The following is a 139,872-nucleotide window of genomic DNA, read 5'->3' as shown; positions in this document are numbered from 1 at the left end:
TGGAACTCAATATGTAGATCAGGCTGACCTCAAACTCAGAGATCTGCTTATCACTGTCTATTGAGTTCTGTGCTACCAGGTTCAGATAAAGGCTTTAAAAAATATCAGTAGTAATTGTGATTATTACATCTCATCATAAATATATTTGGTTGGATTGAAAGTTTTTTGAGCACACTAGAGTTGACAATGCTGTGTGTGTGTGTGTGTGTGTGTGTGTGTGTGTGTGTGTGTGTGTGTGTGTGTGTGTGTGATGCACAGGTGAGCCATCCCTGAGGGGTGTGAGAGCAGAAGAGCTGATCCTGCCGCCCCCCATGCCCTACAGCAATCTGGAGAGAGGACCCTGCACCTTGCTTGGGAAGAACAGTAGAGCTGGCCCTGGTGGTGTGAATGTGGGTGACCCAGATTTGAGGGCCCAAGAGCAGGAGAACTGACCCCTCTCCTTGCTGCTTGCTGCGTTGGGTGAGCTAGCCAGGGCAGTGCTGGAGAACTTCTCCAGGTAGTTATCATAAGGGAAAGCTGACGGGCTGACCAACCCAGCTACCACCCAGGCCCAGAACCAGGGCTGTGAGATAGCCCACCCCAACATCCACCTCATCTGATGAACTGCTGGAGCATGTGAAGGGGCTGGACCTGCAGATCCAAAGATGTGGGATCTCCATGACACAGGACAACAAACAACAGGATATCCAAGAGGACCCCCAGGGAGAACCCAGTATAGATGGTGTAACAGAAACCAGAGGCCTCAAGCCAGACCAATGACTCATAGCAATGAACACTTGCAAGTAAAGATATGTGGACTAAAGGGTAAACTGTGTGACTCACTGGGCCACAGTACAGCTTCCATATGGGATTTGTTTGTTTGTTTGTTTTGGGGTCTTTTGGTTTTACTTTTAAATTTTGTTTTGTTGGAGGGGGAGGTTGCAAGAGCAGAGGGCAGAAGTGAGGGGACAGGGAGATGAGTGGGATAGGATGCATGATATGAAATCCATAAAAAAATCAATAGAATGTTTTAAAAAAAGATGGGGCCATCAAGATGCCACACAAGCCTAATGATGGCCCTGAGTTCAACCCTCAGAATCCATATAAAGATGGAAGGAGAGAGCTGGCTCCACAAAGTTGTTCCTTGACCTCTACATGCATGTCATAGCACACACACACACATACACACACACATACACACACACACACACACAAATAAAAATGAAAAAATTTGCTCTGCTTCTTGTGATAAGTAGCCATACCCAAGGTCATAATTTCTTACTCTGCATTATCTCCACCCACCATAGGAGCTGTCCTATGCTTTGTGTGATGTTTATAAGCATGCTTAAATCTCTACCCAATGGATGCCAGTAGCAGCCTCCTGCGTTTTATGACAGCCAGACGTATTTAATAGACATTTTCAAATGTTCCTGGGGGACAAAAATCATCTGTGGCTGTGAATCACCCCTCTAATATAACAAATCTAGCTTTGGAAACCAAGACAGTAGGCCCCAGCCACGTAACCCTTTACAAACTGAGCATAGTGAAAATGATAGGTGTGCTTCCTATTTTATTTTATTTTTGTTTTTATTCCAATTGTTCTTGCTAATGTTCTAAGACTTACCATTTTTCTTAATTACTGGAGTCTTTGGTCAGATGGAAACAAAAACATCACCAAATCTTTAGAAAGTGTATTAAAAGTAGACTAGCAAAATGTTAGATTTATCTGCTTCGGAACCAATCTAGAACCATCCCCAGATTTTCCAGGTTTATCCAGCACCTGAGACCGTTTGTTCCTTTCAGCACTTTTCTTTACTCTTCGCTCAGGGTTTGCTCTTTCAGCGTAAAACAAATTTTCCCATGGGTTCTTCTTAAAAATCCTGTGCCAGTTTTCAGTGCCTCTAAAATTTACGTATTAAATCAGCTTTAAAATATATAACATTTTTACCAATTTGTTGAGAATGTAATACAATTTATTTTGATCATATCAATAACCCTTGTCACCCCCCAACTCCTCCTAGAGCACCCCCTCCTCCTTCCAACTTTATGTCTTTTTTCTTAAATGACCTGCTGAGTCCATTTGAGCTGCCCATATACACCTGAGTGTGGGGCCATCCATTGAGGCATGATTGACCTATCAGGGGCCACACCCTTGAAGAAAAGTTTCCCCCTCCCCCAGCAGCCATCAACCGTCCATAGAAGTGGAGGCTTGTTAAGTCCCTACCCCTTTCATTATTCAGCCAGTTTTTAATTGATGATTTCCTACTGTAAGTACTGTCTTTTCCCCTTGAGACAGGGTGCCCAGGCTGGCCTGGGGTTTCTGAGTCTCTTGCTTCAGACTCAAGAGTGCTTGGATCATTGGCCTGAACCTTCATGCCTACCTGCACTTTCTCTCCCCGTCTCCTTTTCTTCCTTCTGGGTTGTTTGAGACAGACTTTCACAGTGTAGCCTAGGCTGGCCTGGAACTCATGGCAATTCTCTAGCCTCAGCCTCCAAATGCTGGGATTACAAATGTGAGACAGCACATCTGGCACTTTTTATTTTTAATATTAGAGCATTCTTTATCCAGTGTTTTTACTGATTTTTCTCTGCTAGCCCTTAATGCTTCATTTCCTCTCATGGCTTGAAGATCACCTATACATTAATATTAATCTATACGTTGATAACTTTGATGTTGTCATTAGTCTTATGCAAGGCTTTCCCTGTACAGTTATGGCTTGCCAATTTCCATCTCTAGCCTGGACCACATACTACTCACAGCATCAAGATTCCTATTCAAGCTCTTCACCTGGATGCTGAATAGGAAGTCTAAATTTCACCCATTGAAACCGAACTCCTGACCACAACTTGCTCCTTTGGTAGTGCATCGGCGATGTTTCCACAAGAATTGGAACCACTGTGTGTGCTGTGGAATAACATATTTATTTATAGGAATCAGGCTCCATACAATCACGGGAGAAGCTAGGGAAGTGAGGTGTGGGAGAAAACAGTTGGAGGCTAAGAACAGAGTCATTATCCACCAGGAATCACTAAGGGAATCTACTGGAATCTATGGAAGGCTGTTGCTTCTTTCTCTGAGAGTGAACCTGATTCCATGGCAGGTTAGCAGTGCAAGCAATCTGAAAGAAAAGTGGGGCACGAAGCAGAAGAAATCAAGAATCACCAGGAATATACAAGGTTTAACTGGGACCAGTGAGGACAAGCCTGTCTGCTCTCACTGCCTTGAACCTTGATGATAGAGGTAATCTATAGAAGGGTCGAACTCCCTTCTCATTGAGCTGTACAGAAGCCTGGCCCTGGATTCAGGAAAGCTGAGAGAAGAGATCCAGTGGGGGCTGAGGTTCCAGCTATTGCTTACCCCTGCCCCATATCATCACTGGAGACTGTTAACAGGGTGAGGTACCAGGTCAGCAGCAATGTGTGTGAGCTGCAGTGGTGCCTGACGCCTGACACACACCTTTAAGGTGTAATGGCTGATGCTCCAGTTCTGCTCTCCAGATCTCATCGGTGTTTATTCTGAGCACCCCTAACCTAGAACTGTAGCACACTCTGAGGCTGTCTATCAGTCCATACATCAGTGGGCAGATCTAGAGGAAAGGAAATAAGGAAATGGTCCTGTGTAAGGTAACGTAGTATACAATTGCCCGAGGAGTATCCTCATCTCAGGAAATGGCAAGGCCATCATGCTAGTTGCTCAGGTCAAAAAGCTAGGAGTCAGCGATCTTATTTAGTAAAGTGTCTGTTCATGAATTTTGTTCATTTTAAATCGGATTGTTCATTTTCTTATAGTTGAACTATAATAGCTGGTTGTATATTGGGAATAACAGTCCTTCGTCAGTGAAGGTCCCTGTTCATTTTGTCAAAACCTCTGAATGGTAGGTATTCTAAACATTAAACAAAAATAAATTTGTTCATTTGCAAGTACCCTTCCAGCTATGGAGGTAACCAAATTAGTCAAATAGAATTTTGATTTTTACAGGGGAACCGATGGTAAGTCAGCTAATATCAAAGTTATTTTCTTTATACAACTTTAAACAAAAAGAATACTCTGCAAAAAATAAGCAAATTCACGTCATTTACAGATGACCATACTGGCTGAGAACTGATTTTGCCCAGGGTTGTTTCCTTAAGGTATTGGCACTCCTAGTCACCAGGAACAGTGTTATTAGTTTTGGTCCCTTGGTTTTCTCTAAGATCCTTTTGTTTGATGGGAAATATTAGGTCATAAAACAGAACATGTATAAGAAAATGAAATTTTCTTGTCTCATGAGAAAAACACATTTCTCTAAGAACTCAAAGGTGAAAGAAGATATTTGGCTGCTCCATAAATCATTTTAGTCATTTTCTGTCCCAGAAAAGGAAGATGGACCCAAAGGAAATCAGTTTTACAAAACGTGTTCACCCTTTTCTTGATCAGAGGTATGCATTTCCTGTTTTGAAGCTTTCCATAGAGGATTGAAAGTTGAGCTCATGGCCTGAGTTGGTTTTTCCTGTTTAAAAAAGAAAAAGAAAAAAAGAAAAGAATCATTCAAGACATAGTTTAGGAGTTTCATCTGTGAATCCCATATGAAGGTACCTTTGAACTTGTGAGGTCTTGAATGTTCACTCCTATTGCCAACAGTTTCTGACAGGTCATCTGTAGGACCTACATCTGTAATGATGGTTGTAGTGGGTAGCCATTCCAGCTTTGATCTGGAAGTTCCAACCCCCATTGAGACTTCGGCAACTGTCACGCCTACAAGGTGGAGCCAAGGGAGGCACCTGGGGACCCGAGAGCTGGATCGGCGGGCGCTCGCTCGGTTTCGGGACCCTGGATAGTGGAGGTGGACCGAGCAGAGCTCCAGAGAACACCGCTGGACTGTGATACACCTTCCCCAGACTCCGCGACCTACCTATCCCTTAATTTGTAAGTTATGCCATTAAATAAATCTCCTTTTAACTACGTGGAGTGGCCTTAATAATTACACCAATAGATGGTGGTGGACACAAGAGGGTGGAGGCCCTCTCCTCGATGGAAGGGCCAAATGAAGCTGTCATATTGGGCTTTGGGTGGGATTTACTCCTCAAAGAAGTCATCTTTATATCAGTGAAGACAGATGACTATGGCTCATTTATTTTCTCTCTCAAGATTTCCTGAAAAATTTGAAACTATTTCCTGGTGGTTGCTAAGGGCAAAAAAAAAAAAAAATGTTCATTTGTCATGTAAGTGGTTTTTGCTTGAATGAAATACAAGGTGAAGATGGGGCTGGGGAGAGAGCTCAGTGGTTAAGAGCCCTTGCTGCTCTTCCAGAGGACCAGGGTTTGATTCCCAGCCCTCAGGCAACCTGTAACTATAGCTCCAAGAGATCCTACACCCTCTCCTGAACTCCATGGGCACCCACACTCCACATCACATGTGGTAGACACAGACACACACTGACACACAAAATAGAAACAAATCTTTAAATCTAAAAAAAAGGAGACTATTAGGGAATGAATTACTTTGTTTTTCCCATAGCCCTAGTAGAGAGAGATCCAGATGAGAAAACTCTGTGGGGACGGGTAGCTAGCCAAAATTTTGAGACTTATGGGAAACTGGGGAGGCAAGGGTTGTCTCCGGGAGGGCTCGAGAGCATGGAGGTTAACATGGGAGAAATAGAATTGTCTAGAGTTACACAGAGACGTCCTCAGAAGCGTTGTCAGACTTGCAGAGATTATCTCGAGAGATGCTACAGGAATGCTCTTGTGCTTGTATCATCCAGGTATACAAAACTACAAGTTCCTAGCTTGCTTGGTACTTCCTAACAACTGTTTCGCATGCCTCAAAACCAAAGAGCATGACCAGGAGGAGTCTTGTCATTTCTCATGTCCAAGTGGAGGGCCAGCAGCAGGAGACCTACCTCAGACTTAGTACCTCAGCTCATGCTACTTTCTTAGCTCAGTTGTCCTGCCTACGTGCCCTATCAACAAAATAATCAGTTTTGCAGACAGAGCCTGAGGACACCCTTGGGACCTCACCTGTTGGACAGTCCTCCAGGGCTCTTCCTGTTTTAACAGGTCTAAGAGCAAAGTGAACACCCTCGGGGGAAAGGCTGAAATTCCAAAAACATGCAAAGGGCATCCGCACAGGCCAGTCTGAATACAGGTCTTAGGCAACAGCTTCTTGCCTGATTCCAGGGGCCTTGCTCCGACAGCACCTCTTCTCTGGCTTGATATATGAGAGGTGGAGTCAGAAGTTTTCAACTAGGGGCTCTGTGAACAGATTCCAGAAGGTCTTTTTTGAGATCTTGGGGTTTTAATTACTTTGTTGTATGAGTGCACAGGGCAGGAGGTGAGAAACCACAGGGTATCTGAGGAGAGGAAGAAAGAGAACCCCACTGAGAGACACAAAACAGACCCTGTGGAGGCAGGAAGACACATTTCACTTACTTCACTACTTTCTCATTAAACGGAGGAAAAACCACCACCCAGGAAAAGGCCATGTGCCATGTGGAATGTGGGATGGTGGGACAAAATAAGTCAGCCAGCCAGCCCACAGCCATGGCAAAATGGGCAACTCCTGGGAAACCATCAAATGAACAGGAAATCAGGTCATTAAAGCTGCTTCCTCAAGCCTGAAAACCAGAAGCCATGTTCCAGCCATTTCCTTCTGTAGTTTTTCTGATGGTGTGATACTCCAAGGACCTGTGGATGATTAAAGAATGAAAAGGTCAGGTGACAGGTTAGCCCATCCAAACAGGGCAATTCAGGATCAGCATAGGTCACCATGGCTACAGTTCAGTCTGCCCAGCGACCCAGTAAACAGGCAAGTTTCCTTTGGAAATTCAGAACCTTAGCATCCGGGGTGGTGAAAAGTGTCCTGGAATTCTTTTCAGAAAGAACTGCTTTTGAGGGGTGATCTCTTCAGTGAGCATATCCATCCCTGCCTATTTGTATTTTTACCTCATTCGTGTTTATGGGTCCTTGTGATCCTGGAGAGTGACATCAGTGTTGTCAGTGAGGGGGAGATTGGAATTTTTTTTTTCATTCATCAGAATTTTCTCGAGTCACAGCAGATGATTTACTGTCAGTAAGGGCCTTAAACTCATAACAGTAGGTCCTCCATAAATAGAAGCTGTATGTCACATAAGATGGGTACTGCCTCCTTGCAGAAAGACTAATCAAAATCCTTCTGTTTGATGATGCTTGGCATCATCCTCTGAAGCAGAGGCTATTCACTGAAGTCATCTGGGGAGATTTAAAAAAAATAGCAGCATGTAGTCTCCAGAAATTCTGCCTCATAAATCTGTGCTGGTGACTAGATAATGGTCACTTTCAAAATCTTCCCAGGGGATTCTATCTAATGTGCTAACACAATTGAAAATCTACCTTAGGTATCAGCCATACCATGAACAGGTCCAGTCTTGTCTGATCTTGAAAGCTAAGCAGGGTTAGTCCTGGTTTAGTGCTTGGATGAGAGAAACAACCTGAATAGTTTAGTTGTTTTCCTAGTTCTGTTTGCCTCTTCTAGACCAAGCTAGTCCAGTTTCTCTATATTACGGATAAGAGCACATTTATTTATTCAGTGCGTGCGTGTGCGTGCGTGCGTGCGTGCGTGCGTGCGTGCGTGCGTGCGTGCGTGTGTGTGTGTGTGTGTGTGTGTGTGTGTGTGTGTATGCGTGTGTGTGTGTGTGTGTGTGTGTGTGTGTTGGGTCTTCATGTGCCACTGTTTGTGTGTAGAGTTCAGAGGTTCTCTCCTTCCAATGTGGGTCCAGGGATTGAACTCAGGTTATCATGTGGCAAGGGCATATACTGCTGAGCTATCTCACCAGCCTAAACGATTTTCTTAGGTGCAAAAACTAGATCTAATGGCAGGGTGTGGCAGCAAAACTTGTAATCCCAGCACTTGGGAAAACTGAGGTCGGAAGATCAAGAGTTCAAGGCTATCCTGGGCCACACAGCAAGACCTCATTTCAAAAAAAAAAAAAAAAAAAAGACTGGGAGATGGTGCAGTGCCTAAAAATGCTTGCCATGCAAGCATGAGGACCCGAGTTCGAATCTCCAGAATCCATAGAGAAGCAAGACATGGTAACAGGAACACCTGTGACCCCTGTACTCCTAAAGGGTGATGAGAGGCAGAGAAAGAACTCCCAGAAGCTTGAGGGCCAGCTAGCCTGGCATATGCAACAGAAAAACAACAGACGCCCTGTCTCAAGCAAGGTGGAAAGCAGAGACTAACACCCAAGGAATGCTCTCTGACCTCCACATGGATGCATGGATGCTGTGCTCTACACGAGCCTACAATTCTCTCTCTCTCTCTCTCTCTCTCTCTCTCTCTCTCTCTCTCTCTCTCTCTCTCTCTCTCTCTCTCTCTCTCCAACCCCCAACATAGTCTGTCTTTCTCCCACATATTCCCTCCCCCAAATCTTAGAATTCACTGTCTCTCTCTCTCTTTTAAAGAAATCATTTCTTCTTAATGGAGTATTTCATTCAGACCACATCCTCTTTTGGCTGCTTCTCTGGCAGCAGTTTAGTCCCCACTTCTCAAGAATGTTACAGCTGACTGTACTGAGTGAACAGGAGCCCCAAACCCGGCCTTTTGAAACAGTAAAACAACAAGCAGCAAAACCCCCAAACCAGCCTCTCCTTTCACTTAGCAAGGGACTGGGAGTTAAAGGATCCAAATTCCACCTTCCAATTGTAGACACCCAAGAGCCTGGATGCACTGCAAACACCCAAACCTAGCATATCAGAAATGAAGCACAGCAGTCCCCGCACACTCCAGTGCGAGCGAGGATCTATCTGATGGCGGGCCTCTTCCCGTAGGAATGGCCTCACACCAGCATTCTTCAAGGAAGGCATTTTGGCCTCTACTTAATTTCCCAAAGAGGTCTAAAATCTACCAAAAGGGATACAATAGGTCAGCATAAATCAGTTTACTCACAAGAGATTTTCTTGAGTAACGGCTTTTGACTGTTGAGAAACTTCATATTATTTCACGGTAGCAAAATCCAGGGCAGGAAAGAAGACAGTTCAGCAGTGGCCTAGTGCAGGGGGGCCAGGCTTCGTATGTAGGGGGCAGGCACGTATACACATCTCTTTTCTTCAGGGTATATGGCAAGCCGCCAAGACCCCTGATCATCAAAAGAAGTTAGTTGCTACATTACAGTGCATAGAACAGCGGAGGGAAAGAAACGTTAGTGGAGGGCTACTGAAAGGCGTCCATTGTGTAGAAAGTCCGGTGGCTAAGCAAATGGGTGGCGCCTGGGGCCTGTGGCCTTCAGGCACTTGGCTCCTGCTTTTTGGCAGCAGAGGCCTCAGTGGCAACTGCATCCTCCACCGGTTTTGCTGGCTCCTCTTCCTCCTCCTCTTCCTCCTTCTCCTCGTAGTCGTCAACATTGTAGTAAACGTCCTCGTCCTCTTCCTCTTCTTCCTCAACCTCCTCATAGTAGTCAACCTCGTAGTAGACTTCCTTGTCTTCTTCCCTCTCTTCATAGTAGTCGTCATCGTCTTCATAGTAGTCGCTCTCCTCGTAATAGTAGCCTTCATCATAGTAGTCTTCCTCCTCCTCTTCAGCCCCTTCGTAGTAGTCCTCCTCCTCCTCCCCCTCCACGTAGTAGTCCTCCTCCTCCTCCTCTTCAGCCCCTTCGTAGTAGTCATCCTCCTCCTCCCCCTCCACGTAGTAGTCCTCCTCCTCCTCCTCTTCAACCCCTTCGTAGTCATCCTCCTCCTCCTCCTCACCCTCCACATAGTAGTCATCCTCCTCCTCCTCTTCCTCCTCGTCCTCCACATAGTACTCCTCCTCCTCCTCCTCCTCGTCCTCCTCGTCCTCTTCGTAGAAGTCGTCCTTGTCCTCATTCCCCCCTTCTTGGGCACAGACGTCTGGGTATTTCTGCATGCACTCCTGCATGGCCTGGAACTCGTCTATACAGTCGGATTCCTCGAGTTCCTCGGTGCTGCAGTGGAAGCAGGAGAAGGCAGACTTGAAGTATTCTTCACAGGGGCTGCTGGCTGTTGCCCCCAGGCACGGGCAATTCCAGTTAATTTCTCCATCTGGCATTATCAACCCGTACTCCTCATAGGGATCACTGGGGTCGTCAATCACCAGCTCTTCGTTGCTTTCATTGCTGGGACTTTCGTGGTCGTCTCTGGTCACAAATACGATTTGATCCTTCCCTTCCTGCCGGCAGTAGGCCATGGTAGCTCTGGGTGCTGGTGCTCAGCGCTGGTGCTCACAACTAGCAGCTCGGAGCTCGGAGCTTGCAATGCTGGAGGGAGTGGCTGTAGCTGATACACCTTCAGGCTGTGACCTCCCTCTCCCTCTGGCCTGGAGGGAGGAGGTTCTGAGGCCCGCATGGACCCGCCCCCTCCGGGCCGGCCTGCTGCCAGCTCTCAGTAATTTTCAAAGGAAAACGTAAACTCCTGCAGTTTGGATGAGTACCCCTCAAGGGTCCATATGTGAAAGTTGGGTCCCCAGGGTGGTGCTATTTATTGGGCAGTCCCTGTGAATCTTTAAGCATCCCTGTAGAACCAAGTGGAAGAGCCTTAGGTTATTGAGGGCATGCCTTTGAAGGCAATAATGAGTCTACAATCTCTCAGGCCCTTTGCATCCTGCATCACGGTAGGACCACCCTTTCTCTGGATCTGTGCTTCTGTCACTGTCGTCGCTGGAGCTGCCCATTCTTAGACCCGAATCTCCAGAACCATGAGCCAAAATAAAACTCTCTTTACTTCCTAAGTACCCTGGATCAGGGATTTTGTTGTAAAGCTGTCTCATACATGATTCTTCTTTTCCTCCGCACCAGCTAATTGCAAACTTGGCTGGGCATAAGAATCATCCGATGGCTTATTCAAATGAACATTCCTAGGTCCCGCACCTGAACATTATCATTGGGTAGGTCAGTGGAGGCACTTGGGATCTGTAATTTTAAAGTAGTTCACTGATCAATATGATCTGGACAATTTTCTAATTCTGAAATAAAATGATTGTTGATATGTCATAAGTTAGAGGAAATATGAGTTCTTTAATGGCAGTACAAAGGAAAATTGATATTTCCTTTAAATTATTTTTTTTCTGAGGGACAGACAACAATAAAAAAATGATGTCAACCCTGTTTTATCAAAATGTAGGCCTGAATTGCAATCCTGTATTTCTTATTTTGTTTGATTATTGTTTTAAAATTAAACAGGTGGTTCTTAATGGCTCTCCCAGAGAAACCATGGACATACCTTTTATTTTTTCATTTGCATTCTAACAGTGACATGCAGCCTAGCTCACAGTCATTGTGCTGTCTAGCCCAGGTGTGGAGTTTTTAGGGGGGAGAGTGAAAGCGCCAAAGACTTAGGTGACCCAGCTGAAGTACAGCTCTCTTGTCTCAAAACCCCTGACTGAGCCCGTGACTCACATAGGCATGCTTTTAAACTCCACCCTCTAAGGTAGCTTTGCTCAGGGATGGTGTTGAAAAGCCTTGGAAGGAATCCCTAAACCTCAGGCCTGAAATCCTGCTCTTTCATCTGCTTGCTGTACAGCTGTGATAGAGCCATTGGGAGTCTCACGTCCACAGCTGTACAGAGGGAACAGTGAAACTCATCCCACCTAGCTAAGGAGAGAGGCCTCCCATTTTAAAAACAATTACTATCAACATAGGACCTTGAGTTGGTTAACAGCCACAGGGGTGGGTGGGCACTGAGGTGGTTGCATCCGGAAACATCACCAAGGGTGGCTCTGGTGAAGTCAGGAGCCTTCTGTGGCACAAAACTTGGGTTTTCTTCCACAGTAGTGAGATTGGAAGTGCCTAGGCAGCTCGCCAGGTTAGAAACCAAGGGGATCTTTATTATTTAATATCTATGCGATGAACGAAACTAAAGCAACCAGTCATTTGACAGATGTGCCCAGCACTAACGAGACAACCTCTCTTTCATCTTTCCTTCCTTCCTTCTTTCCTTCTTCCTTCCTTCCCCCTCCTCTCTCTTTTTTCCTTCCTTCCTTCTTTCCTTCCTTCCTTCCTTTCTTTCTTTCTTTCTTTATTTATTTTGGTTTTTCGAGACAGGGTTTCTCTGTGTAGCTTTGCGCCTTTCCTGGAACTCGCTTTGGAGACCAGGCTGGCCTCGAACTCACAGAGATCCGCCTGGCTCTGCCTCCCGAGTGCTGGGATTAAAGGCGTGCGCCACCACCGCCTGGCTCTTTTCTTTTTTTTAAACTAGCATGCTGACAGAAGCCTGTAATATCAGAATTTTGGAGACAGGGACAGGAGGATTAGGAGTTCAAGGCCAGCTTTGGTTATGTAGCAAGTTCAGGGCTATCCTGGGGTATGTGAGATCCCATGTCAAACAAGATCAAAGGGGCTAGTGAGATGGCTCCCTGGGTAAAGTCACTTGCTGCGGAAGCCTGATATCTGGTACCCTTGTCTGTTGAGCTCGGCCTTCTTCTCTTGAGACAGTGACTTTTGCTAAACCTGGAGCTCCCTGTTCTTTGACTAGGCTGGCGGCCAGCAAACTCCAGAGGTCCTCCTGCCTCACTCCCATCCTAAGTGTCAGCAGCAGGGTTGCAGGTGCACAGGGTCACACCTGATGGCCGTGAGGGCGTTGATAATCTGAGCTCCTATCCTCGTCCTCGTACAGCCAGTGCTCTTACTCACTGAGCCCTCTCCCAGCCCAGCTTCAGTGGTTTTTAGGAACGATTACAGGAAGTGTCTTCATAAAGTATTATTTTTGAGTTAGTACAAAAAGTAATGGGTGTCACTGTGGAATTTTCATACATACTTTTTGTTGATCTTTACAACTGCTTTAAAATATTTTATTTATTGTTTGACAATTTCATGTCATGTATAATCCTAGTCTTTGAAAAAAATCATGAATTGGGAAAGAATGTTTCCTTTTCGTCTAGCAGTGATGGGAAGACTGGATGCCCATGTATAGAAGAATAAAGTTAGACATGTATCTCTTACTCTGCACAAAAAGGGAATTCAAAATGGATAAAAGATCCTAGTATAAAACCCTAAACATTGGAACTGCCAGATGAAAATATAGGGAAAACAGTTCAAGATATAAGCATAGGCAAAATCTTTCTGAAAATGACCCCAATAGTACAGGAAATCTCTTCAGGAGTTGACAAATGGGATTGGGTGAAATTACAGAGCCACCATAATTTATTGTACTCCGTGACTGATACTGTGGAATAAAAAGTCATCAAGATTATTAGGAGCTGAGAAGATGGCTTAGTCATGTGAGCTTGTCCTGTGAGCAAGACGACCTGAGTTTGATTGAATCCCTAACACCCACACCGCTGGATGCATGTGTATCTGTAATCTCAGAGTCGTGGTGACAGAGACAGGAGGGTCCCTGGGACTTGCAGTCTAGCTAATGAGTGAGGTCTGGGTTCAATGAGAGACTCTCAAAAAATAAGGTGGTAGCTTTGTCCATGTGTTCTTTTGTGAGACACCAATATTATTCTTTCCCCAATACAACTAACCAAGAACCCGAGGATAAACAGTCAACGATCATGGAAATGCCCTGATGCTTATTAAAATCTCCCCTGGAGTTAGTATCCACTGACAATTCTTGTCTGCTTGATTGCTCTTGGCTATGATGTTTGCAGAATGATCATTTTCCAAGTTCCTCCTTTCTGACCTTCCACCTTAACTACTTGTTAGCCCTAGGCATTAAGCTAAAAGCAGTGCTCTTCCTTCCCCCATTTATCTACTTGTCTGGCTAATCAGAGTGGACATATGCTCCTATATTTCTGTGGGTTTACAGCTTATTACTGAGCTTCATTAGTTTGTTTTGGTGCTATGATTTGCCTCCTCTGTCCTTGAAGCATGTGACCATCTTTTCCCCAATCACTTCCTTCCTTTCTCACACATCAAAATACTCTTTTTTTGCCGGGCGGTGGTGGTGCACCCCTTTAATCCCAGCACTCGGGAGGCAGAGCCAGGTGGATCTCTGTGAGTTCGAGGCCAGCCTGGCCTACCAAGTGAGTTCCAGGAAAGGCGCAAAGCTACACAGAGAAACCCTGTCTTGAAAAAAAAAATAAACTCTTTTTTTTCCATTTTTCTTTATTAAGAAATTTTATACTCACTCTACATACCACCCACAGATCCCATCTCCTCCCTCCTCCCACCACATCAAAATATTCCATGCTCATCTTATATCTACTGTGATCTGTCCCAGAAAGCAGCCAGATCAAACAAACCCCTGATAAACCTTTGACACCCACAATTGGTTGTATCCTTCTAGCAGTCTTGTGTGTATGTGTATGAGTGTTGAGGGGGGGCACACGTATGCATGTGTGTTTACGTGCATGAATGTGGAGGCCATAGATTGACATCTAGTGTCTTATTGATCACTTTTGAACCATCCCCCCTTTTTGAGACAGAGTCCCACTGTGTAGTCCTGACTGTCCTGGAACTCTCTATGTAGACCAGACTGACCTCAACTCACAGAGGTCCTCCGGAGCGCTGGGATTTAAAGACCTGTGCCACTGTGCTTGACTAGATCTTTATGTGTTTTAAATGTTAGCTGCCTGTCGGCAGTGTAGCTGGCCAAGATTTATCACCATTTTGTAGGCTGTCTCTTCAGTCTGACAATAGGTTCCTTTGCCGTGTGGAGGCCCTTTAATTGTGGATAATCCCATTTGTCAACTCTTGAGGTTATTTCCTGTGCTATTGGGGTCCTTCTGGGAGAGTTCTTGAAGTGGTTTCTGTATGTTTCCCTCCAGCAGTTTCAGTTTTTATATTAATATATTTGTATAATCATTTTAAGAAGACAATTTAAAAATGAATTTGGAAAGATCAGTGTGGCTCAAACTTGCAGGGAGGAGACTGGAGAAGGCAATACTACATCAAGATTTAAGTCTGGAGATCTGCAGAGGTGGTCCAGACATCTGCAGCCCCATGCTGATCTGTGTGTGTCACGAAGCCAGGGAAGTTCTTGGGTATCACATAGGCCTGGAAAGAGTTCCTCTTCCCCAGAGCCAGAATGGACAAGCGTTGTAATAGTCAAGCATTTGGTAGACTATGTAGAAGAGTGTTCCCTCAATAGTGACTGAAGGCCGTTCTTATCTGAGCTAGCCTCACAAAGCTGAAAAACAAGCCTTGAGGGAACCAAACTGTTTCCACATAACTTCATCCTAGAGAAGATTTAGTTACAAAATGCTAAAGAAGCCCTTTTTATTTAAGCAGAAAGACCCAGCATGGAACAATGGCCCAGTGTCTGGCATCCCATCACTGACTGTTGTGATTATGTGAGGCTATCTCTATTCTTAGGAAACAGGCCGAAATGTTCAGGCCTCAAGGACTGTGGTCTGTGGGATTTGCAAAAGGGGAGGAGTATTGAATAAGTGAATGTGGAGCAATGTAAATACAGATCTGTTTGCACTGTTTTCAGTTTTTCAGCTGTTAGACTGAAATTATTAATAGTCCAAGTTAACATGAATACGTTTAATGCTTCTTGTATTTCAGAAGCACATCATTTGTTCTATTTAGATCATGTTATGGTGGTGCTCAATCTAACTGCGGGAAAAGTATATAACTTTTAATTACCAACTGTTACACAGAATAGAAAATAGCCTCTGAGAGGGCACTTGCAAAGGCAGATAATTGCAAAAAAAAGGGGAGAAATTTAACTAATAGCTCTTTGTAATCATGATGGACATTTGGAAATCCTTTAATTAGCAATCATTTCCTGTATTTTGCTTAAGTGAGAAAATTTCAAATATCCTTTCTTCTGATCTGGTGTTCCTGTTTTTTTTTTTATTTTTCATTTTTTATTTTTTAAAATTATGTGTATCCTTGCGCAGCCTTGGTGCAGGGGCCAGGGGCTTGGACCTGCCTCAGCTGAGTGTGCCAGGCTCTGCTGACTCCTCATGGGAGACCTTGATTTGGAAAATGTGGGGATGGGGAGTGGATTAGGAGGGAAGGCTGAGGGTGGGAAGAGGGAAGAGGGGGGATCTGTAGTTGGGATGTAAAGTGAATAGAAAATTTCTTAATAAAAAAATGAAAAAAAAAAGCCGGGCGGTGGTGGCGCACGCCTTTAATCCCAGCACTCGGGAGGCAGAGCCAGGCGGATCTCTGTGAGTTCGAGGCCAGCCTGGTCTCCAAAGCGAGTTCCAGGAAAGGCGCAAAGCTACACAGAGAAACCCTGTCTCGAAAAACCAAAAAAAAAAAAAAAAAAAAAAAAAAAAAAAAGAAAAAAAAATGACGTGTATGAGTGTGTGTTTCTGTGTGGGTTTGTGCAAGTGCATTGTGAGCTGCCCAACCAGCTGTTACTGCAGCTCCAGGGGATAGGAGAGCCTCTTCTAGCTCTGCAGGCAGCTGCACTCAGGTTTTCTGCAGCAAGTGCTCTGAAGCATCAAGCCATCTCTTTAGCCCCTGTATATATTTTTTACATTTTTATTTTGAGATAGGATAGTCTCACTATGTAGTTCTGGCTGACTGCAAATACACAAGCCTCCTGCCGCTGCGTCTAGAGTGCTGAAATGATAGGCTTTTGCCAGTCCCCCTAGTTGATGTTCCTATTGATTAAATTAATAGTCTAGAGCCTTTCTAAGTGTTTGGAAAAGTCTGACTTACTGGGCAAGGCAGAAGTAGATGGTCCTAGTATAAGGCAATCGGTGACAGGAGGGGACTTGTTCCTAGATGCAGTGAGGAAGGACAGGTCAACGTGAATCCAAGAATCCTAAAGTACACCAGATTTCAGTATGTCCACATGTTCCCTCTAAGTTGGGGACGCCTGGGCCTGCTATCACTCTGTGACCAGTTGCAGTTAGTTTTCTACACTGAGTGAGCCTAACTACTGTTAAGATGACAAATAGAACTTCTTTGGTGAGCTTGAGGTTTGTGGTGCACGTAAGAAGACTCTAACATTTGATACTCAAAGAGTTGGTGGAGGAAGTATTGTCGATTGTCAAGCAAATGAGCAATTCTCACTTCTGATATTCAGGAACAAATTCGATCAAAACGAGGACATCTTTGGCACTGCATTTGTATTAAATCTTCTGTCTCCCATCCAAGTGCTAACCAAGGCCAATCCTGCTTGCTTCCAAGATCAGATGAGAGCCGGCACATTCAGGGGGGCATGGCCATAGACATAGAGCTCTGAAGCTTACCCCTCTTTCTGAGGTGTCTGAGAAGTATTAATTGAACATTCTTCTGCCTTGTGGTCTGTTTATTTGCTTTAATATGAACCTTCTCTTTCCGTGTTAGATCTTCCATAATTGAAAACATTTCTTAGTTCTATACGCTTGCTTAATTTTATTTTTTAGACCCTGGCATGGTGGTGCCCACCTTTAATCCCAGCTCTTGGGAGGCAGAGACAGGAGGATCTCTAGAAGTTCAAGGCCAGCCTGGTCTACTCTTCGGTTCAAGGACAGCCAGGGCTACACAGTGAGACTCTGTCTCGAATTTTTTTTATTTTATTTTATGATATCATGAGATTCAGTTCCATCCATAATTAGTGAAAATGTATGATTCAGAAACTTTCAAAGTTCCCAAATCAAAATAAACTCAGTGACTCAAAGCAGCAAGGCTTGCCTGGGGAGGAAATAAGATGCTAATGGCTTGGATCGGACTCAGCACTGCATCAAGCCCAGTGGTCCTCAGCTCTGGCTCCATTAGAGTCATAGTGGGAGCTTCAGACATCTTATGACAGTAGAACTTAAACTGCCTAGGGAACAAAGGGGACTAACGACGGGGTGGGAAGGAGAGGGTAGCAAGGTGTAAGGGGAGGATGCTCAAAGTAAAGTACACACTTGTGCAAAACAACAACAACAACAACAACAACAAAACAACGACCTTATGTGGCTTACAATAATGACGAGGAGGATAGTGATAATAATAATTGATAAATAAAAATCTCACGGCCAGGAAATCAAATCAGAATGTCTGGAAGTGGTTTGGCTGTCAGTAGCTTTTGAAGTTCCCTGGGTGGTTTCCACACAGTACTCCAAGGCTGAGGAACATTGATCTTGACTGAGACGTGATTTTCACCATCTTATGAAGTGAGTATTTCAAAGGACAAAATCCAAGAACTGATCTTAGATTGTCTTATAGGCGTGTATAAGTTATAACTCCAAACTCCGTCCTATAAATAGATACTCATATTTATTGAGTATCTTTTACAGTATAAAAGGACCACTTAAAAAACACTATAAATTTAAGGAATTTTGAATGAAAAATGAGTGAATGAATAGAAATAATGCACACAAAGAATATAATAGGAAACATATTTGCTAAGCCTGGTGGCACAGGCCTGTAATTCTAGCTACTTGGGAGGCTGGGGCAGGAGGATCAGCAGATTGCATTCCAAGCCAGCCTGGACAACTTAGAACACGAACAAAAAATGCTCCCACAACCCTTATCACTCAGGAAATTACAAGGGCTCTGTGAGCTCTTTGTTAGGAGCTGGGAACAAAGTCTAAATACATAGTTCTTCTTCTTCTTTTAAAAAAGATTATTTTTATTTTTTGTGTATGGCTGTTTTGTCTGCATGTATGCCTGTGCATCATATGACTGCCTGGTGCCCATGAAGGCCAGAAGAGGTATGGGATTGTTGTACCTGGAGTCCCCCAAAGACCACCAAGAGACCAAATCTGATGCAAAAGCCGAGTCTCTTTACTGTGGTGTGTTAACTCAGGACTCTCCGTCCATCTGACGCAGCAGCAGAGCAGGAGAGACCCTGAGTAGCAAGGGGGCAGGGTTTTTAAAGGCAAAGGGTCTTGGGGTCTACAGACTACAAAGAAACAGACTCAAGATTGGTTTATGTGGGTGGCAATCATGTTAGTGACTTTTAATTGGCTAGGGTTAGTTGGGGATTACAGTTATCCATTTTTGGGCAGGCCTGGACAAGTCCCAGGCTTTGTCCTTGAGCTGTTGTGGAGGCTGGCTGGCCTAGCACATACTGACTGTGGGGGCTGGCTCAGTGGCCCAGGCTTGGTGCATCCTATCTCCCTGTCCCTGCTGACAGGGACATCAGTGATATTGTCTTTTGTTCATGGCCCTCCCAGAAACTGCTTGCTCAAGTCTCGGGAAACTGAAATTGAGGCCTGATATCTGAGAGAAGACTGAACAGCCTGTTATGGCGTCTGCTTGGTCCTTTCAGAATCACCTTGAACTGGAGTGGAAAATGGTTGTGAGCTACTATGTGGGTTCTAGAAATGAACCAGGGTCCTCTGCAAGAGCAACAAATACTCTTAACCACTGAACCTTCTCTCCAGCCCCCAAATCATTGTTCTTATTGTGTTACACCACCATTCTCTTTAAGACTGAATATTGACCATTCCAGAAAGAGAACTTTGTCATCTTAACATAGTGTAAACTTAGAGTTTTTTCTTACAGCTGAAGGTCACCTTATGCAGAAAAACAATTGCAACTGCTCACAGGGTAATAATAGTGAAGACCTCAGCAGAACAGTGACTGACATTAAGGGTCTCAAGGACTACCCAGGGAGGGAGCATATCAAAAAGCTTTGAGACTGTCTTAGTTAAGTTTCTATTGCTGTAATAAACACCATAGCACTCTAATAAGCAACCCGCGGAAGAAAGGGCTCATTTTAAGTCCATCATCCAAGGAAGTCAGGGTAGGAACCTCGAGGCAGAGGCTGAAAGAGAAGCCATGGAGGGGTGCTGCTTACTGGCTTGCTCCCCATGGCCTGCTCAGCCTTCTTTCCCCAGGACCACCTGCCCAGGTGTGGCACCACCCAAGTGGGATGTGCCCTTCCACATCAATCATCAATCAAGAAAATGCCCTGGGGGTTGGAGAGATAGCTCACTGGCTGCTCTTCCAGAGGTCCTGAGTTCAATTCCCAGCAACCACGTGGTGGCTCACAACCATCTGTAATGAGATCTGGTGCCCTTTTCTGGCCTTCAGGCATACATGCAGGCAGGACACTGTATACATAATAAATAAATAAATCTTAAAAAAAGAAGAAAATACCCTATAGACGTGTCTATAGGCCAATCTGATGGAGGCATTTCCTCAATTGAGGCTCCCTCTTCCCAGATGACTCTGGTTTATGTTAAGTTGATAAAAACCAAACAAAAAAAGCCCAAACCCAAACAAATAAGCAAACAAAAGTAACCAGCACAGAGACCTTGCCTCAAAATTTAAGAAAAAAATGGAAAGCGGGTTGGGGCTGCAGCTCGATGATACGGCACTTGCCTCCCATGACTGGGACACTGAATTCAATCTCCAGAACAAGAAAGAAAATGCAAAAGGAAAGAAAACACTTTATTAGTATACTGTATTCTCAGCTAAATAAAAGAAAACTTTTTATTTCAGCTAAGAATTGGCCATCAGGGAAGACGTTATCATCATGCTTCTAGTTAGGAAGGGGACAGGAACACAGAGGGGCATGAGAACTGCTGGAGTCATTTGCCCATTTTCTTTTTGTTCATTGTTAAAAGTTATATTTATTAACTTTTTTTGACGGGAAGGGCATGTGCATGCCACAGTACACACATGTATGGAGGTCAGAGGACAGCTTTTGTCTGTTTTCTTCTATCACGTGGCTCTCAAAGGTTGGCATTAGGTGGTTAGGTTTGGTGGCAAGCCCCTTTACCCACTGAGCCGTGTAGCCAGCCCTTCTGGTTTGTTTGATAGGGTCTCATGTAGCCCAGGATGGCCTCGTACTCTTCAGGTAGCAAAGGTTGGGAGCTATGACCTTGAACTTCTGATCCTCCATGTCTCTCTACCTTCTGAGTGCCAGAAGTAAGGCTTGTGCGACATTCCCAGTTTTTCCTAGTTCTTTAGTGTCTTTTTAACACTGAACCAAATCTTACACTCAGCACTGGGTAACATGGAATGATGCAATTGGAGCCAAGGCTGTAGTAAAACTGTGTTCCACTCCTGGCTGAAGTGTAGATGTGATGGTTGGCGCTACAGTAGTCATCTTGGACCACGAATGCCCATTTTCTGAAGCAGCTTAGTGACCTTGCTCTCCTCAGAAGAAAGTGGCTTGCATAGTTTTCTGTCCAGACTCTGCTTTCTCTCCACATGTATGGCAGCATCTCAACACAGCACGCTGCACTTCACCCTGATCCTGCTTCCCCCACCATGTTACCAGTGATTCCCAGCATCAGCTGACCCTTGAGCCTATCTTGGTCTCATCAGCCACGTTTCTGCCCTTCTTTTGAAGTTCGCGTCAGTTCCTGGTTGTCCTGTTTGTTGTCTCCAAAGGAGCCAGGGCTGCAGATTCCTTGGTATTTGTATGAATGGGAGACAATGTGGAGGAGTGGTTGAGGACACAGATTCTGGAGTTGGACTGTCAGGGCTTAAATCCTGGCCCTTTCCTTAGGTAACACTAAGCAAGCTGCTTGACCTCACCATGCTTCAGTTTACTCATACGTAAAATGGGGATAATAATAATGGAATCTCCCCGACTGGTTATGAGGAATTAAAGAACACACACTGAGGCATCAATGCAATGCCCGATGCAGTCGTAAACCCTAAAGAATGGAAACCGTTATTTGTAAATGACACTTTTCTTCCTTATGGTTCCATCGACACAAGTTACGAGAGTGATCCTAGGAGCCAGCTCAGTATGTTTTCCAGGGAGGACTGGTGTTGAATATACGGACTTCCTTCTTTGCTGCCTACCTTCCCTGTATTGATGGTGTTCTCGGGGCAGCACCCCTCCACTGGGGAACGCAATGCTTTTGTTTAGCTGTTTTAAACAATAGAGAGGGTATAGCGGCGCTTGCTCTCATCTCTCCTGTAGCTTGCCCATTGCAGCTATCCTGTGTTAAATAACTTTATGGTCTCATTGGGCTCCCACCGGGGCCAAATATAGCTCCAGAAAGCTGCCAAGAGCACCCGGCTTTGAGAAACCTCCCTTCCCCTCCAGGCACCTGCTGCACAAGGGATGTACTATTTGTGCCTTTCCAGCGGGGAAAGGAGAAGCTAGGAACAGTGGAGTTTACACTTCACAACGAGATAGCCATGTCTAGTGTGTGTCCTGTGAAAGTGCTGTATTAATGGGGTCAGGGCCATCACTTCAGTCTACCGGGCCATTCTTCAAGCATTGACTGAGCACTTGTTACGTACCAGACACTGTGGCATACGTAGACAAGCAAAGCAAGATGGCTGCCCTTTGGGCTTCCGGGTGAAGATAGTTCGGTGCTTTGTAGGCTTTGACAGACTGAGGAAGTTCCTCTGTCCTCCACTCACAAGGAACTGTATGTTTAACCTTTGTTCCAAGTTCCTGACAAAGGGCTCCCAGAACCTGTATGATTTCCTGAGTGATAAGGTGCTGCAACATCTTTTGTTCTAACGTTTGGCCTTTGGCATCATTGCCGAATGTGGGCTCCAAATCCCCTGTAATACCCTGAGCGATGAGGGTGATAGAAGATTCTTGTTGCTCACATAGCGCTCTTCCATCCCTTGAATGGTCGGAGCCCCCCCTTCTACTGAGACTACTCTCAGCACTTCAAGATGAGAGCTGATTGCAAAACAGTCAAACTTTGAGTAGCAGAGGCTTAGAACTTTTAGGTCCACCCCCTCAACTTCTGGGGGTGGAGAGACGACCTGGAGAATAGGTGTGCTGGGAGGGTGGAACATCCTAATATATAGAGGCATAAGCTCCTGGACGTCACTCTGTGTGCCTGTTGTGGAAGATTAGTTTGAAGATGTGTTACATTTGTTTATGCTGTGGAACACTTGTTTAATGATGTAAAGATGTGTTGCATTCTTTTATGTTGCATATGTTAAACTGTGAAGCTGTGTTACTTTACCTGTCTAAAATACCTGATTGGTCTAATAAAGAGCTGAACGGCCAATAGCAAGGCAGGAGAAAGGATAGGCAGGGGTGCCAGGCAGGGATAATAAAAAGGAAGAAAAGAGAAGATGGAGTCGCAAGAAAAGGAGGAGAGGTAGACTCCCGGGGCCAGCCACCCAGCTACACAGTAAACCCCGGAGTAAGAAGTAAAGAAAAGTGTATAGAATAGAGAAAGACAAAAGCCCAGAGGCAAAAAGTAGACTGCATAATTTAAGTTAAGAAAAACTGGCTAGAAACAAGCCAAGCTAAGGTTGGGCATGCGTAAGAAAGAATAGTTATCCATGTGATTATTTGGGAGCTGAGTGGCAGGCCTCCAAAAGATCAAAGAGTAAAGAGTAAACAAAACAAAAGAAAACAAAAACAGAACATGTACCTTTTCACCAGGACACCTCACACTAGCCTCTATAATTAAGTGGGAAGCATAATGAAGTTCTGTGAGCAACTGTAGCAGTCTATCAAACAGGGGAAGGGCACGGTGAGAATCTCCCAAATTTCTAGCTAGTTGATCAGAAATCCCAGATTTAGGAGGGTTAGGACTTGCAATTAACGTTTCCAGTGGGAGCAGTCTTGAGGGACTGAGTCCTCAAATTTTGGAATCTGTAGGATCAGACTTGAGTTGAATTGTAGGGCATCCAGGAAGATGGAAAACTGATGGTTGATGAGAGAAAAATCTCACATATTTGATGGGTTTAGAAAGGTTCTGTGGCTAGAAACACATTAGCATGTTAGGGGATATTTGATCACACTGTGATCCTTGAGTTTACATTTGTATTGATTAAATAAAGTTAACCTTGGGTCAGGAGGCTGAGTTAGCAATTAGTTGACAGAAAGTAATTATAGAGCATCAGTGGGCACCCAAAAGAGAGACAGAGAAAATAGTTGGGAGGGGATTTGGAATGGTGCAGAATTTTCTGTTTTGGCAGAGTGGAAGGAAGCACAGGGCTTTTGAAGAAAGGGCCAGCAAGGAGAGAAGGTTAGATTTTTTTGCTACTCGGCCTCTCTGAGCTCATAGGTTTTCACCCCAGCCTTTGAATCTTGAGTCTTATTTATAATTAGAATGATAGAGATTTAGTGAAAGCTACCTTTAGTGGCAGTGACAGAGCTGGTGCCTGCGGGAACAAAATTCCCATCAGGCTGAGTGACCTGAGCGGCCAGACTGCTGCTAGAGAAGCAGGCTGGTAATTGTGAAGTTGCAATTACTGCCTGAGATAGCAATAGATTAGGGCACAACCACTATGCCAAAGTTAAAAGAACATTAGCAGATTCTTATGTCAATCTTCTAGTATCAAAATCAGAAAAATATAACTCACAGTAGCTTAAACAATAAAGGGAATTTATAACTACAGAAAGTAAAAACTTAAGCAATAGCTTTTGGAGAGGTTTGATCTGGTAGCCTAAAGACATCACCAAGGACCCTGTATTTCCATTTGGCTTTGTTCAGAATTGTTCAAACAAAAGACACATTCCCTTGCAACCTCACTACGACTTCTGGCAATAGACAGGGTTTTCTCTTCTTCATTTCTAGTTGGAAAAATGATATTGACTGGTTTCCTAACAAAAAGTCCTGACTTTGGTTTTGATTGTCTTGGATCACACATCATAACTGCCTCTGAGTATGAATTACATGGGGTGGGGGGGGGAGATGAAATACACTATCTTAGCTTTCCTCAAATGCTACATCCCTGAAACATTACAAGGGAGGTAGATTGTGGAGTATGAATTGATACCAGCAGCATAACCACTTAAATCGATAAAATACTTTCAAAGGTTAACTGTGGATATAATCCAGTAATAACAGCATCATCTTATCTCTCCCGCATTTACCAGAGTCTTGTTCCTATATAGCGAGTTTGCCAGCCTTGACATTCTCAGCATTTGAGGCAGATTTTGATTTTGCTCTGTGTGTGTGGGTGGGTTGAGGGTAGGGGGTGGGTGGGGTGGGGGTAGGGGATGGGTGGAGCGGGGGCAGCACATGTTCTCTGGCAGACAAAACTGCCTTTTCTTGAGTCACCATTTTGTAGTTAAACCTTTTAGTTACAGATCCCTATTATGGATGTCTGGAGTCATTTCAGTTGCCACAGCTGGGGAGAGTGGGCGGCACTACTGACATCTAGTGGGTGAAGGACAGGGATGCTGCTAAGCATCTGCAGTGCACAACATAGTGCCCCCCCCACAAAAAAAAAATCTATCTGGCCCAAGATGTCGCGGTGCCAAGGTTGAAAAGCTCTGTGCTAGCCAAAAATCTTAAGACGGTTTCTAATATTATGTTTTTGTCTTGTTTTGTTTTGTTTGTGACAGTGTTTCTCTGTGTAGCTTTGGAGCCTGTCCTGAAACTCGCTTTGTAGACCAGGCTATTCAGAGATCCGTCTGCCTCTGCTTCCCAAGTGCTGGGATTAAAGGTGTGTGCCACCATCACCTGGCCTAATTTTATGTTTTAAACACAAACCATTCTATATTTGCCAACACTACCAGAAAAATACTCAGTAATACTGAACAATTGAGAATGGGGGGAGCATTTCATCTTTCTGACAGTCAAGGTTCAATTTACTAAGCATTACTCTTCCTTCTCCTCCTCTGTCTTCTCTTCTTTCTTATTTTTCCTCCTCCTCTTCTTTTCTCTTGAGTTCAGTGTGGCTTCAAACTCCAGCAATACTCCTGCCTCAACCTCTGAAGAGTACAGTTTACATGCTTAAGCTACCACATCTGGTTTAAACATTTAATTTTCTAAAGTAGTTCATTAAAAGTGTGTGTGTGTGTGTGTGTGTGTGTGTGTGTGTGTGTGTGTGTGTGTGTGCCTGTGCATGTACCTGTAGAGGTCAGAGGTCAATGTCAAGTATTTTTCTCTGTAACTCTCCACCTTATTTTTTTGAGACACAGTCTCTCTCTAAACCTGGAGCTCACTGATGGGTTAGATTGTTTAGCCAGTGAGTTCCTAACATCTTCTGGTCTCTACCTCCTGGTGCTGAGATTCCAGGGACACCAACTCTGAATTTGTATATGGGTGCTGGGGATCTTTTGTGACACACTTTATGCATTAAACATTTTCTCAATACCAATGCCCCCTACTCTCCCATGTGTATGGTGTGCATGGGTTTGTGTGTGTGTTTGTATGCGTAGAGACCAGAGGTTGACATCAGGTGTCTTGCTCTATTGCTCTTCATGTTGTTGTTGTTGTTGTTGTTATTATTATTATTATTATTATTATTATTATTATTACTAATCATTATTTGAGGCTGGGTCTTTCACTGAACCTGAGGATTGCTGATTTGGGCTGGCTGGTCAATAAGCCCTGGACTCTCCTTCCTTCCTCTTTCCAGTGTTAGGATATTAGGTGTGGGTTGCTATGCTTAGCTTATAAAAATTCAGGTGCTAGGGATCCAAATGTATGCTTGTGCAACAAGTACTTTATACAACCATCTTTCTAGCCCCTAAAGTATTTCTTTTAGTTCTCTTACCTGGTTCTGCACCAAACCACAGTGGGATTTGAAGGATAACATCTGGCATATAAAAATCATCATAGTTCCACAGTGCTTGCTTAGCACGCATGAGGTGCTGGGTAAAAACCCATCATAAGACACTTCTTTTATGATATGGTACTTTAATATAATTGCTAATTTCTGCCGACATGAATGATACTTTAAATTCCCACTAAGGCTAGACTTTGCACAATTTATTCTTGTGATATCTAGATCATTGAAACACATGGGATTCTTAATCCGTACTATAATGAACATTTGCATTCTTGCACAATGTAAAACAGTCGCAGAAACGTCAGAAGCATTCGGGAAGACATTGGCTTTCACTAATGTAACGAATAGTTGTAGAGTTCCCCCTTTGTCAGTATCTGAACATTTGAACAACAGGGCATTCTATTAAATGTTCTGGATATTGTGAGTTTCCAGTCAGATTTCCTTAATGATTTGTTAAGGATGATGGAAAACAGTGTTTGGATAGGAGCTGAGATTGGATTTCTTGTTGTATAATTCTGGGACCATATACTAGGTCCAAAGATTCCCTTGTGACCTCTTTCTTACTTCTTAAGTGGTAGAGATTTGGTCTGCTGTTTCATGTCCCCACCAGAAACTCCTCTGTTATCCTTTATTTCCTATTGATGGTCTTCTCTTTCTATTCATTCTTCCATGTTTTCCCTCCTAGCCTTTCCAAGATGAGGTTACTTGTACACCGTCTCTTCATTTTAAGTAACTTGGTACTACTCTGACACCAACTGGTATGCTGCAATACAATTTTAGCATTAGCTACCAAAAATTAATGTAGATTTTGTGAGTTAAAGGGCATATTCATTACCAAGATGGTCAATTGTTCAAATGTTAGTCACGGGTCAAGTTACATGACCAAACTCAAAGTCAATGGTGTGGAAATTAGCAATTGGAAAACAGGACATGGTAAGTTCTGCAGAGCACACAGGAATGCTCTAAAGGAGATGGTGATTAGTTCTGTTTGGGAGCAGCAAGAAGGACTCAGAGAGAAGAGAATGATAAAGCCAAGATGGTTCTTTGCTTCTTTGAGACAGTCTTCCTATGTGGCCTAGGCAGGTCTTGAACTCACAATCCTTCTGCCTTAGCCTCCAGGGTACTAGGATTGCAATATTCCTAATGTTGACTGATGAAGTCTGAGCCAGAATGAAGGTGGCTGGCCTTGAACTCACTATTCTTCTGCTTCCAATTCCTAAGTGTTGGGATTACAGGCCCACACCACCATGCCTGGTTTACAAGAGATGTAAAATATGTTTTATTAGCTTATAAAGAATTAGGTTTTGTTATGGCATTTCATTTATTATTATTATTATTATTATTATTGTTGTTGTTTTTGAGACAGGGTTTCTCTGTGTAGTTCTGGCTGTCCTGTAGACCAGGCTGGCCTCAAACTCAGAGATCTGCCTGCCTCTGCCTCCCGAGTGCTGGCAATAAAGGTGTGCACCACCACACCCAGTGGTATTATGGCATTTTAAAATAAAGATTTAAAAAATATTTATTTATGTGTCTGTGTCTGTGTAAGTGTATGTCACATATGTGTGGGTGTCCAATGAGGCCAGAAGAGGGTCTTAGAACCCCTGGAACTAGAGTTACAAGTGTTTGCAAACCACCTGATGTGGGCACTGGGAATCAACCCTGGATTCTCTGGAAGAGCAGCAAGTGCTCTTAACCACTGAGCTCCATTATGGTATTTATGTAAAAACAAACAAAACCAAAACCAAAATTTGTTTCTGTTGTTTCTCCTCATTAGCCCACAAGAGATCATTAAGAGGATCTTAAAGAAACATGGTTTTACGATGATCAGGTAACTGGTTATGGATGAAGGAAGGGAAGACATTTCCTTGTCCATCTTCATGTCCCCAGGTATTTACATCCCTGACATAAAACTATGCCCAATGAAGTTTCGTGAACAAAAGAATAAATGAAGTAGATGCTTTGCATTTTTGGAAATGCTCCTACCAAACAGAGAACTTCTGGACATTGCAAAGGATTTTTAAAAATGTAGATGAGGGACTGTGACATCCAGAGAATGGATACTTTTATATGTGGGGAAGGGAATGACAGGGAGAGAAAGAAAATAATGGCAGATCTAAAGGCACACTTTGCCTCTCATTAGCCAAGTAGACAGGACCTAGTTGTACAAGTAAGGGAGAACACAGCATGCTCTACATATTGACCAGAGGAATATTTTAAGGCTGCATGACTAAAGCCATGACCACCAGAAAGCACTTAGATAGTTTTCTTCAATTTCTTCTGATTGGCTACAGTCAGCCCTATCCTACTCTGAAACATCCCGAGATGATGAAGTCAGAAGACCTCGCTTTCATATGACAACTTAGAGTTGATAGTAGAAACCTAATTCTCAACCAGAGCAAACACATCCTTTCTGCAGATAGGTTACATCTAAGGAGATGGAATGAACCAGGAATCTCCCACAGAAGATTATACTCTGTGGAGTTATTGAGAAAATTTTTTAAAAATTTGTATATTGGAGGGAGGAGAAAGGGGGATGCAATTTTGCATAAGCCATCATGAACCTCCTGGCTATGATGGGATGACTTCCTGTGGATCTGCTTTTCCTGCATCAGCAAGAAGAGCTTGTGGGTGAATAACGCATTTGCCTGGTAGTTTGAGTATTTATGATTGAGACAGTACTGGGGCCACGCTTGTGTGTGCATGGGCTTACTTATGGCAAAGGAAAGGCTGTAAATAGTGTCTCAGGGTCTCCCTAGGAACCAGTTATGGATTAGAGTAATTGAAATCAATTAGGGTAGTTGGAAATGTTGGCAGAAGAGGTGGGTTGTGATAGAAAGCCTTCTGAAGGACTTCTTCTTTCATTTTCTACCAAATGATACTCAGTAAAAGAAATTACCACCAGCAAATTTAGAAGATGAAGAAGGGTTTGGGTTTGAGTAGTAGTGAAAATCAATTCTCTATGTTTTCTAGACCTAAGACCTTGTTTCAGGAACCAGTAACTATCTAGACCCAAATATCTCTCAGTGGAATCATCCTCCCCGTTTCTGAGACTAACCCTTTGGGCTGCCTCTCCCTTAGTTTGGTCTGTGGTGGTCTCTACAAACATCAAGGCTGGCAGAGTAACAATCTGTGAGAAGCAAGAAAGAAATCTGGTTCAACATGACTTGGTCAGTTAATGTTGGGTCAAACTTCTAGAGTCTGAACACGGGTAGTTTATTTTAGGCATATTTAAGCACAGTACAATTCTGGGAAAAAGTTTTCTGATGGTATTTAACTCAATCCCATGTGTACAACAAAGTTTAAGCCATGTTTACATTGAAACTCTTTACAAAGTGCAGATGGCCTCTTCCGTAAAGATGGGTACTGTTGACTCAGAATCACAGAGACAAACGTAATAAATAGCCTGTGGGAGTCAGGAGTGGTCTGACTCTAAGGATGACACAGTGGTTACCTAAGCTGTTGTAAAGTACAAGTGACATCTCTCATAAGGATGGCTTTTAATGAACTGAGACACAATGTTCAAGATAAAGGTCTAGGGTGGGAAAGTTTAGGATAAACAAACATAATAGTCTAGGGGATTCTGGTGTGGTTTGACCCTGTAGATAGCACAGTTCACCAGGTTACTAAGTACATCCATTCCCAGCTTTCTGGGTGGAAAACAGGTGAACACGTCCTGTTGAGGAGACAACTCTGCATATTTAACATTCCTTGTTTCCATAGTGCTTATTTGTGAGCACAAGCACCGTGTGTCCTGTACATTGGGCTATTAAGGTCTTTAGGGCATTCTTGATATTTTTCAAGTCCTGGGGGCTGCAGTTTGGAGATGTTTTCCCATTGCATGTACTATTCAGAGTCTCAACAGCTGTACTTACTGCTCTACCCCTACCATTCCTGAGCTAACAGGGCAGGGAGTGGAAAATTAGACTTCTAAGAATCTGAAATTGTTACTTTTTAGCTCTCTGGCTTCTGCTGTGGTTTGGATCTGAAATATCCCCCAGAGGCTCATATCTGTAATGCTTGGTCTCCAGCTGATGGTGTTACAGTAGGGGGCTATGGAACATCAAGCAAGCATCGTGTACTTGCCAGAAGTAGGTCACCAGGTATATATATATATATATATATATATATATATATATATATATATATATATATATATATATATATATATATGTGTGTGTGTGTGTGTGTGTGTGTGTGTGTGTGTGTATGCATAACATAAATATAACACACATATATAGCATATATATGATATATATCATATATATATATATATATATAATGTGGACAGCCTCAGCTACAAGCTCCTGCCACCATAAACTAAGCTCTTCTGCCACGATGGACTAAGATCCTCTCAAACCATGAGTACATCCATTCCCAGCTTTCTGGGTGGAAAACAGGTAAACATGTCCTGTTGAGGAGACAACTCTGCATATTTAACATTCTGATTACTCTTAACTACGATGCTACTTTGTTCCTGATTGCTGTTAACTTAATATCTGCATTCTATTTTTTCTGTGATGAAATATCACGACCAAAGCAACTTATAGAAAAAACTTTATTTTTTGTCTTAATGGTTCTAGAGGGCTAGAGTCCATCATGGTAGGAAAGGCAAGGCATGGCAGTAGGAGCAGAAAGCTGGCTGGTCACATCTTTATTCACACACAGGAAGCAGAGAGAATGAGCTGGAAGTGAAGCAAAAGCTACAAACATTCAAAGCCCACCCTACATGACATACTTCCTCCATCAAAGCTGAACCTCCTAAAGGTTTCATAGTCTGCCTCATACAGCACCTCCCACTGGAGGGCAAATGTTCGAATGCACGCATCCAAACCACAGCAATATCCACTTCCTTTGCCATAACAGCTAGAACATACCAATAGATATTTGTATATAACATGTTAATAGATTTTTCTGGAGTCAATGAATGACAAATAAATGAATAAAAATGAGATGTGCTTGCTTCTACAGTGCAGTGATTTTGCTTAGGTTGTTAGAATGCCTTAGAAGATTCTATATCTTCTTTTTGTTTACCTTGATTATGGGAATTTCCTCAGACACACCCTCACTGCCTGTCACAGCCCCCTGCCATCTTTTATGCTTTCTGGAGGTGCTGGGATGGAACCGAGGGCCTGGCACATGCTAGACAAGTACTTTACCAATGAGTGACACCCTCTACCCTTGGAAATTTGCCTTGAAAGTTATTAGTCTAAACTGATAGTCTTAGAGGTCGGAAGTGATCACTAGAAAATTTCCAGAACCAAGAGAAGTGGCAAATTTCCCCAAGATTTCAATTTCTTCTAGTATCTTGAAAGCCTGGTACTCTAGTAGAAAAAAGTAGAGATAAGGATGTGCCATCTCAAAATATGTCGAGTCTTTGAGTTAAAATCACTTGAAGAACCTTAACTTCAAAGGGGGCATTTGACTTGCATGCACGAGCCATAAAAATTCTTTGTCAAAAAATTGTTTGTTATTTTTTTGAGATTATATTGTAATTCTATTGTTTTCACCTTCCCTTTGTCCCTCCAAACACACCCATGCACCCCTCCCATGCCTTGCTCTCTTTAAATTTCAAGGCCTCTTTTTCTTTAATTCATGTGCGTGTGTTTTTTCCTAAATACATAAATGTAACATGCTCTGTCCATATAATGTTACTTGTATGTATATGTTTTCAGGACTGTTCATCTGGTATTGGATAACCAATTGGTGTGCTATTCCCGGGGCCATAAACATTCTTTAGGGAGACATGTCTTCAAATATCAAGTCTGGAAAGTAGCCTTGGTCACCAACGACTAGTAACTTGAGCTGTAATCAAGCTGAATAAACAAACTGCAAAGCAATCTTTAGCTCCCACTTCCTTGCCTGTATCTCTCAGCAGCATTCCTAAAATTCACCTCCCTAGCCTGGCTATCCATTTTTTCCCTCTCATTCCCTCACAAATTAATTACTCTTTATTTAAAAAGTATAAAAGCAGGGTTAAGAATTTAGCTCAGTAGTAGAGCACTTGCCTAGCAAGCGCAAGGCCCTGGCTTCGGTCCTCAGCTTCAGGAAAAAAAAAAAGTATAAAAGCATCAAGCATTGGTCATTTCTTCAGACTTCACTCTCTCGTGAAGATCCTGGCATACATGTAAAATCAATACAATTTTCATGCTTTTCTCTGGTTAATGAGCTCATGAATTAGTTGGATTTTTTTCATGCAGACAAAGAACCCAGTTAAGAGCTTAGGAGGGTAGAAACATCTTTACATTCCCTCACAGAAGAAATAGCTTTTTGTTTTATTGGAGGGTACTTTTTCTCAGAGTGATGATTTTGTGTACTGGACATAGGTAAATCACTTACATGAATAACCCAACTGAAGAGTTAATTATCAGTTAACTGACCTTATACTCAATGTTTTTATTTTATTGAATGAATATTATATTTGATAAGAAAAACATGTGTTTGGAAGAACACATATGAGAGCATTATAAGAAAATGGGTTATTGTGAGTAGCAGTCCAGTCATCCTTGTTCTACATCTAGTATCCTGCTATGAGTGAATACATACCATGTTTGTCTTTCTGAGTCTGGGTTACCTCACTCAGGATGATTTTTTCTAGATCCATCCATTTGTCTGCAAACCTCATGATGTCATTGTTTTTCTCTGCTGAGTAGTATTCCATTGTGTATATGTACCACATTTTGTTTATCCATTCTTCAGTTGAAGGGCATCTAGGTTGTTTCCATGTTCTGGCTATTACAAACAATGCTGATATGAACATAGCTGAGCAAGTGCTCTTGTGGTGAGGCTACCTGGAAAACAGGACCCCAAGAAAGACACGGGGATTGCCCAATGACAGAGATATGGAATGAGATCTGCATGAACAGCCTGGACATGAGTGGGGGTAGTGAAGGGCGAGGGTCGAGGGAAAGAGAGCTTGGGGGAGCGGGAGATCCCAGCTGGATCAACAACAGAGAGGGAGAACAAGGAATAGGAGACCATGGTAAATGAAGACCACATGAGAATAGGAAGAAGCAAAGTGCTAGAGAGGCCCACAGAAATCCACAAAGATACCCACACAACAGACTGCTGGCAATGGTCGAGAGACAGCCCGAACTGACCTACTCTGGTGATGGGATGGCCAAACACCCTAATTGTTGTGCTAGAAACCTCATCCAACTACTGAGGGATCTGGATGCAGAGATCCATGGCTAGGCCCCGGGTGGATCTCTGGGAGTCCAATTAGCGAGAATGAGGAGGGTTTATATGAGCGAGAATTGTTGAGACCAAGGTTGGATAAAGCACAGGGACAAATAGCCAAACAAATGGAAACACATGAACTATGAACCAATGGCTGAGGGGTCACCAACTGGATCAGGCCCTCTGAATGGGTGAGACAGTTGATTGGCTTGATCTGTTTGGGAGGCATCCAGGCAGTGGGACCAGGTCCTCTGCTCGTTGCATGAGTCAGCTGTTTGGAACCTGGGGCCTATGCAGGATCGCTTGGCTCGGCCTGGGAGGAGGGGACTGGACCTACCTGGACTGAGTCTACCAGGTTGATCTCAGTCTGTGGGGAAGGCTTTGCCTGGAGGAGATGGGAATGGGGGGCGGGCTGGGGGGAAGGTGAGGGGGGGGCGGGAGAGGGGAGAACAAGGGAATCCGTGGCTGATATGTAGAACTGAATTGTATTGCAAAATAAAAAAAAAGAAAAGAAAATGGGTTATTTGCACTTTTTGTAGTCCAAAATACAGATTGCCAAACTTTTCCTTTAATGAGTCAGATAGTAAATACATTAGGCTGAGAGCCATATAGTCTCTGTTGCAACTTCAAATCTGCACTTTAAAAAGTAAAAACAGGTATAAAAAAATATGAGAACGAATGTATATGTTTCAGTAATGTGTTCCAATAAAACTATTTCCAAAATAAGGCACAGACTGTGTTTAATCTACAGACCATATTTTGACAATCCCTTTTCCAAAAAAAGATAAAAATTAATTCAAGGAGCAAAGGCTCTATATAAGATCAGAGGAGAAATAAACAATTCCCCTCAAATTGCTAAATCATTTATAGACATATCCATTGTCTCTATGGTGTCCTAACTAAAGACAAACATGACAATGAATGTTTTCTGATTGGAATACGTGCAGATAAGCATTAACATTCCATGTTTAATCTTTACCTTTGAAACTTCTGCTTTACGTTGGACACTGACTGGTATCTGGAGACTGAGATTTAGAGAGGGTTTCCAGCCTTTACTAAGAGTGGCTGACTGTGGGAGTTCAAATGAGGATGGCCCCCATAGACCTATATATTTGAATGCTTGGTCCCCAGTTGGTGGAACTGTTTGGGAAGGACTGGGAGGTGTGACCTTGTTGGAGGAGACATGCCACTGGGGATGGGCTTTGAGGTTTCTAAAGTCCATACCATTCCCAGTTAGCTCTCTCTCTGTCTTGTAGTTGTTAACCTCAAGGATGTAAGCTCTCAGCTATGGCTTCAGTGCTATGCCTTCCTCCTTGCTGCCATGGTCTTTGCTGTGATGGCCATGGACTCTAACTCTGTAGAACTATAAACCCTAATAAACTCTTTCTCCTATAAGTTGCCTTGGTCATGGTGTTTCTTCACAGTGATGGAAAAGTAACTAAGACACTGTCTCAAAACTATGCAAGCAATATTGTGCTTCCCTCTGAGATCCTGGAATTTTGGGATTTGCTAATAGAGATCACCTATGTGTTCATCCCCTGGAGTAAGAATCGTGAGTACTGGATCCTTAATGAGTTTGCCTGGCTGACAACATTTCACATGTGTAATCACAGCTCATTAGTGGGAGGATTAAGCATTTCCCGTGTGACTCTGCTGAGAGAGAATCCTTTGAAGCAAGTGCCAGATTCTGACTTCTTTCTCCATTGCTGGTTGTATTTGGTATCTGCTTTAGAAGCCATAGCTATAAGTGTGACTACATGCTGAATCCTGTGAGTCCTTTTAGCTACTCATCTGACATGGAATAAAGTATTTTTCACCTTGTCCCCTTCTCTTAAGACACAAACCATCAACTTTCAAGTATATAACTATTCCTGACAAAACTTGGTTTAATATAACAGAAGATTTGCAAGTCTGCAAGATAAAATGTGGTCAGTGCTTCTAGGAATGAGCAACATCCAAGAAAATGGATGAAGAAGTGAGAAACCACTTGCTTTGAAAATAGGCCCAAATTGGTTTTAAAAAGTGGGGAGGGAGCTTGTTGATAGAAATATGGCTACTTGCAGCCTGTATATCTGGAGCCAACTCAACAGACTTGATGGGCCAACACAATTCCTAAAATCCACAGCTGGGCACGGGGTTCAGTAAATCACTTGTGCCCAGCTGTAGGCAGAGATTTTCTGTCCCACTAGTCAGCTCTGTCCTGCCAGCCAGCTCCCAAATAACCATACAGAAACTTAATATTAATTATAAATGATTGGCTGATAGCTTAGGCTTGTTACTAACTAGCTCTTACATTTTAAATTAACCCATATTTCTTATCTACCCTCTACCACATGGCAATACTTTTTTTCAGCATGGCATGTTCATCTCCTGCTTCCTCTGCATCTGGCTGGTGACTTCGTCCTTCTTCTTCCCAGCGTTCTCTCAGTCTAGCTTTCCTGCCTAACCTCTTCCTGCCTGGCTATTGGCCAGTCAGTTCTTTATTAACAATGAGAGTAACAACCTGGGTGGTGATGGTGCATACCTTTAATCTCAGTACTCAGGAGTCAGAACCAGGCCAGCATGGTCTAAGTGAGATCCAGGACAGGCACCAAAATTACACAGAGAAACTCTGACTTGAAAAAAACAAAACAAAACAAACAAACAACAACAACAAAAACAATGAGAGGAACACATCTTCCCAGTGTACAAAAGAATTATTCCACAGCACCCAGCTTCACTACCAGGAGTTGATCTTGAACTGTCTACTGAACTCAGCCTTGTTTAAGCAGCCACTCTGGGAAATGCTCCAGTTTTGCTGGTATAAATCATACCCTTGCTTTTGGTCTGAGAGAGTCTCCAAAGGGGGCTGTTCTCCCTTGTGTATTCTCCCAATGCCAGGAACTTCCCAATACAGTCATCCTTCTGTATCTGTGGGTTCCACATTCATGGATTCTATCAACCGTAGATAGAAAATATTTGGAAAAATTCTATCTGCATTGAACATTGCATACTTTCCCCTGGTCATTATTCCTTAAACAATACAGTATAACGTCTATTTATACAATGTTCACTTTGTGTCAGGAATTCTAAATAAGAAATGACTTAAAGTATATGGAAAGACATGTGTAAATTCTGTGCAGATGCTATGGGATTTTATATGAGAGACTTGAGTACCCACAAGTGCTGTAACCAATCTCCATTTTATACTGAGGGAAGGGATGGCTGTACTCCTATAGTCTGTGAACTAATCCTTGACAGTTAGCTTGAGGACCCTAACCCACAGGCTTTTCCTAATCTTGTCCATAAGTAGACTCACCTCACCTCAACATTTATCAAGTCTCAAATACTTATGCTTCCTATATTAGTAGTGACCTCAAAGGTTGTAGATAAGGACACCTAAATCATGTGGATGTCACTGACTAGAAAAAAATTCCAGAAAACAACCAAGATGAACACAGACTGCAAAGAAAAATGAAACAAAATCCAGAACTTTTGTGAAAAAGCTAAAGGTGGAAGGTGTCCTTTGCCACATTGAAACCAAAACCAAACCAAACCAAACCAAAACTCCAAACATTTTCCTAAGACTTAAAAAAATATTTTGAGTCTTTCTGTTTATGAATTAGTCTTCTGCTTCCACTAACAGAAGATACTTAAATCTTATCTCTTAAAATAAATGAGTAGTAACTTAAAATATCCTTTTTAAAAACTTGAATTCAACCCCAATCTCTGTAGTCTCAATGCATTTGTTTGGCACCTGACCACATCTTTTCAGGTTTTTTTCTGCTTCGTCTAAATTCATTCATATACCCTATCTTGAAAATTGATCTTCTTGTGGTCCTACGCTGGGGTCTGTGTTGATGTCTGGTGGCCCATGTTGCCACCAGAGGCCACTCAGATTGCCAGGGTCTAGGCATCAGCCTGTGAGCATGTTAGTGTCCAAGGGCTGTGCTGACTTTGGGGTCATGCTGGTTTGGGTGGCCAGTTCTGTCACCCGGGGCCATAGTGTCTCTGGGTCAGGGCTGCTGCCAAGGGGCCATGTCTGGGTCCGTGACCCTACCGCAGCCAGGGTCTGTGTTGATGTCTGTAGCTCCTCATACCATCAAAGGCCATGCTGATGCCCGGGGTCTGGGCCACCACTTCTGGTCATGTTAGTGTCCCAGGGCCATACTGGCATGGTGGCCATGCAGACCTGTGTGGTCTGTGCTGCCACCTGGGACCATGGTGACATCTGAGCCCAGGCTGCTGCCTAGGACCATGTCTGGGTTCATGGTCGTACCTCAGCTGGGGTCTGTATCGATGTCCATGGTCCATGTTACCACCAGACACCACACAGATGCCTGTGGTCTGGGCTACAACCTGAGGCCAGGTGGGTGTCTGAGGACTATGCTGCTGCCAGGGCCATGCTGATTGAAGTGGCCTGAGCTGTCACCCAGGGCTATGGTATCATCTGGACCAGGGCTGGTGCTGAAGGCCATGTCTGGTTTCGGGGTCCTATGGCAGCCAGGGTCTGAGCTGATGTCCATGGCTACTATTACTACCAAGAGCCGGGAGGATGACCAGGGTCTGGTCGGCCACCTGAGACCACCTTGGTGTCCGAGGGCCATGCTGCCACCAGGGCCATACTGATCTGGGTGAACTGTGCTGCCACCGGGACCATGGTGACATCTGGGCCAGAGTTGCCGCTAAGGGCCATGTCTGGGTCCGTGGTCCTGCTGCAGCTGGGGTCTGTGATGCTCTCTATGGCTGGTGTTAACACAGAGGGTCATAGGAACCACACATGTGGAAATCTGAGGGCTGCCGCTGAGCCAGCCCTGCTCTTCACTGGCTCTGAGATAACTGGCCCTCTCCTTCACTGGATACTGCAGCAGGAGAGCTGGCTGTACCCCTCAGGGGCACTCTAGAACGATGTCTCCACCCCTCACCATGGGCATGCAACTCACCTGGGCAGCACATGAGAGCTTACCCTATTGTCCAGAGGCAGGCCACTCTGAGGGAGTGAGAGCAGGAGAGCTGAGCCCGATCCCCCAGGGTCACAAAAGTGGGAGAACTGGCCCTGCCCCTCACCAGCTGCAGTACACAGGAGAGCGAGTTCTGCACCCCACCTGGACAGCACAGTAGAGCTGACCCTGTTGTTAGGGTGCAGGTGAGCCAGCCCTGAGGGCGTGAAAGCAGGAGATCTGCTTCTGCCCTCGCCCCGGATCCCCCTCAGGAGGGGAGGGCCCTGCACCTTGCCTGCGCAATCAGGAGAGAGGGCCCTGCACCTTGCCTGAGCAAAACAGTAGAGCTGGCCCTGGTGGTGTGAATGTGGGTGACCCTGATCTGAGGACCCAAAAGCAGGAGAACTGGCCCTGCTTCTTGCTACAGGCTGCGTTGGGTGAGCTAGCCAGGGCAGTGCTGGAGAACTTCTCCAGGTAGTTACCATGAGGGAAAGCTGGCGGGCTGACCAACCCAGCTACCACCCAGGCCCAGAACCAGGGCTGTGAGTTAGCCCACCCCAACATCCACCTCATCTATGAACTGCTGGAGCATGTGAAGGGGCTGGACCTGCAGATCCAAAGTTACAGGATCCCCATGACATAGGACAACAACAGGATATCCAAGAGGATCCCCAGTGAGAGCCCATTCTTGATAGTGTAGCAGAAGCCAGAGGCCTCAAACCGACCAATGACTCCTGGCAATGAACACTTGCATGTAAAGATGAATGGACTAAAGGGTAAACTGTGTAACCTACTGGGCCACAGTGCAGCTTCCAGGACGAGAGTCTTCTCCTTTTTTTCCCTTTTCCTTTTTTTGTTTTGTTTTGTTTTTCCTTTAAATTTCATTTGTTTTGTGGGGGATGTTACATGGGAAGAGAGCAGAAGTTAGGGGACAGGGAGATAAGTGGGATTGGGAGGCATGATGTGAAAGCCACAAAGAATCAATAAAAGTTAAAAAATACTGAAAGCACAGAACAGGAAAAAAAATTCATCTTCTACTGTTAACAAAAATTTGGGGAGTCCCATCAGAGATACTACATGTTACTGGAGAAATTGGAGCCTCCTCTTGTGGCTCTTAGTCTCATTAATACATTAGGAATGGGTTCAAAGGAAAACTCAAAGCAATTTTATTAGCATTTAAAGAAAAATCCCAGGCCAGACAAGCTGTAAATCTCAGCAGCTGCCTGGAGGAGGAAGATGAAGGTGAGAGGAAGCCCTGCATTTTGAGTTAAGCCACACAAGGAGGAGGGGAATGTTAGAGAAAGTTCCAGAGAAAGCATCCTTAGATTCTAGCCAGCATCTGAAAGAAAAAGAAGAGAAGGGAAAAGTTACACCTTTCTGGGCCAGGACTTGGAAAGGCAGGTGGACCCAACAGAACCTCATGACAGTTCATACAGACTGTTCTAGGGAGTAGGAGAAAGGAATTCTGGGAAGGAAAAGTACATTACCTCATCAAAGGGCTAATTATTCCTCGTATCTTTATAGCAAAGCTTAAGGTGGACCTGCCTTCCCAAGGAGCAGTCTCTTGGCCTGGTGCTTGATCTGCTCAACTGAATTGAAGCCTAAGGGAGGAGACAGTGCCGTGTCTCCTACCAGAGGTGAATTCCATCCTTTACTGTACATTACCATTTAAAACGCACCTTGTCTTCCAGCCCTTTGGAACCTCACCAAGTTTAAGAGCCCAGCAGACAGCATAAACTCCTTTCCATAAAACAGTAGTCATTTATGGTTAAAATATGATTTTCTGGGGCCTGAGAAGCTACCAGACTTCTCCTTTGTGAGACAAGAAGCAATAAGATTCTAGTTAAGGCCCTTTCTATGGTCGCCACTGTCCCCTACCAAAGAACACAAAAGAGTGAGCTTTCAGATGTATTTGGGTTTGGTTACAGCTGCCTTGAATTGTTTATGTAAATACAAGAACAACCACCCTTTAACTCCTAATACCAGTTGGAGACCTTTACTCTAGTTGGCAACATTATTTTTGAGGCCTCCTTCACGTTAACAGAAACTAAAAACAAAGATTAAAGGCATCCTTGAGGGGGGGCTTGTTAAATTGCAGCCTGCTGGGTCCACCCCTGACCCCCAGATTTCTTTTTTTATTTTTAGATTTATGGGTGTGTTTTGCCTGAATGTATGTATGTGTACCACATGCATGGCTGATGCCCTCAGAGGTCAGAATAGTACATCAGATCCCTTGGAACTGGAGTTACAGATGGCTGTGAGCCACCATGTAGGGGCTGGGAACTGAACCCAGGTCCTCTGCAAGATCAGCCAGTGCTCTTAAACACTGAACTATCTCTCCAGCCCTGGACCCCAAGATTTCTAATGAGTGCAAGTCTGGGATGGGACCTGAGTATTTGCATTTGGAATCGGTTCCCAGGCAAATGCTAAAGCTACTGGTCTACAGATCACAGGTGGGGAACTGCTAGATCAGAGTCAGGGCCAGTGCTAAAAAAGTCCCTCTTGAATCTGCACTACTGAAGACAGCCTTCAAAGTAGTTGGCTTGTTCCCTTAAGGGCATGTAAAGGGTTACTTTCCTGTGACATCTTGACAGGAGATAGAAATGGGGAGCAGTATTGCCGGGTGGTGGTGGCGCACGCCTTTAATCCCAGCACTCAGGAGGCAGAGCCAGGCAGAGCTCTGTGAGTTCGAGGCCAGCCTGGTCTCCAAAGCGAGTTCCAGGAAAGGCACAAAGCTACACAGAGAAACTCTGTCTCGAAAAAACAAAACAAAACAAAAAGAAATGGGGAGCAGAATTGGAATGCCCTAAGTATTTGGGCATTTGGGGTAGAATACATCTTCGCAAGCTGTAATGCCTCTATGGAAAGTGTGTCCTCTTTAATAAGATTTAAATCTATTATTGTTTTTGTTCCTGGGACAAGTGTTCATTTTGTCCAGAATTTATTCAGCTGCAGACTAGAGTAATAGTGTGTAGTTCATACCACTCCAATGGAGAGAAAACTCAGGATTTGATAGATTACACTAGAGATACACTCTGGACTATTCCACTCATTTGGGGAATGAATTGCTTAGGACCTAGACAACCTTTGTCCATACTAAAAATTGGTGGAAAGACATTTTAGATCACCTTTCCAGAAGCTCTGGAGATGAGGATTTGTAGGCAAGTGGTTTTTAAAAAGTTGGTGCTTAAGGAAATTGGACCGGGAAGAGCAAGAAGATACGGGTAAGATTCAGACAAAAGACCTAGCCTCAGCGATGCTGCTAGGAGCTCAAGTATAATTTAGGACTCTGGTTGACTTGACTTCAAGTCATAAAGCTAGGCTTTCATACACCAGTCCATAGCTCCTCGATGTACCTCAAGTAGCTGTAGATCAGTCTTCCCAAAAGATGCTCTGGTACAGACTATTAGAAAAAAGCACATAGAAGCCAAGGGATAGAAGAGCAGAACAAAAAAAAAAAGGATTCTAAGGGGACTGAGTGGGGGCAGTTCATTATGGATCTCTGGTGCAATGCTAACCCCAGGGTCTTTTCTAAGATGAATGAAAATGTGTAGTAAGCAAGTTTGAAGAAAGGGATGCTGTGTCTCTGGAAGGGGGAGATAAGAGCAAATCTGAAGACCAGGGAGTGAGGCTGAGAACTGGAGTGTGACTTCAAAGGGACCCCACCCTCCTAAATGAAGTGTTTGATGTCTCTTTTCCTTTGGACTACGGAGTCACATTTAGCATTAAGAAATATTTCCCGCTTTGCAATGGCATTGAGATACCCCCTGCTTGCCAGTAGTCTTCAATACATTATAAGTTGTGTTTGCAGGGGTGTTGAGGGCATGGGGTGTTGGTATACCCTGTATCACCCTCCTCTGCCCTGTGCCAGCAAAGTGACACATGGAGGAGGACATAGTCACAGGTGATGGACCAGAGCAGGAGCTCACAAAGCAGAAAGAAAAAGTCATGCACATGATTCCGAAACAGACAGATGACAGGCCCCCTTTCTGCACAGACAATAGAGAAAAAGGCACCTGTGAAAAGAGAAGCGGGGAGGTAATGGTTGGTTTCCACTTACAGTTTAAATGTCATCCCGGATATGAGAGGTTTTTACAAGAGCTGACACCTTCATCCTTTGGCCTTGTGAAGACCAAATTGTTATCGAAATGGTGATGGCACCAGGCATTAACTCTCTAAGCCAGATGAATGGGTAATGAACAATCTTTCCAGAAAAATGCAGGCTGCGAGTCATATTCAGCTTTTATATCTGACAAAACTAAAATTATAGTTGGGGTTATCATCTTTTCTTAGCAATTTATTTTGACTGTAATTTGGTATTAGACAGTGTTATATACTTAGTAACATTAGTCAGCCTTATTAAAATGGATCTGATGACATGATTTTTTTCTTTTAAAAATATTTTAAGTTTTTAACTTTTTTGAAAATGTAGGGTGACTAAATAGAATAAGAGATATTTTTCTACATGAATTTCTTTGAGCAAGGTAAAATAGTGAGCCTTAATATACATATAATTTGATAAATAAATCTATAAATGTTTAAATTATATTTGTTTGAACTCTGCTACTTTGTTTTATATTTATAATATGTTCATATTTGGCTAATACATTTATATTTACCATTTAAAATAATCACACATAATTTTAGTGTTTATCTACAAAATTATACACAGAAGCATGTATGAATACAATTTTCTTTTTTCTGAACTGTCGTGGTTTGTCGTGGCACGGGTGTGTGGGTTCACGCAGATTCGTGGAAAGAAGACTCAGAGGCATCTTAAGTATTAATCTAGCCTTACATGGTTGCAGGGGTTGTCCAGCCTCGAAGGACTGAAGCCCTTTCCCTTCACCCAGGGCATTTTTATTTTCTCTCTACTTAGCCAGTTAGTTTCCATATTGTCAAAGCAACCTGAATGGAGCTCCCAAAGATAAAATGCCAAGTGCTAATTCCTTGATTTCTCAGGTACCATGGATTTCCGGGTTTCCTGAACCAAGTTTTGCACAGACCTTTGATCCTTGGGAGACTCTCAGACAAGATTCACCCAGGGTGATAAGAGAAACAAAAGGTATCAGTTAAACAAAGGATGGATTAGGGCTAGGTGCTGCTCTCTGGAGCCAGGCCAGGAGTAGCTCATCAGGAATGCAGCCACACTGACCACTAAGTATAATTTCAATTTTCTAAATTACATGGGATAGTTCTTGTGAAAACATGTGCTATCTGGACTGGCTTAAGCATTAAAGTATGATTGTTCCCAGTCATTGTTCTTGGAAACCTTTGTAAGTGGTCATGTGGACTAAAGGATGAAGGTGTCTGCTCCTGTAAAAACCTCTCATATCCTGTATGACCCGTAAACTGCAAGTGGAAACCAACCGTTGCTGTCCTCCTTCTCTCCACATTTATTTATTTGTAGATTTATTTTCTGAGATAGGATCTTAATTAGTAGCTCAGGCTGGTCTTGAACTTGTGGCAAACCTCCTGCCTCAGCCTCCGGTGTTGAGATTACAGTGTGTGCTGTAACATCCCACTCTGTAATTATACCTTTAAATAATTACATTCATCTTAGACCATTTGGGCTACTATAACCAACTCCCCTGTGTAGCTTATAAACAACAAAATGTCTAAGGGCTGTGGTGGCTAGGAAGTTAAGGATCCAGACACTGCCAGATTCAGGTCTGAGGAAAGCCCCCTTGCTCATAGATAGCATCTCCTATGTGTCTTTATATGACAGATAGAGGAAGAAGCTCTTCAGGATTTATTTAATAAGAACACTAACCCATTCATTAGGGCTCTACCCTTGTGGCTAACCACATCCCAAAGGTCCATTCCTTAATACTACCACACTGGTGGCCAGGATTTCAATAGATATTTTGGAAGGACACACATAGTGTGTGTCCATAGTGATCATCCATAGCAATGTTGATTTTGTTTGTTATGGCTCCTGAGGAGTGCTCTTTTCATTATGTCTCATAGATATGTATGGACACATTTTTGAACTGCTTATTATCTTGTGGTTTTCTTCTTTCCTGTGTTTTGAGGGTCCACTAATTGAGGTTCTCATGTACTGGAAGCCTCACTCGAGTAAAGCACTTAATTTTGGGAATAATTAGAAATGGGAGGTGGGGGTGGGGTGGAGGATGAAGTATCTGTGATTTCCAATATTCATGTTAGAATAGCTACACTTTTCATAGAAATGTTAGGAAGCTTTCTTAGTAACTGTTCTATTGCTGTGAAGAGACACCATGACCAATGTCAAGTACCAACAGACCAAGGCAACTCTTATAAAAAGAAAGCATTTAATTGGGGACTTGCTAACAGTTTCAGAGGGTTAATCTATGACAATCACACAGGAAGTAGACAGACATGGTGCTGGAGCAGTAGCTGAGAACTTTATATTCTGATCCATAAGCAGCAGGCAAACAGATACTGAGCCTGGTATGGGCTTTTGAAACCTCAAAGCCTACCCATAGTGACACACCTCCTGCAATAAGGCCATACCTACTAATCCTTCCCGAACAGTTCTACTAACTAGGGGCCAGGCATTCAAACATATGAGACTATATGAGGGCCATTCTCATTCAAACCACCACATTCCACTCTCTGGTCCCCATAGGCTTGTAGTCAGATCATAATGCAAAATGCATTTAGTCCAACTTCAAAAGTCCCCATAGTCTATCACAGTCTCAACAATGTTTCAAAGTCCAAAGTCCATGTCTCTTCTGAGACTCAAGGCAATGTTTTAACTGCAACCTCATGTAAAAGCAAAGGCAAAAAGCCAATCACAACATACTTCCAACATACAAAGGCACATAACTGTCATTTGTTTTATGTTCTTTTTTGGGGGGCTCCCAAATAAATCACACACAGAGGCTTATTATTAGTTATGAATGCTCTGCTTTAGCTCAACTTGTTTCTAGCCAGCTTTTCTTAACTTAAATTATCCCATCTACCCTTTGCCTCTGGGCTTTTCCCATTCTCTTACTTCTGTAAATCTTACTTTTACTCAGTGGCTTGATGTGTAGCTGGGTGGCTGGCCCCTGGAGTCCTTCTCCTTCTCTGGCTACTCCTTCATCCTCCCAGGTTTCTCCTTCTATATATTCTCTCTGCCTGCCAGCCCTGCTTATCCTTTCTCCTGCCTTTCCATTGGCTGTTCAGCTCTTTATTAGACCATTGGGTGTTTTAGACAGGCACACTAACACAGCTTCACAGAGTTAAACAAATGTAACATAAACAAAAGTAACACACCTTAAAATAATATTCTATAACACATAATATGCATTATCATTCCAAAACGGAGGAAAGGGAGCATAGTGAAGAAATACTGGACCAAAGAAAGATTGAAAAACAGCAGGGGAAATTAAAAATCCTATATTCCTCTGTCTGATGGCAAAGGATTTAGATGGCTGTCTTAGTTAGGGTTTCTATTGCTGTGAAAAGACACCATGACCACAGCAACTCTTATAAAAGAAAACATTGAACTGAGCTGGCAGTTTACAGTTCAGAAATTTAGTCAATTATTATGGCAAGGAGCATGGCAGCATGCAGGCAACATGGAGGTGGCTACATCTTAATCAGAAGGCAACAGGAACTGGACTGAAGCACTGGACATGTATGAGACCTCAGGCCCACCCTCACAGTGACATTCTTCCTTCAACAATGTCATACCTACTCCAACAAAGCCACACCTCCTAATAGTGCCACTTCCTATGAGCTTATGGGGGTCAATTACATGCAAACTGCCACAATGGTTCTTCCCTTCCAGTTTTGCTGACTGCAACACACTTCTCTATCCTGGTTCCATACACTGTCTGCAGCTCTGCTTGGCTCCACAGCTCTGGAATCTCCAACATCTTGGGGTCTCCAAGGCAATCCAGCCTTCACCCTCACAGCTTCACACAATGGCCTCTCTGGGTCTCTGTGCAGGGACACCCCTGCCACATGCCTGGCCTCAGTGGCTTTTCTTAAACTCAGAGGAATATTTCATAACCCCTTTCTTGTATCCTTTTTGACTTTAAAGCAGAACCATGTGGCCCAAACTGCCAAGTTCTTCTGCATGCAGGAGTTGAAGTCTGCCTCCTCTTTGATTTACATTCACATAAGCTTTCCACTTTTGTTTAGGCCTAGGAAATCTCTCAGGCCTTTTCCTTTCATAGGTTGCAGGATTAGCTGGGTGGGGTCTTGTCCTGAGGTTACCACTCCCTTTATTTCATTCAGCATCAGGCCTTTCTTTTAGCTTCTCATCTGCTTGAGCACAGAACTTAGAGTCAACTTTCCATTTCTTGGTTCTTTTTTTCTTCTTAAACTGCAGATTTTGTGTTTCTCTTTGCCTTGCTTATTCCTTTTCACTGTTGATCTGCATAAGAGTGATCATAAATAGCCACATGACCAGGCTCTCTTGAAATCTCCTCTGCCAAAAATCTTCAATTTGGCCTTCAGCATACTTTTAGGACAAGGGCAAAGATCAGCAACATTCTTTGCCAAAATGTCACAAGAATGGTTACTAGGCCAGCCAATAATATTCTTCTCCTCTGAAACATCTTGGGCTGGGCCCCTACAGTCCATATCACCCTCAGCACTAATATCTTCCATGCTCCTACTAGGGTGTCATTAAACCCTGCTAAGTTTTTCTAGCCCAAAGTCCCAAAGTCTTCCATATTCCTCCAACAAACAGTGTGGTCAGACTTATTAGAGTAATATCCCAGTCCCTGGTACTAACTTCTGTCTGAATCACTGTTCTATTGCTGTGAAGAGACACCATGACCACCGCAACTCTTATAAGAGAAAGCATTTGATTGGGGGCTTGCTTACAGTTTTAGAGGGCTAGTCCATGATCATCATGGCAGGAAGCATGGAGGCAGGCATGAGGTTGAGAGCTTACATCCTGATCTGCAGGTAGGCAGGCAGGCAGAGAGAGTAAGAAAGACTGGCCTGCCATGAGCTTTTGAAACCTCAGAGTCCAACCCCTGTGACACACCTCCTCCAACAAGTCTACACCTCCTAATCCTTCCGAAACAGGTCTACTAACTGGGGACCAAGCAGTCAAACATCTGAGCCTATGGGGTCCATTCTCATTTAAACTACCACAGAAGCCTAAAAGTTTCTATGTATCATTTTTAATTTAAAGGGAAAGACAAAGTTTGTCTTCCAGGGGAACCATCACACCAAGATATATCTATTTCCAGCAGGGTTGTTTACAGGAATACATCTCCAAGGCCATTGTTGATTGGATGGATGAGACAATTACCTGTCCATTTCCTTCTCAGAGGTCCTGCTTTTTCTGACCTTTTATGCTGGTCTCTTCTCCAGCATCTCTGCTAATTCATCTCTGCCCTCAAGTCACAGGTTACACTCTGCCTATCTTCCCTGTATGTATGCCAAAGGCAAGGATGATTCCACCGTGAAAAGTGAGATTGTATGAACTGAGACTTAGATATGACCTGAGGTGATCTGTTCTTCAATTCCACTTAACTCTGTAGAATAACAGTGGCTACTAGTCTTTGAGTGCTTACCATACTGCCTGCTTCTGTGCCTTAGTTCTGAGTCTGCTATAATCTGCCTTTCTCAGGACAGGAAATAGACTCAGAAAAGTTGTAAAGTGCAGCAAATTCACACAATTAGAGCAAATCCAGGAATGTGAAACAGGTCTCTCTGCTCGCAGAGCCTGAGTTCCTGTAGCAACAGTCTTCTTTGCATGTTTGTTTTGCATTCTTCAAAGGCATTGGTACCTCTCGCTGACTTGTTTCTAACATTTATGATCCTGGAAACAGGGCATTTGATCAAATCAAATTAAAGTCGATGATACTAGGCATTCTGGAAAAGCTGAGTCATATCCCCTTTCTCTCAGTTTCAATAAAATCAGATAACTATATAGCACTCTCTTGCTAATAGGTATAGACTTTTGCAAGTGCAGAGCCAGTGAACTGTGGGTGGCAGGATACAGGTCTCTTCCATCTCTCAGCTCCATCCATCACATAAAATGCATATTTATTTGTCAGTTGCTATGGTTTGAATGTTTTGCTCCCTTCAAAAGCCATAGGTTAAAATCTACTTCTGGGACGATGGCACTAAGAGATGGGACTTTGGAGAGGTGGTTAGCTCATGAGGACCTCACTCTTGAGAACAGGATTATTGCCCCTTGAAAAAGAGGATCTTGTTTGTCCCTTCCACCTTGGGAAGGCACAGCTAAACTAGCCACCAGAACCGTGAGAAAGAAAGTTTTATTGTTTATAAAAGAGCCCATCGAAGGTATTTTTGTCAGAGTAGCCTCACTGGATTAAGATACCAGTGCTGCTATAACAAATTACCACAAATGTAGTGATTTAAACCAAAACAAATTGATTACTTCCAGTTATGGAGATTAGAGTCTGAAATAGATCTCACTAATCAAAACACAAAGGTGTTGACAAGGCTGCATTCTGTCCTGGATGTGCCAGAGGAGAATCTGCTTACATTTCCCAGCATTTAGAGGCCGTCAGCACTCCTTGACCCACAGCCCTGCCTTCCATTTTCAAAGCCAGCAGCATAGCCTCTTCAAATGTCTTTCTTTGTCTCTTACTCTAACACTCTCTCTTCTACCTCCCTCTTTTTTTTTTTTAATAAGGATCCTTGTGAAGCAGTCCACTGAGCCAACCCAGAAATCAGGGAAGAACATCCCTGTGCTGGATAGTTTTGTGTCAGTTTAACACAAGCTAGAGTAGTTTTGGAAGAGGGAACCTCAATTGAGAAAATGTCTGGACCAGAATGGCTTTTTGACTGATGATTAATGTGGAAGGGCCCAGCTGACTGTGGGTCATGCCACCCCTGGGCTGGTGGTCCTGAGTTGTGCAAGAAAGCAAGCTGAGTAAGCCATGAGGGGCAAACCAGTAAGCAACATTCTTCCATGGCCTCTGCATCAGCTCCTGTCTCCAGGTTCTCGCTCTGACTTCCTTCAGTGTTAGACTCTGAACTGAGAGTTGTAAACTGAAATAATCCCTTTCCTCCTCAAGTTGCTTTTGGCCTAACTAAGACAATCCCCATCTCAAGTCTCATACTTACTCTTCTCTAAGAAGTCTTTTTCCCATTGGAAGGTGTTCTGGACAGTTTCATGCTACCTTGAAAAAACTAAAGTCATCAGAGAGGAGGGAACCTCAATTAAGAAAATGCCTCCCATAAAGTCAGGCTATAAACAAGTCTGTAGGGCATTTTCTTAATTAGTGATTGATGGGGGAGGGTCCAGCCCATTGTGGGTGGGGCCATCCCTGGGCTGGTGGTCCTGGGTTCTGTAAGAAAGCAAGCTGAGCAAACCATGAGGAGCAACCCAGTAAGCAGCATTCCTCCATGGCCTCTGCATCAGCTCCTGCCTCCAGGTTCCTGCCCTGCTTTAGTTCCTGTCCTGATGTCCTTCACTGCTGTGGATATCACTCTGTATGCTGCGAATGTGTTGCTCTGATTGGTTGATAAATAAAGTGCTGATTGGCCAGTAACCAGGCAGGTAGTATAGGTGGGACAAAGAGAGAGGAGAATTCTGGGAACAGGAGGGTTGAGTCAGGAGTTGCCAGCCAGACATAGTGGAAGCAAGATGTGAAGGCAGAACTGGGAAAATGTACCAAGCCACGTGGCTAAACATAGATAAGAATTATGGGGTTAATTTAAGTGTAAGATCTAGCTAGCAAGAAGCCTGAGCCATTAGGCCAAAGAGTTTTAATTAATATAAGTGTCGGTGCGTTTATTTGGGTCTGAGTGGCTGCAGGCCTGGGCAGGACTGGAGAAAACTCCAGCTACACTTCACTGATGAACAGAGATTTGGAAGTATAAGCCCAATCCAAATAAGTCCTTTCCTCCCCAGTTTGCTTTTGGTCATGGTATTTATTTATTTCCTTTGTTTAAATAATTAATTTTTTGGTTTTTCAATACATCCCGACCAGTTTCCCCTCCCTCCACTCCTCCCAGTCCTAGTACCCCTCCACTCCCCTCTCCCCTAAATCCACTCCTCCTCCATTTCCATTCAGAAAAGAGCAGGTATCCCAGGGATATCACTTGTCATGACATTGCATCACAGCAATAGTAGCCCTAACTAAGGCAGAAGGTTATATATTCACAGGTTTTGCGGATTAGGAGGTTGATGTCATTGAGGGTCATGATTCTGTTTCTCATAGGATTTTGCCCATACGGAAGTCATTGTGGTATGCTCTGAGTAACTAGTAGTGAACAAATAATAGCACTCCTTGTTCTGAAGGAAGTCTAATAGATGTCACTGTGTTCTAACCACTTACAATCTTGACCTCTGTTCTCCAAAAAGTCTGTTAGCTATATGTGACAGCACCAGAAGCCAACTTAAGCTATCAACTCCATGTCAAACTTGACTCTTTTCTTGCTTTCAACTCTGATAATCAGTTTTCAAGTCCTGTTCAATCAGCCTGGGAAGGATTCAAGTACTTCCTTAACATCACCTCTAACACTGACCTCATCAGTTGTCACTAATCCTAGTAATCCATTGTAATCACTTCCTAGCCCGTTTCTTGCCACTGATCTAACTCCATTTCAGTCCGTTGCCCTCACCATTTCTAGAGTTCTCATGCTGAAGAAATCTTACTTTCTCTCTTCAAAATGTTCATTAGTTCTTATGTTAGGGTTGAGTGTGCTGAAGTCTCTCACTTTTTGCACATTGTCCAGTTGTGGGTGTTTCAGAATATTTTGTACACTGTGTGAAGATGTGTTGCTGTGATTGGTGTAATAAAGAGCTGAATGACCAATAGCTAGGCAGGAAGTAGAAGCAAGACTTCCATGGACAGAGAGGACTCTGGGAAGAAGAAAGATAAAGATGCCAGGAGATGCAGAGCAAACAACTTCTAAAACTATATAAATGACAGAAATAGCTGGCTGCCTGGACAGTCACCCAAGGTTCCTTCGCAATGTTGGGGCATCCATCTTTCTCCTATCTCAAAAGATACTAGCTAATGCTCTCAGGACTTAAAGCAATGTTCTTACAACTGGTTTGGGCATTTTCACGACCATGATGCAAAGAGGAAGTTATTACAAAAGACTCAAAATTCTAAAGCTAATCTGAGGTGTTACCATGAACATGGGAAGTGTTATACACTGTAACTTGAAGTGAAGGTCCAACCTGCACTTTATGTAGATAAACTTCTCTTTTTGGGCCACCAGTTCACACACACACACACACACACACACACACACACACACACACACACACACAAACAGATTTATTATTAATTACGAAAGCTCAGCCTTAGCTTAAGCTTGTTTCTAACTAGTGCTTATAACTTAGATTAACCCATATTTTTTAATCTATGTTCTTCCACACACTCATTACCTCATCTCCATTATACCCATCCTGGTTATTCTTCATCTGGCTGCCCACTAAAAAAAAATCTGTCAACATGTGGGTCTCTGTATTAATTTCCATCTACTTCAAGAAGAAGAAGCCTCTCTGATGAGGGTTGAGTGATGCACTGATTTATGGGTATAGCAATACGCTGTTAGGAGTCATTTTATTCTATGTTTCTTTAGCAGAATAATAGTAGTAGGCTTTCTTGTAAGCCCATTACCTATCTAGTCTTAGGTTCTTGGCCTCATTAACAGTGTCAAGTATGGTTTCTATCTCATAGAACAGGCCTTCGCTGTTAGTTGTCGCTCCTTATGTTTCCTCCTTTTCCCTGCCTTTCCATCCTCCTGCCCATTTAATCCTCCTATTCTCGTTTCTCTTTACCTTCCTATAATACTATACTCTATTTCTTCTTCCTTGGAAGAGCCCACCCTTCCCCATGCTCCCTTACTAGCTACCTAACCTCTGTGCTTATTTGGATTGAAACACACATGTCTAAAGCTTAAAAGTTAACAACTACATATAAGAGAAAACATTCAATATTTGTCTTTTGGGGGTCTGGGTTACTTCACTCAGAATGATTGCTTCTACCTTCATCCATTTACCTGAAAACTTCATAATTTCATTTTTTCTTAACAGCTAAATAGTATTCCATTGTGTAAATGTACCACATTTTATTTATCCATTCATCATTTGATGGAAATCTGGGCTGTTTCCAATTTCTGGCTATTATGAACAGAGAAGCAATGAACATGGATGAGCAAGTATCTTTGTAATAGAATCAGAGCCCTTTGTATATTTGCCCTAGAGTGGTATAGCTGGAAATTTTGGTAAATCAATTTTTAGCTTTTGTTTTGCTTTGTTTTTGTTTTTGTTTTTGTTTTTGTTTTTGATACAAGGTTTCTCTGTGTCAGAGTCCTGGATATCTTGGAACTCACTTTGTAGTTGGCCTCAAACCCACAGAGATCTGCCTACTTCTGCTTCAAACTCATCCAGATCTGCCTGCTTCTGTCTCCTGAGTGCTGGAATTAAAGACATTCACCATCATTCCTGGCAACAATTTTTAGCTTCTTGAGGAACCTCCACACTGATTTCCGTAGTGGTTCTACCAGGTTGTACTCCCGCCAGCAATGAATAAGTGTTCCCCTTTCTCTGCTACCTTGCCAGCGTGTCCTGTCATTTGCTATATTGATCTTGGTCATTCTGATTGGGGTGAAGTGCAATCTTAAAGTAGTATTAATTTACATTTACCTCATGGTAAAGGATGTTGAACACTTTAAAAATGTTTCCTATGTATCTGTATTTCTTCTTTTTTGTTCCATAGCCTATCTTTAATTGAATTATTTACTTTCTTAATGTTTTATTTTTGAAGGTTTTGTTTTTGTTTTACTATATTGTAGGACTAATCTTCTGTGGGATGAATAGCAAGGTATACCTTTGGCCATAAAAAAATCTAGTTATTTCAAAAAAATTCTTTTTTAAAGACATCAAAAAAAAACTTAATAAAAGCACTTTTAATCCAATGGAATAGAATGTACCCAGTTGAGCGGGAGTTGATATGCTCTAGGTACATTGTATTTATATATGAATTACCAAAGACTGTATAATTTAAAAAAATGTTTATTTTAAAGTCATCTATACTTTAGGAGTCTCAGGAACTTATCTTGGATTCTTGTCATTACATGTCTTATTGTGAATATATGTCATTGAAACGTTAGAGAATCTTTTAAGCACCTGTTCAAAAAGACTGGCAACAACAGGTCTAGAAAGGGATTAGAAGACAAAAGCCTTTAAGTAGTCATGTTGTGCCCAGATCGACCCTCAGAGAGATCACTGAAGATGAGCATGCCAGAATGCCAAAGCAAGGTTTATTGAAGCAGTTCAAGCCGTGCGGCAGGGACCTCATCAAGCCATCCGACGCAGTAGAGGCTGGAGGAAGTGCCCGCCCCTCTGCAAGTTCAGGTTTTAAAGGCAAAACCCACAAGGTTACATCATTTAGGGGTGCTAGTACGGGTACAATTCTGATTGGCTTGCTTCTAGGGACTTTCTAGAAATCATGGCTTAATCTCACTTCTAAGGGGGTGGTTGCCCGTCACCATCTCTCATTGGTTGCCCTCAGGTGGGGACATTTCTGTGATCAGTTACCATGGAAACCAGGGTTGGAACATTCCTTGGTTAAACAGTCATCACAGAATGACTACCTTGTGACTTTGTACTTTGCACTTTCTAATTTCTGGAATCTGGGTTGACTGGTTCCAGTAACTCAAGGCCTGTTCCAGTAACTCAAGGCCTATACCTAAAATGGAGAAAGCTTAGGCCTTATTTCTAAGGTGGAGGCATTTTGTTCTCATTTTGGTCTCACAGTCAAATAATCATACCACTCCAAATCTTTCATCAAAACAAAGAAAAACCGAAATGCATAAAGAAACACAAAATAAATGGTTGTGGATAGGAGCACCATGTTATGTGTCCAACTATGTGAAAACCGTGGGGCAGGAGGTAACAGGCAAATGGAATGAAGCATTGCAATGTTTACATTAAGTATACAACATCCTTGTCTTTGTAAGGGCTTCCAAAGTGGAATTCCTTGGGTAAGTTTAAATTGTGATGGCTACCAGGAGTAACCAAACATGAGATGAGATTCCAGACATAGTTCAGTTCTTTTTTCTTTTAAGACAGGGTCTCAGTAAGAAGCCCTTGCTGTCCTGGAACTCGCTCTGTAGACTGGCCTCAAACTCACAGAGATCTGCCTGCCTCTGCCTCCCGAGTGCTGGGACTAAAGGCATGCGCCACCACACCTGCCTTCAGTTCTTGAAGGTCCTCTCAAGACATTACAACTGTGCATGGCTGTCAACTGTGGACATGACGTTCCTGTCCAAATTGGTGACAATCAAGTCCTAACCAAGCGGTCTTCGTGTTTGCTGCTTTGCCTATGCTTCGCTGAGGTACGTATAGCTTTTCAAGTGCCATGGAAGGCGTGCTCCACGCCCTACCCCGCAACCTTCAGCTTGCCAGCGGAAGTGTAACCCCCCCATCATCCCCTGCGAGGGGTGCGCGTGCGCCCCAGAAAGGAAGTGGGACCCCGGCGTGTGCTCCTGCTTTGTGAGGAACTTGAGGTCTGGGCCTCGTCCACGCGCTCCCGTCCTCCGGAGGACTCAGGGCTGGCAGTGTCAGTGACAGCCACAGGTACCGAATTCTCAGAAACTGAAGAAGTTAGTGGCCTCCTCAGTTTCTCAGGCCTTTTTTGCTAATCCCTGAGGTGGGGGGCTTCCCGGCGACTACCGGACATAGGCCGTGAACTAAGGGGCTGCGGCCTAAGCCTCTAGACCCCGTTACCTCAGCAGTGAGGATGCTGGCCGCGTGAGGCCCGTGTGAGGTGGGGAGGCGGGTTTCTTGGTGGCCCCATTAATTAGGGTTGTAATGGAGTCACAGGAATGCATGACGGCTGACAGCCGTGATTTCCACCTCTCTTGAACGTGGCGTCTTCTTTTCTTTAGGGGCCCTCACTTGCTCTTAGGATGGAGCGAAATGTAGAGGAGGCTTTGGAGCGGGCAGGTGATATTATTGAGACTGTCCAGCAGCAGCCCCCTCCAGCGAGACCCGCATCTAATGGGGAAAAATCTCTTCAGGAAAAACTGTATGACATTTATGTTGAGGAATGTGAAAAAGAGCCTGAGGCAGAGGGCCTTCGGAGCAATGTCAACTTGCTAGAGAAGCTGATGAAGAGAGAAGCGTTGCCATGTTTAGTGGTCAACCTGTACCCCGAAAATCAGGGCTATTCTCTCATGCTCAAGGACAAAGATGGAGCCCTTATAGAGCCCCTTCCAGTGTCTTATGTAGGACAGAAACTGCTTGAATATTTGGATGCTGAAGAGTTACCTTCTTTTCTGATTGATGTCCTGGAAAAGTCTCCTGTGAATGTTTTTCACCATGGGTGTGTCATAGCAGAAATCCGAGACTTCAGGCAGTGCGGTAGCATCTACCCTCCTGAGGAGCCTGGTCCAGAGCCTGCTGCGTCGTCTACTGTGCCCTCTCTTGCTTACCAAACTCGGCATATTCTCTTACGGCCAACCATGCAGACTCTAGTGAGTGACGTAGAGTCCATAACAAATGACAACCGTCAGTGGACCCAGGAAGAAAAACTTGAGCTTGAGAGCCAACTGCTCTTAGCTACAGCAGAGCCACTGTGCCTGGATCCCTCTGTTGCTGTCTCCTGCACGACCAACAGACTGTTGTTTAATGAGCAGAAGATGATGACAGACTCCATGAAACAAAGCTTCACGAGTCATGAGTGGCCCTATCAAGAACTGGAGGGAGATAAGTATATACGTACAAGTCCTCCTGATGTTACAACAATGATTGCGTGCAGAAAACGAGCAGAGAGAAAACCAGGTGACTATGACCTGAAGATTGCTGAGGCAGGAAAGTGTGTGGATATGTGGAAGCAGAGACCCTGTGAGTTGGTGGCCCCTTCAGAGGTGGACGTGCAGAAATATGCTAGAGGAAAGCCGTCCGTGTCCCACGATGACTCAGTATCAACAACCTGGCCAGCTCCGGAGGTAAAATATAGTTATGTATTTGATTGTGAAGAGGGCAGTCAGCCATGGGAAACAAAGCCAAGTATGACTCAGTCCCTTAGTGACCCATTTTTTTTCTCCTGAAATAGGGCCACCAACAGAGGGCAGATGTGATAGCCAGATCTATCTTCCCCAGGTTGCCCCAAGTGATGGTTCTAAAGCTGGGGAAAAGATTCAGTCTTGGAAGGCATTGCGTGTGTGCCACGGGTCTGTCCAGAGCAAGGCTGAGTGTTCAGGCAGAAGGCTGCAGGGACCCACTGACTCCATCTATCTTGGCCAGTCCTCCCTAGGGAGGAAGGCCAAATCGCATTCAGGGATATCCCCAGTCTTAGAGATGAGAGTTAAGACTCCAGCCCCACTGTTGACACTGCCCCACCTCAGGACAGGCTTTCCAGCAATCAGCCCTCCCTCAGTAGCAGGCAGAGGTAGGAAGCTTCCGAGACTTGCTCCCTTCTCTCAAATCAGCCAGCCTGGCTCAGCAAATCTCCTGGGCAGTGAGCAGTGTTAACACCCTTCCTCCAGCTGTCCAGCCCTGTGCCAGCTCATCAGAGAGCCGGCCAGCCACCTAGGGCCCCAGCAGTGGCACTGGCCAAAATGTCATCAATTTGTTGGTCCTAGCACAGGCAGCCCCTGTTTTGAAGAGTAGTCCACCCCAGGTGTGGCGCTTCCCCACTAGTGCCCCCGCATTTAGAGAAACCCTTTCCAGAGGCTTTCTGCCTCCTAGAGCTCAGATGTCCAGTACCCAGATCAGAGCACCACAGTGCTCTGAGCAGACATCTGTGAAATTGTCAAAAATACTTCAGGCTCCGTAACTGTCAGGCTTCAACCTGGCTCTGTCATTTTGCACCCAGAGTCACAAATACAGCAGCCACAGCCATGGTTGCAGCCACAGCAACCATAGCAGCAGCTGTCCCAGGCACGGCTGTATCCACAGCCAGGGCTGTATCCACAGCCAGAGCTGCAGTGGCCCCAGCAGCCAGAGCCTTTGTATATGTTCGTTCCAAAACAGCATCAGCCACCTAGGGCTTCTGTCCCTCCACAGCCAGTGCCACTACCTTACCGGTACAACCAGAGATCTAGCTTTCAGCAGAGGGTAGTGCCAACTCAGCCAACTGGTCTCTTTAATCTTGCTGAGAGTAGGAGGGCTCACCATCCTCAGGCAACTGTGGTATGTCAGGCAGGCTGTACCCAGAGTCCTGGACAGACCCTTCTTCCTTCACAGAGCTTCCAGCACCCTGCTGCCTGGGTAGCACAGCCGTAGGCTCAGGGCTAGAATGTGCAGCTGAGATTCGTGCCCCATATAGTGGCTGTGCCCAGAGCAGCCCCTCAGCATAGGCATCAGGGACAAGCAGTGGCCAGTGCAGAGGTACAGGGAGGGGAGAGGAGGTCCACCAACCACCCCAAAGTCATTTAAGTCCTGCCATAGTCTCTCTCTCTCTCAAAAATGCATCACTGAGCTAAATCAATTCTCAGTTTTTACTTCAATTTTGGTGTTTTTAATGTACCAATGTTTTACAGTTTAAAAACAAAAAAGCTCAATACTAGAATTGTACATAGAACACAGGAATGAATTTTTAAAACTGATGCTATTTTATTTCTTACTCTCTTTGTTGTTGATAGAGTCAAGTTTATTGTAGTGTTTTTATGTGTATCTACATCTAAACTATATTAATTCTAGTTTCTTCCAGATTGTCTTTTCTATTAAAATTGCAACAATATAGTTTAAGTTAATCACTTAGCAATGATTTAGAGGTTTATTTGTAAATGATTAAAAACAAGCACACATTTTGCTGTTTTAAGAAAAAAAATTTTTGGAAGGAGTGTATTGTCCTTAATGACTTTTCTTTTTCTTTTTTCCCCCGAGACAGGGTTTCTCTGTGTGTAGCTCTAGCTGTTCTGGAACTCCTTCTGTAGAACAGACTGATCTTGAACTCACAGAAATCCTCCTGCCTCTACCTCCTCAGTGCTGGAATTAAAGGTATGCACTAGCACTGCTCGGCCTATTTAAACAATTTTAAGGACACAGCTCAGTATTAGTACAATCCCAACGTTGTGCAACATAGTTCTAGAACTTCATATTTTCAGGATTGAAACTGTACTGTTAAGCATCAAATCACCCATTTCCTGTCCCTGCCCCTGGCTGCCACCCTTTACTACGGTTCCAGGAGTCTGAGTGCTCCCAGTACCTCACATGCGTGGAAACATGAGGTGGCTATTATATCAGGCAGCCTTTTCACTTGGCATGATGTCCTCAAGGTTCGTGCATGTTGTGCCTTGTGACAGAAGGTCGGTGCTTTGTAAAAATCATTTCCCTGTGTTAAATACATAAGGAATTGACTTGTGAACCAGAGAAATGTCTTTCAGGGGAATTTAGTTTAAAAGGCCTGTGTGCAGCGTGTGAAATGCAATCGCTGTAAGTACACTGTGAAAAACTAATACCAAAGGAGACCAGAGCAGAGGAAGGTGGTCACACTGAAATTGAGTATCCCCTGGACACGCACCCCTGTGCGAGGGAGTCGGTAGCAGATTTGTTTAGGACCGGTCCAGCCCTTGGAAGGTTTCCCTGCACTCGGTGCTCAGGCAGACCCCAGCTCTCCTCCAGACCCTGCCACTGGCCTTAAAGAGGCAATCTGGGATGGCTTGCTGTGGCTCTCCCTTTACATGTTTTAGAACGTTCTAGGTTACTTGGACGAAGGAAATAAGCACTTGGAAACTCAGGTTTCTGGTCTGCTTCTGCAGCGCCCACAGCCTTCGGACGCTGCTAGGTGAGATGCCCTCTTCCTCTGCCCTTCCCCTGACTCTGTTTATTCCTCATCAGTTGTTCAACACCCTCTGCCAGATCACCCCACCCCAGTTTTCCTTGTTTCAATGGACTGAACTGTTCTGTCCTTTTTTTCTTTATTCCCTTAGAGAGTCGAGGTGTGTTGGGCTGGAGAGATGGCTCAGCCGGTAAAGGCTAGGCTCACAACTAGAATATGAAAGAGTCGAGGTGTGTTGGGCTGGAGAGATGGCTCAGCCGGTAAAGGCTAGGCTCACAACCAGAATATGAGAGAGTCGAGGTGTGATGAGTTCTGTAACAAACGTTTACCTGTGCCAAGGTAACACTGACGGTCCCATAAATACCTTAGCACTTATGACGGTGGCGGTGCTGTGCGGCCAGCCCCTCTGTCTGTTTCCAAGACATGCTCAGCACTTCCAAAGAAGTCCTGGACCTATTAAGCACTGCGGAGGAAAGCATCCTCCCCCTGTCCTCCCTCAGCTACTGGCAACCACCAGTTTGCTCCGTGGCCCTATGGATTTAATAGTTGTCGGGGTTGATATTAGGTGAATTCTACAGTGTTTTGTACAACTTTGTACATTTTGTGTCTACATTTTTGCCTGGCACGTGTTTGATGTTTATTCATCTTGTACTATGTACCAGCACTTGGAGCCTGATCTGTTTATCTGTGTTTGGGTTGTTTCCACCTTTTGGCTACTGTGGGTAGTGGTGCTGCCCACATTCATGTACAGGTGTCATTTTACTGGTTATGTTTTGTTCTTTAGTAACTCTTAAGGATAATCTGCCTACATGACCTTTGCCTTTGTAAGTGCACATGTATGTTTATTTGCCTTTTGCCCTAAGAAGTGGAAACTCGGCCTGTCGGTTCTGAAGGGACAGTGACCGTGATGTCACCGGCATAAACCTATACCGAGGTCCTGCTGGTGCTCTTCAACAAAGATTTGGCCTCCTTCAAGCCAGCTGGTCCCCTCGGCCACCAGAGGGACAGAGAGCTGACTGGAGCATCCTGGACATCGCTGGGAGTGGAGCCTGCACTTGGAAGAAGTGAACTGGTCCAGTGAACAGTTGCAAAGAACTCAAGCTCAGCCTTCAGAGCCAAGCAGATCTCAGCGTGCGGCCGGATTTCCTGTCCTTCCTCCCTTTGCTCTGTAACTGGTCCATTCAGGTACAATAAACAGAATGTTTTGTTTGAGAGATGTGCCCTTTCTTTTCAGACAGGCAAGTAAATTCATCTTTGTTTCCAATTACCAGTTAGTGGCATCTGTTTATTTCCCTGGAATTATCTCCACCCTGTTATCACTTTGTGTATTGTTCCTATTAAGAATATTAGCTGGCTACATTTTATTTTTTTAACATAATTTTTATTGATTCTTTGGGAGTTTCACATCATGCTTCCAAATCATGCTTACCTCTCAGACCCTCCATATCTTTCCCTCACCCTTGTAGCATGCCTCCCAAAAGACACCCCCAAAATTAATTAAATGCAAAACAAAACAAAACAAAACCCACACCTCTCCTCTGTCTTTCCAAGACCTCTTCATTAATCCATGGCATGTGTTGTGTTACGCAGTACACCCCTTTGTCCAATCAGCCCCACCCGAGAATGTTCATTGCAGTGAGTCATTGGTCTGGTTCAAAGCCTTTGGCATGCCATTATCACTGGACCGTCACCAAAACTCTTGGATATCCTGCTGTTGTCCTGAGTCATGGAGATCCTGCCGATCTCACAGGACCAGACCCTGCAGACACCCCAGCAGGTCATAGATGGGGTGAATGATAGGATGTGGGTCTGGGTGGTAGCTGAGCTGGTGGGTCTGAGCCACTGGGACTGTCCTCTCAGGCAAGGGGCAGAGCCAGTTCTCTATGCCCATGCCATCAGGGCCAGCTCTTCCATAACCTTGGTAAGGGGTGGGAGCCATCTATCCTGAGTGGGGGAGGGCCAACCATCTGAGGTCCAGTAAAGGGTGGGGCCAGCTCAGCATGGCCCTCAGATTTCAACGCATGGTTCCTATGACCCACCTGTGGTAACACGGGCTATGGACATCATCACAAACCCCAACTGCAGCAGGAACATGGATGTCACCATGGCCCCAATAGCAGCACAGGCCACCCTGTATCAGTATGGCCCAGTGGCAGCAAGGCCCTCAGACACCAACATGGTCTCAGTTGGCTGTCCAGACACTGGACATCTGCATAGCCCCTAGTGGCAACAGGAGCCACAGACATCAACCCAGATCCTGGAGCCAGCTACAGTTTATGATTTCACTTGACTTTAGTGTCATGAGAACCTGGAACATCTTTTCTTTTCTTTTCTTTTCTTTTTTGGACAATGTTTCTCATAGTTCTGGTCATCCTGGAGCTCACTATGTAGAACAGGCTGACCTCAAACTCACTGAGATTCTCCTGCCTCCTGAGTGCTGAGACTAAAGGCGTGCACCACTACCACCCAGCTTCTCTTTCCTAATTCAAGATGAATTCTTACTCACCATTCAAAATTAATTATTAATCAATTTATTTATTTCTTATGTGTGTAAGTATAAGTATTTGTAGAGATCAGATGACTGCTTTTGGGATCTGCCTTACACCTTTTTTTTTTGAGGCAGGGTCTCTCTTGCTGTTTCTGCTGGTGTGCTGTGTACTCCAGGGGAGATAACTCTTGAGCTCCAGGGTTATTCTCCGGTTTCCACCTCTCATCTCGTATTAGAGAGCACTGGGGTTACAGCTGTTGGCCAGAACACCTGCATTTTTACATGAGTTTTGGGAATTGAACTTGCCTTGTCATGCTTGTGTGGCTAGCACTTTTACCCTCTGAGACATCTCTCTGGCCTCAACATTATTTACTTATTTATTTATTTTCAAAATTAGTTTTTCAAAAATCATGCCTCCAGAACCCTTTCTTTCTTTCTTTCTTTCTTTCTTTCTTTCTTTCTTTCTTTCTCTCTCTCTCTTTCCTTTCTTTCTTTCTTTCTTTCTTTCTTTCTTTCTTTCTTTCTCTCTCTCTCTTTCCTTTCTTTCTTTCTTTCTTTCTTTCTTTCTTTCTTTCTTTCTTTCTTTCTTTCTTTCTTTCTTTCTCTCTCTTTCTTTTTTTCTTTTTTTTGGTACCAAAATTCTTTATTTGAAGAAACGGTACAAATTAAAGAACTTAAGCGGATGTTTTGGTGTGACTTATAGAAAAGATAAAGGCAGTCCGACATGCATGCACGGCCTCAGTGACCAGTGAAGTCACTCGTGGCTTTGGGGAAGTCAGCTTAGCTCTCATCACTGTGTCCCAGGGTGTGCTTGTCAAAGAGATGTTCCGCCAGGCCGGCTTCAGGGGTTCCCATCTTGCCGAGGTTGGTCACGTGGTCACCCAGTTCTCTGATGGGTTTCACCTGCTCATTCAGGTAATGGGTCTCAATGAAGTCACACAAGGGGGGCCCGTTTTTGTCAGCAGCCAGTTTGTGCAGTTCCAGTAGTGGCTGATTCACACTCATCTCCAAGTGCAGTGCGCACTCCACTGCATTCAGCCCGTTCTCCCGGTCATCGCGGTCTGGTTTCTTGATATCCTGCAGGAAGATTCGGCCACCTCGTTGGCTCTGTAGCTTCATCAGTTTCTCAGCATGCTCCCTCTCCTCATGAGATTGGTGGAGAAAGTATTTGGCAACGTTCCTCAGAGCTACATCACCCCGGTTGAAGTAGCAAGACGTAGACAGATAGACGTAGGAGGCATACAGTTCCAGGTTGATGTGCCGGTTGATGGCAGCCTCCGAGTCCTGGTGGTAGTTCTGGCACACTTGCGAGGGAGACGCGGTGGTCATGGCAGCGGCGGGGCGAGGCGAGGTGGCGACGCTGGAGCAGCGGAGAGACGAGGTTGCAAAGGGTTCTGGCTCGGAGCAGCCAGCTGGGGTCGGAGCGGTCGAGCACCGGTTTGGTTCAAGCACTGCTGAAGCAGGAAACCGGGGCGACTCTGGGCGGGAACGTCTCCAGAACCTTTTCAAAGTGTGTTGATAGTGAGAGGGTTATATGAATGTGGGTGGACCAGAATTATTCAACAGGTTACACAGAAGATGGTTTCAGAAATGAGCATCCAGTAACAACCAGGTAGCCTTAGTACAGCAGGATATATGTGGCCAAAGCGGGCCTTTTGTCACAAGGGATGTTGAGAACAAGCTAATTCCTTGAAGATACATGAAGGGAGTGCCTTTGCCATACAGTGCTTTGAAAATCCTATTGGAATCCTGGTGTGGTGGCATATGACTATAATCTCAACAGTTGGAGGATGATGCAGGAAGATGAGTAGTTTGAGGCCAGTCCAGTTAGATAGCGTGATCTCATCTCACATAGCAGTAACATAGGATGGAACATAGCCCCATGTGTGATTTAAATTTTCTCATAGCCACATTTTCAAAATTAAAAACAAACAACAAAACAAGAGACATTACTTCAATAAAACTTACTTGGTCCAGTCCAGTCCATCTAAAATATTATCATTTCCATTTTATCAATGTTTACAAATTCTCAATGAGACCTTGTATATTTTCAGACCCAGTGTTCTAACTCTATAGACATTGTCCCAATTGAGATGCTAAATTTTCATAAAATATACTTGACATGTGGCTGGGCTCATAGCTCAGTTTGTTAAGTGCTTGCTTGCATTGCAAGCCTGATGAACTGAGTCTGGTATCCCAGAAACCACATGAAGAAGGAAAAAAACAAAACAAAACAACCACCAAACTGGCATCGCGGTGCAGAGGCAAGCAGGTCTCTGGGGCTCGCAGGCCAGTTAGTGTAGCCTACTTCACAAGTTATAGGCCAGTAAGAGGCCTTGCTTAAAAAAAAATAGGTAGATGGTACCTGGAAGAGACAGGTGAGGTTGTCCTCTAGCCTCCAAGTGGCCCCGACTCCCAACACATACACACACAGACACACAAAAATACATGCTATGAATTGAGATTTGTAGAAAACTTACAGTTGAAATGCAGATTCAGGGGGGGGGGCTGGAGAAATGGCTCAGTGGTAAGAATGCTGGCCGCTGTTCCGGAGGACCCAAATTATGTTCTCAGCTCCCATGTCATGTGGTTTACAGCTGCCTGTGACTTCAGCTCCAGGGGATCCAGCTCCCTTCTTCTGCCTTCCTCAGTATGTGCACGCATGTGCCCATCCACACAGACACACATGTATCCATAAATAATCTTCATTACCAAAGAAGAAAATGCAGAGTCAATTCTCAAATGTACTTATAATTTTCCTGATAATTATAAGTGAATCAAGTATCAATTTTTAACTTTTATTTTAGTTTTCGTTTTTGGAGACAGGGTTTCCCTGTGTAGCCCTGGCTATCCTGGAACTCACTCTGTAGACCAAGCTGGACTTAAACTCAGGGATCTGCCTGCCTCTGCCTCCTGAGTGCTGGGATTAAAGGCGTGTGCTGCAATTGTTAGGTTTTAAAATAATTTCAGGTAAACAAAATTTAAAAATTAGCTCTTTATTTTCACTAGTTACCTTTGGAGTGCTTCATAGCCACATGTGGTTTGTGGCTTTTTTTTTCTGGGTGGTGTTACTGGCATTCTGAAAGGATGAAGGAGCAAAGCAGAATGCAGAACAGTCTCAAGCACGAACTGAGTGCCAGGTCTTGCGGCTGAAGTTCACTGAAGCTCACAGTAACAGTGATGATCCCTATGCTTGGGTGAACTTGAAATCCTCAGTCTGTGCTTACCTGGGTTGTGATCTGCAGCAACTAAGGGGCACCAGGCACGGAGCAAGGAGGATAAAAGAGAATGGTTTGAAAAGCTCTGCATAATCACATGCAAAATGCCCAGGAAGGGGACCCTAACCATCCCAGCAGTTAACTAAAACTCATCTATTTCACCTTCCCAAGGGACTTGGGAGCCTGAGTAATGGCGGGGGTGGGGTGGGGTGGGGTCCTCCCTCTCTTTTTGCTTTTCCTTCCAGTCCTCTTGCTTATCTGTCTTCCAGGTCTGCAGTTCCTTCTGCACAGCTGATACCAGATCAGTCATGAGTGGATAGTGGTGGCGCTAAACAGGAGGTTAGCTCCAGGAGATGGTGACCAACAGCACCAACGTCTGTGTACTGCTTCTGATTTTCTTAAACATGTTCCATTTATACAGCGTGAAATAGCAGACCTAGGGAACAACATGCAGGCTTGATCAGGTCCCTGAAACGGTATAAAGATAATGGTGGTGGTTAACTGATGCTCTAGACTCCAGAGAGTCCAGCTTCCCAAACTTCCCCAAATCAGCATGGAAGGGACAATGGGAGAAAGTGGTCCATGCTGCTAGAAAGGGCAGATTAAAGCATCTTCAAGACTTCATCTCCAAGGGAGCATGCACAGAATACTGTTACTCTTTTCCCTAGTAAACTTTTCAACAATTTTAAGGGTACTTAAACCCCTATGAATACTTTTGTATCTTATATATCTATTTGGACTGGATTCTGGGTAAAAGTGGGCTTCCATGAAGAGCACATCCCTTTCCATGAAGTGCTTACCCTGGGAGAGGGACAGGGAGGGACAACAGGTAGTGGAGAGATGGAAGTCCCATGCCTGCTAGGATGGAGGTCTCGGCTGCTCGGCTAGACCCACTTTCCCCCCCAGAAAGTGTTCATTCTTGCTTCCTTGCTTGCTCTAATTAAACCCTTCACTGCTTTATCTATTACTGTGTCCTATCTGAGTTCTTCTCTTTTGGGAGCACAAGAACCGAGATTGCTGCTGGGGTCGAGATCTGAGGAAACCGAACACCTCCTCATAGCAATGGGAGGCGGCTTGTGGATACAGAAGACTTTCTGTATTAGCCTCTCTATGTTCATATACATCCCAAGTTGGGCCCATTATACACACATACAGCTCTTTGAGCAGCCAAGTCTCTGCGGTTCTAAGTCTCATGAACACACTTGGCCCCATCCCAGCCTTCACTTGCTGGACCCTAGCCCTTGACTTGCCCTTCTGTCTCCCACTCCCTGCCTCAGCGGCAGGCAGCAAAGGGTGTTCGAGTTAATTGTTAAATTCAGTTCAACAAGTTCCTCATTAGGGACAAATTACCTGAGTTTGAAATCTGCTAATTTTCCAATCAGAGTGAGTGTTTGCACTTGTGATTTGGAAATAATTACCATATGGTAAAAGCAAAACCTATGTGGGGATTAAAGTAAAGGCGAGGGAGGACAGGGGCTTATTTTGACGCCTTTCCTGGAACCCACGTTAGCATATGCAGATTAGTTGAGGTGCCTTAGCGGTTGGCTGGGAAAGCTCACCTGTAGTACTTTTTGGCAAAGGCTGTTCACTTCCTATATAAATGCTTCTGAAAGGTGACCGTGGCCTTTGATGGGAGAGTAGTGTGGCCGGAATTGGGCTACAGAAAGGGAAGGACATTTTGAATTTAGCTATTTAATCTAAAACTACCCCTATATGCTTAAGAGATTTGTTGTCAATCTGAGGCTTCTGTGTGGGTAACAAAATATTTCCTTGGGTGTGGGAACAGCGAGTCTACAAGTCCTCTGGGTGACCTCCTAACAGAGCAGGGACTTGGAAGGATTATGACTAGTAATTGCTACAGAAGTCGTCACAGTCCCAATTGGTAGATCCCGCTCCTGTTGTTAGGAAAGCCCCAGGAAAGAAAACCTTGTAGGTCGTTCATAAGTCAAGCCAGAACATCTCCCCCTGAGACACGGCTTCTGAAACCTGGAACCAGGAGAGCCCCCAGCTCCTTCGAGGAGTGCTGCTAGTCCCTCCCTCTGTCCGATGTGAGCAACTGTGCACCCCAGCTGCCAGGAAAGTCACAACCACATTTGAAGCTCACATCCCTGAGTTTAGAATGATGATTAGCATGTCAGCATGCCTTACTCATTTCTTTTGGGGAGATTGTTTGGTTCTGTTTTATGGGTTTTTTTTGGTTGTTGTTGTTTGTTTTGTTTTTTGTTTTTGTTTTTGTTTTTTTGAGGCAAGGTCTCACTCTGTAGCCCAGGCTGTCCTGGAACTCCTTGTGATCTATCTGCCTCACCTCCTGAGTAATGAATGGGATTAGAAGCATGCGCCACCACACCCAACCCTTGCTTTTTTTAAAAAAAATTTTAATTTTACTAGTTTTTTTTTTTTTTGGCTTTGCCATAAACTTCTTTAGGTCTTCCCCCCAACAAAGACACACATGGGAACTGAGAACGAGGGTCAACATATGCATAAATAGCAGTAGCTCCTGTTTATTTATACATGTGTCCTCTAATCCTTTTACTAATCCATTAGGAACATCTACCAGGGCTTCTCCCCATAGCTCCCTCTCTCTTTCATTCTTGAGACAGAATTGCTTGTCTCGCGTATCCCAGATGAGACTCTCAAACACACTCTTGTAACACAGCTGCAGATGACCTTGAACTGTTGATCCCCTGTCTCCACGTGCTGGGATTACAGGTTTGCACCACACACACCACACTGAGCTTCACATTAGGTTTTACCCTTCTTACATATCAAGAAACTGGGACTGGGACAGGACTTCCCGAGGCAATAAAGCTATTAAGTGGTGTACTAATAATGTAGTTCTCCTGTCTGCTTCCCAAGTCTATGTCCTGGGTCTGGGCATATGTCACTGATGACTTGATGGGTCTCAATTTACTGGCAGACTATATATGTGACCCCATTTTATGTTTTCCAATGCCTGCTTTCAAATACGTGACTCCAGGTGCTTTGGATGGCTCTTACAACCCTCGGTGCTCCCTTGTTTAGTAAAACTGACGATGCTGTTACAAATTCCTCTAGTCTAGTAGGGTTGTGGCCAGGGAAAGGAGACATAGATCTTCCCGAGGGGAAAGGTCCTTTGTGAGATCTGACACTGTGATCCCAGGCTGGCCTCGAACTTGTGATCCTGACGGTTCAGCCTCCCATGTGCTGGGATTACAGATGCTTAAGCAATCTTGCCTGTACCAGCCTGTGGTCAGTTTTAAACTGGGTTTCTCCTCCTCGGTGACCACCTGCAGGATGGCCCTGTGCTCCTCCACATTGAGCCTCGGTGATGCCCGAGGTCCCTTTTCCACATTCTGAAGGCAGTGGGGCAGGTGGCAAAGGTGTTCTGGTTTTGAGCCACACAGTCCACTCCGATCCTCGAGGTGCTTCACGTTCAGATAGCTCTAGTCCACTAGGGGGCACCAGACTCCAGGTTCGTGCGCCCTGCAACCCCAGAGAGCATTTGCAAAGCTCACTCAAGAATCCTCCCCAAAGCAGACCTCAAGGTTCCTGGGAGCGCGTCTCTGTAGTTCTGCCGGAGTCGGGGCGGGGAGCGGGACGCCAGCGTGCCCTTCCGGTTAGCCTCCCTCCCGCCCCAGCCGCGCCCCGAGCCGCTACCTTCGCGCTCTTCCACACACACCACGTGGTTTGGCAGCGCCAAACAGCTGCGCACGCCTCTGTTCTCCTCCGCCATTCGCCCACTCTCCGGATGAAGAAGCAACCTCTCACCAGGAGCACAACCATCTCCTCGCCCTGTCAGCTGTTGTTGCAAAAGGGCGAGGTCTGCAAAAGTGTCAGCTGAGGTTGCAAAAGGGCGAGGTCTGGTGATGGAGGGAAGGGTTGGAAGGGAGCAGCCGGTTCTGTTGGCTCTTCATAGAGACGTGTTTGCAGGCGGGTTGCAGCCTATGTGCACCGGAATGTACACACACACACACACACACACACACACACACACACACACACACACACACACACACACATACACAAGAGGGGGGGCAAGGAGAGGGGAGGGGACAGGGAGGGGGGAGAGAGAGAGAGAGAGAGAGAGAGAGAGAGAGAGAGAGAGAGAGAGAGAGAGAGAGACTCTTTGCTGCCTTCTCTGCCTTTGCCTACTTAAGATCTCTGACTTTACCCTCCCCTTTTCCAGTGGGAAAAGACAGAAAGGAATTAGAAACCTAAGGATGGTAGGACAGTTTTTTCTTCTGAAGTTTTTAAAATTACACTTATTTATTTATATTTATTTGCGTGTGCACACGAATGACTGTGCACGTGGAGGTCAGACAACAACTTACAGGAATCAGTTCCGTTCTTCTACTATATGGGTCCCTGGTATTGAACTCAGGTCATCAGGCTTATCCTTTGGGTCATCTCCCTGATCCTGGACAGTTTTTCAAAAGACTGTTTTGGGCAATCGTAACAAATTCTAAGAGTTTTTTCAAGACTCGTAGTAGCAGCTCGGGGAGGCATACCAGAAGGCAGATGTTCTGTTGAGGTTGTGTAAGAGGGTATGCAAATACAGCTTTAAAGCAAATCCCTTAATGCCTTGTCTCCTCTACTGCAGGCTAAGTCTTGGACCAGAAGTGGCCCGATACAGAACTCTTGGCACTTTTTCCACTGGAAGTGAGAGTAGGAGAATGAAGTAGGTGATTTAAACAAGTGTTATTTACAGCTATGCATCTCTTCATGTTGTTTGCGAAACTAGAACTTTTTAAACTATTATTGTCATTGTTAAGAAAGTATGACTTTTGGAGCTTCCATTCTGGAGATCTTTATGATTACCAGGAATGATAAGGTCTGGGGAGGAGGAAGAAGAGAGAAGAGAGGGAGGGGAAGGGAGAAGGAGAGAAGGAGGACGGGGGGGGGGGGGAAGGAGGGGGAGAGAGACAGAGAGAGAAGAGATAGGAGAGACAGGAGAGAGAGGGGAGAGAGGGTTAGGAGAGATGAGAGGGGAGGGAGAGAGAAGACGGGGTGGGGGGGAGAGAGGGAGAGAGAGAGAGAGCTGGCTAGTTATGTCAACTTGACACAAGATATAGTCATCTGAGAGGAGGGAACATCAATTGAGAAAGTGCTTCCATAAAATCAGGCTGTGGGCAAGCCTGTGGGCATTTTCTTAATTAGTGATTGATGGGGGAGGGTCCAGCCCATTGTAGGTGGGGCCACCCTGGGTCCTGGGTCAGAAAGCAGGCTGAGCAAACTATAAGGAGCAAGCCAATAAGCAGCACTCCTTCATGGCCTCTGCATCAGCTCCTGCCTCCAGGTTTCTGCCCTGCTTGAGTTCTGGTCCTGACTTCCTTTGCTGATGGACAGTGATGTGGAAGCTTAAGCCAAACAAACCCTTTCCTCCCCAATTTGCTTTGGTCATGGTGTTTCATCATAGCAATAGTATCCTTAACTAGGACAGGGAAGAAGAGAAAAAAGAGAGGGGGGGAGTGCGGTGGTTTGAATAAAAATGGCCCCCATAGGCTCATAGGGAGTGGTACTATTAGGTGTAGCCTTGTTGAAGTAGGTGTGGCCTTGTGGGAGAAAATATGGCTCACAGTCTCTCTCCCTGCTGTTTGCGGATCCAGATGCAGAACTCTCAGCCCCTTCTCCAGCACCATGTCTGCGTGTGTGCTGCCATGCTTCCCGCCATGAACTGTAAGGCAGCCCCAATGAAACGCTTTCCTTTACAGGAGTTGCTGTGGTCATGGTGTCTCTTCACAGCAATAGAAACCCTAAGACAGGGAGGAAGGGAGGGAGGGAGAGAGAAAGAGGGCATAGAAAGGGGAGAGGAGAGAGGGGGAGAGGAGAGGATGAGGGGAGAGAGAGGGAGGAGAGGGGGAGGGAGAGATGGAGGGGAAGTGAGGGGAAGGAGGGTGAAAGAGAGAAGAAGAGAGAGATGGAGAGGGAAACAGGACAGAGAGAGGAGACAGAAGAGGGGAGAGGGGCCAGAGGGAGATGAGGAGAGAGGGGTGCGTGTATGTATGTGTGAGCGTGAGAGAGACAGACAGAGACAGAGACAGAGAGAGGGTCCAGTGTAAAATGTTTTGGTGGGTTTAGGTGTTCTAAAGTTCCTCTGGACCTTTAGATCAGGGTTTGTATCTTCCCTGCCTTGGCTTCTTTTATTAGCTGATATAGAGGTCAAGCTATTTCCTTGGAAAAAAGAGCCTATAGAATCCAGTAGTTCCTAAAAACCCTTGAGGTTTAAGTGTGTTTTGTTAAAGGGAAGGAAGACACAGGTAGCACATGGTCTTCATTTAATTTCCCCTTCTTTTAAATAGGACCACTCCTAAGTATTTGTCACAATTGGACTTTCTTTTTGGATCCCTTATGGCCTCTATCAGGTAAGAATTTAAGGAGTGCCTTAGTTCTTACTTGGGGATCTTTTTCTGTAGGCGCACAAAAAAGGAGGTCACTTACATATTGGAGAACTTTGGCTTGAGGGCTGGAGAAGGGGAGCAGGTCCCTAGATAAGGCCTAGCCAAATAGATGAGGAGTGTCCCTGAATCACTGGGGTAGGACTATGCAGGTGAGTTGGCTAACCTGGGAGGCTAGGCCTTCAAAAGCAAACAGATATTTGGACTCAGTGTATAAAAGGATACAGAAAGAGACATCATTTCGGTGCAATAGTGGCACTTACGTCCTGGGGAATACCCAACAGCTGCCTATTTGTACTTACACTTACCCAGCAAGAGTTATTTGATAAGTTTTTGCACCCCAATAAGCCTCTCCACTGACGCAGCAATCCAAATCAGACCAAATCAGACTGAATTAGAAAAAGCCCCGGTTTAATGGGTAAAGCGTTCCCGGGTGATTCTCCGGCCCCTCAGAGAGGAGACAGGGATGAGAGACCAGAAAACCACGAGTCTGTTTTCTGGGATGCAGCTTATATACCCTGTGGGAGTGGTCTTGAGCCTTTCTGGAGGAGGAGCTGTGTTTGGTGGGCTTTGAAGGGGTGGGTTTGGGGAAAGAGATGGGAGAGGGGAGTTGAGGTAGATCTTCCACCAGAACATTCCAGACTCTTTGGGTATATGGATGCCAGGGTGCCAGGGGTTGAGGTGGAGCTCCCACCCAAACATTATTCATGCCTAATACTGTAAACTTAGCCAACTCCTTGTAACTGGTGAGGTCATGGAACCTAGAGAACATACTACTGCCACTTTCCTAAACCATAATTTCTAACTACAGTCTAAATACTGATCCTTATATCCACAGATAAACTCTCACCCCTCATTAAAGAGGCTGCTTTTTGCAGCAGGCAGAAACCATTACAGAAAGCCACAAATGGTCAAAAGTTCATTGTACAACAGAACCCCACACAATGAACGCTCAGAGATCATCTCAGACAAGGGGACAGAAAGATAGTAAGAGCCAGAGGACCAGCGTCTCTGCTGGGAGATTGTGTCCTTTATATATGACAGGGAAGCCTCACCCATGAAATCTCAACATTATGGCTGCCTAAGCAACACCTGAACAATGACACCACCAATGTGGGTGGGGGAATCTTAGAAGGCCACACCCCCTAGATGAAGAGGTACCGGCAATTGATGGCTACTGAGAGAGGGGGAACCATCCTTCTTCAGGGACGAACCCCTGATGTTATCTAATCCTGAGCAACATTAAGTGAACTCAGCAGGTTGTAGTCATGTATTTGTTCATTTATATGCGTATGTAACAATGATTAAAGAACAAGAGGCCATAAATTTGAAAGGAGGGGTAGCAGGTTGAAAAGAGGAGAGGGAGGGGGTTAGTGATAGAGCTACAGTACATATATATGAAATTTACAAAAATAAATGTAAAAGGCGATCTTTTAAATATGAGTAAACCACCTGGAATCTTCCAGAATCTGGGCAGGAGAGTATATGGGTTGGAGACCACAAGGTAAGTGGAGTTATAGCTTCGTTAATAATTCTGAGGTCCTAGATTAGTCTCCTGTCTGTTAGAGTATTTTGTTGTTGTTGTTGTTGTTTGTTTGGTTTTTTTTTTTTTGGTGTTTTGGGACAAGGTTTCTCTGTGTAGCCCTAGCTGTCATGGAACTTGCTTTGTAGACCAGGTTGGCCTCAAACTCACAGAGATCAACCTGCCTCTGCCTCCTGAGTGCTGGGATTAAAGGTGTGCGCCACCACCCTGGCCTACTGTTAGGTTTCTTTGGTTCCCAGAATAAGGGTATTACAAGGGCTATTAACACAAAACCCCTAACTGTTGTTTTAGATCAGCTATGGATGTTTTGTTAAGCCCTGTTATGCGTGTGTATATATGCATACATACTTTTTTCATACGATACATTCTGGTCATGGTTTTCCCCTCCCCAACTCCTCCCAGATCCTCCCCACCTCCCCACTCACCCAATCCCACTCGCTGTCTTTTCGTCTCTCTTTAGAAAACAAACAAGCAAACAAAACCCAGAACTTTTTTTAAAAGAAAAAGTACAAGAAACATACATATGGAGACACACAGAAACAAAACCTATAAAAGCACAAAATTGGAAACCATAATATACAAGCAAAAAACAAATTGTGGGGACATGGTCCAAGAATGGAGCTGTATGAGGAGAATTCCAAGTGCTTGTGAGAGAACTACAAGAAAACAGGAGTCTGTGACCTCAGTTTCTTCAAAAATACGAAATTGTTCTTGGAATGGGCTTTTGTGCCCCTCCCAGGTGTAGTGGATAGGAGTGAGTTTACTTCAGATTATTCATTACAACTGGCTGTTGCTATTTGTTTATATACTTCTATGGAATAAATAACAAGCCATGTGTTTTTGCTTCTGTAAACAAGCTTGGTTGCCCCAATGATGTATGCTTGCTCACACATAGGCAGAAGGCACGTAGGCAGGAAGTATGGCAGGAAGTATGCTTGCCTCTCATCAGATGGAGGCAGAAAGTATGTAGCCTTGTGGGTTTTGTCTTTATAAGCCCCTGACTAATGTAATTTGGCGCCATATTCTGAGCATGGGTCTTGGGTATGGTCCAGGCCAGTATTTAATAAAGCTCCTTTCAAATTTGGCTCAAAAATTGTGGCAGTGTTCTTATTCTTGCCTGGTAGGATTAAAATTTTCTGGAGGACCCAGGGAAATCACACCACCTATCCAAATTCCAAAGGGAGACCTTCACTTCAGGACTCTGGGACTGAGGGGCCACCTCAGGAGGTGCACACCTTGAGATGTTCCAATGCTTCAGGGCATGCTTTTGGTTTCATAGATTATCAGAGTGAACTGCCTTGCTGAGGAAAGCAGCAAGCGTCTAGAGAGGCCTCCCATGGTAAGTCATAGTAATTTTCTGGGACATCTGGTTCTGTTGCGATCCTGATCTGGGATGAGGAGGGGTCTGATGACCCATTACTCTCCCATCCAGGGCAAAGAGCGAGACATCTGCACTGCCCACCTGAAGTTCTTGCTCTAGTTTTGTGTCTTGTTTGTTTCGTATTTGTTTGTGTTGTCTTTGGTTTCACTTTTCACTGTCTCCATCTCTTGAACTTTCTGTGCTCTGTGTTTATTGGTTTTATTTTTGCTGTCTCTGCCACTGTTTGCTATGGCTGCTTTGAAGGCCAGGGCTCAGAATTTCTTATCTCTGAGCTTTCTGGTCACTGGATTCAGTTTAGCAGGGATTCAAATGTCTTTTGGGTGTGGATAATATTAAAATTGTTTTATATTGATCTACTATCTTGAAAAGCTGGCTCTGGAGTTGGGTTATGGCTCTTCATTCTCTAGAGCCAAGCTTGCATATTTAAAAGTTTCCTCATTGCCCCATGCTAGGTGATCCACCTGATTTTGTGACAGGGAAAAGATAGCAAAGCAAAACAGCAAAAAATAAAAGTAGACTATTGGTTTCATTTAACTGCCTGAAACTCTTGCTAAGTTATAAATCTTATAAATCAAAATTTGTTAGTCTGGTATGTGAACTTTCTGTACCTCGAGATTTGTAAGTTTAAATAAAAATTTGTAAAACTGGTATCAAAACAGTTAACTTAAAACTTGTAACATGGAGTTGATAGTTAAAAATCTATACATAGGTATTCTTAAAGGAAGCATGCTACGTGATGGCATCTTGGGATGTAAGCAACTCGTGGCTTGCCACCATCTTCGCTGATGGAGGCAAACATGTAGCTGGCAGCCATCTTTACTAAGGTTACAGAGGATAAATGCCATGTGACTTGACCACCATCTTGATGAAAGGTGACTACATGGTATAAACCAACCAAGGATTTGTTGGTTGTTTTTTCCTTTTGGGCTCTTTACTCTTTTGGGGCCCCACCCCAAATCACAACACGGAGGCTTATTATGTCTTTAGATGCCTGGCCTTAGCTTGGCTTGTTTCTAGGCAGCTTTTCTTAAATTATCCTGTCTACCTTTTGCCTCTGGGCTTTTTCCTTTTCTTACTTCTGTAACCTTACTTTCACTCTTACTCCGTGGCTGTGTGGCTGTGTGGCTGTGTGGCTGTGTGGCTGTGTGGCTGGCCCCTTCTTTTCTCACTCCTTGATCTCTCTTGCTTCTTCCTGCCTCTAATGTTCTTCTCCTTCTATTTATTCTCTCTGCCTGCCAGCCCTGCCTATTTCTCTCTCCTGCCTTGTATTGGCCATTCAACTCTTCATTAGCCCATCAGGTGTTTAGACAGGCACAATAACACAACTTCACAGAGTTAAACAAATGCAACATAAAAGAATGCAACACATCTTTGCACATTAAACAAATAGTCTACAGCACAAACAAATGTAACACATCTTAAATTAATATTGCACAACACAAGGAGGCAATAACAGGTCTCAAAGATATTTTGGGTTAGGATGGATTTTTATATGATAATTCTTGTCCTAAAAACAAAGTCCTAAAAACAAGGTTTATGAAAGATAAGATTTAAAAACAATGCTTGTTTAATAAGGTATTAAAGCTGCACCTGCATGAATTTATATACAAGGATGTACCTCATGCTGGCAGCCAAACTTGGTAATGCAAGAGTCACCCAGGTAGTAGTGGTTTTAGAGTCATGAAGGGGGTCATTGTGAGCAGCTGAGGCTTGGCACTGTGTGGCAGGGCTGGAATTCCTAAAGAGAGCTCAGGAGAAGGACCTCAGCAGTTTTTTTTTTAGATTCCAGTGCCATGAATAGCCACCAGAAATAATAGCCACAATGAAATGGAGCCAGCTGGAGCCTAGAAAACAGGTTATATGTGCTTTCGAGGTTGGAGCTGGAGAGATGAACCAGGCCCCTTGGGGGAGACTAGAGGATGGTGAATGGAGTCCAGATGTTGAGCATCAAATTGTTTGCACTGTTGGAGTTTGGTTTTTGCCTTGTCTAGATTGTCTTTCCTCCTTGTTTCTTCCCTCTTGAAATAAAAAAACTGTACTCAATTTCTTTTTTGATATTGTAGAAGCCCACAATTAGGAGATTTTTAAACTTTTTTTTTTTTTTTTTTTTTTAATGGCATTTTTTTTTTTTTTTTTTTTTTTTTTGGTTTTTCGAGACAGGGTTTCTCTGTGTAGCTTTGCACCTTTCCTGGAACTCACTTGGTAGCCCAGGCTGGCCTCGAACTCACAGAGATCCGCCTGGCTCTGCCTCCCGAGTGCTGGGATTAAAGGCGTGCGCTTAAAAAAAGTGTGCTGGGTTTTTTTATGTTTTAAAAAAAAAAAACTCCAAGATTTTTAAACTTTTTTAAGAGAAAATTTTGGAGTTTTTTTTTTTTTAAACATAAAAAAACCCAGCACACTTTTTTTAAAAAAATATTTTTATTTTATAATTAACTTAATTTCACATATCAGCCATGGATTCTCCTGTCCTCCCTCTTCCTACCTCCAGCCCTCCCCCCAATCCACCCCCAATTCCCACCTCCTCCAAGGCAAGGTCTCCCCTGGGGAGTCAGCCCAGCCTGGTAGACTCAGCTGAGGCAGGTCCAGTCCCCTCCTCCCTACACCAAGGCTGAGCAAAGTGTCCCAGCATAGGCTTCAGGCTCCAAAAAGCCAGCCCATGCACCAAGGACAGGTCCCGGTCCCACTGCCTGGGGGCCTCCCAAACAGTTCAAGCTAATCAACTGTCTCACTTATCCAGAGGGCCTGGTCCAGTTCCATGGGGGCTCCTCAGCCATTGGTTCACAGTTCATGTGTTTCCACTAGTTTGGCTATTTGTCCCTGCACACTTTTTAAGAAGCAACTTAAAATATTTAAATTTATAAGGCTATGGGACATTTTAAGTTTATAAAATGTCTTATATTATGATGTCTTTGTTAATATGTAATCTTAGAAAGTAAATAAATAAAAGCCTAAAGAGTTAGGGCCACAGCTGTGAGCACCAAACACTAAACACTAGAAACTGGAATATTCCTATCTTATGATGCAGCAAGACAATAACCTAAGCAGTCTGGAAAAGAGCCTATAGAATATCTCTCCTTACCAAAGGGACTGACTTAAGAATATATGTCTAGCCTCTTTTTGCTAACTTTGTTAAGCTTTAGCTATTTTGATAAACTAAGTCATATAGGAAACTGATATTCTTTAATGGTGTACTAAGTAAGTACTAGGAAAGTAAGGTTCCTAGTCTCTCTATGGATGGTATTGTTTAAAGTTTTATTTTGGTGATAAAAGAGCTTCAATTCAAAAATTGTCTTTTTTTAAGGCTAAACCTAGCAGGGATAAAAATCTGAATCTTATAAAAGCTACTCTCTTGTTATAAACTGTTAGTTATTAAGACATGCATGTTAATAGTCCCCCTTATAAACAATTAAATTCTTTAATATGTTCTCATGCTAAGTACTAATGAAATTTATTTACAGGAATTAGCTTTATTGAGCCTCTTGTATATGTTTTCAAGTTTAAGCCTAAAGCAGATAGCTAAAAGCAAGTAAAGTTTATTTAAAATCAAGTATACTTAATAGGTGGTCTTCAAAACTTTTCAGAGATCTGCTGAGTATGGTATTTAAAATGTTTAATGGAAGAAGCTTCCTGTGGTAGACAGACATGACAGCTCCTGAAGGTGACCCTAAGGTCTTCAAAGAAGAGAGGTGGGGCACAGACCTGGATTGTGGTGGTGCTAACAACTTGGAAAACCTTTTCCATGCCTCACCTGCTGTTAGGGCCTGAAAAAACTGTGGACACTGTTGGGTTGACTGCCCTATTCTGCCTCTTCAGAGTGAGGTCAGTTTTCCCATGTTTCTCATTCACAGGAAAATCTTTCAGACCTTCTAGGTCTGGTAGCCACAGGCCTATGCTGTCTTGTGTAACAACTGAAGATATAATGTTGTCCTATACAATAGTCAAAGACCTATGACCTCTGCCCCCCAAAGAAGCCATCAAGACCACAGGAGCCTACAAGGTAATTTCCCTGGTAGCTGGTAAGTCTTTGTCATTTTAATCAATACAGGGGCCATTTGGTTTATACTTCCTGCTATAATTTATCTTTCTCAGATCTCTGATGATGTTGATGGCTAACTTAGCTTTGTCAGGTTGGCAGCAGTAGGCACCTAACTCCTTCCCCAAGGCTGCCACTACCTTATTAGTACATTTCATATGTAAAAATCAGGCCTTTCTTTTTCTAGAGCTACTAGGTCTCCTGCAGGTTTTAGATGTAACATTTTACTATTCCTTTATTTAAAAGAACTTGCTTTGCAATGACTGCTCTCAGTAATATCTACTTGTGTCTAGTGGTAAATAATTGGATTTTAAATGTTTAAATTTTATATAAATTGTAAAAGTCTAAAAAGGTTAAGATATATAAATGCAAATTGTAAACATCTGAGGATGTGAAAAGTTAAGAAAATGATTTAAGACATGTAAATACAAGTTATAAAGGTATAAGAAAATGATCTAGAATGAAAAAATGTTTCAGATTTCTTTTTCCCTCTATGCTATTGTTATACTAAGATTTCAAAAATTCAGAGTTTTAACATTGATCAATAGAGTTCTGATAAGCTTGTAAAGCACTGTCTATTATTATCAATCACAAGCTCAAGATTTTAAATTTCCTTTGGTTGTCATCTAAGTAAAGACTTAAAGGTGCTTCTCATTGAGCTAAAAACATTTTTGTCCAATATGTATATCCTACCTTCTTGACAGAGGAAAGAATGTTCATGCTTTAAAACCCAAATCCATAGCTTGTACTATGACTCAAAGGTGTGAGGCTACTCCAGCTGTTTTACAGACATTTGTTAGATGCTGTTTCTACAATGTAGATTTCAGTACAGATTACAGTGGTAATGCTAAATATCTAAAAATTTTTATCTTTTTGTAAACTTAAAAATTCATGTAAGCTTCAGGGAGTCAAGGGAGTTGTAAGATTTGGCTCCACCTCTCACAGGTCCAACAGACTCCAGATAAGTACTCCTGTAAATCAACAGCCTAAGTTTCCCTACCTGTCTATTCCTGAGGGTGGGATCTCTCTCTCTCTCTCTCTCTCTCTCTCTCTCTCTCTCTCTCTCTCTCTGTCTCTCTCTCTCTCCCTCTCTCTCTCCCCTGGTCTTGGGAATCCCCTCCCTCAACTACCAGAACCATTGGTCTGGAAGTTCCAAATGTAAGATTTTTCTTTAAGTTCCTAAACTTTAACTTCTGTCCCTATTCTATATCTGTCCTGGTGGATTTCCTTTCAGCTGGTAGATAGCATCCAGGAATCAGTTGTGGACTACAAACTACTCCAAAGGTGATCTACATTATGCCAGTCCCAGGTAGTCCTACAAAACCAGAGAGCCCTGGAAAACTGATGTGAACCAGTCCAGCCAGTGTGATTGCTCCCTGTCTCTTCATCTGGTTCAGTGACCATATGGTTCTGATAAATGCCCCATTGCTTGAATCCCCTCTTGGCCTTTGACTGTCATTCCAGTCTTCCTAGGCCCCAACAACAATGTCCTAGTTTCAGCAGGAAGTAGTTACAGAAGAGAATACATCATCCCTTATTCTCAATAAAAGTCTGGAATGTTAGATCAGAAGGAAGCTCCCTCACAAAGGGGACAAAATGGTGACCTATAGTGCCTATTGGCATACCAGGAAAGGTACCTTTTAAAACCAAATAGACCCAGATCTATCAACAGGTAGATTCCCTAGCTGAAATAGTTTTACAATATGATAGGGCAATCGACCTACTCTATGTAAAACAATGAGGTTATTTTGTGGCTTTAAGAGAAAATTGTTTTTATGCAAACTGCTCAGGAACCCTTAGAGATAGTTTGGCCATACTAAAAAAAAGCAGAGGTGGGGGGGACCTGAGATGAGATAAATGACTGGTTCCCAATTAATTTTGGAGTCTCTTCTTAGATAGTAACTCTGATGTTAATTACTGTTGACCCTTGCATCATGAATAACCTTAACTAAATACATAAATTCCTGTCTGTGTGCCATTAGGCTGGTGGTCATTAGATCCCAGTATAAACAGGTACCCACCATAGAGTCAAGGATTTGACTCAGGATACAACTCAAAGGGGGTATGTGATGGTTAACATTGTTTTAAGTTTAAATTACTGTGCTTAAGAGATCTATAAAACAAAAATACTAACCTGTAAGTTCTGCTTTCCCAAGGACAGTAACTTCTTGGAATGTTGGGGGCTATTGTTCATGTAAGATAACAAACCACGTGTTTTTTACTTCTGCAAACAAGCTTGGTTGCCCCAATGTCACAAGATGTGTGCTTGATCACACCTAGGCAGGAGGTACGTAGGCAGGAAGTATGTCAGAATGAATGCTTGCCTTTGATTGGACACTGGTGAGAAGTATGTAGCATTATGGGTTTTGTCTTTATAAGCCTCTGACTAATGTAATTTTGGGTCATATTCTGAGCATGGGTTTTGGGCATGGACCTGGCCAGTACTCATGGTCCTGGCCAGTATTTAATAAAGCTTGCTTCAAATTTGGTTTCAAAAATTGTGGTAGTGGTCCTTATTCTCACCCAGTGGGATTAGTAGTTAGATATTGTATGAGACTTTAGTCTGCCTCTCAGGTCCCACCACCTAAGAGCAGTAAACAACCAATAAGATAAAAAAGAAAAAAGCCCAAAGAAACACAAAGTGAGACAAAAATCTACAAAAATACCATTGTGTTCATTTTGTGTTGGTCATCTACTGCTGGGCATGGGATCTGGTCTTATGTGTGGTTAATATAGTCAATAAGATGCCATTGGAAAAAAACTATTTTTCCTTTGCAAATGGGTGTCACTTGCAGATAGCTTCTTGGTTAGTAGTGGAAACCTGTGGGCACTTCTGCCTCTCAGCACTGGGACCTCATCTGGCTTGAACCTGTATAGGCCTTGTGTATGCTGCCACATTTTCCATGAGTTCATATGTGCATCAGTCCTGTTGTGTCTGGAAGACACTGTTTCCCTGGTGTTTTAAAGGATAGTATCCTTGTGGGGAAACAAAGGAGTCTTTTAGGTGGACTTTAGAAGGGGAGCTTTTTTCTTTTTCCTTAAAGGATGGAATATTCAGGTAGCAGAAGTCATCCAGGTAGATTTGAAAATTAGCATCTCTGTCAAGTCTCAGATGTTGATTGTGCTCTGGTGCTGTTACTGGATGAGAGATCACCCATACATAGGCTGGGTGCCAGGCACAGGGGAGCCCCCTCCAGGGGAAGTGTTGTGTTTCTAAGTTAAACCAGTTAGTTATTCTAGGAGTCCATTCACATGCTTGCGGTTTTTTGTGTAGCATTCTCAGTTGTCTTCCAGACCTAATTTTTCTTCTCCTTAGCAAAGTGGTAGAAAAGAGAAAGCGGGGGAGGGGGAGGGGGGGCGCCCGCAGGGGTGGGGGGGAGGAGTGATAATAAACTTTTTGCTGCAGACCCATTGGTTGCTAAGTCACCAGCTCTCCAAAGCTAAATATATATCTGTGAGTATTTTAGGAAATTGAGAAAATGGGAAATTTTCAAAGGTGATGGTCTAGACACAATGTTATTAAGATTTATTTTAAAAATCTGCTGGCTGTTTGTTATACTGCAACTTTTCTTTGAAAAAAAAATCACAAACTATTATTCCAAAATGTAACAATTCTCAGAAACAAGAGGGTCTAGAACCATCTACCTCCTAGAACATTGTTTGTTTGTTTGTTTTTAAATTACCATGCTTGTTTTTTCTCTGCTATTCCTGGGAAGGGAGGGCCAATTTCAAAATACCTTTGTCTAGTTTAAAAATGGTGTTATTAGGGCTGAAGAGATGGCTCAGCTGTTAAGAGCACTATTTGATCTTCCAGAGGATCCAGGTTCAGTTCCCCAGCACCCACATGGTACTCACAACCACGTGTAACTCCAGTTCTAGGGAATCTGACACTGTCTTCTGGCATCTACAGGCACCAGACATGCACATGGGATACAATCATACATGCAGGCAAAGCACCCATACACATAAAATCAAAAACAATAAGTCTTTTTAAAAATGGTGTTTTCAAAGGTGATTGTGGTGGTGGCACGTGCTTGTAAACCCAGCCTGAGAAGGCTGAGGCAGGAGAAACTTGAATCTGAGCAACATATTGAGTTCCAGGCTAGCCTGGGATATATAATGAGACATTGTCTAAAAATAAAATAAAAAGAAAGAAAAGCAAAACCACACATGCACATGCGCACAAAACAATGTTATTAGGTATCCACTTAATATGCAGTTGTAAAATAAAACCTTCTTTATTATATCAATGATGAGTTCAGAGGCACCAAGAACTGGTTTCTTTTCTGTCCTCAAAGAAGAGAGAGTTATGGCACCCTCTATTTGATCACAGCTGGAAATTATAGGGTTGTCAAAAAACCATTATTAAGCCTTCTGGAGAACTAGCAATATTCTTCTAGTTGCCATATGTTTTTGGTTTTGTTTTTGAAGCAAAGCAAAGTCATAAGTACAGTCATAATAAATGAATCTTGGTCTTATTTTTTTAATTCTCACAATGACTTTACTATGGTAATCAGCCATCAAGGTGACTACGGGATTGAGCGGGGGCAGGAGGGAAGGTCTGCCTGACAATCAGTAGTATGCATGGCCCACAGATACCATGCGCAGTACCTAGGACTATACTTCAAGCCCAGAATCACCTTGGATGCAATTAGCTTCTTAGGCACTGCCTCCTGTTTTCTGTCACAATGTGTCTGCAGAGGATGGAGTCAGTGGTTGAGAAATAAGTATAACTACATGAATGCCACATGAATGCCTTTTTAGATATGCCCCTCTATCCTTGGATCACATCTCCAATCAAATTTGTCTTTTTGCTCATTGTTTATATTAATTTTCTCAACCATTATTCCTCTTAAAATTGTCTTCCAGCCGGTTGTGGTGGCACACACCGGTAGGATTTGCTGAAGGAGGCAAAGGAGGCGGAGGCAGGAGGATCACGAGTTCAAGGCCAGCCTGGGCTACACATTAAAAAAAATTTGTCTTCCAAAGAGAACAACCAGTCTCGTACCTTTATCTGGCCAACATGAACTCAGATCTGTTTTCTTTGGTTATGTACACAGAACCTTCTTTCTTTTGAGATGGGGATGAAAGGGAAAATTGTGGGAATATGGGGAAGGAAGCTGTTGCCCAGGAGTCTGGTTGAAGCCTCTCATCACCTGAGAATCAAGAATTTTGACACAATTAACATTTCCTTAAGGCCTCTCTCCCTTCCCAGTTATAAAGATACAATTTTCTAGTCATCTCTCCAGAAGCCCCCCCCACCTTAAGAGACATGTCCTAACCCCCCTGTGCAACCATAATGGCTCCTGGTTTTTCCTTATTAGATTACAGTTTCATGCAAGGCACCTCTGGAACTGTCCTATAATCACATGTACCCAGAGCAGAGAGAAAAGGCAGAAAGCTCTTTAACAACTCTTTGAGATAGAACTCGAGAACTACCAAAATGATACATATAACTCATGCAAAGACATTTAATTGCATTTGCCATTGAGAAGCGTATACTCATATTTAGGTACATTGTAATCTTTCTCTAAGCATCTCTCTCTTAACTGCCATGCTTAAGCTCTAATTTTTGAAATGGACTGGGAGGATGGCTCATTCAGTAAACTGCTTCCCATGAATACATGAAGAGCTGAGTTCAGTCCCCTAGAACTCATTAAAAAAAAACAAAAACCAGGCATGGAGCTAGCCACCCAGTCTACCTCAATTGGCAAGCTCTAGGCTCAGTGAGCGATCCTATCTCAAATAATAAAGTGGGAAGTGACTGAAGAAGACAGCTAACATCAGCTTCTGGCCTCTACACACACATGCACACGTGCATACACATGCATACTTGTGCATACACATGCACACATGTACATACATGTGCACACATGCATGTCGGTGCACACAGAATATCTTTAAATAAAGCAAACTCTTCCTTGAGAAACCCACACCCGTGCTCTCAGTTGCACTCTATTCTTTCCCCCAAATCATGTCTATTTGAATAAACTCCAGCTCTGTTTCACACTGACTTGTCTGAAAATTCTTTTCTGTCCCAGAGCCAAGGATCCAGTCTCACCTGAGTAGAAGTCCCTAAAAAACTAAGGGGACTCCTCAGGCTGCTCAGAGTAACAGTGTGGAGCTGTGCCGTTTGTCCTTGTGGCTGATCACAAGCCCTCTTTTCTCCCTTTCTCCGTGCCCCTCCCCTCCTTTCTCTTCCCCCTCTTCCTCTTCCTCCTCCTTGTTGACTTCTAGTCTCACTGTGTAGATTGTGTTGGCCTCAGACTCACAGTGATACTTGTGCTTCTGCTTCCTTAGTGCTGGGATTACAGGTGTGCACCACCATACCGAACCAGAGAACCTTTCAATCAAACTTCCCAGGAGACAGGTCAGGGTTACTCATTCTCTCTAACTAAGGCAGCCAGATTTAGTAAATAACAATCAAAGTTGCTCAGTACATTTGAATTTTTGGACAATTTTTCTTAGCATATAGTAAGTACATAAAGTAATGGTCTTCATTATGACCTTGTCATACCTGTATATAGCATTCTTTGATGCAAACAGTAACTTTCAGTATAACTGACCTGTGTGGCTATCAAATTTAAATTAGTTAAGATTATGAGATTTTAAACCCATCTCTTCAGTTTAGATAGTCATACTATTAAGTGCTTCTTGTGACTATTGGCTCACATATTGAGTGGCACAGATTGATGTGTAGGTTATAAAATATTTTCATCATTATAGAATGTTCCACTGGATAGTGCTGCTTAGAACATACTAGGAAGGTGTTCCTGGAGCCAGAGCCCCAGGCACACAGTCAAAGCCATCAGGCTTTTAAGAAACCATCCCTTCACCCTTCACAAAGAATGTATGAGATCCCAAAAGCCTACAAGTAGATAGATAGATAGATAGATAGATAGATAGATAGATAGATAGATAGATAGATAGATAGATGGATAGATGGATAGATGGATGAATGGATAGATGGATGGATGGATATATGGATGGATATATGGATAGATTGATTCATGGGATCCACAAAGACCACAAGTAAAGTCCAACCCTGTACCGATTCATAAGGCAGATTGATCAGTGTCATGCAGAACCATCTCTTAAATTCATCAGCGTGCTGGGCGGTGGTGGCTCACGCCTTTAATCCCAGCACTCGGGAGGCAGAGGCAGGCGAATCTCTATGAGTTCGAGGGCCAGCCTGGTCTCCAAATCAAGTTCCAGGAAAGGCGCAAAGCTACATAGAGAAACCCTGTCTCGAAAAACCAAAACAAATAAATAAATAAATAAAAAATAAATTCATCAGCGTTTCTCTTGAGAGAAATCCTTCAGGTTTGCATGTGGCTTTGCCCATAACAGACCATTTCTAAGTGCACACAGGATTTTGCCCTCACAATAACCCTGGGTCTCCACAAGCCCATGAAAAAAAGGAATGTGAAACTTACTCCAAAAATAATTCTTCATGCTATGGTGCAGGTTCTGGCACTCAAGTGTGAATCAGAATTTGCTGGGGGTCTGTGAGTTTTTAAATTAAGATCTCTATGTCTGAAAAGATTTTTCTTTTGCTTTCATATTTGATGAATGTCTTAGGCTTCAAATTTTAGGTTCTAGCTGGGTGTGGTGGGGGTGTGCCTGTAATCCCAGCACTCAGTAGACAGAAAAAGTAGGATTGGGAATTCAAGGCTGGCCTGAGCTATATAACAAGAACGAGAGAGAGAGAGAGAGAGAGAGAGAGAGAGAGAGAGAGAGAGAGAGAGAGAGAGAGAGAGAGAGAGAGAGAGAGAGAGAGAGAGAGAGAGAGAGAGAGAGAGAGAGAGAGAGAGAGAGAGAGAGAGAGAGAATGAATTTTAAGTTCTAACTATTTTCTCCACCATCTTTGAAGATATTGCTTAAATATCATTTAGCACTTGGTGATGGAAAAAAATCGGAATCAGTTAGATTCTGGATACTCTGGGAATGCCATGGATTTTCATGAACCTCATCAAGGTTTCTTAAAATGCAAATTGCTGCACCACAGTCCCAAAGTTTTTGATTCCTCAGGCCTGAGCTGAGGTTCAATAATTCATATTTCTAGAAATATTCGCGTCATAATGTGGGTCTGGGGAACCACACTTGGAAATCTCTACTATACCTGCCTCAGCCTAATGATGTTATGAAAATGAGGCTTTTGTTTCTGACTGGTGAACCCTCCTTCTGTTAGGGCGCTTTGATGAGCTGCATCTGTTCCCTCGTTTGGATCATTATCACTTTTTATCCTTCGCACAGCTTTCACCCATCTGCTGGTTTGATAATACACTGAAGTGAAAATAACCAAAGCCAAGTCCAAGGTGACATTCTCCCCGCTTTGCGTCTGATGGTGATGTGCCCACACTTTGGCCTGGCCAAGCTCACTGGGTAAATCACTTTAATTCCTCATTCGTATATAAACAAACAGCGTTAGCAAAAGAGAAGGGAAATAAGAGGTTGCTGACGGTCACAGAGCTAGGAGCCAGGATATGAGCTCAAAATGCTCAACTTCAGTTTTAGTATGAAGAGTATCTAGTTCATTAAAGTGTGAAATTCGTGATTTTTACAAAATAATTGTAGAACATCATTTAATTCCAACTGCTGTGATGGTTAAAATGGACTGTCAACTTGACAGACTCTCCTAGGAGAGAAACCTCTAGCCATGTCCTTGAGGAAGTTCCTAGACTGGGTTACTTGAGGTAGGAAGACGCTCCCTAGATGTGGGCAATAGCACTCCATGAGCTGCCGTCGCGGTTGGACGAAGGGACGTTTATGTCTTTCCATTTGCTGGGTGTGGATGGAATGCAGCCAGCTGCCTCAGACTCCTGCCACCCCAGCTTCCTCACCATCATGATGACAGTACCCTCAAAGGATGAGCCCAGGTAAACTGTTCCTTAAGTTACTTTGGTCAAGTATTTTGCCACAGCAATGAGGAAAGTAACTACAACAACCATAAACACCTCCAGATGTTGATGAGTTTTGGGGGGGCCATTCTCTCTTCCACTTGCTTGCTAGCTCACTGGGCGGTTGTGCCTGTGGTGGGGGGTCATGACCCTTTTATAGCTTTCAATTATTTTTATTCAGTTGTCTGATTTAGTCTCCAGTGGATAACTTGGGAAAGAGAGACAACATCAATGATACTGACTTACAATGGAATGAGTTACTGAATTGCTCCCTTAAGATGATTCAGATGGATCCAAAACCGAGAGTTTTGGATTTTTGACCTCAGACTTATAAGCACATCTTAGTACATCATGAGAACTAGAGTTCTTCAAAACACATGTTAAAAGGGGAAAATTTTATTCAATTTGGCGTTTCCTTTATTGGAAATAAAATGATCCAACCCCACAGTGTGTTATTTCTGGAGAGCACTTGCAAATAGCAGCCAGAAAGTGCTCACGTCTCCTTTTTTAGAAACAAAACATGAAAATTATAATAATAAAGTAATTGATTTTTTTTAAGAGAGAAATTCAAGAATTCCAAATATCAGGTCATGGAAGCAGTTTGGAGGGCTCCAACACATAGTTAAATTTCAATCTACATATTAATACACATTTGGTCCCCAAACACAAAATTAAAATGTCATTTTGAATTTGTAGATAAGCCATACTCTTTCGTGCATACTTAATTTGAAATAAATTAAGCAGCATGCATCACTTGTTAAATGGAAGAAAGTCAAACCTTGTCCTTATATATTATGAATATTATTAAAGAATAGATTAAAATGAAAATTATAACATGATCTTTAATAATATACTGATCTAAATTCATTTTTTTAAACATAAAGTTTCTTGGTGTCATATACCACACTAAAAGAGCACACTGACTTATTTCTATGGGAGTTGGGGAGATGACAGATTTCCACGAATGACCTTCGTAAGAGTGGAGAGCAGAAAAGAGTGGGGGTGGGAAAAGAGGGGTGTGCGATTGCAGTAGGGAGGGAGGGTAGGTTGTGTTAGCCAAAGCTTTTGTGCTATACCGTTTCTGGAGCGGTTAACAGAAATCCACATCAGTGGAGTTTAAGGAAGTGGGGATTTATTGACTCAGGAAATTGGCAAGATCAGAGACAGAACTTATTTCGGGGATTATATCAAATGACAGCATAAAGGCTCTCTGTCACAGATCTGTCTTCTTGGCACTGCTTCTCTTAACATGTTGGTCTCTTTGTCACCGGGCTCTTCTGCCACATGGTGGGGGCAGAGGGCAACGTTTATGGCATTCCAGCTTAGTTGATCTTGGAGAAAAGAAAATGGAAGCAAAACAAGCAAAGACAGAAAAAAAGAAGATTCCAGGGACAGATGTATTTATCTCCACTTTGCTTTAGAACTCCAGTGACTGGGGAAATGGCGTGTTATGGTGGGCCAGGCTTGAATGTCATGCCACCCTTGCCACTTGGGGTCTAAAGAACTACACATAGGGGGAACAGGCTGGCAAAGCATGACCAAGAGCTTCTGTTAGCAAAAGAAGGTAGGTGGAGGCGTCACGATGGCTCTGTTGAGTGTACATGTCTTCAGGGAATCCAGAAACCTCCAGTGCCCAGTGAAAGGTAGTTTGAGCCTCTCAGCTGGCTATTTTCTCTTTGCCTTTCAGGGTCCAGTCTGGGAAGTGGGTGATTCTGTCTGGGTCCAGCCAAAGAGGGACACTAACAGAGCTCTGAGTCAGGAACAGAGAGCTTGAGGTTATTATTCCTCCAGTCCCTCCCTTCCGAGCTGGGTGGGACAGTGACTGTTTTCCCAGAAGAGCACAGTTGCTAGCAGGCAGCCCTGGGCCCGAGCTACAGTGCCCACCAGTTTGGGCACTCCATCCTCCACTTGCCCTTCAGGCCTTAGTATGTGGATGACTTCCATGTTGCTCCCTCTGGGGTGTTTCACCATTTCTCAGAGATTTCCATGAGTTCTTTAATCATTTATGTGTGTGGCTTCTTTTTTGTGTATTTTGTTTTTTTGTGGTGGTAGTGGTATATGTGTTGAGAGAGAGAGACAGAGAGAGAGAGAGAGAGAGAGAGAGAGAGGAGAGAGAGAGAGAGAGAGAGAGACAGAGAGAGAGACAGAGAGAGAGAGACAGAGACAGAGAGAGAGAGACACACAGAGACACAGAGAGACACACAGAGAGACAGAGTCAGTCCATGCTTACCTCAAATTCAGTATGTAATCAAGCATGACCTTGATCTCTCTCTCTCTCTCTCTCTCTCTCTCTCTCTCTCTCTCTCTCTCTCTCTCTGTCTCCCTGTGTGTGTTTGTGGTATAGACATGTATATATATGGCAAGGCTAGAAGTTCATTCTGGGTGTCTTCCTCTATTGTCCTCCACTTTATTCTTTGAGACAGGGTCTCTCACTGAACCTGAAACTTATTGATTTAGCTAGACTGGCTGAGCAGCAAGCCCCCTAGGATCTGTCCCTGCAGTGTCTCCAATGCTAGGGGTTACAGACATGTGCTGCTGCGCCTGGGCTTTTCCGCGAGAGCTGGGAATCTGCAAGCACATCTTCATGCTTGCACAACAAGCACTTCCCTTTGAGCTGTCTCCCCAGCACCAACCTCAAACCCTTGATCCTCCTGCCTCCACCTCCAAGTGCCAGGATTACAGGCATGCACTTTTGATCATGCTCAGATTTGTATATGGTCTCTTTATTGAATTCTTCCAAGTTCCTCTTTTAGTGTGCCGTCTGTTTCCTGCAAGGCCCTCTCTGATACATCGCCTCATTCTGTTCACCACTGCTATTAGGTTCCTCTTGGATTCCCCCTCTCATATCCTACCGTCCTGTTTTTAAGTGTACAGTCTAGACTATAAAGTTTAGTCTATGGTTATGAGACACCTTCAGGACGTGTTTCCAGAGTTCTTCAGAACATTTTCATTATGCAAAACTGAAATTATTATTATTATTATTATTATTATTATTATTATTATTATTTTTGGTTTTCAAGACAGGGTTTCTCTGTGTAGTTTTGCGCCTTTCCTGGAACTCACTTTGTAGACCAGGCTGGCCTCGAACTCATAGAGATCCACCTGCCTCTGCCTCCCAAGTGCTGGGATTAAAGGCGTGCGCCACCACTGCCCGGCACAAAACTGAAATTATTAACCCAACTTAGAACTTCCCTTTTCTCTCTTACCTCTGGCAGCCACTATTCTGCTGTCTGTCTCTATGAATCTGAACACCTTAGCTACCCAATGTTGTAACAGGGCCCCAGACCTTACGCTCTGAGACAACTGACTCCATGATGAAAGTACCATTCAGGCTGTAAAACTCAGTACGTAGACAGCACCACTTGCCCAAACTAAAACAAAGACCTAATCCACCAAAGTCCATAGTTCTGGGAAAGTCTCTAAATGTACTAACTTTGTTTCTTGGCTTCTGTAGTTCCACTTAGTTCCACTTCTGGCTAACTTTTCTTGTTAGCTGAAGTATGTCAACCCAGGACATGGTTTTTATGCTTAAAAAGCTCACCCTGAGAAAGACCTGGGGCTACACTGAGATCCTGAACTCCCAATGTAGTTGCCAGCCGGCTGATAAAGACTTCCCATTGACTTAACTCCATGTCCAAGAGCAGTTTTCTCTGGTGGATTTCTCATGACAGTGTAAGTGGAATTGTGTAGCATTTGTCTTTTTGTAGCTGGCTTATTTCACTTAGCATAGTTCATCAATGCTGTAACATATGCCAGCCTCCTGTTCTTTGTAAAGGATGCTTACTATTCCTTTGTAGACACACACTGTCAAGATCAGGCTAGGCCCTACTCCAGGCTAACCCATGTTTTATAAAACAGTTTCAGGCTGTGAATTGCCGTATTTTACAAGCAGCTTTTGACTTTATTTTGAGGGAGAAAGAAGGATGACTTTGACCCTTGGACGGACCCATAAAAGGCATCATCTGTTAAGCTGTACCTATCCAGCACAGATTGACAAATGACCTATTCCTGGGAATAGAAAGGGAGCCACCCTATACCTTTATTAGGGAGAACTGAAACTGGGGGATCATGTGGGCATATTAAAATCATATCAGAAAAGCTAGGCCCAAGGACTTGTCAGACATGTCACATGAAGGAAAAGAGGGATGACTCTCTTACCTGGACCCTGGAGTGGTGGACATAAAACACTGCCATGCCAGGGCCCCAAACCTATTATCTGATACGTGCTGTGTGCATCAAGGAGTGAGGACTCCCTGGCTTGCCTCCACCCACACACCTACCTTGATGGAGCCTACTGGACTGCCTGCCTGTCCATCTGTTTCTGGTCTGGACCTGGACCTGACCTACTGATTCCTGCTTCTGACACAGTTTGGTCTTTTTTCTTTCCTCGAAGAGTAATTGTGAAGCTTCATGTGCAAACCCGACTACAGCAGCTCCCTCCCAGCATTGATCTGGTTTATTGTCTATACAGACTCTTTCTCAGCAGGCTTCTGAAGCCTCTTCAACTCTATTGCAGCCTCTTTACCTTGTATTCATTCTGTAACACACACACACACACACACACACACACACACACACACACACACATGCACTCAAATGCACACACAGATTTACTATGTGTGGTGTGCTGTGTGATATAAGAAATAACATTACTGCTGGGGTGATGATGGTGCACACCTTTAATCCCAGCACTTGGGAGGCAGAGGCAGGTGGAGCTCTGTGAGTGTGAAGCCAGCCTGGTCTATGGAACAAGCTACAGGACAGCTAGAGCTACACAAAAGAAACCCTGTCTCAAAACAAAAAACAAAAAACAAAAAAAAAGAAAGAACATTAAAGATTGGAATAAAGTACTTGCATTCACCTAGGCCAAACTACCAAAGTAGGCAGGCTTTCTGACAAATTGTTGTCATTAAAACCACTAAACCTTGTGACTATTCTCATTCAATACATTTTGCCGTTGTGGAAAGACATAGCATGTTTGTCTGTGTTTCAGGAATAGTGTGCTCATGACACACACTGCATGCTGTTTATTCACAGTCATGTATTGGAGGGTATTTATGCTGCTCTTGGCTATTGTGAACAATACTAGTATAAAAACAAAATCTGCTTCCAGCTCTTTGTGATATCTCTCTCTCTCTCTCTCTCTCTCCTCTCTCTCTCTCTCTCTCTCTCTCTCTCTCTCTCTCTCTCTCCCCCTTCCTCCCTCTTCCTATCCCCTTCTCCCTCCCTCCTCTCCAAAGTGAGATTGCTAATAGCTTCATTTTTAATTTCCAAAGAAAACTCATACTACTTTTTATAATGGGGCTCTATTTTGCATTTATTTTTTTGAGACAGGGTCTTACTATGTTGCCTAGGCTGACTTCTAACTTGCAATCCTCCTGTCTCAGTCTTCTGAATGCATGATTATAGGTGTGTGTGTGCCACCATATCTGGCTGGCCCCATTTTCTTTTCAACCAACACTATATAAGGGTTTCAATTTCTTTACATTTTTGCCAATGTGGTTGTTTTCTGTTTTGTTCTTTCTTTTATATTGGCTACCCTACTAGATGTGAGGATGGTTTTTTGTTTGTTTGTGTGTGTGTGTGTGTGTGTGTGTGTGTGTGTGTGTGTGTGTGTGTGTGTGTTGGAAAGTTTTATGTCAACTTGACACAATGTTAAGTCGTCTGAGAGGAGGGAACCTCATTTAAGAAAATGCCTCCATAATACTGGGCTGTAGTCAAGCCCATAAAGCATTTTCTTTTAGCGACTGATGTGGGAGGGCACAGCCCATTGTGGGTGGTGCCATCCCTGGACTGGTGGTCCTGGGTTCTATAAGAAAGCAGGCTGAGCAAGCCATGGAGAACAAGCCAGTAAGCAGCCCTCCTCCATGGCTTCTGCATCAGCTCCTGCCTCCAGGTTCCTGGCCTGCTTGAGTTCCTGTCTTGACTTCCTTCAATGAACCCTTTCCTCCACAACTTGCTTTTTAGTCATAGTGTTTCATCACAGCAATAAAACCCCTAAGACTGTATGTATGTATGTATGCATGCATGCATGCATGCATATATGTATGTATGTATGTAGGTAGATATTATAGTCTTACTATGTACCCCAAGCCAGGAATTGAGAAATCTGCTTGCCTCTGTTTCCCAAGTACTGGGACTAAGGGCAAATGCAACAGTGTTCAACCTTGTTATGGTTTTGGTTTTCATTTTTTTGATAATTCATGATTTGGGAAATGTCTTTTTAAGTCCTTTGGATATTTTTTTGATTAGCTTGTTTGATGTTTTTTAATGGTTGAGCTGCTCTATTTTGATTTTTAACTAGTGAGAGCAACGCCACGAGAGAAAACCTACATCATTTAGTTTTGTAGCAAAATCTAGCATAATTCCCATGTCCTTTAAGGACTGGGGACTCTGAGAGAGCATGTGTGCTAGCAAATAAGGGAGCATGTTTAATGTTCTAGAACAGTGACTCTCAACCTGTGTGTTAAGACTCCTTTGGAGCCTACCTAAGACCATCAAAAAACACAGATATTTACATTATGATTCATAACAGTAGCAAATTTACAGTTATGAAGTAGCAATGAAAATAATTTTATGGTTGGGGGGGTCAGCACAACATGAACAACTGTATTAAAGGGTCGCAGCATTAGGAAGGTTGAGAACCACTGCTCTAGAAAGTTTCCAAAAATGAAGAAACAGGGCTGCAGCCAACAGAACTCCAACATCCTCTGGGACTGCTGGGGTGGGGAAAGGGATTACCTTCAATCATCCCCCATCTACATCTCAAGTCACATATTAGCATCCCTGTATAGGAAGGAGGACAGGAATGAGACCCTTATATAGGAGGGAGGACATGGATGTGATTTTAGTGGTAATGGGTAGAAGTCCATGGAAACTGGAAAGAAATAATTTCATTCAGTCTTCAAGAGAAAAATAGGCTGTGGCTGGCCTCTGAAATAGCACTAAGAGGACTCTGCATGATGGAAGAGTTCTATTCTGTTTTCTGTGGTATCATTAGCCATGTGTAGCTACTGTGTACTTGAAATACGGTCAGTGTGGCTGAAGGGCTGAATCTTAAGTTAACTGAAATATTAAATAGCCACGTGTTGTTGGTAGCTACCAAACTGGAAAACACAGTAAAGTATGCAAAACATGTATTGACTTGGGTCTGAAGATTAGAGGATTTATATCGGTTTAATTTTTACTACTATTCGTGAATTTTGCTACCCATGTGTCTTAGTTTGGGTTTTATTACTGTGAAGAGATACAATGACCATGGAAACTCATATAAAGGAAAACATTTAATTGGGGCTTGCTTACAGTTCAGAGTTTTAGTCCATTATCATGGTGGGGCATGTAGGCAGACATGGTGCTGGAGAAAGAGCTAAGAATTCTACATCCAGATCGGCAGGCAGTAAGAGAGAATGCCATACTGGGCCTGGCTTGAACATCTGAGACCTCAAAGCTGCCCCCCAGTGACACACTTCCCCAACAAAGCCACACCTACTCCAACAAGGTCACATCTCATAATAGTGCCACTCCCTATGGGCCTATGTGGGCCCATATTTTCTTTCAAATGTACCATGTACAACTTGACTGTATAGTATCTAAAATTTTACCCAATCTATGGTCATGGCATGGGATAGTGATGAACAAGAAGGAATAGGAGGATGTCTGGACCTGTAACTAGAGGATGTTATTAAAGAAAGAGCAACAAAGGCCAGTAGGAGGAAATTGAAGGGAAATTGATAAATAGGCATTCAAGTACATAAAGGATACATCTTTCCCCCAGAGAAGCTATAGATAGAGTTGGATCTGCCATCAAAGGCTTTACTGTCTTTGGGGTGAGACAAAATAACCATATAAAATGCATGGTACACAAGACAGGGCACAATGTCAAAGTTATGCCAAGTAAGTAAATACACTGTGGCTCCCAGAAGGGAGTGATCCATGTCAGCCTCAACTATAAGAACCAAATCACCTGTCTTAATTGCCGATTCTGCCAAACACTAGTTATATGAACTTGAACAAGTCTATTTCTGTGTATTCAGCTTTCTTGTCACAAAAAGACACAATAAAAATGCCATTGCTGGGCCAGGCGGTGGTGGCGCACGCCTTTAATCCCAGCACTCGGGAGGCAGAGCCAGGTGGATCTCTGTGAGTTCGAGGCCAGCCTGGGCTACCAAGTGAGTCCCAGGAAAGGCGCAAAGCTACTCAGAGAAACCCTGTCTCGAAAAACCAAAAAAAAAAAAAAATGCCATTGCTAAGCCAGGCAGTGGTGGCACATGCCTTTAATCTCAGCACTTGGGAGGCAGAGCAGGCAGATCTCTGTGAGTTTGAGGCCAGCCTGGTCTACAGAGAGAGTTCCAAGAGAGCCAGGGCTACACAGAGAAACCCTCTCTCAAAAGGAAAAAAAAAGAAAGAAAGAAAGAAAGAAAAGAAAAGTGTCAGTGCCATAGAGCTGTAGATTAAAAGACACACACAGGACCTAGGATACTAAATGCTAAATATCAGTGCTTACTAAATATTAGCCATTATGGAAAGAAAGGAGGAAATGATAGAGTATGGAAAAGCTCTGATGCCCTATACATTCCTTCAACATGACTGACGCTCCTCCTCCTCCTCTTCGCTGTCCTGGGGACTGAATCAGAGCCTCTGTAGATGGCAGGCAAGCACTGAGCTACATCACCAGCTCTAGCTCTTTGTGAACAATTTGATACTGAATTGTTATTTCAGTGTAACCAACTGCTTTCAAGTTAGCAAACGTCAAGAAAAATGAAACAAAATAGATGGTTCGATGAAGGTCCCCAGAAGCAGACCCTGAGATGAGGACCACTGTGCAAATGGTTTATTAAGGATGTGTTCTCAGAAGAGGCAAGGAAAGGAATGGAGATCCAGGACAGAGAAGGGGAGGAAGCCAGGAAGCTAGGCAAACTCCCTTCCTCAGGTTGATCCTGCAGGAGGCTTTGTTTGTTTGTGAGACTGGATCTCATGCAACCCAAGGTGACCTAGAACTCACTATGGAGTCCAGGCTGGCCTTGAACTCCTAATCTTACTGCTTACATCTCCCAAGTGCTGGGAGCTCCTCTTGAGGGTCAGTCCCATTCCAGACAAAGAAGCTGTACCTTTAGATGCTCATACCTGTCTCTCATGGGCTAAATTCCATTCCTAATCCATTTGAGCCCTCTGTACAGTTAAAGAAATCAGCGTCAGAAGTTGGAGAGGACAGGAGAATCCCCCAAACTAAAGGAGGGCAACATAGAAACAAGAAAAGGGAGCCATTGGATAACACACCCAACACTGAATTTTGTGAATTTGACTGAATATATCTGGGCAGATATCTAATGGGCTGAAATGATGCTGCTGGTTGCTGACTGTCCAAATTTCTAATCAGTGCATCACAAATGTCAGGCTGAGTAAGATCCCCTGAGAAATTGTTTAAAATATCTATTCTCATGTCCGGCATGCCCAGGGTTTGACTCCCAGCATTGACAGTAAAATAAAATAAAAATTTGCATCCCATGACTTCTTTTCTGGAACTTCAGGTCCAGTTGGCAAGACTGAAGTGATCTTATTTTCAACACACATCACAGGTAACTTGGAATGTCATGACCCTTAGATCATATCCTGAGAACCAATGCTTGGGGAGCTCGTGGAAGCTGGCAGGGAGGTGATGGAAATGAGAAGTCAGGGTGCCTTGTAAGTAGGGTCCTACAAATGCTTTGTGCAGTCAGGAGTTTATTCATGAGCCAATGGAGAAAAATGGAAAGTCTTCATGCTTGCCCTCCTGGGGAGGCACAAAATGAGCTAGCTAGTCATTTTGGGGTAGAGTACAGAGTGACAGCTTCCCTGGAGTGGTCACTGTACCCATCTTCCAGGGAAGAACGATCAAGGAATGCAACCTAAAGAGTTAGAGTCACAAGAGTGTTTTCCACTGAGCTGCCTTTTGCGTCTACCCACAGCCCCTCCAGTAGACTGGAGTGCAAGCCGATTATCAGTGGTCATGCACACAGCAAGCATGGATGCATGGGAGGCGGGATCAGGCCAGGATGTCAACCAATGCACAGTGCTTCTGGCATCTGTGAACGGTGCTGTTGGCGTCTGTGAGTGGCTTAGCACAGGAGGCAACAGGGGCCCAGTCCTGATGAGCTCCTTTGGGAGAATACAGAGCACATGGCCCCAAGTTGTTCCACTTGGGGCTATTTTGACATCAAATCACTTTCCCTTACGGCCTAGGGCTGCTTTTCTACCCTGGCACACAGTAAGTCCTAGGCAGAGCTGCAGTTGTTTGCAATCCACAGCTGTCAGCACTGTGGGGCTGGTAAAGTGCTGAGCACATGCGGCCAGGACATCAGCGGTGCTTGCCAGGCGAGTGGAAATTGTTCATTTGGCAAACAAGGACAGTGGCTGATGACTACAGGGCTTATGTTAGGTGAGGCTACTTGGCTGCGGCTCTGCTCAGGCCTTCAGCTGATGCCTTCAGTTTATATGTTTAGCCTGCTCCATTTCCTGAATAGTTATGGCCAAGGAATTGTACGAGGTCCAGTCTATGAAGTCCCAGAAGACATGTGCTGGCCCAGGAATGAGTATACACAAGGAAAGAACCAGGCAAGACTTTCCGCCCATTGTTACCTCACAGGTTTCTGTTCACTCTATTGGACTTGGCCTGAGCCCAAGAGAAAAATTATGAACCCCAGTCAGACCTCCTGGGGTTCTTTCTGCATCTGCTTCCCGACTTTCTCCCTAGCTTTCATCTCTGGCTTTACACTTGTCGCTGTGTCTTTTGTTTATCTCTCATTACCTCACGATGTTGTTAAAACCCAGAGGACAGCTGATAGACCAAGCCTAATTATCATCCACGAGGTGACAGGCAGGGGTGGTGAGAAACGGGAGAAAAATGACATGATTGGACATGGCGGAGAAAAGGATCCCCAGGAATGTGCGTCGGGTTTAGGAAAGACGATTTCAAAACATGCACAAAAAAAAAATACAGGCAAGATCCATGGAATCCAAAAGGTAGATACGAGCAAAAGAAAATGGTGGCTTTGGGAGGAAACTGGAGAAGAGAGGAGTCGGGTGGGGCTAAAGCGCCACAAAGCTCTTCACTAGCTGGGCTTTCAAAGGGCTGCATGCAAAAACCAGAAACCCGGCTTTGTCAGCAGAGGCTAGCATAAAGCGTGCCCCACACTTACCAGAATGGAAGGCAAAAGGCTAGAAAAGGCTTGGGTTTGAGGCAAACTCAATTTAGCAACAAGAAGGCATCCATGTAACATTTGAACCCGAAACGAAGGAGGAATAGGTGTGCTGGGGATGAGTGAAGTGACAGGAAGGACAGAGGGGAACAAAACCTATACAGCTCCGATTTTGCTTGCTCCCTTATCTTATTGTTGGTTGTTGCTCTTTAAACTGGAAAAGTTATCGCTTCTCGGCCTTTTGGCTAAGATCAAGTGTAAACTGGAAAAGTTGAGAGTCTGAGTTAAAACTAGAGGGAGAGGCAGACATGTGTCTGTGTGTTTTGAACAAGTTCAAGTGAGGCAATCTGTAGGTGGAAGGGGCTGTCACTGGGGAAAGTGCATTTGGTTTTGTATGTCAGGTTTTCAAAGAAGCATTGTCTCAAAGGGGTGGTGGTGGTGAGGGGAACCGGGAACCAAGGCTCTCAACACTATGGCAAATGAAAGCTGGAGGAGCCAGATAAGTGTGTGCTGGCGAAGGGGAGGTGCGGAAGAAGGGCCTCGGGTTAGTGTGGAAGACATACAAGGAAGCCCCGTGGAAGGAGACAAGTCCTGGTGTGCTGGGGGAAGGGTAGACATTCTGGAGAAGTCCAATGCAGCCTGCACTTCTGGATGCTTAGAAACAATTATACTGAAAAACTGCTTCAGTGTAGTGGGCGCCCTCACTAAATTTAGAAAAGGCAAACTCAGAGTAACTGAATCTGCCAAGGCTATTGGAGACAGAATTTTTGTGCAGGATTTGAAGTTAGGCTAGGATTTTCTGCATAGGAAATACCTGTATGGTATGTAACATAGTGTTGGCACACTGTTTTTAAGTATTCTTATTACTGTGTGTGTGTGTGTGTGTGTGTGTGTGTGTGTGTGTGTGTGTGTATGTGCGTGAGCGCGTGCTCGCATGCAGTTTCTAAGTCCTTTCTCTAGAAGTTGTACTTTCGGGATTCTTTTCTTAGTAGTCCTTTGTAAATCTTTTCATGGCTTGATACAGAAAAAAATGAATAAAAAGAAAAAGACCTGGATATGTTACTTCATAAAACCAGCCAAGTGTTCAAGCCAACCAAAAAGACTGGTTTCTCAATGTGTGATTTCTGCCTTGCAGACTCATCGTAACATTTTAACCATCTCTTGATACCTGTGTGTTTGACACTCAGCATACACCATTCCAACGCTAAGTCCCAAAGGTTCATGAAGACACTTGACCCCGGCTTGCTTTTGTTTTTTTTTGTTTTGCTTTTTGTTTTGTTTTTTTAATCTGCAGCAGGTTCAAGCTACAATGTAATACACAAAAGTACCACAAGGTGACACCCTTGGGAAAGTCTTGCTTCTGAGAGTTGGTTTCCGAGCTCTGACGTCTATTCTAAACATAGCCTTGTAAACTGCTTGTGGAAGAGAGAAGAGGATCTATTATGGGGGAGGAGAAACAGCAGTAACAATACAACCCTGGCTCTTTCCTGTGCTTTGGTACACGGAGTGAGGCCTTGATTGCTTTCTTCCACTTCTTAATTATCGGCTTTTGGAGGCAGACGCATAGCTTTGCATAATACGTCAGCACATTTTTCATATACGCACATCCATTTTCTGCCTTTGCTGATGCTCCGTGTGATTTCGAAGCTGCTCCTGATTTGGAGGAGGAGCCTGTTCTTTTGGTCTGTGAGCGTGCACACTCATTCTTGCATCGCTTTGGTCCCTTACTTCACTTCATACTGGGTTTGTGGGGACACACCCACCCACACCCACACCCCCCCACACACACGCACACACACGCATGCACACATGCACACACGACTGGACACATATCGCAAAACGCCTTTCTAGAAAGGGAAGAGTTTGACTGGCCCAGTGCTCTCTGCCGTGAACCTCAGGCCAACTGGAAAGAAGATCAAAGGGAAAGGGGGGGGGCAGTAGAGTAGCTAGGCTGAAAGCCGGGTTAGCCACCGAAGTGGACATGTCTGCTCAGTCTTCTCTCTTGCTCCCTCCACTTTTCGTTTTCTTAAAAACACAGTTTAGAAACGGGCATTCCATGTGACAATAAGCCCCACGTTTCCATCTTTCATTGTACTTTACTTGGCTATCACTTGGTATGCTTCCTTGAGAGAGAGAGGAACTTGTGTCAATTAGAGTACTGTTATGTGTGTTGAGAAAGAATCCTCCATTGGCTTGTGGTTTTTGGCAGGCAGCTAGCAAAAATAATAAGCTGCGAACAGCTGCCACATTTCCATGGGGCACAACTCTGGCCAGCCCTCTTCATTTTTGTACCTGTGAGTGGAAAATCACTGCTTTAATGAGCCATGTACCCCGTGGTAAAAAATGTTTGAAGTTGCTGAATGGATGAAAGCAACCATAAAAAACAAAACAAAACAAAAACAAAAAAACCCCAAAAACCTGAGAAGGGTCTCACCAAACTCCACTGAGCAATTCTTGTCTCCTTGTATTTAGTTCAAGGGTGGTTCTGCTAGAAACCGGCATTTGTGAGCAGAGGGCATTGAAGCAGAGTCAGTCTCCGGTGTGGTCTGGCTTAGTGCTGTTGCTTCTTGATGATGCCCAAATAGGAACGAAGGTTTCTCTCCTCTGCGAACTTCCAATGTAGTGGGAAAGACATGCCACAGAGAGCGGAGACCTAGTGCCATGCCTGGAATTACGGTTGAGGACTGAGCACACAATGAAAATCCAAGTCTAACCCTGCTTGGCTGCTCATGGCCGCAGTAATACAAAATGTGTTCAAATGCTGCTTTGAGCAAAGTCAAATTATCTTTTGTACTGGAAATGAAGTAAGTGGCTGGATGTCGGTTTTTTTTTTTAATAGACTTTTTTTGGTAAAAATTTTGTAAAATTTCTAAAATAAGCATGTTTAGTTTTTTTGGCCTCATTATAAAAGCAAGTGGGAGTCTGAAGAGGAAAATGTATACTTTTTTGGCAACAGTCATAATAATGTTAACAAAAGCAAACATTTCTGTAGTGGTTACTATGGTGCTAGGTACTGCTCTAAGGGTATTTTTAAAGACAGGGTAGCCCAGGCTGGCCTCGAACTCACAGAGATCCACCTGCCTCTGCCTCCCAAGTGCTGGGATTAAAGGCGTGCGCCACCGTGTCCAGCACGGCCATTGCTATTGTAGTATATAACGGCACTGAAGACACAGGTCCTTGAGCCTCAGGTCTCAGAGCAGAGCTTTCCCAGAAGGCTCTGCGGTGCCTGGTGATGTGTCAGAGCAGTTTCTTCTTTGTTTCATTGTTGCTCGGCTAGTTTCTGGTTTGGCCATTTTTTTTCTGCCCATTTTCTCTGCCACACACACCTGGCATCCATTTTTCTCCTGCTATGGATGCCACCACATCCACTCTGAGGGGCAAAGGAGAAAGCAGAAAGTTCCAGGCATTGGATAATCAGGGTACAGTGAGGACAGACAAATTTAGCAGCTAATCTGCTCTGGACTGAAAATCCTAACTTCTCATGAACCATGTGTGTTTGCAGAAAATCTTCTAATGCTATTCCCTCATACACAATGTGTCGATGACTCACCATATTTCCAACAGTACCGTGGAGTTTAATTGACCAAGGTCTGTGATAGTTTTTTTTTTTTATCAACTTGACACAAACCTGGAGTGATTCAGGAGGAAGGGCCCTTAGTTGAAAAAAATCTCACCACAAAAATGGTCTGTGGGAAAACCTGGAGGGCATTTTCTTAATTAGTGATTGATATGGGAGGGCCCAGCCCATTGTGGGTGGTACCATCCCTGGACTTGTGGTCCTGGGTTCTATAAGAAAGCAGGCTGACAATTATTGGGCCTGAGGAATCCTGAAGAGAGAGAGAGGAAGGCTTGTACCAGCCAGGGAGTCAAGGCCATCACAAGGGAACCCACAGAAACAAGTAACGTGGGCTCACAGACTCTGGACCAACAGCCAGGGAGCCCTCGTGGGACCAACCTAGGCCCTCTACATATATGTGACAGTTGTGTAGCTTGGTCTATTTGTGGGACTCCTAGCAGAGGGAGAAAGGGATGTCCCTAATGCTTTGGCTGACTTTTGGGAACCTATTCTTCATACTGGGTTGCCTTGCCCAGACTTAATACAAGGGGAGGAGCTTTGTCCTACCTCAACTTGACGTGCCATGCTTTGTTGACACCCATGGGAGGAAGAAAAGAGGGAGGGGAAAGCAGTCAGGATGTAAAATAAATGAGTAAATTTAATTAATTAAAAAAGAAAGCAGGCTGAGCATGCCATGAAGTGCAAGTCAGCAAGCAGCATGGCCTCTGCATCAGCTCCTGCCTCCTGTTTCGGCCATGTTTGAGTTCCTGTCCTGATTTCTTTCAAAGATGAAAAGTGATGTGGAGCAGTAACTCAAATAAACCCTTTCCACTCCAAGTTGCTTTGGTCATGCTATGGTCAAGTTTCATCACAGCAATAGAAACCCTAGCTAAGACAAGGTTGTTAAAGCTTGATGTCATGCTGAACGCATAGAATATTCAATAGATATTTTTAGTTGGAAGGCAGTGTAATGACATAATATCCTATCTTGGATGGGATTTAGACCATTACTTTGAAATCAGAAAAGATATGTTCAATTTTAAGCTTGTTGAAGGTAATTCTTATTTTTTTTTTCAGGAAGGTACAAGGCACTAGTCAACATCAGTTGAATCACCCTGTAGGAATATCCAAACTAGGTCCTCTGCACCTGGAGCCACCTGTATCACTCCACAGCTAACCTGGGTCTCAGCTTCTACTAGGTCTTTTTTTTAATTGTTTCTGAGACATGGTCTCATGAAGCCCAGGCTGGCCTCAAACTTGATATGTTGATGAGGATGACCTTGAACTCCTGATTCTTCTTTGCCTACCTCTTGAGTTCTGGGATTATATAGACACATGACACCACACTTTGTTTGTGATGCTGGGGATCAAACCCAGGGCTTTGTGTACTCCCAGCTCAAACTTCTGTATCTTTCTTCCTGCCCATTATTATGTCATTATGTACACACACACACACACACACACACACACACACACACACACACACACACACACACACACACAAACGCACGCACGTGCGCGTTCTAGATGGCCACATCTCCAAAATGGAGCACATCCCCTACCAAAGCCCAGTCAAGGAGTTAATAGTTTTGTGTGTGTGTGTGTGTGGTGTGTGTGTTTAGAGTCTTTTAAGGCTTAGAGTGATTACTTACTAGTGAATCTGTAGTAAACCCACCTTCCACTGTCTTAAAGAGTTAATTGGGTCTTATTAAAATGTGTTGCTAGTTCGTCTGAAGCCCAGGGAGTGGGCATGTTTGAAATAACCCTTGCCTCTACTTTCCTGCAGTACAAGTCAATGAACACTTAACAGGAAGTCTTCATAGACAAAGTTGGGGATCCAAGGAGAAACAGCAGGGATGAGAAAGGTCAGAGCGCTGAAGCAAGGTTCTGGGTTTTGCAGAGGCAGTAACCCACTGGCTCTAAGGTGAAAAACTGTGGTGCAGGATGTTCTTTTAGTCTTCCGACCTTGATTCTTCTACCTCTATCCCACTCATCCACTAAATAAAGAGAGAAAGGTTGAAACTGGGAATTTTTCCTTCTTAATCTTTTTCTAGAAAATTTGTGACATGCACGGTTTAAATATTGCTGGTGGGGGGTGGGGTGGGAAAACATACAGAAGAAGGCCAAGGGCCTTCTGGAAGGAAGCACACTGCCAGTATCAAACCTTCTCCCTGAGATTCAGAAATTTAGCCTGTTGCTGTACTCTTGGGTGACAGAGCACAAGTGCCGGGGGTGGGAATAGCTCTAAGGATCCTGCAGTGCCATCCCCATGGCGATGAGGGGCTGCAGCTGGAGCTTTGAGTCGGGAGCAGTGTTCCTAGTCTGAAGTGTGGGGCACCAATTATCTTGTCCCAGTACAGCTCGCCTGAGGACGAGCTCAGCCTGGTGAAGTAGCCGTGTGGCTAGACCCAAAGAACCTTAGCCACTGGATTTGTTCTTACATCCCATGGCTTCTTAATATTTATCTGCACTTTGGTACCCTTAATGGGGCTAGGTGGCTTATCAGCTATCCCACTGTTCCTCTGGCGGTGTGATCTGGTACACAACTAGATCATAGGATGTTCCAAAACTCCTCCAAGAAGAGTTCCGATTCCCTTAAAGAGAAGCAAGAATATTTGGTCTTGGAATGGTAAAACTCCCAAGGGATTCTTAGCATATAAAACAATACTGAGAGGGAACAGATGGACTTGTAGGACACCAAATTCCAACACCCCAGTTGTGCCCTAATATGAGGCAAGGAAAAATCAATATAGATTGTATTTGTTATATTCTCAATTGCTCTTGTCTCTGGGTTTGGTATATACCTTCAGGTTTTCCTTCTCTGCTCTTGCCTGTCTGTCTTTCCCACTATATTCTAAGCTGGTCTGGGACTCACTATGTAACCAAGGCTGGCTTTGAGCCCGTGGCAATTGTTCGACCTCTGCTTCCCACGTGTTGGGGTTATAGCTATGAGCCACCAGGTCTGGCTTATTATTATCATTTGAAGTATAAGAGTTTTTGCTCCTTTTATTGTGGTAGGAAACACTGATAAATTTTACCATCTTCAGGGTCTGGAAACATGGCTCAGCAGTTAAGAGCACTTAGCGCTCTTGCAGATGACTTCGGTTCCGTTCCAAGTACCCACATTGGGTGCTCACTACCACTTATAGCTCTAGTTCCAGGGGATCTGATGTTCTCTTTTGGTCCCCATGGATATCTGCATACATGTGGTACACATAAATTCATGTAGGCACACAAACATATATATTAAATAAGTAAATGATTCTTTAAAAAGTGCCATCTTAGTGATTTGTAAGTGTTCCAGACTGCTAAAATATTTACATTATTGTGAAACAGAGCTTTAGAGCTTTTTCAGCTTGCAAAATTGAAATTCTATATCAATTAAACAACCCCATCCCCAGCCTCTGAAATGACCATTTTACTCTTTGTCTCTATGAATTTGACTGCTTTAGATATTCCATGTAAGAGGAACCATATGGTATTTGCCTTTTTCTGGATGGCTTATTTTACTTAGCACAATGTCCTTAAGGTTAATCCACATTCTGCTATGCGATGGGATTTCTCTCCTTTTTAAGGCTAAATAATATTACATTGTATGTTTATATCATATAACATTTATCCACTGGTTCATTGGTGGATATTTGTGTTGCTTTAACTTTTTAACTATTGTAAATAATACTGCCTTGAACATGGATGTATAAACATTTCTTTGAGACCCTACTTTCAGTTCTTCTGCATATATCCAGAAATGAGATTGTTAGATAATATGGGAGTTGTATTTTTGCTTTTTGGGGAAGCCTACATGCTATTTTCCATGGTGTCGGCAGTCAATAGTGCACAAAGGACCCAATTTTTCCACATAATCGACATTCTTTTCTGGGTTTTGCATTGTTGTTTGTTGATAAAGGCCACCCCAGTGGGAAAGGGGGTATGCTGCTGTGCTTTTGGTTTTTATTTCTCTGATCATGAACATCTTGTCACATACCTGCTGGACCTTTACTTATCATCTGTAGAAAAATGCTTAAGTCCTTTTCCCACATTTTAGTTGGGTTATTTGCTATTTTGTTATTGAGTTGTAAGAGTTCTTAATCATGTTTACCATATTAACCCCTTCTCAGATGTATGATTTGCAGATACACCCATTCTTTACATTGCCTTTTCATTATGTTTATCTTTCCTTTACAATTTAAAAATATGATGCCCCAGCCAGGTAGTGGTGGCACGCCTTTAATCCCAGCACTCGGGAGGCAGAGGCAGGCAGATCTCTGTGAGTTCGAGGCCAGCCTAGTCTACAATGAGTTCCAGGACAGACAGGGCTACACAGAGAAACCCTGTCTCAAAAAACAAACAACAAAGGAAGATGCCCCTTCATTTATTTTGGTGTTATTGCCTGTATTCTTGGTATCATAGAATGAAGCCTGTCCACTCTTTTCTAGGAGTTTTACAGGCTGGGGGGCCTTTTTGAGTTCTTTTTGCTTTAGTTTCATATATTTTATTTTTAACGGTATGTGAGGAGTTTTTGGTGTTATTTTAGCCCCCAATTCACCATCAGTGCTTCCATTGCAGCAGCTAGAGATGGGAGGAGGCACTGAATGAGCCACATGCAAGGAGGAGGGGCTTTTCAACTGAAGCACTCTCAGGCCTCATGGAGGCTCTAAGAGACTTTCCCATGGGTAGTTGTGAGGGTGAAATGAAGGAAGATGTAGAACACGCTGTGCACAGGGCTAGTGTATTGGGAGTCCTCAGTGCCTGATGGCTCTTGTTTCCTACAAGATGCTAAGAAGGAGCAGCCTCTTGGCTAGTCCTAAATATTGTGCTCATTCTTAATGACATAAAATAATTTTCCAACTTTCTTCCTTTGCATGTGGACGCCTAACTTCCCAGCACTGTTTATTGATGAGCATATCCTTTGCCAGTTGTTTGTCTTGACATTCTTTCCAGAGGTCATTGGACTGTATATGTATGGGTTTATTTCTAGGCTCTCTGTTTTATTTGTCCATATGTCTATCTGTATGCTAGTACCATTGTCTGGATTGTAGCTGTGTAATGTTTTGAAATCACAAAGGGGGAAATCATACAAATTTGTTATTTCAAATTTGTCTTGGCTACCTGAGGTTCTCTGAGATTTCATACAAATTTTAGGATATTTTTCTATATCTGCAAAAGATGCCATTGGGGTTTTGTAAGGATTGCATTGGATTGAGCAACACTGACACTGTACAAGCATTAAATGTTTTAATCCACGACAGAAGAATAAGATGTCTTTCCATTCATGTATGTCTTCTTGAATTTCTTTCTTCAGTGACTTGTATTTTCTGTGTAAAAGCCTTTCATCTCTTTGATTGGGTTAATGCCCAAGTATTTTTTTCATACTTCCATTATAAATAGAATTGTTCTCTTAATTTTCTTTTCAGATATTTTATTGTTAGTGTGTATAAACTCAACAAAATTTGTATGTTTACTATTTGTAAGTTTACTACAAACTTGCTGAATTAATATTTTATAAGGGTTTTTGGTGTGTTACACTTAGAGTTGGGAGGCACAGATTTATTACAAGACAGCTTCAATAGAAGAGCAAGGCAATGCTGACTGGAATTAGAAGTCTCTTAGGAATGCTTGTAAAAGTAAGCCGAAACTTGATTAGGAGGGGATTTGTATAAATTCCAGGAACCCTGAAATTCGTGGTATTATCTCTTTTCCCCTTTAAATTAAAAAAGGAGGGGGATAATGTATAAAAGCTTTTATTCAGCTGGGCAGTGGTGGCGCATGCCTTTAATCCCAGCACTCGGGAGGCAGAGGCAGGTGGATCTCTGTGAGTTCGAGGCCAGCCTGGTCTACAGAGTGAGTTCCAGGACAGCCAGGACTGTTTTTTTTTTTTTTTACCAAGAAACCCTGTCTTGAAAAACCAAAAAAAAAAAAAAAAAAAAAAGCTTTCATTGTTTATTACATAATGGAAGTGGGCAGACCTTGTCAGTCAATTTTGTTGTACTACTCATCATGAGACATTTTTGTTTTCAGTGACATTTCTATGCCTTTCCCCTTCTAGGAGGACTTCTGATGGCCATGCTAGTAGAGGATGTGATATACCACGTCAGGATTTCTGATTGCAGTGAGTGTCAAGAGACGATGGCACAAGACTAGAAAGGGGCCAACTTTAAGGTTCCTCTCATAGCCCAATGTCAGACAGCTAATGAACTTCTGAAACACACGGTAGAAGAAACGGCTGGACATGGCTTTGCAAAATAGCACTGCCTACCAGGACTCCTCTATTTCAGCCAATTTCTTGCCTCTGTATACTCTCTAGCTTGGAGACTGCTGGCATTTTCGGAGGTAAGTGTACGTGTGGAAGAACCAGTGGCATTCTTATTTTTCTACAAATTGAGTTAAACTTTAAAAAAATATGCTGAGATTGATTCTTGCTCAGTCTTTTGGGAATTGTGGCAACATTATTGGATTACTTTAAGATGTATCCTCTTCTGAATCCATTAGAGTTGCTTAAGTTTTTGTTGTGGTTTGAATGCACAATGTGTCCCTGTAGGCCCCTGTGTTTGAAAAGGTGGTCCCCAGCTGACAGCTGTTTGGGAATAATATGGGACCTTTAGGATGTGGAGCCTTGCTGAAGGAAGTTAGTCTGTGGCGGTAGAGACATCCATAGCTAACACAGAGTTCCTGTCTTGGGCAATCCTTGCTCTGGTGTTCCTGGGGATCTGCCTGTAACTTTGATGGAGAAGCATCACAGTTTGAAGCTTGCCTCGTCCTGCTTTTCATACCCATGCCCACATTTCCTTTGACAGATGTCAGAGCTGCATGGTGGTCTGAAAGTTCTCTCCTCATCGTTCAGCTTCTTCTCCTTTTTTCCTTTGATTTTACAGTCACAGAATTTCACAACCACTGAGACCTGAGAGGTTTTATTATTTTAGTAATTTTGACTTTCTTTAGGTTTTAGAGCACATAGTGAAAGCCAGACTCCACACTTGACAGGCTGCATTCTAGCCAAGCCAAGCTGTCATTGCCGAGAGGAAGAGTCAAGGCCTCATAGAATGGGATGACTGAGTCGATGGCTTTCAACTTCCAGCTCAGTGTGGAGGAGTGTGGGAGAGAAGGGATGCTCCAGTGGACCAAGGTGAGTAGAAGGAGAAAGGGATTGTTGGATGACATGTAGAACATTGCTGAGCTCTCTTTGCTAATCTGTCACTGGGAGGATGAGGTTTACATTGTCTCCCCTACCTCACTAACTTGGGAACCCTGGGAAAATGGCATGGCCTCCATGACATCAGTAGGCCTTGTTTCTAAAATCCCCAGGGAAATGGGTATGAGTCTAACAGCAAATGCACAGAGTGTCCTGTGTGTCTGCATATGTGGATTCAACCAAGTGGGTTGAAATAAGTTTTTAAAAATATGCCTTCAGTGAACACATACAGTCCCTTTTCTTGTCCTCATGCTCTATAAGACAGCACATTATTCACATAGCATTTATAATTGTTTTAGGTGTTCTAAGTCATCTAAAGATTTAAAATATACAAGAGGATGTATATAGGTTCAATGGAAATTCTATGCCACCTCATTTAGTCTAATTATTTTCATTACGCTTATTTATGTGTGTGTATGTACTTGCACGCCAAGGAACAGCTTGTGGAGGTCAGTTCTCTCCTTTCACTAAGTGGGTTTTGGGATTGAAGCAGGTCCCCTTACCTGCTGAGCCTTCTCACCATTTTATATGAGGTACTTGAGAAACCTCAGATGTTGGTACCCCAGGGGGTGCTGGATTCAGTCTCCTGCAGGTATTGAAGGCCAGCTGTATTCAGTGTCCCTTTAAGGGCTTCTTGTGAACTAGCTCAAGCAGATAGATACCTTCATTATCTCTGTTTTATAGCTGAGGAAACTAGGCCTAAGGACTTGAGATCCTTGCCGGAGGGGATACAAATCACGCCTCCTGTCTGAGCAGAGCCCTGGCCAACTCTGCAGCACTTGCTCTGAAAGCCTGCCTTGACAGAACGTTCTAGTGTGAATACGATATTAGTCCGTGATCCAACCTTGATACTTGAGTGGGAATTGAGTGCCCCATGTGCTCTATCGAGACCTCTAATTGCCCACTGAACTGCATTCTTTCTGGTCTTGGCCCAGTGTGGTGGAATGACACTCGGCCCTGTTTAACAGAGTGTGAGAATGAATGAGGTGACGATTGGTAAGTGTTTTGAGTCTGGTTAATAAAAGCTTTGTCTCATAAGCTTCCCCACGGGAAAGAATGACTTTTAATAGGAGCGAGAGACTGATGAGCACTCGGGAGCAAGAAGCGTTTTGTTTTTAGGCGGTGATCTCTTCAACTAAGAGCTATCATTTTGTTTAATGATTTCCAACCCGAATAAGCAGTTTAACAAGTGAGCCTCAAAATCAGTTAGTCAACCAAAAGGCAAACATTTTGTAACCAGGAGATAGGGGAGCTTTATAGCCTTTAAACAGTATAATCTTAGCACACCCCCTGCCATCTTCCCCCACTGGCAGCATAAACACATAGGTTTTAATCATTGTACTGCAATAGTTGCAACAGCCTGCTGAGAGGAAGCTTAAACCTAGTTTACTCCGGCGGGAGAAAGTAACCTTAGAACCATGTGGTGTGCTTACTTTATTTGTATGTTTTCAAACCTACCGCACAGGATTAAGAATGCAAACACTATAAATATGGCAGTCAATATACCTTCTGCTTAAAATGATATACTAAGGCCACTGGAGTACACAACATGGCCCTTAGAAGTCCAGTGAGGGGGCCCTGGTTCTCAACAGTGCCATGCTTTTGGTCTACTAACACCAAGTTGCCCCTCTGGGGGATATCCGTTGCTTTGGAGATTTTGATACTTTTCCTTACACACTTCTCCATAATTTTTCATGATTGTTCTTAACTTGGGCTTCTCCTAGCAAGCTATTAACTCCGTGTGGTAGATCTAGTACCTAATGCAGAGTCGACGTCCTAAATAATACTTGTGGATTTGTAATGGTTTGTGTGAACTGGGTGAGGATAGGAAAAAAATGAATGGGGTTTAAATAATTCTTTAACCTTTCAGGCCTCTGAAAGGACCAAGCAGATGCCATAACAGGCTGCTCAGTCTTCTCTCAGAGATCAGGCCTCAATTTCAGTTTCCTGAGACTGAGCAAGCAGTCTCTGGGAGGGCCATGACCAAAAGACATAGTTCTTGCAGTAGCTCCCTTTCTGCACGTACTCTGATTGCTCAAAGTTCAGCCAGATGTTTACTGTCTGGGACACCTCACCAACTTAGAGTTATGTGCATGAGTCAAGGACAGAGCCTAGAGCCAGCCCCCACAGTCAGTACGTGCTAGGCCATCCAGCTCCCATAACAGCTCAAGGACAGAGCCTGGACCACTGAGTCAGCCCCCACAGTCAGTACGTGCTAGGCCATCCAGCTCCCATGGCAGCTCAAGGACAGAGCCTGGATCACTGAGCCAGCCCCCACAGTCAGTACGTGCTAGGCCAGCCAGCTCCCATAACAGCTCAAGGACAGAGCCTGGACCACTGAGTCAGCCCCCACAGTCAGTACATGCTAGGCCAGCCAGCCCCCATGGCAGCTCAAGGACAGAGCCTGGGACTTGTTCCGGACAGCCCCCAAAATGATAATTGTAACCCCCAACCAGTAAATTCAAAGGTTACATACCCTCACCCAATTAAAAGAGAACAGAAATAAAAATAAACCAATCCGAGTTGCACCCATGCAAAATCCCGCCCCCCCCACCGCCCTGAAGGGCTTGCGGTTTTTGCCTTTAAAAAGCTAGCCTCACAAAGAAAGAGCAACTCCTCCCTGCCTCACTGTATTGGGTGTAGGAATGAGTTCCCTGTCTAGACTTGCATCTATAGAATAAACCTTGCTGTTGCATTCTGGACATCCACGATATTCAGTGGTCTCTTTGGGGTCATGATCTGGGCATAACAGCCTCTTCATAAAATTGCCCATTATCTAGTCGGATTTTGGTTTTATCTATCTATCTATCTATCTATCTATCTATCTATCTATCTATATCTATCTGTCTGTCTATCTATCTATCTATCGTGTGTGTCTGTCTGTGCACATGTGCATACTATGGTGACATATGGAGCTTAAAGGAATTTGTTTTCTTCTTTTGCCATGTGGGCCACAGGATTCCAACTCAGGTCTTCAGGCTTGGCAGCAGGTGCTCTTACCTGTGGAGCCATCTTGCCAGGCTAATTTTGACTTTTGATTTTAGAAATACATGCTGTGGGAGTCTGCACAGTCTGTAGAGAAAGTTCAAAACTTTTCTCCACACTGTACTCCTTGGCAAGAGGCCTTTGGTGTGACTGGGAAATCTTCAAAGTTTGTGTTCTCCAAACCATAGATCCATAGCTCAGTAACCTGGGATTTAGTTAGGAAGAGCCCAGTTCAAATCCTACTCCAACTTCATTTACCAGCCTTGTGATTTCAGTCGCTTGTGACAGCCTTGATAGCATGTCACTCTAACCTCTTGCTTAGGAATACTCCTGAGAGCTCATTTTGGTTGAGGATAGTTCAGATGTTGCTAGTCACACCCTGAGGTGCTCCCTTCTTAAACCATTTCCTTCCTTGTCTTCTTCACAGGGGTTATTGGCATTCAACATCGGATGGCATCACTATCTGCGGGCTTGCCCTGCATTCCCCTGCCCTCTCTAGAGACTCTGAGCCCTCCAAGGACCCCCTTCTATCCGTCCAGTCTTTGCTTCATGGAGGGCCTGATGAATTAGCATGGCTACCCACTTAACTTCTGTGTGACCCAGTATCCTCATCTGTAAAATGGGGCTATGATAATCTGTCTTGATTGCAGTGGAAATCAATGTAAATAACTTCAGAAAAAATGTCTGGCCCCTGTCACACATAAGCTGCCATTAATTTGCAGGTTTTTTTTGCCTCCACATTGCCTACTCTTGCCCCTTCCCACTGATACTGTCTCTTCTGAAATATTCTGTACCTGCTCTCTTCAAGCCCCAAGTTTGATGCCCCTCCCTCAATCTTGCCTATCATCCAGTGTTAATATACTGATGCCAGCAGAGTTTTGATGTAGGTCCTCTGAGAAATACCCCCGAAGCCATTCAAACAGTGGAAGAACTTAGCAAACAGGAAAGAGTGCTGCCTGTGGTACCCTCCTAGAGTAGCCCCCATCATTTTTTAGTTATCCCAGTAGCCCACAGTGGCAACCTGCTGAATAACATGCCTCATACTGGTTTTCTTTCCTGTTTCCTTTCACATCTCCCCTTATCTTCTAGGACCTCCTTGCCCAGCTCTCAAGCTACTTGTACTCAACTCTGCCTGATTAGGCTTGCCAGGCCACCCTGCTGAAGGCAGTCCTGCCCTTTGTTCCCATTCCTGATAGATGTCCCCGTGTCATTTTCATCCATATTTTGTTCAGACTTCCTTTCTCAAGGGGCCACTTCTAGGCTATTCTATTCCTAAATGATCTTACCCTTCACCAGGTCCCTAGCGCATGTCTAGCCTTTGTACAACCAACTAGATAAATTGAATTTCATTAAACTTGAAAACTTAGGGCTGGGGCATAGCTCAGTTGAAGAACACTTGCCCAGCATGCACAATACTCTGAGTTCAGTTTATAGTACTATACACAAAAAGTTTTTTTTAAGTCCTCCTTTAAAGAACCTTATCAAGAATATGAAGGATGTCATCCAGAGTTAGGAGAACATAATTACAAGTCATATAAGAGATTTATATCTAGCATATATAAAGAATTTTATAACAATAATAACAAGATGAATAACCCAACTAAAATGGATAATGGATCTACATAGGTTATTTCTAAAAAAATACAGAAATAGCCAATAAGACCATGAAAATATACTAACATCATTAGTCTCCAGGAAAATGCAAATCAAAACACAAGGACTTGAAGATAATAAGATTGTATTGTGTATTGAATTTGCCAAGATTTTTAAGTATTCTTAACACACGTACAGTAAATATGATGATGTGATGGATATGTTGATTTCATTGACTATACTAATTTCATTATGTATGCCCCTGTTAAAACATTATTGTAGGTCTGATGTAGTGACACACACCTTTAATCTTAGTTCTCAGGAGGCAGAGGCAGGCCTAGTCTACATAGTGTGCTCCAGACCAGCCTATGCTACATAGTGAGATCCAAAAAAGGGGGAAGCAGAGAGATAGCTCAGTAATTAAGAGCACTTACTGCTTGTATAAGGTTGGGTTTCTATTGCTATGATGTGTGAAAGGGCTACCCACCACCCCCACATTCCCCCAGAGTGCTCTTGAGTAGGAGCAGCAAGAAATATTAGTTAGAAGGATAGAGGGGAGATAAAAATAGAAAATACAGGATAGCCTTGAGAGGGCCTGGAATCTATTCTAATGGGCCACAACTGTCTCTGCCCTAGGGTATTTATAGAAATGCCAAGGAGTGGAGCAAAAGACCTCCCCCCAGCACAGCCCAATGCAGACCATCTCAGACACCTGCACTCAGGCCCATGGTCCAATCATCCTCTCTATGCAGACCTGCTGGGTAAAGCCACTAGAAAACCTGAAAATGGGCTCCCACAATGATGAAACATCATAACCAAAAGCAAGTTGGGGAGGAAAGGGTTTATTTGGCTTACACTTCCATATCACAGTTCATCATTGAAGAAAGTCAGAACAGGAACTCAAGCAGGGCAGGAACCTGGAGGCAGGAGCTGATGCAGAGGCTATGGAGGAGTGCTGCTTACTGACTTGCTCTCCATGGCTTGCTCAGCCTGCTTTTATAAGAACCCAGGACCACCAGCCCATGGGTGGCCCCATCCATAATGGACTGGACTCTCCCAAATTGATCACTAATTAAGAAAATGCCTTACAGCGAATCTTACGGAGGCATTTTCTCAATTGAGGCTCCCTCCTCTCTGATGATTCTAGCTTGTCCAGTTGACATAAAACTAGACAGAACAGTGCTCTTCCAAAAGACTCAAGTTCAATTCCCAGCTTTCACATCATATGGTTCATAACCACTTGTAATTCCAGTTCCAGGGGATCTTACACCTCTGGCCTCTGTGGGCATCTGCACTTCTGTGCACATGCCCCACTCCAATTAAAAGCAATAAAAAGAAATTTGAAAAGAAATACCATATGGGCCAAAGAACAGTTCAAATTAAATTGTGTCATAATCACTTAAAAATCAACATATTGTTGTATATCTTAAATATAGACAATAAATAAAATCATGTATAGAAAAGAGAAATAAATTTCAAAATAAAACCTACAGCGAGGCATTTCACATCAATTAGAATAACTATAATAAAATATAAAGAGTGGCATGTACTGGTGAGGATGGGGAGAAAGTGGGACTCTCATATACTCAAGGAGAATGGATGTAAAAATAATGCAGGTGCTTTGGGAAACAGTCTGACCATTCCTCAAAAGGTTAAACATACTTATTACATGATCCAGCAGTTCCACTCTTAGGTATATGCCAAAGATGTACAGAAACAGGCATTTGTACAAAAATTCACACATGAATGTTGATACTAGCATTATTCATAATAGCCCCAGAGTGGAAGCAACCCAAATGTCCATTAACTGGTGCATGGATAAGCAAAGTGTTCTGCATGCACACAAGCAGATTTTACTTGATTACAGATATACATGCTACAGTGTGAATGACTTTGAAAACTTTATGCTAAGGAACAGACTCCAGACACATGAAACAATATTATATTTGTAAGAAATATCTAGATGACATTGCCATTGTTCTCATGAACTCACTGCCACTGTGGTTACCTGCTTAAGACTTGGACAACATTGGGTCTATCAACTTTCTGTCCTGGAAGGAGAAGGAGGAGGGGCTCTTGAGGCCACACCCTTCCCTGTGGAACAACTGCCTGTTAATGGTTGGTAGGGGAGAGTGTGTTATTTTCTTTTCCTTTTAAAAAAAAATTCAATTCATGAGCTCATCTTTTATTTTTTATTTTTTTTTAGATTTGTTTCTATGTGTATGGGTGTTTTGTTTACATGGATGTCCATATACCATGTATATGCAGTCCTCTTAGCTTGGCCTGACCTTAGCTTGCCTTATTTCTAGCCAGCTTTTCTTAAATTATCCTATCTACCTTTTGCCTCTGGGCCTTTTACCTTTCTCTATTCTATATACCTTTCTTTTCTTCTTATCCTGTGGCTGGTTGTGTGACTGGGTAGCTGGCCCCTGGCACCCTCTTCTCCTACTTTTCTCACTCCCTCCTCTTCTCATTCTTCTATTTATTCTCTCTGTCTGCTAGTCTTGCCTGTCCCTTCTCCTGCCTTGCTATTGGCCATTCAGCTCTTTATTAGACCATCAGGTGTTTTAGACAGGCAAAGTAACACAGCTTCATAGAGTTCAACAAATGCAACATAAAAGAACGCGACACATCTTTGCATCATTAAACAAATGTTCCACAGTGTAAACAAATGTAACACATCTTCAACTAATATTCCACAACAGTCGATGTGAAGTCTCTTTAAAACTTGACTAATGGGGCCAGAGATGGTTCAGTGGTTAATAGTATTGGATGCTCTTTCAGAGATTTTTTTTTACTTAAAAAAATTATACTTTACATCCTGACCATTCTATTCCCAGCACCCATAGAGCAGTTCACAACCATCTGTGACTTCAGTTCCTGGAGATCCAATGTCCTCTTCTGGCCTCCATGAGCACTATATGCATGTGAAACACAAACACACATGCAGACATAAAATACATACATAAAATAAAAGGAAAAAATCTTTTTACTAAAACATGTGGGAAAGTGCATCTTCCTAAATGTGTGGATGGACATACCTCATAAAGTGGACATACTATGTAAGCAGCACCCAGATCCAGGAACAACATGCCTGGCAGTTCAGATGCCCTATTCACATCCCCTGCTTACCAGAATTTTTTCTTTTTCTTTTGATTATCAGTTGACAGTGTATCTGACTGGTGAATTTACCATCTAATATCTTCAGAGCAGGACCAGAGGAGATGACACAGCTTACCATTTAATGCGAATTGGGGTCTCTCTGTTCTCTGTGCCTTGACTCTCCCACTTTCAGTGCTCTGGTACGTGAGAATTTTAACTTTCACCTGAGTGTAGCTAGAGTTTTCCTGCCTGACCCACAGTCAGGACAAATCTCTCTCACCTGCCAGTCACACAGCCGTCAGACCCAACCAAGTAAACACAGAGACTTATATTGGTTACAAACTGTATGGCCGTGGCAGGCTTCTTGCTAACTGTTCTTACAGCTTAAATTAATCCATTTCTATAAATCTATACCTTGCCACATGGCTCGTGGCTTACCGGCATCTTCACATGCTGTTTGTCATCGTGGCGGCTGGCAGTGTCTCTCTGACTCAGCCTTCCACTTCCCAGCTTTATTCTCCTCCTTGTCCCGCTTACACTTCCTGCCTAGCCAATGGCCAATCAGTGTTTTATTTATTGACTAATTAGCAACACATTTGCCGTATAGAACATCCCACAGCACCTGCGTGTCAAGCCTCTCTCATATGTAGTTTCAATAACTGAGAGGCAGTGGAAAAGTGGGATTGGATTGGGCTGGTTGAGGGGTAGATTGTGGAATGTGGTAGTCTTCCCTGGTCCCACACATCTGACAGAGGTTGGGATGGAGGGCCTACCTATGCAGTTATGGACAAGGGCCAAGTGTTCCCAAGCTTAGTGGCATGTTGAAATCCAGAGGGACCTGAAAATGTAGTGATGCCTGGGACCTACCTCTAGAAATTTTAATTTACTTGATTTTCAATATGACAATGGGCATGGAGATTTTTTTTAAGTACCTAAGTGATTCCAAATTAAACTCTTCCTTGGATTTTGTGAGGATGTTGCTTAATGTCAACATTAGCTGAGTGTTAAATGCCATGTCTCAGTGACTCCGTAGTGTCTGTATGACCCATGAATATTTTTGTTTTCCTTAGAATGCTTTCACAGCACTGTTGTGACCACATCCCAGTCCTTCCATAGACTGAGATGACAATCTATAACATGATTGTGGACATAGTGCATCATTTGGCTTAATAAGAATTAAGATATTTTAAAACAATAGTGAGTCATGAAAGTTACTTGTTGTGGGTTGTTTTTTCTCTTTTCTCTAGCCCCACGTTGGTACGTCAAAATGTTGTTTGTTTTTTGGCTCTTTTGGGGGGGGCCTGCCACCCAGCTCCCAAATGTATTCACACAAGAAGATTTATTCTTAATTATAAACACCTGGCCTTAGCTTGGCTCATTTCTTGCCAGCTTTCCTTAACTTTAAATTTGCCCATTGATATTGGTGTTATATCGCTAGCAATCCATGGAGTCTATTTAATGAGCAAAGGAATTTATTTGGGAGTTAACTGACAAGACAGAATAAAGGAATTTGTCGCAGAATCTTGGAAGGGTGAGGCACAGTCCAATGCTGTTCTCTGGTGAGATCTGCCCTGGTCTGTTCCAGGATCCAAAAATGCAAGGTAGAGAAGACAGCGTGTACGTGCATCCCAGGTCTTAAGGGTCCCTCAGCAGCCACACCCCAGGGACATATACCTCAAGGTCATAGGCAGGTGTAACAGCTACAGCTGCCTCACTAGGGGCGGTGCTTCAGGGCATGGCTCAAACAGCTGCCCACTACATTTCCCCCTTTAGTCTAAATAAGAGAGTTCTAACCTAACACAGAACTATATACAATAGGAATGATTATCTGATGACATAAACAAATGGAACTACAACCAACAAGAACAACATCAAACAAGAGACACATACTAAAATCTAGAGTTGTCCAGAACATAGGTAAATGGTATTGAGAGAGTCTACACGTCTACCTTTTGCCTCTGGGCTTTTCCCGTTCTCTTCTGTGACTCTTACTCTTTTTTTTTTTTTTTAATTTTGCAGTACAATTCAGTTCTACACATCAGCCACGGATTCCCTTGTTCTCCTCCCTTGCGCTCCCCTCACCTTCCCCCCAGCCCGCCCCCCATTCCCATCTCCTCCAGGGCAAAGCCTTCCCCACAGACTGAGATCAACCTGGTAGACTCAGTCCAGGTAGGTCCAGTCCCCTCCTCCCAGGCCGAGCCAAGCGATCCTGCATAGGCCCCAGGTTTCAAACAGCTGACTCATGCAATGAGCACAGGACCCGGTCCCACTGCCTGGATGCCTCCCAAACAGATCAGGTCATTCAACTGTCTCACCCACTCAGAGGGCCTGATCCAGTTGGTGATCCCTCAGCCATTGGTTCATAGTTCATGTGTTTCCATTCATTTGGCTATTTGTCCCTGTGCTTATCCAACCTTGGTCTCAACAATTCTCGCTCATATAAACCCTCCTCATTCTCACTAATTGGACTCCCAGAGATCCACCCGGGGCCTAGTCATGGATCTCTGCATCCAGATCCCTCAGTAGTTGGATGAGGTTTCTAGCATGACAATTAGGGTGTTTGGCCATCCCATCACCAGAGTAGGTCATTTCGGGCTGTATCTCGACCATTGCCAGCAGTCTGTTGTGGGGGTATCTTTGTGGATTTCTGTGGGCCTCTCTAGCACTTTGCTTCTTCCTATTCTCATGTGGTCTTCATTTACCATGGTCTCCTATTCCTTGTTCTCCCTCTCTGTTGTTGATCCAGCTGGGATCTCCCACTCCCCCAAGCTCTCTTTCCCTCGACCCTCGCCCTTCACTACCCCCACTCATGTCCAGGCTGTTCATGTAGATCTCATTCCATTTCTCTGTCATTGGGTGATCCCCATGTCTTTCTTGGGGTCCTGTTTTCCAGGTAGCCTCCCTGGTGATGTGAGTAGCAGTCCAGTCATCCTTGTTCCACATCTAGTATCCTGCTATGAGTGAGTTCATACCATGTTTGTCTTTCTGAGTCGGGGTTACCTCACTCAGGATGATTTTTTCTAGATCCATCCATTTGTCTGCAAACCTCATGATGTCATTGTTTTTCTCTGCTGAGTGGTATTCCATTGTGTATATGTACCACATTTTGTTTATCCATTCTTCAGTTGAAGGGCATCTGGGTTGTTTCCATGTTCTGGCTATTACAAACAATGCTGATATGAACATAGCTGAACAAGTGTTCTTATGGTGTGGTTGAGCATTCCTTGGGTATATGCCCAAGAGTGGTATAGCTGGATCTTGGGGGAGATGGATTCCCAATTTTCTAAGAAAGTGCCATATTGATTTCCAAAGTGGTTGTACAAGCTTGCATTCCCACCAGCAGTGGAGGAGAGTTCCCCTAGCTCCACATCCTCTCCAGCATAAGGTGTCTTCAGTGTTTTTGATCTTAGCCATTCAGACAGGCGTAAGGTGGTATCTCAGAGTTGTTTTGATTTGCATTTCCCTGATAATTAGGAGACCACTTCCTAAATAGAACACCAGTAGCACAGACACTGAGAGAAACAATCAATCAATGGGACCTCTTGAAACTGAGAAGCTTTTGTAGAGCAAAGGATACAGTCAACAAGGCAAAGCAACAGCCTACAGAATGGGAAAAGATCTTCACCAACCCCATATCTGACAGAGGACTGATATCCAGAATATATAAGGAACTCAAGAAATTAGACATCAAAATGCCCAACAGTCCAATTAAGAAATGGGCTATAGAACTAAACAGAGAATTCTCAACAGAGGAAACTCAAATGGCCGAAAGACATTTAAGGAATTGCTTGACTCTTACTCTTATTCCGTGGCTTGCTGTGTAGCTGGGTAGTTGGCCCCTGGAGTCCTCCTCCTTCTCTGGCTACTTCTTTTTCCTCTTTCCTCCCAGATTTCTCCTTCTATTTATTCTTTCTGCCTGCCAGCCCCACCTTCCTTTCTCCTGTCTTGCTATTGGCCATTCAGTTCTTTATTAGACCATCAAGTGTTTTAGAGAGGAAAATAACACATCTTCACAGAGTTAAACAAATGCAACATAAACAAAAGTAACCCACCTTAAATAATATTCTACAACCACTTGTTAAGCATATTTGAGGTACTTTCCTATCTCTCCTGCAGGTAGTGTGCCTTGGCCAAATGTTGTGCATAAGGATGATTTGAAATTTATAAATTACATGAGAGATTTTCAGAGCCACCATGCCTGACCTGTCTGAGTTGGTCCTTGAATTTCCTCCAGAGAACACAAGCCTTTGGAAGGTGTCAAGGATGTGAGGCTAACACCTTATAGAGGAAATAGTCAGCTACTATACCTGTGGGGCAGTTAACACATATAAATAGATCCTCTTTGGGCACCAAGACACAGGAAATATAGGCAAATATGTGTTAGATAGAATAATAAACAATGAATACAGAGACATGGTGTGGTGGATATATTGTGTACCCTATCTTTTCTGGGGGTCAGAGAACAGAACAGTCACTAAATTAGACATAGAGGCCAGAAAATAGTGGCACACATGCCTTTAATCCTATCACTTGGGAAGCAGAGATCCCTGTGGATCTCTGAGTTCAAGGCCACACTGGGAACAGAGCCAGGCAAGGTGGCACGCACCTTTAATCCCAGCACTTGAGATCTCATGTCTTTGCTTAGGAAGGACACATACCTTTAATCACAGGAAGTGATGGCAGGAAGCAGAAAGGTATATAAGGCATGAGGACCAGGAACTAGAGGCTGTTAAGCAGTTCAACTGAGACCCTCGGGGGTGAGGACTCAGAGGCTTTTAGTCTAAGGATTTGTGGAAACAGGATCAGCTGAGGAGTTGGTGAGGTGAGGTTGGCTGTGCCTTGTTCTGCTTCTCTCATCTTTCAGAATTCACCCCAATATCTGGCTCTGTTTTTTTTTAATTAATAAGACCTTTTAAGATTCATGTTACAACATGGGGCATTATATCCTGAATATTAGGAAATTATCAAGTACCCCCCCAATGTTGTTCTCCTATACGTTCTCATGGGAATTCTGAAGCATGGGCTGGGTTTCCAGAAACCCCATTTTCTGCTAAGGCATGCCAGTGGATCCTGGCCAGCAGTTCTGCTCCAGCAGAGCTCCAAGCTGATGATACATTTTCCCATGTGATAGCAAAGCAGTGGTGGGTTCTGGCTTATATTTATATAACCAACAGAAAGAACCTATTTTAGAGAAAACAGGCAAAGAAGGGAGCCGAGGGTAGCAATTTCTTAGCCTGCTCTGTAATTTAGTCTGGTATTCTCTGTTGAAGGAGAAAAATCATTCCCATGTTAACAGACAGTAGAGGATGAAAGAAGAAAAGATCAAACAGTTTGGGCCCTGGTCCCAGAATTCTCGATGTATTGGGTAGGAAAAAAAAAAAAAAACCTTTGACTTTTTTTCATTTTAGCATCATAAAAAGATATTGGTTATTAATGGGAAAAAACAGATGCACAATTAACAGGTGGATAGACGGCTGGATGGATAAGAATGGCGAGCAGTGTGGTGACAAGGTGAGAAGAAGTGAGAGTTTTCTGTTGGTATAACAAAATATCAGATACTGGATAATTTATAAAGAAAAGAAGTTGCTATAGCTCACACTTTTAGAGGTCTAAGAAATCTGGTTGGCTCTAGGACTGCCCCACACCCGACTGTATCATAGCATAGTGGATAGCATCATGGTGGGAACACATATGAAGGGAGGTATCACAGGAAGCCAGAGAGTGATTCAGGGTCCAGGCTTCCCTTCTTTATATTTAAAGTAAAACTAACTTTCCCCAAACTAACTTACTCCATAAGAAGACCAGCATTAGTTCCTTCTAGGAGCAGTGCTCCCAATGACCTCATCACTTTCAGCAGCCCTTATCTCTAAATGTTCCACCACTTCAACACTACCACTTGAAGGAACAAGTTTCCAGAATATGAATGTTTGGGTGTTACCAGGAAACTGGTGGAGCCCCACATTGGGTGCAATATATTAACAGGAAAGTTGGAGTTCTCTCTTTCGAATCTCAGTCTCATGAACAAAAGAATGTAAAAGCAGACTCAGAAGGAAGGTCGAGGACATTTTTGTTAGTTTAATAGAAAAACAACAGGATAGGCAAGCTGTATGTCTTGGAAGAGAGGAACTAAGCCCCTTTGTAAGAAGACACATGGTAGACAAGCCGCTGCATCGTCAGAAGGAAGGGCAACTTCAGAGGAAAAGTAAGGAAACTATGAGTTAGTTAAACATATGATTAAGAAATAAATAGACCTCCTCTGCATCTGTTTCCATCAGTTGTTGGGTGAAGCCTCTCTGATGACAGTTGGGCTGGGCAATGTTCTATGAGTATAGCAGAATATCATTAGGAATCATTTCATTGACTTTTTGCTAGTCATGTTTGGGTCTTAGGTCTCTGGTCCTGGCCCTCAGGGGTGAGCTCCCTCTCATGGTATGGGTCTCGAATGGGGCCAAGCATTGGTTGGTCACTCTCACAATTTCTACACCATCTTTACCCCAGCACATCTTGTAGGCAGGACAAGTTGTAGGTCAAAGGGTTTGTGGCTGGGTTGGTGTCCCGATTGGTTGGAGCTTGGGGAATCCTGTGGAAGAGGGGGAGAAAAGATTGTAGGAGCCAGTGGGGTCAAGGGCATCACAAGAAAACCCACAGAATCAACTAATCTGGGCTCAACTGGCAACCAGGGAGCCTGCATGGGACTGACCTAGGCTCTCTGCATATGTTACAGATGTGTAGCTTGGTCCTCTTGTGGGACTCCTAACAGTGGGAGCAGGGGCTGTCTCTGACCCTGTTACCTGCATTTGGGACCCTGTTCCTCCTACTGGGTTGCCTCGTCCAGCCTTAATATGAGAGGAGGTGCCTAGTCTTACTGCAACTTGATATAGCATGCTTTGTGGATAACAATGGGAGGCCTGCTCTTTTCTGAAGAGAAACAGGAGAAGTGGATGGGGGGGAGGAAAAGGGGAGGTTGGGGGAGGGACTGGGAGGAGAGGAAGGAGAGGAAACTTTGGTCAGGGTGTAAAAACAACAAATAAAATAAGACAAGAACTGAATAGAAAGTAAAGCAAAAGAAACGCTCTAGTCTTCTGAGTAAAGCAGACAGGCTCCTCACTGCTATGTGATGGAAAGTCTAAGCGACTGCACCGACGGTGGGGTTTCCTTAAAGAGGTAATTAATCCTCCCATCTCCTTAGCATGGCAGCCTTCCTGAGGTACTCTAGTGGCCAGATGATTGACAGTCTCAGAGGGATTAATATGTGAGGGAAAAGGCAACAGTATGTAGTGTTTTCAGTTTTGGAGCCAATCGAAATGTCATGTATCTCTATACCCAGTCAGAGGTAGATTCCATTAGGGAGTGAGTTATCATACACAGTCTTTAAGGCTCCTACAAAGTTCCCCACTTAAGAGTGGGAACCCTAAAATTATTTAGGAGATGTGCTGAAACTGGGGAAATTGGGGATAAGCCACATTTAAACCATAGTAAAATCGTTACTGCTGTCTCCTGTATCTTAGTTTCAGACCTTTTCCTTCAGCAGTGCTATCCAGATGGACAGTCACCTTCAGATTTCTAACCAGCACCCTGATAGAAATGACTCTTCAGCATCTATTCCCACCCCTTTACAGTGTGCTTTGATGTATTAGCAGAGTCCAGAAACAGAAAAACTACGTTTCCCAGACTCCCTTGCAGTTGTGTAATTTAAGTTCCACCAATTAGATGCGATCATGTGAGGCAAATTCAGAACCTGTTTATTGAAGTGGGCAAAGGGTCATGGTAAGAAGCTTCCATTTGTAGGTACAGGTTGCAACAGGTCCTGAGTAATTCCAATCTTCCCTGTCCCCAGATTCCATCTGCAGGCAGTAATGCTGGCTCCAGATGATGACAGGGCACCTTCCTGATTTGCTTACACAACTCCTACCTGAGGGAGGAGACTTGCTATTAGAACTGAGTTAGCGTATGCGTGGCGTCTATGTAGGCCCAGATGAGCTGGCTTTTTCTCAACAGCCCTACCCAGTGCAGGGGTCATCCTCACTTTCTTTGAGGCTTTTCTCCATGTTTATAGCCCTCTATTAGTGAGCCGAATCCTTGGGCTGAATTGTGGAACAGAATTCTGTCTTACCTTCTTCCCAGAAGGCACCTGGGCTTTCCAGGCAATCCCCGTAGCCCCTCTGTACTTGTGCAAATCTGAGCAGCCTTCTGCCCTTAAGCTTTATTTTTAGTTATGTGCATGTATGTAGTAGGGTGGGGGGCTGGTACGTTCTTGTGAGTCCATTTGTCTGCAGAAGGCAGCAGTGTGGGATCCCCCAAGAGCTGGGGTTACAGGTGGTTGTGAGCCACCTGATGTGGGTGCTGGGCATTGAACTCAGGTCCTCAGGAAGAAGAGTATATGTGCTTAGCGCTGAGCCTCTTTTCCAGCCCTCTCCTTTGTTTAGCTGGAAAATTTACCTCCCCAGATGCCTCTGTGTGCAGTATGTAGCTGTGACCTGCACAGAAACCCTTGAAATCCATCTCCTGTCTACTTGCCAATCTGGGCGCCCTGACACTGGGCTATATGTGTATGTTCCTGGAGGAAGGGGTGCCTTTGAAAATCCTCTGGAAGCCAAGCGCAGTGGTGTATGCCTGTAATGTCAGCACCGGAGAAGCTGAAACAGGATGATCACAGAGTTGAGGCCAACCTGACTGCCCAGTTACCTTTTACAAAATCGCTGTTTTATTTTATTTATTATTATTATTTTTTTTTACAAAAAGGAAGAGTCCTCATTAAGGAGTCACAGGAAAGCCCTAGTTCTAGGTGATGGGACAGAGAGGAGAGGCTGGAAGGCAGCCAATGTCAAAGTCTCCTGGCACCCAGAAGGGTGTGCCTTCCAACTCCCTCCAAGCCACCGAGGGCACAGATGTGTGTAGAGCTGTTGGCCCGAGCTCTCCCAGCTCTGCCTGAGGCAGCAGTTTGACTTCTTATTACCAAACCGCACAGAAAGGCTAAGATGGCATCAGCTCTCTTAGTGCTTCCTCTGCCAAGCATTTGCATGCTGTAAACTGTGAAACGAACTCAGCAGTTCTCTGTTGGCCTTTGAAAACTGCTTAGGAGAGAATACCTCATCTCAAAAGAGGAGGCGGGGTGGGAAGAGGAGGGAGACACAAGGAGGAGACCAAGTCCTCTGGGAACACGAACCACAAGTGAGTTTCCCTTCCAGAGTGACTAACAGCACTTAATCGTTCATCCCTTGCCCAAGGAACATGTTGAACAAGTATGAAAGTGGACCAGGTTGTTTATAGAAATGTCTTAAAGGCACCAGGCCCTCCTGCTGTATTAGCAGCCCAGGCCGTGTTTTCTTTTTTCCTGATCCCCATCCACAAAGAACAGCTACCATGAAAACAAGAGGTAGGGATACAGGCCAGCATCCCAGCATTCAGGAGGTGGAAGCAGGACCAAAAATTTAAGATCATCTTCTGTTATGTATCGAGTTCAGGTTCAAAGATAGTTTAAGCCGCCCGAGACCCTGCCTTGACAAACGCACAAACAGAACCGCAAACAACAGCTAACAAGTCCGAAGAAGCTTCATGGGCACCAAGGGCCTCACCCTGATACTCCCTGTGCATACCCTCCAGGACAGAGATGAAGAGAAGACCACGCTGCTGATAGCACAGGCCTAGCCTCTGTGCATACTGAGGCAAGAACGGGGAATATACACATAAGAAGAGACGGTAGGTAAAAAGGCAGCTTTTGGTTTAGTTTGCTTTTTTGAGTCAGGGACTCACTATGAAGTCCAAGCTGATCCTGTATTCCCAATCTTCCAGCCCCGGTCTCCTGAGTGCTAGGATTACAGACATGGATGGGCCACTCACAGTCCCCTTGAGGGAAGTTCAATCTCAAATATGAGTCAAGAAAACCATGTTTTAAACAAGCACCAGGGCTCAGTTTGTAAAGTGCTCGCTATGCAAACACAAGGACTTGAGTTCAAACCCCAGAACCTCCGTGAAAAAGGTAGGTATAGTGGTGGTACATGTGCTCCCAGCACAGGGCAAGCAGAGACAAGAGGATCTCTGTGGCTCACTGGCCAGCTGCCTAGCCTAATTAGTGAGCCCCGGGTCCTCATGAGAGACCCTATCTCAAAGAACAAGATGGATGGCTCCTGACCCAAGCTTGTCTACTTGCATCCATAGGCAAGCATGCACACACACAGAGAGAGAGAGAGAGAGAGGGAGAGGGAGAGGGAGAGGGAGAGGGAGAGGGAGAGGGAGAGGGAGAGGGAGAGGGAGAGGGAGAGGGAGAGGGGTGGGGAGAAAGGGAGGGAAGGATGAAGGGAAGGAAGGAAGAAAGAAAAAGAAAAGCAAGGCACCAAAAGAAACTCAAGCCTGTACCCTCAAACTAAAACCCTTAGGACCACGCTGGTGCAGCCTAGCTCATACTCCAGCAGTGAAGGAGCCACCTTTCTGGGCCTGAGGGACTGTAGACACCAGACAGCAGGCCCCAGACAGTACCTTTCTTGTTGTGTAGAGCTGTAACTTGTCACCTGGAGCTTCCCAGCACGAGTGAGCAGGACTTGACTACAGTGATAACTTGCAAGACAACTCACCCCTAAGTGCCTTCTTTCTCTTCTCCTTCCTTGTCTCACTTTCCCGCTGCCCTGCCAATATTTCCAAAAATCTCCCGAATAAACTACTCAACCTTGGATGTTTGTATCAGCTCCTACTTCCAGGAGAACTCAAGCTCAGACATCCTCCAATATTGATCCATTTTATTAAACCTCGTTCTCTTCCCTTGCTGAATGGAAGAGAACTTTCCAGCCACGTGTGTCTAGCCTGCCGCTCTTGGGGCACATGCTACCAAGGATAGCCCAGCACAAAAGTTGCATAAATGTATTTAAACACTGTAAGATTTTTTTGGGGGCAATTCGATTGTATGGTTCTTCAGCATAAACTTTGTACATGTCAACATTACATCACGTTAGCAAAAATATTGGACATGCCTGCTAGGCCCTTCCATATAACCAAGGCATTTGGTACAAAGTGTATTTAAGTTTTAAAAATCCCTTTGGACCTTAAGGACCCTTCTCAGATCTTTGAATTTATCATACTGGATATTTGCTCCGGTACTGGAATCATACCTGAGTCATGGCAAGTGGATTAGTCATTTTTCTGTTGTTATGATAAAACACCATGACCAAGGCAACTTATAGAAGGAAGGATTTATTTGGGCTTGAGGTTCCAGAGGGCTAAAGTCTATCATGGTGTGGAAGTGTGGTTGCAGGTGACAGTCATAGTGGTCAGAGCAGGAAACTGAGAGCTCACACACTCGACTACAAGCACAAAGCAGAGAGAATGAGGTGTAAGTGGCATGAGGCTTTTGACATCAAAGCTTGTCCCTTCCTCTAGCAAGGCTGTACCCCTCCCCCCAAGACAGCGCTACCAACTGAGGACCAAGTGTTCAAATGCCCAAGAGTATGGACACACTTCTCATCAAAACCACCACAGCAGGCTTTTGCTTAGTAAATGTATTTTCTGATAAGTTAAATATCAGTAGGGAGATATTTTAAATATATTAGGAGAGACCCTAATTTGGACTCTTGTTGCTCTTACAGAGGACCCAGGTTCAATGCCCAGCAGCCACATGGTGACTCACAACCATTTGTGACTCCAGTTCCAGGGGATCCGATGCCCTCTTTTGGCCTCTGCAGGCATCAGGCAGTCACATGGTGCACAGATATACATGTAGGCAAAATGCCCATAGATATAAAACAAAAAGTTTAAAATGCAAAGGAATGTGAATCACAAATAGGGATTCTTTTATCAATGATATGTTTTAAGATTTTATAAAAATTATCTGTAATACGATGTTGGAAAGATAGCTCACACTACTTCTAGAGGACTGAAATCCTTTTCCCAGCATGCCCACAGGAAGGCCTAACAACTTCCTGTAACTCCTGCTCCAAGGAGATCTGACCCCTCTGACCTCTGCACCATTCACTCCCGTGGATATGCCTCCCCCACATACACATAGTTAAAAATAATATCTTGAAAAAATTTGCTGCAGCCGGGTGGTGGTGGCACACACCTTTAATCCCAGCAGAAGCAGGTGAAGCAGGCGAATTTCTGAGTTCGAGGCCAGCCTGGTCTACAGCGTAAGTTCCAGAACAGCTAGGGCTACACAGAGAAATCCTGTCTTGAAAAAAACAAAAACAAAAACAAAAACATGAAAGAAAAAAGCTTTCAAGTTTTACTTTTGCTACTGGGTTACATAGGGCCATTTTCATGCAAGTAGAATATTTTGAACATGCCCCCACCCACGCCCTGCTATTATTCCTTTTCTTGCCCCCCACACTTGCACTTCTACATTCATGTGTCTGTACACGATTTTATGTATCCATACAAAATCTCAAACCCTCAAATGGCAGACAAGGACTCACTATGTAGCCCAGGCTGGCTTCTCTCTCCCAAATGCTGGACTTACAGGCCTGGGTCACCTCGTCTGGCTGCAATCTCTTTTTAAACTTTAAATCATAGATTTGAAATGAGAGCTGATGTCCTTTAAGGTTGAGAGGATTTTAGAAATCTATGAAGGCATTAAAAAAATAATTGAAAGATTTGGGCATTTAAAGTGTGAGGTCTAGAACTGGCCAGCATCCGGTGTTCTGAATGATCTCTGAATAACCTGCTAAACTTTCACACAGGTGTCGATAAGCACATAGTATTTCACCAACACAAGTACCATATAAATTGGAGGATGCTTGTATTTCCTTTTGGTTAGAATTTTTCAAGAGTTGTTCAGCATGTCAAGAAATCTCTATAGCATGGGCAGTAGTGCTTTTGTGATCAGAATTGCCACTGAGGCCCACCTGTATCAGCCTGCATCGTTAGCTATCACTTACAGTGACGCTATGGATAAAGCATCAGAATACTTTATTATGTTTCCTGGTGTTGCTGTGCTGTGCTGAAGGTTTGCACTGTGAAAATGCATGGTATTTTATTAGACCTTTATTTCTCCTTTCTACTAAGCATTATACCACTTATTACAACTGTGTGCAGAGGTATACGGTATCACCTGTACATTTCAGTTTAAGCTAGTAGAGGAGGCTCCTAACTGCATTGTGAAGAGATTGTCAGATCTGAGACTGCTGTTCTAAATAACTAATCGTTAGCATATGATAATACTTTTTCCTGTCCCAAAGCACTTAGTCTGTCTGCCTACTATGTGACACGAGAGTGATTATCATATTCACGCGGCTTCAAGACTAAAAAGATTGTTCAACCCTGCCTTAGTCTCGACCATCTGTGGTCTACAATAACAATTTCATCCATTTTCTTGATAACAATGCTGACAGCTTGGTCATTTGTTCTCTGGAATATTTGATGCCCTCTTAGAAAAGAACATAATCAAAAAGGCCAGTGAATCAAATCTTGAAGGGAGTTTCACAATGAAGTGAAGCCAAGTTACCTGGAGTTTAGAATTTTCCCTCGAGGAACTTGGAAGCATTAACAAGCACACCTATTTAGTGTTATGCTATATACAACACACTGGCAATAAACGCCTCAGTAGGAAAATAAGCAGTTAGTGTGATGCATACGGTAACAAAAAATAAATATATAGTTTGGGCTGGATTCAAATATGAACCTACAGATCATGTTGTCAACACAGTCAAAAAGAAAAAAAAGTATCATCAGTAAGAAAACCTGTAATAGACGTGCAGCAAGGCTGACCTTTGGCAAGACGGCGGAGTAGCTGGGGTTTGTTTCCAGCACTTCCATCTTTCTCTGGTGCCCTTTACCCCTCGCAACTGCAAGCCAGGGGCCCTCAGTCAACATGGAATTAGCAGGTGGTTTCGAGATGAGAGGCAGAGATAGGAGAATGGCCTAGAAACTTGCAGGATGGCAAGCCTATAATACACAGCTTCAGAAATAAGAGAGAGCCTCCCTCCAAAACAAGATAGGAAATAACTGACTCCTGAATAGTCGTCACACAAACATCATAGACAGACAGACAGACAGACAGACAAACAGACACAGACACACACACACACACTAAAACAAACAAAACCTCCAACATGAGTTCTTGTTTGGGGAGACAAATTTCTAAACCACTTGCCTTTCTCATTAATCAAAGCAAAAACACCGAAGACTCATTAGAGGCAATTGAGGCCAGTTGCTCTGGCAGTCAGCCTCATCACACAATTTCTGACTATTTTGGGGAGCCCTCCAGTTAATTCTGAGTTACTAAAAGGCATGATCGGGCCAGAACAATGAGAAGTCTGAGGTTATTTTTTAAATAACAAATTTAACTGAAAGTATATAATGAAGATTAAGTAATTAACAAGACGATTCTAGAGTAAGCTTTATACTGTTTTAGGAGTTTATTTTAAAACAGAAGAAGAATGCCAGATGTGGTAGTGCATGCCTATAATCTCAGTCATCACAAGGGTGAGGCCAGAGGATTGCTGAGTGTTTGTGGTGGGTGAGTGTGGGCTACATAGTGACTCACAGGCCACCCTAGGCTACATAGCAAGAGACTACCTCAAAGAGAATCAGAATGGTTGCATTTAAATGCAAATGACCTTTAAACATTGCTTTTGGAACAGACTTTAAACCATCAAGAGATTGTATTGGTGATTTGTCTCTGTGCTGTGGCAAAATACCTGAGAAACACAACTGAAGGAAAGAAAGGTTCATTTTGATTCACAGTACCAGGGATCCGGTCTATTGTAGCAGGGACAGGCGATGCCTGCTCACAACTGCATCTACAGTCAGGAAGCAGAGAGCAATGGATGCTAATGCTCATCTAGCTTTCTCTTTTGCGTGCAGTTCAGAACCCCAGCCCATGGAACGCTGCCACCTACAGTTAAGGTGGGACGCCCTACTCAACTGGCATAAACTAGAGAATCCTCCATCAGCCCGCCCAAAGATTTGTCTCCTACATGATTCTGGATTGCGTCAACTTGGCAGCCAAGATGAACTATCACAGAAATTGTATTTATTTATTTTTATAAAGATGCTTGATGTCTGTCTTTTGCTGTTTTGTTGCGAGACAAGGTTTCTCTGTGTAGCCCTGGCTGTCCTGCAACTCACTCTGTAGACCAGGCTGGCCTTGAACTCAGAGATCCTCCTGCCTCTGCCTCTTGAGTGCTAGGATTAAAGGTATGTACCACCATGCCCAGCTTATTTTTTCTCTTTATTTTTATTGGGGTGGAGGAGACGGAGTCTCTCTATGTAGCCTTGACTGACCTTGAACTCATCCTTTGGGCCAGGCTGGCTTTGAACTCATAGAGATTCCCTTCTTTTGTCTATAGAGTTCTAGAATTAAAGACAGGTATCACCGTACCTGGCCTCTGATTTTATTTTTAATATTTTATTTATTTTATTTTTGTGTATGGGTGTTTTGCCTGCATGCAAATATGTGTACAATGTATGTGCAGTGCCCACGGAGGCTGAAAGAGGGTGGCAGAATTCCTGGGAGTGGAGTTATAGTGCTTCCATATGGGTGCTGGGAATCAAACCTGGGTCCCATGGAAGAGATTTTATCCACCAAACCATCTTTCTAGTCCCTTATTTTACTTTGTATAATTCAATTGTGTGGTCCTTGAGCATCAACTTTCTTTTTACAACAGTTACTTGACAAACTTTTCTTTCAAATAAACTTTAGTTAGCTCAGGCCAAATAGTCAGAAAAATGTAAACCAGAGAAGAATAAGGGTTACTCTGTGTAAACAGGTTGTTACTGGCTAGATAGGCAGACTCTTGATTAACACTTTTTGTGATCTTCCTAGGCTGGCCACAGCCCTAAGTTGTGCACAGGTTAGTAGCAGCACAGGCTTCTACTTCATCATCTGCACAGTGCAAAGGCAGACCAGCTGATCTCCAGCTTCCTTCCCAGCTCTAAAATGCCAGAAGTCGATTGTATTGCAGGTCCACCCTTCTCTGTATTAGAAGACTCAAAATAACCTACCTAGAGTTTTCCTTGAGAGTAATGGTTTTACTTTAATAATTATAGATAGGAATAGTGTAGAAAATGTTTCAGTTTTTTTTCTTTCCCCTTAGGAAACATTTTGTGGGTAAATATTCACCAGGTAGATAAAGCCCAGAATAGCCATAAATTGACAACCTCTTGGGGGAATACAAGGGTTAAGGAATTGAGAGTTGGTTCCGGAAAGCAGAGAATATTCAGTGCAAGCCGCATTTGTCTCTGCCTCCCCAGATATCTAGAATGTGTCTGTTGGGAACAAGAGTCATTTCCAGTTACTGTATTCAGTGCTATCAGAAGTGATAACTCTTAGGCAATTTGTGACATGAAATGAGAGTGTTCCTAGGGCTGACTATTCCCATTCATGCTAATTTGAGGTGGATGCACATTGTGGTCCATAGGTAGCACTTTGAGGATCAGAGTACTTTAATAGTCGTGCTGATGAAATGAGGTTTTTAAAATGCAAATTATTTGCACAATGAACTCCCTTTTGGCTAAAGAGGTAGTGCACTTTCTGGACATTGCCCAACAGATTATAAATGTATCATTAAAAATGGTTCAACTACACTTTCTTGATAAAACACTCTCTAGCCTAGGACACTTTGTGACCACTCCCCTAGCAGTTTCTCAAGAGAGTGACAGCTTTGACGGGGGACTTGGGCTCTGAAGGTGCACAGGGGGGTCACTTCAGCTGCTTGACGATCTCATTCCCTTTCTGTGACTCTGCTTTCCTGTCTTAGTGCATTTTCTGTTGCTATGACAAAACACCCAAATCTAGGTAAATTAGAAAGAATGGAAGTTTAATCTGCCTACACTTCTGGAGGCTGGAAAGTCCAAGAACGTGGTGCTGGCATCGATTCAGCATCTGGTGTGCTGTCAGAAGACTGTGGAAGGTGAAAGGATAGTGGAGATGTGTGCCTGAGGAAGAGGCAAAACGTGGACCATAACAGCTCACTCTCCGGGTAACTAATGCAGTTCTTCAAAAATGAGATCTCACTCCCGTCAGAATCAATCCAGAGGACTGACCGGCAGATATGGACTCACACACACAACCTGGCTAGGTAGTTTGCCCTGGGTGGGTGGGAAGAAGCTAAGGGCCAGCACTGGCACTTTGTGGCACCTGGCATTCGGGCGCCATTATGGTGAGCATATGAAGGGGAGGGAGAGAGAGAGGCAGAGAGGTTCATGTCCTGTGGAGAGAGGTGAATCTGAGGAACAGGCTGATGTGGGAGGCCCAATTGCCATCTGGGGCCCTATCTGGGTCCGTGATCCTGCCGCAGCTGTGGTCTGTGTTGATGTCCATGGCTCCTGTTACCACTGAAGGCTGTGAAGATGCCCGTTGCTTGGGCCTCCACATGTGGGCACATTGGTGCCCAAGGGCCATGCCACAGCAGGGGCCATCCTGATTTGAGTGGCCTGGGCTACCACTTGGGGCCATGGAGATGTCCAGGTTTGAGCTGTGGCCCTACCACAGCCAGGATTTGTGTTGATATCCAAGGTGCCTGTTGCCATCGAGGATTAGCTGGGTGCCCAGGGTCTGGGTCCCCACCTGGGGCCATTTTGGTGTCCAAGGGCCATCCTGCAGCCAGGGTGATGCCAATCTGAGTGGCCTGTGCTGCTAACTGGGACCATGGTGGCATCTGGACCTAGGCTGCTGCTGAGGACCATGTCTGGGTCTGTGGTCCTACTGTAGCTGTGGTCTGTGTTGATGTCCATGGCCTGTGTTACCACCAAAGGCTGCACAGATGTCCCTGCTCTGGGCTACCACCTGTGGCCATGTTGTTGACCAAGGGATATGCCATAACCGGGGCCATGCCAATCTGAGTGGACTGCACTGCCACCTGTGGCCAGGGTGTCAACCAGGCCTGAGCTGCTGCTGGGGGCCACGTCTGGGTCTATGGTCCTGCTGCAGCCAGGGTCTGTGTCGATGTCAATGGTTCTTGTTACCACTGAAGGTTGTGTAGATGTCCGGGATATGGGCCAACACTGGAGGCCATATTGATCTCTGAGGGTCATCCTGCCACGGAGGTCATACAGATTGGGGTGGACAGCATTGCCACCTAGGATGATGGTGGTGTCTGGGCCCAGGCTATAGCCAGGGGCCATGTCTGGGTCCTCAGGCCCTACTGCAGCCAGCATCTGTGCTAATATCCATGGCTTCTGGTCCTATTGAAGGCCAAGCAGATGCATGAGGTCTGGGATGCCACCTGGGGTCATGTTGTTGTTCTAGGGCCATCTTGTAACTAGGGTGATGCAAATCTGAGAGGCCACCTGGGGCCATGGTGACATCAGGCCCAGGCTGCTGCTGAGAGCCATGTCTGGGTCCATAATCCTACCACAGCTGATATGTTGATGCCCATGGCCTGTGTTCCCACAAAAGGCCACAAAGATGCATGACTTCCAGTCACCACCTGTGACCATGTTGGGGTCCAAGGGACATGCAGGTGCCGGGGCCATGCCAAGCCCGGGCTGCTGCTGAGGGCCATGTCTGGGTCCATGGCCCCACCGCAGCCAGGGTCCATGAGATGTCCATGGCTCAGGTTACCACTGAAGGCAGTATAGATGCCCGGGGTCTGGGACACCTGAGGCCATGTTGGTGCCCGAAGATCATGCTCCCATCAGGGCCATGCAGCTCGGGTGGCCTGTGCTGCCACCTGGGGCCATGCTGATGTCCAGGCCCAAACTGTGGCTAGGGGCTACGTCTGGGTTTGTGGCCCTACTACAAACAGGGTCTGTGTCTCCTGTTGCCATCAGGGGCCCTGCACTTTGTTGGAGTCTCTACTTTCACCTGGGACCTTGTTGGATGGAGTCTGGGGACACACTGCTGCCGCTGGGCCCATGCCAATCTGAGAGGCATACACTGCCATCAGGGTCCATGGTGACATCCGTGGCCCAAGCTGCTGCTGCTGGCCATGTCTGGGTCCATGGTTTTGCCACAGCTGGGGTCTGTGTTGATGTCTATTGCCTGTGTTACCACAGGGGCCCTATGATCCATGTGTTGAACCATGAGTTGAAGTATAGGGGCCTTGCTGAGCTGGCCCTACCACTCACTAGCCTGTGGAGAGCTGTGCCCCACCCCCTTCACCAGAGAGCTGACTCCATCCCTGGCTGGCCCTGGGATAATGGACCCCTATGACCCAAGTATGAGAAAGCTGGCCTCTCCCCTACTAGGAGAATTGGCCCCCCATACTTGGGAAAGATGGCACCATCCCTCACCATGGCTGTGAGAGAGCTGGCACCACCCTTCATCTGCGGGGAGTGGTCCCAGTGGCTCCAACTGACCAACTCAGCAGCTACCCAGGTACATACCCAGGGCTTTGAGCTGGCACACCCCAACACCTACCCCATCTATGACCTGCTGGAGTATGTGAAGGGACTGGTCCTGAAGAGCCATGGCCACATGGTCTACACAACTCAGTGGAATGTCCAGAGAATTTCTGTGCGGGTCCAGTGTTGATGGTGTGCTGGAGGTCAGAGGCCTTGAACCTGACCAACAACACAGTATACAATGAACATTAGCAAGGAAAGCTGTGTGGACAAAAGGGTGTACTGCATGATACACAGCAGTTCCCAATGCCACTAAGACGAATGAAGATGGAGAGACAAAGATGGAGGAGCAAAGTGTTTGCTTCTTTGTTTTTCTCTTTGGTTTGGTTTGCTTGCTCGTTTTTTGATTGAAATTGATATTATTTGTATTTTATTTTTTATGCTTTTTCTTCTTTTTTATCTTTATCTTATTTTTATTATTTATTTGTTAGTTTTCTTTGGGGGGAACACTACAAGGGTGAGGGGTGGATTTGGAGGAACTGGGAGGTGGATGGGATTGGGGTGAGTGATGTAAAATTCCCAAAGAATCCATAAAACGAAAGAAAACCTATCACCTCTCAGCATTTGTTATACTGGGGACTACATTTCAGCATGAGTTTTGAAGGGGACAGGCTCCAGCAAATCTATAGCATTCCCTTGGCAAGATGGCAGGAATCTGGAAGGATATTCTAAATATATCTAAAGGCTGTATTTATGTGGTCACTGTGGAATATATGTATATTTTCAAGGAAGGACTAATGAAAATAATATACCAGAGAGCCTAAGATACAGTTATAAATTAGTACCATCATGCATATGAAGTGTGCATAGTAGCTAAATTCAGAATTTATTCCAGAAAACTGAAGGAATTTATCATTCTCTGGAATATGGGGGATGTCATAGGCTAAATAATGTCCCTCCTCCATCTTAATCTATTTTGTGTTGTTGTAATAAAATACATTTGGCTGGTGTCTTAAGGTTTCTATTGCTGTGAAGAGACACCATGAACACAGCAACTCTTATAAAGGAAAACATTTAGTTGGGGCTGGCTTATAGTTCAGAGGTTTAGTCCATTATCATCATGGTGGGAAGCATGGCAGCATGGAGGCAGACTGTAGTGGAATATTGGTTGAAGATGTGTTATATTTGTTTATGCTCTGGAACATTTGTTTAATGATACAAAGATGTGTTGCATTCTTTTATGTTGCGTTTGTTTGACTCTGTGAAGCTGTGTTGCTTTGCCTGATAGGTCTAATAAAGAGCTGAACAGTCAATAGCTAGGCAGGGAAAGGATGGGCAGGGCTGCCAGACAGAGAGAATAAATAGAAGGAGAAATCTGGGAGGAAAGGAAGAAAGAGCAAGAGATCAAGGAGAGGAGGACACTAGGGGCCAGCTACCCAGCCACACAGCCACACAGCCACACAGCCAGCCATGGAGTAAGAGTGAAAGGAAGTTATAGAGAATAGAGAAAGAAAAAAGCCCAGAGGCAAAAGGTAGATGGGATAATTTAAGTTAAGGAAAGCTGGCTAGAAATAAGCCAAGCTAAGGTGGACATTCATAAGTAAGAATAAGACTCCGTGTATTTATTTGGGAGCTGGGTGGTGGGCCCCCCAAAGACCAAGGAGCCAAAAGAGGAAAATAAACACCAACTACACCAGACACGGTGCTGGAGAAGAAGCTGAGAGTTCTGTATCTGGATAGGCAGGCAGCAGGAAGAGAACTGACTTGAGCTTATATGAGACCTCAAATTCTCCCCACTCCTACAGTGACACACTTCCTCCAACAAGGCCACACCTATTCAAACACATGAGCCTATGGGGGCCATACCTATTCAAATCACTACAGGTGGATAATGTATAAAGAATGGAAATTTATTCCTTATAGTTCCCCAGAGACTGAAAAGTCCAAGATTAAAGCCCTGGCATCTGGTTACTGGTGAAAGCCTTTACATTGATCCTCCATTACTGTGGACCTGAGACAAGGCTGAAATGTCATGACAGAGAATAACAGCTCACATCACGGCATCTTGGAAGCAGAGAGTCTGAATGAGGTACCCAAGATGAGCTATAGCACCTAAGACACATCTCTAATGATCTGTATCTTCCATCCAGGGCTCACCTCCTGGTTACCATGCTTTCCCAATAATGCCATGTAGTGGGTAGCCATTCCAGCTTTGATCTGGAAGTTCCAACCCCCATTGAGACTTCGGCAACTGTTATGCCTACAAGGCGGGGCCAAGGGAGGCGCCTGGAGACCCGAGATCTGGATGAGCGAGCGCGCTCTCTGTTCTGGGACCCTGGACAGTGGAGGTGGGCCAAGCAGAGCTCCAGAGAACACCGCTGGACTGCGATACACCTTCCCCAGGCCCCGCCTCCTATCTATCCCTTCATTTGTAAGTTACGCCATTAAATAAATCTCCTTTTAACTTCATGGAGTGGCCTTAATAATTTCACCAATAATGCCATCAAGCTATTAATACATCTATCAATTGATCCACTGATGAAGGCAGAGTTTATAGCTGTGTCAATGATTGGACTTACCAACCTAGGGACCAAATCGTCAACATTTGAGCCTTTGGGGAGACAGTTCTTAGGCAAACTATATCTTGCTGCATCCTCACATGGTAGAAGGTGGAAGGGCTTGAAGAGAGACAGTGTACTGATGTGGAAGAAGCGCAGAAGAAAGGACACTCACTTCCCCTTTCGTGACGATAGTATTAGTCCATTCACAAGTGGAGGTACGGACCCCCGCGAGCCCACACTTTGCAGTGTCATTGTACTGAAGATTAAATTTCTAACCCATGAACTGGTGTGGGGGGTGTGGGGGGACATTCAGACCATAGCAATTCTCCCAGACATCCATTTTCTAATGTCACAAACCTGTAAATAAATGTATTCTCTTAAAATGATAGATGCCGGGCATGGTGGTGCACGCCTTTAATTCCAGTACTCCGGGAGGCAGAAGCAAGTGGATCTCTGTGAGTTCGAGGCCAGTCTGGTACACATAGTGAGTTCCAGGACAGCCAGGACTACACAGAGAAATCCTGTCTTGAACACCCCGCAAAAAAAGATGTTAAGAGACCTTGCAGATATTAGTAAGTTGATGGGAAGATTTTCCTGGGTTATGTGGATGGACTCAAAGTCCTTACAAAGAGGGAGACAGGATAGTGAGGATGAGAGGACATGTGACATTGGGGGTAGCTGTTGGAGTGATGCAGGGCTGAAAGACAAGAAGTCTGCAGTCTTAAGGTTCTGTTGCTTTCTTCAGCAGCATTTGATGGAAGAGCTTTTAGACATTTGTCATAGATAAAAGTAAACCAGGAACTACCAGATTGCTTTTTTTTTTTTCCGAGACAGGGTTTCTCTGTGTAACAGTTCTAGTTGTCCTGGAACTTGTCTGCAGACCAGGCTGACCTCGAACTCACAACCTGCCTGCCTCTGTCTCCCGAGTGCTGGGATTAAAGATGTGTGCCACCACCACCTGGCTCAGCTTGCTTTTTATTTTTTTTTATATTGTAAACCACGTACCAAGTTTCTGTCCGAAATTGTGTAGAATAAGTTAAATATAATTTCATTCTATTAAACAATATGATTGTATTTCTTATGCATAGTTATATAGAAATAAAGTTTAAAAGTAGAAACAAAAACAAATAAACAAAGAGAAGAAAAAAAGCCTGAAGTCATAAAGGTTAACTCTCCCAGTGTTGGTTAGTTTTTTTGTCAACTTGACACAAGCTAGAACCATCTGAGAGGAGACAATCTCAGCTGAGAAAATGCCTCCATCAGATTGGCCTATAGGCAAGCCTGTGAGGCATTTCCTTGATTGAGTATTGAAATAGAAGAGCCCAGCCCATTGTGGGTGGTGTCATCCTTGGGCAGGTGGTCCTGGGGTCTATTAAGAAAGCAGGCTGGGTAAGCCATGGGGAGCAGGTCAGTAAGCAGCACTCCTCTATGGCCTCTGCATCAGCTTGTGCCTCCAGGTTCCTGCCTTGAGTTCCTGCCCTGACTTCCCACAGTGATGTAGTGTGACCTGAGAATTATAAGCTGAAATAAACCCTTCTCTTCCCAATTTGCTTTTGGTCATGGTGTTTTATCACAGCAATAGAAACCCTAACTGAGACATTCCCCTAGAGCTTCTAGACTGAATACCATCCTTCCTA

At 43.9% G+C, this 139,872-nt stretch overlaps 2 protein-coding genes, 1 long non-coding RNA gene and 1 pseudogene across 6 annotated transcripts; 2 read left to right on the top strand and 2 right to left on the bottom strand.

Annotated features, from left to right (window-relative positions):
• Positions 1 to 9,217: 9,217 nt before the first annotated feature.
• LOC128114887 (mitochondrial intermembrane space import and assembly protein 40-like) lies at positions 9,218 to 10,135 on the bottom strand (annotated as a pseudogene).
• Positions 10,136 to 55,108: 44,973 nt separating this feature from the next.
• Positions 55,109 to 56,251, top strand: LOC128116686 (transcription factor SPT20 homolog). Its single transcript, XM_052748191.1, has one exon. The coding sequence runs from the start codon at positions 55,109 to 55,111 to the stop codon at positions 56,249 to 56,251; it is 1,143 nt and encodes a 380-aa protein (XP_052604151.1).
• A 5,828-nt stretch (positions 56,252 to 62,079) lies between these two features.
• On the bottom strand, positions 62,080 to 63,296 carry LOC128114882 (ferritin heavy chain-like). The gene has a single exon (XM_052745242.1). It carries the CDS (start codon positions 62,741 to 62,743, stop codon positions 62,195 to 62,197), a length of 549 nt encoding a protein of 182 aa, XP_052601202.1. The 5' UTR covers positions 62,744 to 63,296; the 3' UTR covers positions 62,080 to 62,194.
• A 3,871-nt stretch (positions 63,297 to 67,167) lies between these two features.
• Positions 67,168 to 138,143, top strand: LOC128107074 (uncharacterized). 4 transcript variants are annotated; one of them, XR_008216946.1, is made up of 10 exons: positions 67,168 to 68,431; positions 69,212 to 69,289; positions 70,218 to 70,287; positions 70,911 to 70,973; positions 77,779 to 77,927; positions 107,640 to 107,923; positions 108,533 to 108,716; positions 125,927 to 126,161; positions 126,255 to 126,441; positions 131,253 to 138,143. It is a non-coding gene; the product is annotated as an uncharacterized LOC128107074 (long non-coding RNA). The 4 variants fall into 4 exon arrangements; XR_008216948.1 differs by having other exon boundaries at positions 67,168 to 68,453; positions 126,066 to 126,161; XR_008216945.1 differs by having other exon boundaries at positions 67,168 to 68,453.
• The last annotated feature ends 1,729 nt before the right edge of the window (positions 138,144 to 139,872 follow it).

Source organism: Peromyscus californicus, unplaced genomic scaffold (assembly GCF_007827085.1).
Source record: "Peromyscus californicus insignis strain IS unplaced genomic scaffold, ASM782708v3 Scaffold_10__1_contigs__length_136768540, whole genome shotgun sequence".
NCBI lineage: Eukaryota > Metazoa > Chordata > Mammalia > Rodentia > Cricetidae > Peromyscus > Peromyscus californicus.
This window is presented reverse-complemented; position numbering and strand designations above follow the sequence as displayed.

Coding starts and splice junctions, on each gene's coding strand:
- LOC128114882 (XM_052745242.1), bottom strand. CDS start 62,743: ATGACCACCGCGTCTCCCTCGCAAGTGTGCCAGAACTACCACCAGGAC.
- LOC128116686 (XM_052748191.1), top strand. CDS start 55,109: ATGGAGCGAAATGTAGAGGAGGCTTTGGAGCGGGCAGGTGATATTATT.